At 49.4% G+C, this 142,583-nt stretch overlaps 2 protein-coding genes across 5 annotated transcripts; both read right to left on the reverse strand.

Moving 5' to 3' along the window:
• Window positions 1-6,132: 6,132 nt before the first annotated feature.
• On the reverse strand, window positions 6,133-51,413 carry Ttyh2 (tweety family member 2). 3 transcript variants are annotated; one of them, XM_038325633.1, is made up of 14 exons: window positions 51,224-51,413; window positions 37,958-38,130; window positions 33,450-33,561; window positions 27,268-27,488; window positions 23,169-23,264; window positions 22,675-22,747; window positions 17,963-18,032; window positions 17,644-17,699; window positions 16,947-17,039; window positions 16,665-16,757; window positions 15,349-15,491; window positions 14,549-14,734; window positions 13,711-13,789; window positions 6,133-7,924 (listed from the first exon to the last, which is right to left on the reverse strand). In XM_038325633.1, the coding sequence occupies exons 1-14, from the start codon at window positions 51,350-51,352 to the stop codon at window positions 7,850-7,852; spliced, it is 1,599 nt and encodes a 532-aa protein (XP_038181561.1). In that variant the 5' UTR covers window positions 51,353-51,413; the 3' UTR covers window positions 6,133-7,849. The 3 variants fall into 3 exon arrangements, 2 of the variants coding, with proteins under 2 accessions (XP_038181561.1, XP_038181563.1); XR_005284999.1 differs by lacking the exon at window positions 6,133-7,924 and adding an exon at window positions 10,885-13,404 and having other exon boundaries at window positions 13,611-13,789; XM_038325635.1 differs by lacking the exon at window positions 14,549-14,734.
• Window positions 51,414-55,375: 3,962 nt separating this feature from the next.
• Rpl38 (ribosomal protein L38) lies at window positions 55,376-59,724 on the reverse strand. Of its 2 annotated transcripts, none has more exons than XM_038326760.1 (5): window positions 59,670-59,724; window positions 59,462-59,495; window positions 59,310-59,370; window positions 55,756-55,878; window positions 55,376-55,442 (listed from the first exon to the last, which is right to left on the reverse strand). In XM_038326760.1, exons 2-5 carry the CDS (start codon window positions 59,462-59,464, stop codon window positions 55,417-55,419), a joined length of 213 nt encoding a protein of 70 aa, XP_038182688.1. In that variant the 5' UTR covers window positions 59,465-59,495; window positions 59,670-59,724; the 3' UTR covers window positions 55,376-55,416. The 2 variants fall into 2 exon arrangements, with proteins under 2 accessions (XP_038182688.1, XP_038182689.1); XM_038326761.1 differs by having other exon boundaries at window positions 59,629-59,675.
• Window positions 59,725-142,583: the final 82,859 nt, after the last annotated feature.

A 142,583-nucleotide genomic window follows, 5' to 3' on the forward strand; every position in this document is an offset into this window, starting at 1 on the left:
GGACACACGTGGTGCAGGAGAGAGCTGACTTCCCCAAGCTGTCCTCTGACCTCCATATTTGTGCTATGTATGGTACATGAGTATATTGAGTGTACACACACACACACACACACTCGCATGCATGCACACTTGCACACAGTGATTTGAGACGGACCAGCTCAGCCGGAGCACTGGGACTGACGGGACAGGGTCTCAGGAATAGGTGGGTAAGGAGTCAGCAAATGACAAACAGACACAAGACTTAAAGGAATTGTGTCTGAATGTGTCTTTACTAGGCATAAGGCTCATTTTTATATAGAAAGAATTGTTTAACAGCATGTATCGCTTTTTATGTGGTATAGATTATTTTTAGAATTATTATATTAGATACATGAAAACAGATTTTTATCAGACAGATGTTTTTGGTGTGTCTGTGGTCAGTCATGCTAGACATGGCTTGGCATTAATTTTTATATAAATCATTATCGAGGTTATGAATTTATGGCATTTTGAGCTAAGGGCAAGTGGTTGAGGTTGATAGCCACACAGTCTACGGTCTTTCTATATTTTTGTAATTTATGTAGAAAAACTTTATTATTATATTTTTAACGTTTTTAAACCATCCCCGGAACCAATCTTAAGAAGTTACAGGCATTTATTTTTTATTTTTATCTTATTTTTGCTGAATTTGTCTTAATTTTAATAAGCATCAGATTAAACCTGAAAACATTTCATCTTGAATATCAACCCATCTTTTTTATTTGCATTATCCTGTATATAGCAATGGCTCATTATTAGACTCTGGAAACTTAAACATTCTAATTTTTTGGAGGGGGGACCAGACTCTAATTTTTAGAACATACGCAGGTAATTCCTGAAGTACAAGGGCTCCAATGCAGGAAGCACAGCACACACACACACACCTTCTCTGCGGGCATTCTTATTGAAGCTTGTACCACATCTTACACAAGAGACCACGCAGACTCCGCAGGAGGTGGCGTGGCAGTGATTTATTTTAAAGAGAGAGAAAACTACAGAATCTCATAGATCTTCCCAGAAGACCCTAGGAGCATTTGGAGCTGGGGACTCTAGACTGGTCGTTTATTTATTATGCACCTGGTGATGGTTTGAAAGAGATTGCCCCCCCCCCCCCACATACACACACACACACACAGGCTCACAGATATGCGTGCTTAGTCCTCGGTTGGGCAAGCTGGCTGGAAAAGCTTAGGAGGTGTGGCCTTGTTGGAGGAGGTGTGTCACTAGTCTGGAGTGGGCTTGGAGGTTTCCAGTATCCACACCAGGCTCAGCGTCCGTCCCTCTCTTCCTGCTGCCTATGGATCAGGATGTAGCTCTCCAGCATCATGTCTGCCCACATGCTGCCATGTTTCCTTCCATTATGATTACGGACTAACCTCTGAAAGCATAAGCAAACCCCCAATTAAAAGCTTTCTTGTATAATCAACCTGTGACTTAAGACATTCTTTCAGTATTGGGATTGAACAGGGCCTTGCCACCAAAAGGTCAGAGCTCTACCAGTGAACTGCATCCCCAACCTTAGTTTCCATTTCTGGGGTTTAACTTTCTACATCATCACAGCAGGAGGACAGTGACAGTTTTTCGGGGTATCAGGAAGATGTGCCTTCAGACACAGAGGAGAGCCCAGCCCGCATTGTGGCACGGCCAGCACCGTGCTTGCCGCTACAGGCTCCAGAGGATGAGGTGAACCTGAGGCCAGGCGTGGGCACTGAAGATTTGGATGAAGCCAGGCAAAGAATGAGTCACCAAGATGTGGGATATGGGGTTGGAACTGAGCCCTAGAAAGTGGTTTTGAGTTGCAGGGGGATGGAGCCGGGAGTGAGTCCCGGAGTGGGGGTGGGGCATGATGTGAACCAGAGAGCGAGCTGAGCAGTTCCAGGCTAGAGCAACGTGGTTGGCTTGGGTTGCAAGCTGGGGCCCCTCTGATGACGAGTGGATAGGGAAGCGGGGGTGGAGTGTAGATAAGAAAAGGGGGTGGGGGAAATTGGACTCAGTCCTTTTTATTATGACAATGATGTTATCCCTGGCTTCCCACCCCACACCACCCTCCCCTCCCCTCCCCTCCCTCAGACCTGTGTAAAGCCGACCAACTCTGGCTCACTCACTCACTCTCAGCTCTTGAGCTCTTGGCAGGTCCAGCTCAACCACCATGGGAGGCCAGCGTGAGGTCATATAATTAGGAGTATTCATAAAGTCCTACGTTTTTTTCTTTTTTTTTTTTTTCTCAGCTTCTCGGATTTCTACCCAATCACAGCATAACTGGCCACAGAAATTTTTTGCTTAGATTGGCCCCCGCCCTGGACAAACTCCAGGCAGGTCCCTAGTCCATTACACCACACCACTGGCTTCCTCCCCACTTTCTCGTTTTTAAGACAGGGTCTCACGTAACTCAGGCTAGCTTTGAACTTCTGATCCTCCTGCCTCTACCTCCTAAGTGCTGTTAAGTACAAGCTCCATCACACCAGGCCTTGGAACTCCTCTACAGAAAGATTTCTTAGTGGTTTATATCAGTGTATATTAATAGTACAGGGTTAGGGCTTTCATTATGCGTACATGCATGCATGGATAAATGTACTTTGATCGTATCTACTCCTCATTACCTTCTGCTTTCACCATTTTTTGTTGTTTTCTGTTTCTCTAATTTTAAAGTTGAGTAAAACTATGATACTATGCTTCTGTGGTACAGGCAAGAGAATGAGAAATTCAAGGTTAACCTTACACACTAGATTTGAGGCCAGGCTGGGCTGTATAGACTGTCTCAGAACAAACAACAAACACAACTAGACCAAGTTGGGTGCCTTTTAATCCCAGCACTCCTGAGGTAAAGACAGACAGATTTCCAGGCTAGTCTGGTCTACATGGTGAGTTCCAGTTAGCCAGGGCTATATAGTGAAACCTTGTCTCAAATGAAAACCAAAACCACCAGACACCACACACACACACACACACACACACACACAAACGCATGCATGCACTCACGCACATGTACACACAGAAAGAGAGAGAGAACTAGCTAAAACAGGAAGCACAAGTTCGTGGGAGTCTTGCCCACAAAAGCTAACCTGTATCCATCCAAGCAATCGGAGCTGGTTCTGCTGCATGACTATTTGGAAACTCCATCCCAGGCCCATGACCATGTCTTCCCAGACACCCCTACTACCCTAGAATTCATAGAAAGGAAGGGGCCATCACATAGTTAGGCTTTGTGGGTTAGGAGACACAGATCAAAGTTCTCATGGGGGCTGGCAAGGACGGTTCCTATCTGATTGGGTGGTGGGCACTGCTGGCCTCTTGAGCACGGTGTGGAGCGAGGAGGGAGTGCCGAGCTGGAATGTAGCTCAGTGGCAGAGCGGCCACCTAGCATGAGCGAGGCCCTGGTTCAGTCTGAAGCACTGGGGACAGTGGTTTAGCACATCTGTTTCCAGGGAAGCCTGAGCTCACTGAGGGCCTGAGCTCACGGTTTTTCCCCAGGGAGCAGGCTATGTAGCCGTCCTCTTTCTCCTGCTGGCCCTTCCTGGGTCAGCGGTTACGTCACTGCCAGATGACAGTCAGACGAGGCCAGCAGTGGACAGTGAACGATGACCTCTGGCCACCACGCACTTTCCCTTGGCGTGCAGCTAGTGTGTGGTTCTTTCTCGGGGCAGAGAGGTGACACAGAACTGACATGACCACCCTTGGGCTTGTGCACTCAGAGTCACCTTTCTATTTTTTTTTTTTAAATAAGAGAACTAAAGTTTTGAGTTTATTTTATTTTATGTGTATGGGTGTAGTGATCGCATTTCTGTGTGCCATGTGCAGGCAGTACCCACAGTGGCCAGAAGAGGACGTCAGATCTCCTGGAACTGGAGTTACAGATGGTTGGGATCTACCTTGCAGGTACTGGGAATTGAACCCCGGTCTTCTGGAAGAGCAGCCAGATGGTGAGCGGCAGAGAGACGGAGCCACCTCTCCAGTCCTGGCCTTCCTACTCGCAGTCCTTCTGCAACTCAAGCTTCATCTAGTTAGCAGAGACCATAAAGGCCCCCACCCGGGTGCTGAGAAGCAATTCCCCCCCCCCCCCAAATCAAACTAGTTATGGGAGTTCCCATACAGTTCTTACTCATCTCACTCAAGGCTGTGGGCTCCCTAGGGCCGGCAGAGCCCAGGAAAAGCCACAAGAGCACGTGTCCACTTCTGGGTAGCTGAGCTCATCTGCATGTGACGCTCAGCTCCTCCCCTCAAGCACCCCCAAAGGTTCCAGCAGCTTGCCCAGGAGCTCAGCGTTGTTCCAGGAAGTTCCAGAAGCTCAGCTGCAGGGGTGTGAACCGTCGCTCTGCCAGTAGGGAAGCACCAGATCCAGGGCTGCTGAGCCAGCAGAGACTTGGTGGGGGGGGGGGTGGTGGCTGCCTCAGAGGCATGGGTCCAGTCATCCCTGTCCTGAGAAGCAACCTTTAAAGGCAAGGTGCTCGGGAGTACACAGCACAGATCCATGGATGGCAGCTGGAGGAGCACAACCTGGGCAGCTCCTGCCTGACCACTGCCCCATACCATGCCCACCCAGAGTCACCCAGCACGGGGTCCAGGGCTCTGTGTGACACCTGGGTCTGTCCTCAGTCCAACCAGATCCTGACCCTTGATGCACCTGTTTTATAGGTATACTCTGAGGGCTAATGAAAAATTTATATCAATACCAGGGAGGATTGCTGGCTCCCGGTGAACACTTAATAAAGATGCAGCCTGATGAGCAACAGGTGACCTTCAGAGAGCTTTGGAGAAAGCCCGGAGTAGAAATGGAGTTTAGCCCTGGTTTGTAAGAGGGGCTACAGGCAGAGGTTAGGGAGGTGGCTCAGTTAAGAGCTTTTTTGTTTTGTTTTGTTTTGTTTTTCGAGGCTGGGTTTCTCTGTAGCTTTGGAGTCTGTCCTGGAACTAGCTCTTGTAGACCAGGCTGATCTCAAACTCACAAAGATCTGCCTGCCTCTGCCTCCCGAGTGCTGGGATTAAAGGTGTGCGCCACCAACGCCCAGCCAGACAAGAGCTTTTGCTGTGCAAGCACGAGGTCCTGAGTTCAAGTCCCCAGTACCCACCTAAAAAGGTAGGTGTGACATGCCTGTGACCTTAGTGCTGCAGTGGGGGGACAGGAGCGCTTCTGGCTGACAGACTATTGAGAGACGCCATTTCAAGGGGATAAGATGGGGAGGGGGTAGAGCAGAAGAGCCAATGTCCTTTGTCCTCTGGCGTATGTGCAACACACACACACACACACACACACACACGGCCCCTGTGACCTGAGGTAGTCATTCAAAGCCCCTTCTTTTTTCTTTTTTTTTTTAAGAAATATTTTATAGCTAGATGTGGGGTTGAATATCTTTAGTTGCAGCATTTGGGAGACAGAAGTCGCCAAGGCTAGTGTGGTCTACAGAGTGAGTGCTAAGACAAAGAAGCTCTGTTTCAAAACACAAAACAAAACTGGGCATAGTAACGCACACCTTTTGTTCCAGGTCTTGAACGGTAGAAGCAGGCAGATCTCATTGAGTTCTAGGCTAGCCTGTTCTACACAATGAGTTCCAGGTCGACCAATGGTACATAACGAGACCTGTGTATGAGTGTTTTCCTTCATGTATGTTTGAGTGCCCATGGAGACCAGAAGAGGGCATCGGGACTTCTGGAACTGAAGTGTTCAAGGGCCGTGGGTTGTCCTGTGGGTGCTGGGAACCGAACCCGGGTCCTCGGCAAAAGTAACAAGAGCTCTTAACTACTGAGCCATCTCTACAGCTCCAAGATTTGCTTAATTTCTATGTATGTGTATATATGTCTCTCTGTGTGTATAACATATGTATGTGGTTATCCTGGAAGATCAGAGGGAGGGCAGTGGGTCTCCTGGAGATGGAGCGAGCTAGGAGGGTTATGAACTGCTTGATGTGGGTGTCGTTCAGATCCTCTGGAAGAGCTGCAAGTGCTCTTACCTGCTGAGCCATCTACCCAGCTCCTCACAGCCCCCATCTCGCCTCTCACTGAAATCTGATACTGCTGCTGGAGGAGGAGCCTCTCGTAGCCCCTCCCTCCCCGACCTCTCAGAGGACTTGCTCCCTTGCTAGTCCCCCAAAGCTTAGCAAGTAAGTGAAGCAGTCAACCGCATATCTTAAGAGAAGTGGTTTATTTCTTGGCTCAGGTGAGGGCGAAGACGTTTCAAGCAGAGGTTTGCCCACCCGACTCCTTTAGAACCCGGAGGAGTTTTAGTTTGATGTACATGCATTAAAAAGTCCTTCCATTGCTGCAGAGGGAACATTAGAAGCGAATGCCTTGAGGTCACAGCCCAAGATCTGTACAGGACACAGACACAGAAAGGTGGCTCACAGTATATGCATGTGTTAATAGGAGACACAGTGAGGCCGGTGCCTGGCGGCTTGGCTGGGAGCTGTCACTGTGATGACAGTGTGGCTCTTCTGAAATGGAAACGGTTCTGTCGCACACCCAGGCCCTGCTTAGGTGTGCAAGGCCATGGGGCTTTAGTGTGTCGTGTACTCTGGGTTGGCAGAAAGTTGGAAGCACCAAATAGCCTAACCTGGTCCCCCAGCAGGCAGGACAGGGATCATTATTTTCTCCTAGCCAGGAAATGCCTATTCTTCAGGATAGAGAAAGCTCTCAGCCTTCTTAGTTACCACGCCTGTCCCTTTACAGGGCCCCAGAATACCCTTCTCCAGCCATCTGGGGACTTGTTGTCTCAGTGATCTTTATTTAAAAAAAAACAAACAAAACTGGGCGTGATGGTGCACACCTTTAATCCCAGCACTTGGGGACAGAGGCAGGTGGATCTCTGTGAGTTTGAGGCCAGCCTGGTCTACAGATTGAGTTCCAGGACAGCTAAGAGTACACAGAGAAATCATGTCTCGAAACCTACCCCCTCAAATCTGCTCCTGGCCTGGTGTTGTGGCACACACCTTTAACCCCAGTACTCTGGAGGCAAAGGCAGGCGGATCTCTGTGAGTTCTGGGCCAAGGCCTATACCAAAACAAAAAACCCACAACCCACTTCCCAGCGTCTCCTGCAGACCTGTAGCATGGCTTATGTGAGAACCAGGGCATGGAAACAGGTGAAGGACCTGAGCCGGTCCGAGGTGCCTGTGAGGGAGGTGTGACTCTTTGGATCATCAAAATGTCTTAAAATACTGGGAACAAGAGTTTGGCTGCTTTCAAAATGTCCGTTCATACCTGAGACTGTCCCTGCCTGCAGTTGAGACCTGGCTCCATAATGGAGGTGACTGGTGAAGGTGAGAGAGGCAGAACGTGGCAGGCTTTCTCCCCTGCTCCTGCCCAAGACTGCCAGACTGCAGTGCCCAGCTTGGTGCCACCAGTCCCCTCTGGGAAGTACTCATAATGCTATCCTGTGGTCTAGGCAGAGTCTGTGTGGTCCCAGAATGCGGCTCCTGGACCATGTGTTCTCCTAACACATTTCCAAATGTCACCTGCTAGGAGCCGAGGACAGAGTAACTAACTGGAAGGTGTGGCCCGGGCTTAGGGCCGCTCTAACAAGAGCCAGGGGCCCGGTGGCAGGACCTGGAGAGAATGGAGCTCTTCGGCTGGTGGTCCCCTCCTCACTGCCTCTTCTCTGCTGAGGGTGAGACTTAAAGGGGGACTGAACCAGGCCCTGAGTCCTGGGGAGTTCCAGGATAGGGAGCTTGGCCGGAGGCTGGTCTTGTCCACTTGTGGCTCTGGTCAGGAGTACCAGCTGTGTCCCTGCTGCCACAGGAGCCTGCCTGTCCGGGAACTTTTCGGTTTCTGTCACAAAAACACAGCTGGGATCTGCATTTGCTGAAAACCAAGCTGGCAGGAGGCGGCAGGTACCCCGGAAGTTGCTACGATGGGAACTCATAATGTCTCAGGTGCTCATCTGCCACGGACATGTAGGTGGCCCGCATGCTGGGAGAGTACTGTGGAGGAGAGGAGGGGCAGTCAGAACAGGGTACAGCTCGCTACTGGGCCAACCTGAAATTATACAGCCCGCCTTTCCCTTGCTGGTTCCACACCCAAGGAGTCAACTAACTTTGGATCAAATCAAAGCTACTGGAAAAAAAAATCCTGTATTGCGCATGTATGTACTTTCTGGTTTTCTTCTATTGTTTCTGTTACTTGTTTATTTAGACAGAGTCTTACTTTGTAGTCCAGGATAGCCCGAAACTCCCTATGTATCCAGGTTAGACTCTAATGCAAAAGGATCTTTTGGTCTCAGCCTCCAGAGAGATGGTATGCATCTCTCTCACTCAGAGGCAGTGAAGCTAGTTACATGGAAAATAGCACATCATTTTACACGAGGAGCATCATCGGAGTTTGGTACCCTTGGGATTCCTGGAGCCGGTCCTCTGTGTACATAGAGGTAGCACCTGCACCATCGAAGATGCCGGGAACTTCTCAGGGAATGACAACCTGGCCAGGTACAGCAGTCAGATATGGTGTTTTTATCACAAGGTATTGTGAAGCTTGGGGGAATACCAGGTGGCGTGAGAAGCTTCGGGTCCACTGATGCCTAGAGTCTGACATCCCTCGGGGGCCGCAGGCTTTAGCCTCTAGCCTAGCACATGCACACAGAGCAGGAATCTTCCTTCCCCACCCCCAGCTCCCAGGCTGCACTCTCACCGAGGCATAGCACTGGGCTGTATCAGGCGCACTAGGGACATTCGGAGCAGTTAGCAGCCAGCAGACGGAGGGGCGCAGGTCCACAGATTCTAGGAACCAGGTATGAATGAATCCCAAGCGTGCATCGTAGGTGTGTAGCTGCCATCTACATTTCTTTTCCCCTTAAGACAAGGTCTTTCATTAACCTAAAGCCTGCCCAGTAGGTGAGGTTGGCTGGCCAGTGAGCCCCAGGGATTCACCCAGCTCCACTCTCCAGTGTTGAGATTACAGTACAGACTCCACTCCTAGCTCTCTATTATGTACGTATACATTTTTATATTTTTAATGCTTTTTATAATTCTGGAGGCTCTAATTCGGGTTCTCACAAGGAATGCACCTTCCTGCCTGAACCATCATCCAGTCCCCGTCTATACATTTTACCTTACCCGGGACTTTGGTGGAGGTCTTCTAACCTCTCCTGGCCTCTGTTTCCCCACTTGAAAAAAACAGACCTAAAATAATTCAGCAAGACCCTTGCTACAAGGGTCTTCAAATATCTAGGGGGCTTTAACATCCCCACACTAGGGTCACACCCACCAAGATTTGTTTTTCCCTGTATTAAGGTAGGATACAGAAAAATAGAAAACCAAACTTTTAAAACTGACAGTAACAGTTTTAAAGTGCTGCTCTGGCAATTCCAGAACTGAAGAAGCTAGGGCATGCGCGCAAACCCAGTAGACCCCGTCAGAACACCAGAGAGCTTGACATAGGACCCGAGAAGCGGCATTTCCGCTCCTTCTGAGAAAATGTTTAGTCTGATTTTATCTGTAGGAGTGTTTTGCATTTGTGTGCGCATTCGCTCCACATGTGTACCTGGCCTGCAAAAGTCAGAAGAGGGCATGGAACCCCTGCAACTCGAGGATCAGGTGTTGTGACCCTCCACGTGGGTTCTGGGAACTGAACCTGAGTCCCCTGCAAAAGGAGGCAGTGCTATTTGCTACTGATCCACCTCTCTGGCCCCGGGACTCTGTCTCCATCTATCCTTCTTTCCTTTTTTCCTTCCTTCCTTCTTTTGGTGATTATTATTTTTTTTTTGAGACAGGGTTTTAGGTTTCTCTGTGTAACAGTCCTGGCTGTTCCGGCATCTGCTTTGTAGACCAAGCTGGCCTCCAACTCAGAGATCAGCCTGCCTCTGCCTCCTGAGTACTGGGTGGGATAAAGGTGCGTGCCACCACCGCCCAGCCAGACATGTTACATTTCTTGACAAGCTCATGATTGCTGCTGGTCTGCTGACCCCAGGATCAGAGTCTCCCAGCCCCAGGGACCTTCCTGAGGTCCAGGTCACACACAACAGCCAGCATGCCACTTGGGGTAGGATGAGGAGTATCAGGTGGTCCAGGGCATCTCCATGAGGTGATCTTGTCTCTCAGACACTCACGATATCTAATGATGCTCCAGTTGTCACAGCTGGGGCAGGAGTGAGGGCAGCATACTACGGACATCTAACAAGCAGAAACCAGGTAAGCATCCCACAGCGCGTGGGCCACCTTCAACACACAGGGCCATCCTGTCCATTAGAGCACTGGGACCACTGAGCAAGGCAGCCTGAGAGTGCTGGCTCTCCACTTTGGCTCCCAGGCCTCCAGCATCAGCTTTGCCTGGGTCCCAGCCCAGATTCCACAAGCCCACAGATTCCAGTGCACACACAAGCATGAGACCCACCCCCTGAAAGCAATATTCCCCAAACTCACCTGTTAAGTTTGTTAGACTTCAAATCTCCCAGGCTGCTTCCCTGGGAGGGTCTGTCTCAGTGAGTCTGAGGAGAACCCCCGTGCTGCTATTTGTTGTGAAGTATTAGTTAAAGATGTGTTGCATTCTTTTATGCTGCATTTGTTCGACTTCGTGAAGCTGTACTACTCTGCCTGCCTAAAACACCTCATTGATCTAATAATGGGCTAAACAGCCAATAGCTGGACAGGAGAGAGAAACAGACAGGGTTGGCAGGCAAAGAGACTAAATAGAGAAGAGCGAGGAAAGGAGATCAAGGAATGAGAAGGAGGAGAGAGGACTCCAGGGGCCAGCCACCCAGCTATATAGCCAGCCACAGGGTAAGAAGTAAAGAAACGTATATAGAATAGAGAAAGATAAAAGGTCAAAGGCAAAGCCAGGTGGTGGTGGCGCTTGCCTTTAATCCCAACACTTGGAGGCAGAGGCAGGCAGATCTCTGTGAGTTTGAGGCCAGCCTGGTCTACAGAGTTCCAGGACAGCCTGAGCTACACAGAGAAACCCTGTCTCGAAAAATCAAAAACAAACAAACAAACAAATTTAAAAAAACCCCAAACAAAACAACAAAAACAAACCCTACAACTATTATTATAAGAAAATGACAAGGAGTCACTGCTTTGGACCAAGAATCGAACCCGAGTCCTGTATTGGGCCAGACTGAAATCAAAATGGAATCACTCTCGCTAAAGTGCCACATGAGTAAGAACAGCCGGATTTCTTGAAATGGGTCAGTTTCAAGCGGGGCGATCATGAGGTTCCCTCTGCTTTAATCTTTACCCAGCAGTAAGGACTACAAGAATCTCTTTTACAAGACAGAACTTTGAAAAGACCAATCAGAATTTCGTTCCTTGTTTCTGCTCTCCTTGGTCCTTTGCTGTCTGTAAAGCCCATCTCTTGGGGCTGAGTGGGAGACAGAGGATGTGTGAGGTCCCGAGTTCTAGTTCTCAGCCCCAATACCACCCCTTTCAGGTCTTACAAGAACACCACTGTTTTATGGGATGGGAGAGCTTAGAACTGAAGATAAAGCCAGTGAAGATCTTAAACTCAGGAATCTTCACAATCGCCCTGAGTTATTTTTGTTGGGGTCTAGGAAAGGGTCTGGAAACACAAGAGAGATTCTGTGGAGATAGAACTAAGGGGAAGACACTTTCCAGGCTGAGTCGTTGGTGGTCTTGCTTCCTCTCACTCACCCACTCTGGTGACTCTTTCGGAGGGAGGTGGAGGCGTAGGCAGAACCCTCTCCCCCTCACAGCTTGGGCTGAGAGTTCAGAGATGGTACATGGGGTGGAGGGCAGCCAGTTGTACTGTGTTCCCTGAGATGTGTTCCACATCCTCATCCTGCTGGTTTCCATGGACAACAGCATCAGTACCCATCTCTCCAGATGTCCCCAGCAGGGGCAGAGGGTGGGACTCTTCCACTGGGGCTAGCTGAGATGGGACAGCTGGTAATCACCTTTGCCAAGGCAATGAGGGCTGTTCTGTCCTCCAGCCTTGCAAATAAGGTCAGCTGTTGCTTACCTCGGTTGAGGACATGGCGAGTGGCCTGATTGTCTCAAACAGAAGGCAACCCAGAAATCCCTTTTATTTACAATCGCAGTATAGCGATTAATTCCTTTTTCCCCAGCAGCAGATCTTCCCAAATCATGTTTGCCTTAGATTAATAATAAAGTCAGCCTGTGTCGCTGTGGCCTGACAGCTGGAGGGAGAAAGAAAGGTCTAGAAAGCTGACTAGCAGACGGCAGGATGGGATTTTAAAGGTGCAGCCTCTAGGTCACTACTACATAAACCACGAGAGGTGCAAGGAACCGAGGCACAGAAAGGCCATGCCCGAGGTGACATAGCCCATAGGTAGAAGCCGGGATTTAAACCAGTCACCTGGGTACCAGAGTTCATGTACTGCTCTTACCTTCAGCTCTCTGTCATAACAGTAACCCTGGGCTTTGTGGATGCTATGCTGGGAACAGACAGTGTGGTGTTTTCTCCACTTACCCATTCACCCAGCACATCCTGGGCTCTGCCCTCGTACTGCTTCTTGGTTGGAAGTGGTAGAGGCGGTGAAAATACCGTAATGCTTCTCCTCAGGTCCAAACCTCTGACACGCTAACCAAGTGTTCTACCACTGAGCTAATTCAGCCTTAACCTTTTTAAGAGGTGGAATGGGGGTGGGAGAGATGGCTCAGTGGTGAGGAGCACTGACTGCTCTTCCAGAGGACCCAGGTTCAATTCCCAGCACTCACATGATGGTTTAAAATCACCTGTAACTCCAATCCCTGGGGATCTCATGCCCTCTTCTGGCCTCCACAAGTACCAGGCATGTGCATGTATGTGGTGCAGGCAAAAACCCCAAGCACATCAAATAAATAAATGAATAAAAGCAGAAGAAATTTCCTTTTGGTCTTACATTACAAGAATAATAGAATAATGGTTTTTTTTTTCCTTTCTCGTTTTTTTCCTTTTGAAGTAGGATCTCTTGTGTCTCAGGATGGCCTTGAACTTGTTCTATGTGACCTTGAACTTCTTGAATCACCACATCCAGTTTTTCATGGTGCTGGGGTTTGAATCCAAGGCCTCATGCATGCTAGGCAGGGGCTCTACCAACTGATCCACATCCCTAGCCCTAGGAACACTTTCTTGAGGGCCCTGTAAAGGCCATTATCATAGAAGACACTCCCTCCCCAGTGACAGCTTAGGTGCTGAGCTCCAAGTTGGAGGCCCCTGACTGTCACATGGTATGAGAAATTTGCTTTTCCTTCTGAGTGAAAACAACGATCAGCCAAGCATGTTACTCTAACTAAGGGGTGGATTTATGATGGGCCAGTGGAACAAAAGCTCTTGCTGGTCCTCTTGATTGAGGACAGAGGCTATTTATCTTGAGGATAGCTGTGCAGTGGGCCATGCCCGGGAGACCATCTAACAGGGTGGGATTGCTTTGTGTCTTTATGTCCTGGGTAGCTGATGTCCCGTGACATGTGTGAGGCAGCCTGCTTTAATACCTATTTAACAGCAAAGCTGTTGGGCTGGAGAGATGGCTCAGAGGTTAAGAGCATTGCCTGCTCTTCCAAAGGTCCTGAGTTCAATTCCCAGCAACCACATGGTGGCTCACAACCATCTGTAATGGGGTCTGGTGCCCTCTTCTGGCCTGCAGGCACACACACAGACAGAATATTGTATACATAATAAATAAATAAATAAATTAAAAAAAAAAAACAGCAAAGCTGTCGCCTTCTTTTCTATCTCTGTGGGGATCACACACTTTGTTGACAGGTTTTATCTTTGATTATGTCCCTGATAGGGACTTTGCCACGGAAGGGATACTTACTGTGGGCGGAGGGGAACCTCTCCCGATGAGTGGCACATTCTCGTATCGTGGGTTCCCACCAAAGAGTATGGCCTGGTTCCTGTGGGCCGAGAGGAGAGATCAGGTATGTGTGCAGGAACCTGTGCTCATGGGAGCCGAGCCGAGGGTGGTAGTGGTGGCAGGTGGAGGTGGGGATGATGGAGGGATTGTGGGTAGGACAATAAAGGAAAAAGAGCCAGGGGTGGTGGCTCACACCTGTAATCCCAGCACATCAGGGAGGGTGAAGACAGCTTGGGCTATAGCGTGAGACCTCCTCAAAAATTTAAAATAAATAAAAAATAAAATAGAAAGGAAAGAACGCTGTAAGGCAGTGGTCCTCAACCTTTCTGCTGTGACACTTTAATACAGTTTCTCATGTTATGGGACTCCCAACTATAAAATTAGTTCATTGCTACGCCCTGTCATTTTGCTACTGTTATGAATCGTAATGTAAATATCTGATATGCAGGATATTTATTACTCCACAGGTTGAGAACCACTGCTCCAGGGAGACCAGGGAAGAGACCACCAATGAGGGACAGATGCCAGGAGCACTCCGGCGTGGAGAAGTGCAGCTTCTCAGGCCTGGGACTGACCTGAGGGCTTGTGGCAAAAGTCCACATCTTGACACCTGTAGCGTGCTTTTCTCCAGCATACTTGGCTGTGGAGGGGTCTGCTATCAGGCAACCCGTGACCTCTGTTGTGTGACCTCCCACATGTGTTTTTGGGGACCAAACACTCTGTCTATAAACCCAACCTCACTCCGGGGCTGGGAGGGCTATGCTGGGTGTGGGAGACCCGGGGGCTCTACTGTGCGTACATGTACTCGGAGACAGGGGCATTGGAGATGGTCTGGGTAGGAGGCTGAAGGCTGCACTGGCTGCCAAGGCCGCTGCTGTAGCTGCAGAAACTGTGCAGCTGCCCCCTCATTGGGTTGTGGGCTGCGATGCGCCGAGCTTGGGGGTTGAAAGGGTCGTCGTCATCAATGTCATCATAGTCTCTGTCCCTAGGACAAGACATAGAAGCTGGTCAGCCTTGAGGGATGAGGTTCAAGGTCCTATTACGCTCCCCAATCTCTCTTCCTAGGATGCTCTCGGGCCGTATACATCTTCTCCAGCAACCACAAAGGCATGGTCTTCAGGGGTACGACTTACTCTACCTGGCTCCAGTTCCACGTCCACCTCCTTCCAGGTAGTGCACCATACTGGCTGCAGACATGGCGGTGGGGAGGTGACCCACTCACCCTATCTTATCCATCCATGAGGTCCTGAAATCTTGTCTTTGTCTCTCTCCATGAGGGCCTACAGGTCCCATCTTAACAATAATATTTTTGACCCTCCCTGCTATTTTCTGGGGCCTCGCTCTCATCACGTCACCTTGCAAAGTCTTGCCTAGGAAGCAGAGCAAGGGGTACAGGGCAGCATCAGGAGGGTTGTAACCATCTTTGGTCCAGTTACTTTTGCGGGGATCTATTTTAATCCTCAGAGAAATCCATCCAGCCTGCCACACCCTCTGCTGCCTCCTCTGTCTCAGGTGACTAGCTCATTGGTGTTCCCTACAGAAAGCCTCCATGCTGCGGGGGGGGGGGGGGGGGGGGCGGGAGCCTTTCTGGTACCCTACCTGTTGATGAAGTGTTCCCAGGCTCGAGATCCTGCACAGGTCAGGGTGGAGAAAGCCAGGGCAGCCAGGATGGAGAAGAGACCAAGGAACAGAAGGCCTTCAATGCCATCATAGCAGATACCAGTGAGGGCGTCCAGGTAGTCCTAAGGAAACAGGGATATGCCATTGCAGAGGGATGGGTGGCAAAGCCTAGGCTCTGAGCCCTTCCCTGGAAGCCCCTCTCCTTCCTGCCTTCACCTACCATCTTCTGGTTGCTCTCCACCCAAAGCACAGTTCACCGCCTTTTAGGGACCCCACTCTAGAGCCACTTGAGGGACTCCTTGGGACAGACTGCTCTACAGGAATTTGCTGACCTCCTACTGTGTGCCGGACACTGGAGGCTGACTTCCAACTAGACAGATGAGGAGGTGACTAGTTGTAGAACTGGAAACAGATTACATCCATAACTCTATTACTTTTTAAAAAAAGTCTATTATCTTATTTCTAAGTGTATGTGATGTGTGTGGGGGGGCATACATGGGTCATAGCATATGGGTTTATTCTAAATCTATATGGTTTGTGGAAGATGTTGACATACATTGGCTCATACATTGCTTGGGGGTGAGGTGCTCACATAACCCTAGTGTCCTTTGCATTATTGTATATATGTGAGGTTAGGGTTTTGGTATTTTTTAGATAGGATCTCACTACGTAGCCCTAGCTGACCTGGAATTCACAGAAATCCACCTGCCCCTGCCTCCCAAGTTCTGGGTATTAAAAGTGTGTGCCACCATATCTGACTTTTCCTCCCTCCCTCCCTCCCTCTCTCCCTCCCTCCCTCCCTCCCTCCCATCCTCTCTCTCTAAGACAAGGCTTCCCAGGAGGTCTTAACTTCATGATCCTCCTGCCTCAGCCTCTAAGTACTGGGACTACAAGCATGCACTAGCATGTCCATCGGGAGGGCTTGCATATATACATTGTATCCTGGTATTAGATTGAACCACTGAGTTGCAAAATAGTGAGATGGATAGATTGACCCAGTGGCCAGAAGTCTAGGCAATGGTTAACTATACATTCATCACTTAGGTTAGGGAGTTCTAATATTCGAAAACTAACCTGCCCAACCTTCCTAGTTCCTATCCTAAGTTCCTTTCTTTGTGCTCCCCAGCAGCCGTCAGAGAGAATCAAAAAGCTACTTCCCACTATCTGGCTTCAGCCTCATTCCTGGGCCTGAAAGGAGGCTAGGAAGTCCTTTTCCTAGGTCTTTGCTGGATTCTCTCTAGGAAAATGTGTCCTGCTGGTGTCTCCCACACCCTCCACGGTCAGTCATCTAGTACCTTGTGCAGCCCTCGGCAATCCAACATGGCAGTCAGCTGGTGCAGGCTGGTCTCAGAGGAGTTTAGCAGACTCTGGATGCCAAGAAGGTCTTTCTGCAGAAGGAGGAGGAAAGGGCTGAGCCACAGGGAGTGAGGGACGACGTACAGCTGGCAGAATGCCCTCCCCCAAACCTGGCCAGGGTACAGGTAGGAGTGTGGCAGAGGAAAGGGCAGATGGGAGTGGGGGTCCAGCGAGTGCTCCCCTCCTGCCGACACAGTCGCTATGAGTGGCAGTTCCCTTACCTCTGCTGTAGGGAAGAGGGGCACGGCAAACTGCAGCAGGCCTGTGACCTGGATCTGCATGGTGGTCAGCGAGCGCTGGAAGGCGGTCAGCGACTGGGTGGAGAGACCACAGCCTCCCGTGAGAATCCGTTCCCCCAGAAGTCCCACAGCTTCAAGGAGGCTTGTCCTCCTCTAGCCATGCCACCCTCAGGCAAATATATAGGAGGGACAGGCTTAAGAAATTGGATTCCATTGGCTTTGGAACACTGGACTTTAAGTCATAGAAGGAAACTCTTCCCCAGCGTTCAGATTTCGAGCCGTTCGGCCAACACAACGACTACGGTAGGATTATGCTCCTCCCCACATTCCTCTGGCTTTTTATGAGCCCCACAGTCCTCTTGCTTCAAGCTACTCAGATGTGCTCCTCAGACTACATGGAGCTTGTGAGAAAAACAGAACCTTGGGCTCTATCCCCACGGGCACAGCACCAGCAGAGTGACCAGCTTTCCAGGGAGAGGCACACTGTGAGCATAGGAGAAAGGTATAGAATGCAGTAACCAAGAGCAAAGTCCCCTCCAGAGAACAGCTAAGAGACGGACCACAGAGAAGAAATGCCCCACTGGCCACCATCTTGGTACACGGCAGGGTTCAGGATCCAGAGAGAGGAAGGTGATGAGGGGCTGTGGGAAGGATGAGGGTGCACTTGAGGGGGCTGTACCTGCTGGAAGGGGCTGCTTAGGCTCTGACTGCAATGCAGGTAGTAGCGGGTCACCTCTGCAAAGCAACAGCATCCGTGTCAGGAAGCCCACAGGAAACCAAACCCTCTGCCTGCTCAGTGGTCCAGCCCCACTCCCTTCTTCCCTCAAGCTCCCAAAGAAGGCAGTTTTCCAGGAAGTGGTCTAGAAAAACCAAAGTCTGAGTATGGAGACCCTTGGCGACTGCAGGAAGAGGTAGCATGTAGGTAGCTGGATCATATAGGCTTAGCCTGAGCTTGGGGAATGAACGGCTCTAGGGACAGAGGTCCCAGAATACATTACCTGAACTGATCTGGCTCTGTGTGTTGTTCAAGATGTAGACGTCAGGAGCCACGCAGAAGTCACTGGTGCCCTGGAGACAGGAGTTGGGAGAAGAAGGTCAAACCCTTGGGCACTGGGAGGAGCGAGCCTGACTCCTGCTACCCTGGTCACAAGATCTCTAACCCAGCCTGGGGCAGAAAAGAGGCTGGGAGTCTGATTATCAGGTTCGTCTCACCTCTGTTCTTTCCTACCTGTCACCTTGGGCAAGTTACTTACTTTTTGTGTCTGAGTAGTCTCGCCTATTGTGTAGACCTGAAGACTCTATTCACCCCACATAGGACTATTAACCGAGGGGCAGCTGAAGCTGTGAGTCCAGGGTGGTTTCCTTTCCTCTCAGGCTTATTTGCTCTTCTCAACTGTGCCATCACCCCTGCCAAGCTCTGGTGGTCAACCCCTGGAAGGTCCCCAACTTACAAAACGAAACAGAATCTAACTATGTATCTGTCCTGGAGTTCACTCTGTAGACCAGGCTGGCCTCCAACTCCCAGAGATCTGCTTGCCCTCTGCTTTCTGAAGTGCTGGGATTAAAGGCGTGCATCACTATGCCTGTCTCTAACTTGCTATCTGAGGGGTGAGGCTAGGAAAAAGTTTATCTTGGGACCTTTGGGGACAGGCTTCCGTTGCTGAGACCGGGGCAGGGAGTCAGAGGACTAGGACTGGAGTTGGAGCGTGGGCTGGCTAAGGGATCACTAAGATCAGGGTGACTGCGTGAAAGGAGTGGCGGGAGGATGCCATGTTCTGAGCCTAGAACTGACTTGGGGTGCAATGGGGAACTGGAGAAAAGGCGCTCCACCTCTCAGAGCAGCAGGGGCAAACTCTGGTTCCCGTGCCCCGTACTAAGGGGCTACCCACTTCTCTGGTGCATGATCCCTGAGCTTGGAAATCCTGCAGATGGTCCTGCAACACGAGGGGTGCTCTGTCTATACGCAGCATCACCCCTCACCCACCGAATCAATATTCAGGTTTTGAGCTCTTTCTAGACGCAGGCATGGCTTTAGGATTGAGGTCTGGTACTTGTCAAGGGCACATGTTTGTGTCTTAGTACTGAGAGTAGAAAATGTGTGTTGGGGGGAGCATTGGGGAGCAATAGGCTCCTCTAGATTCAAAACTTCTCCACAGTACCCTGACTTTCGTTCATCTCTTCCCCAACACAGACACAACCACCCTCCCCCCAACATATGCAATCACCCACATGCACTTAGGATTGCAGAGAATGGTTTTACACACAAACCACCAACATACATAATAAATCAGCGAGCCTATTATTATCAGTTAGACCTACAGCACCAGCAGGCCCGGCGGTGCACCCTCACCCCTTGGCTGGAATAGTAGAGATAGGGAGCCGGGTTGGGGTTGCTGGAGGGAATAATGGTAAATGGAGTCACACCTCAAGAAGCCTAGGGTCCAATGATGGGGAACTAGGAACCCCTTTATGAGGCTTCACCTATGCTGAGGCTTCCCTTCCTCCTCTGCTTAAACCAGGCCTGAGCTTTAGCCCACATCTCCTGGGAGAGTGGATTAAGATAGTGTGGGGTACATGGGTCACTGTGAGAATCCAGATCTACCAATGAAGGGGATATACACACGTGTATGCACAGGCACACATGTGTATGCATGTATGTGTTCATATAGTAGTCATTCAGTGGTGACTAGGATGTCAGGAAGAAGGTAACTAGTGCAAGCAGGACGGGTAGGAGGAGTTGCCAGAGGCTAGCCCAGGTGAGCTAGCCTGGGTGAGATAGCCCAAGTGATGGCTGAGCCTGCAGGAAGCTCCTGAGTATCTGAAGGAGTCATGCCTGTGACCCTCAGAACCTGTGGAAACTGTAAGAAACCAAGATGGCTACCACACATCGAGTAGCCCCTGCGTGCCGTCTGAGGCACCAGGTACTGCTCTTCACCCCCATTTCACACAGGCGAACACTGTGCTGTGGAGCTAAGGCTAGAGGCTCTAGAAGCTATGCTCCTGCCTCCGACCCAGGAGGTGGGCCTGCTGCCCCTCAGGCCTGCGTGCTCTGGGAGTGTTCTGTCACCATTTCTGCAGTCAAAGCAATGCTCCTGCCTCCAACCCAGGAGGTGGGCCTGCTACCCCTCAGGCCTGCGTGCTCTGGGAGTGTTCAGTCACCGTTGCTGCAGTCAAAGCAGCCGTGGAGACGCCTCCTGCTCTCTTCCTTCTTGGCATTGCCTCTCCTCTGCCCGAAGAGCCCCCGGCACCTAAAGCTTGTCTCTGGCTCTTACTGACTACATAGGGGTGGCCAGGAAGGCCAGCAGTGAGGGCCTAGGACCACAGGTCTGGAGGCTCTGAGCTTGGGTCCCCAGTTCTCAGCCTTCCCCAACTCAGCGTGCCCTGGAAGAGTCTCAGTGTCCACTCTATCCTATGGATGCCCTGCCTGGTGGGCAGGTTGGGGGAAGGGCAGCAGTGTGAATCTGGCCCCATTGCCCTCAAAAGAGGCCTCAGAGGGCAGGGTGGCAGTAGAGGAACACAAAAAGCTCTGCACAATGACCCCTTGACAGCTGGTGCCCCCCCCCACAGCTCCTCCTTACCCCCTTTCCTATTAAAATGCCACAGCAGCCTCGGCTCTGTCAAAGACCCATTCAGAACCCTCGCACCCGCCTCTCCTGCACAAGGGCCTGACTAAAGGAATTAGGGAAATGGCATGGCTCCCAGCTCCCTGGCATTCCATGGCACCCGGATGCAGATAAAAACGACGCGTGGGTTCCTTGAACGGCAAGATGTCTGATGGGAGAAGCCTCTGCGGGAAAGGTGCCAGCTTCCAAGGGGCAGCTCACGGTGGCAAGCTGGATGCCATCGCTTCTTCAAAAGGCAGAGGCTGCCAGAAGCAGGACCCAGTCCCATAGGCTCAACACGGAAAGCTTCCCTGTGCCCGCACTTGTCTCTGGAGCAGAGGCAGCCAGCCAAGCAGCTGTGCCCATCACTCTGGGCAGCAGGGCCCCTCCCCACAGTGTTTACAACCTTCCAGCTCCCAAGGCCACCAGGATGCCTTGAACACAGCCTGGGCTCCAGTACTGTCTTTTCGGCACCAGGCCTTGGTGTGTGGTCGCAGCACAGAAAGGGGAGATGAGAGATACCCACTTCCTCTCTGTTTTTGTTGGTTTTGAGACAGGACCTCAAGTAACCCGAATTAGTCTTAAACTTACAAACCCCTGGTTTTAACCCTCTAGAGTGCTGGGATAACAAATGGATACCATCATGGCCAGTTATCCAGTGCTGAGGATCGAACACAGCATGATCTGTATCAGTAAGCTTACTAACTGAGCATCCTCAGCCCTCCCTCTCCCCTTTTACAGTAGTAGAGCTCAAACCTACAGCTTCTGACTAGGTAGGTCAGGGTTCTGCCACCGAGCTATGTTTCCAGTCCCATCCCCCCCTTAGATTCTGTGTGTGTGTGTGTGTGTGTGTGTGTGTGTGTGTGTGTGTCTGGTGTCCTGCTCAGAAGTAAGAAGAGGGCGTTTAATAGTGCAGAACTGGAGTTACGGATGGCTGCAAGCCACCACATGGGTGCTAGGACTGGAACTTGGGTCCCCTGCAAAGAGTAGCACGTGCTTTTAGGAGTTGAGCTATCTCTCTAGCCCCACAGCCTCCTGGCCCCTTTACAAGACGAGCCTTACTTAGCAAACTTAGCTCACAGGCCTTTAAATTGCAGTCCCGACTCGGTCTCCGGGGCATCTGGAGCCATAGACTCGTGTCACCAGAACTGGCTCCTTAGCGCTTCTACACAGGCCTCTATCAAAAGTGGCAGAGCCAGGTGGCACCAGGGGCCATTTATCCCATGGGTATTACAGACAATGTGCACAAGACCGGTGCTCCCAGCCACCCCTAGGGACGCCAGGCAAGGTGTGATGTGGGTAAGGAAAAGCAGAGTCAGACCACAGGGCTGGCTGACAGCCCTCAGAACAGAGCGGTTCCTTGAAATTGCCTAGTGAAGTGTGTCTTCTTCAGCATGTGTACAGTTTTATGTGCATGCATGTTCACACAGACATGCAGCAACATACACACATAGAGAGAGCAAGCACCTATAACTAGTGATTCACACCACGTCATGATGATCTGCCTACAAGCGGTCTTCCGAGGGACTATGGAAACGCCATGTCCCACTGAGTTTGCAGGCCAAGGCACACAGCAAGCCCCACCTGCTGAGGGAGGGAGCTCTCAGGCAGCTCAGCTCTAAGATGAATAATTTCTTTCTTTATATATTCTCATACAGGAAGTCCCTCACTTTTCCATAACATTTGACGCATCGCATGCAGAAGCACTCACGTGTATTTCAGAGCACGTGTGAGCATAAGGGCAAAAGACTGCAGGGACAGAAGGTAGGAGATGCCACCTTCTCCGTACCTGGAGTCTGGGGGCAGGTAAAGGAACCCCCCCCCCCAACTTCCACCAGGTTAGCTTTTCACACTCGCAGGGAAGCTACCCGGCCACCCACACATTCTCCGCATGCCCAAACAAGCAGGGTGTCTTGTCTTGGCTCTGTCCCTGAAGCCCTGTAACTTTGGACAAACCCCTTCCTGTCTCTTAGCCAGGACCAAAGCAAGCCAAGTCTCTTCAGTTCAAGACTCTGGGATGGTAGGTAAAGGACTGAGTCCAAAGGTAGCCTGACGGGGTCTTTGAATAGGACAGGACAGACCAGCCAACCACAGTCTCCTCTACTTACCACTGCCGCAGCCGTATCAGCAGCCAGAGAAGCCCAGCTGAGGATCAGGGTCAGCACCCCACAGCACAGCATGCTAGGAGAGAGGCAGACACTCTGGGATCTCGGCAGGGTGGACAGGAGGGAGTCTTCTGGACAGCAGCCATCCTTCCTCCCAGGCAGAGCCCTACCTGGCCAGGCATTGCCCTCCCACCCCCACCCCATCTCCGTCATGCATTGACTCCCCCCGCCCCCGGTCCGTCCCATCTCTGCTAACAGCTAGGAGCGGGCTGTGGATCCCAGTGGATCCCAGGGTTGAAGAGACCCAGCTGTGACAGTACAGAGACAGCTGGAGTGTGGGGCGTGTGACACATGAGCCCCTGCCTGCAAGGGAGCTGGTGCTGAGGAGGGTCATCCTGGCTGCTACCACTCTCAGGGCCTGCCTAGGCCCTCTTCTCCCTCTATAGGCGGCCTCCCGCCCAACTCTTTGCTTCAGGACCATAAACAGGGCTACTCACGAGGCTAGGAGACACTTGGAGCGCCTGGCCAATCCCAGGCAGGTGACGAGGCAGATGACCAGGTCCAAAATGAAAAGAAGGAGATAGGAGAGCCACCTAGGTGAAGGCAGAGAAGGTGGGGATCAATATAACAGAACACCCCCTCACCTACACACACACACACACACACACACACACACCTGCTGCTGTTGGGAGGCCAGAACAGCAGCCCAGGCCAGTGACGAGAGCACAGTCCAGAGGCTGCAGGTCCTCGGGGGCTTGAAGCTGCATCCCAAATTCTCCTACCCCTTGCCTTAACCATCCAGCGGAATACTTAGACTAGTACTGGGCACTAGAACTTTCTATCATGGTGGAGACAGTTTTACATCTATACTGTTCACTTTATCCCCACCACTATTCACAGATGCCTGCTGGGAACCTAAGAACCTGAGATGTGAATTATGGAAGCGAGAAAATGAAGCCAAATGTGGTGGCAGACACCCGGAATCCAGCTCTTGGGAGTTCCAGGCTAGCCTGGGTTATAGAGCAAACTCAGCCTACAAAGATATCACAAGATATGAATGTCTCAGTTTACTTAATATTACTATTTATTTATTTGAGACAGGGTTTCTCTGTATAACAGCCCTGGCTGTCCTGGAACTAGTTCTGTAGACCAGGCTGGCCTCGAGCTCAGAGAGATCCACCTGCCTCTGCCTCCTGGGTGCTGGATTTAAAAGCGTGTGCAGCCACCACCACCTGGCAATATTACTATTTTCTATGAGGCTGGGGAGCAGGACCAGGGCCTCAAAGATGCTAACAAGAGTTCTGCCATTGAGCTACACCCCAGCCACCCAGCCAAATTTTAATGCACTCTTACACACACGGTTGGAAGCATCCGTACTGGACCGCACAGCTCTGTCTCTGTTCCCTCTCGCAATCAATCAGGCAGCTCCCGGCTGCTCTGCTTTGTTTCTAGAACCTTCAGAGAGCAGATCTGGTAAGGCCTGACATTGCAGTCACAGGTCAGGGAGAGCCCCCGAGAGGCCCCTTCTTTGAGGGATGCCTGCCTGTCTTGCCCGAGGCCTTCCATCTTACACATGGAGCCCGTGTGGGATACACAGTGCAGTATAGTGATTCTTCTGCCTTTGCGGGCTAAGTGCTGGGATTACAGGCACATACCACCACACATTTTATGCGGTGCTGGAGATCGGACCTCGGGGTGTAAGTAGGGTATGAAAGAACTGACAGGAAGCGACAGAGGCTCTGAGGAGGATGGAGCAAGCTGGTGGTCCTAGAAGCCAAATAAGATTCTGTCTTTGTGAATGGAGGTTTGATGCCTAAAAGAAGGGGCTTAATTAAAACCCTCAAACCCCAGAGCAGCAGGTAGCCCATGGCAGGTCTCTGGGGTCCCAGAAATGGGGCTATGGCTTGGGGACATGGATTGAGCTGGCCTGCCACTTGATGGAGGCCACCAAGGAGCAAGGTTTTTTTTTTTTTTTAAAGTCAGTGTTGAAAGGAACTTGGAATCCATCTAGTGTTAGCATCCTATGCTACAGATTAGAAGGTCGAGACTCATGGTGGTTAAGATTTCCAGAAGCTGCATGGGAACCCTATACTCTCCTTCCTTCTAGAGGTATAGCCCCACCCCCCAGCCCCAACACCCTCCAAAACATGGGTTCCATGCTCCCAACCTAAAGCTGGGTTGCTCCTTCCGCCTCCTCTCCCATCTGCAGGAAATCCAGATGCAGAGGGGCTCCTGTCCCCTCCACAGCTGTGCTTTCGCAGCTCCTGCAACCGCTGCCTGTGTAAGCGGTTCTTAGAAACAGCTCCTGGGCGGATGCGTCCTCCCACGGGAGCCTCTGGGAACTGGGGGAGGGACTTCTCACCATGAACTTGGCTCTTGCCTGCTGTACTAATGCTGTTGGCTTCACCCCTCACCCCACCACATCCGGCATCTGTAAGCCAGTGTCCACATCTCAGCCCCGGGCAATAACTAACCTTATCCCCTCCACGCTGGAGCTGGATGTGTCTCCCCAGTAAAGTGCTCCTGGGAGTGGAACTGTTGGGAAACCTTTCTGTGAAGTCTCCCGGAGGAGCCTGTGAGCTACAAACCCAAGCAGAGAAGGGGAAGTGACCCTCAGCATTCGGGAGCCCTGCTTGAACTACCCTTGCTCCTTAACCTGACCCAAATAAGAAGCCTCTTTTGATATATGATATCTATACCCATTTATGTCTTTACTAAAACGTCCACAGGATTAGCCAGATGAACTCCAGGGAAAGAGTCAGGTTAGTAAGGACACCCCTATGAATGCTCCACTGGCTCTGATGTGGGGGCAGGTTGTCTTCTCAGAGTTGGCAGCTCCTTTTCGTCCCCAGGAGGAAGACATTTTACCCATGTCTGAAAGGAGTAACCCCAGGGGCCTTGTCCATCTAGAATATCTCTGACATCAAGGAAATTCAAGGTCTGTGGGGTGGGGGATGGAAGCACCTTCTGGATGGATCCCTGAGTGGCACATGGAGCACAGGACTGGGTTAATGCTTCCCGCTGGGAAAGGGACTCTGATGGGGGAGGCCTTGAACACTTCCTCTGGACTCAGCCCCCAGCTGCAGCCTCCCGAGTGGGGTTTTATGATATAATAGGATACAAATCCAGAAGACCAAGGGTGTATTGTGCAATGCTGGGGCAGAGGCTCTGTTCTCCATCAATGGCTTGAAGAGGTGCCAAGTCGTTTGGGTGAGGGTGGGATTCAAAGAGCTGACACTTGTCATGCAAGACCCACATATGGGTTCCACCCTGTGTCTATGATACTGGACTCCTGATCCTTTGAGCACAATGACGTGCGTGTCATACACGATGCACACACATTATATGAGTCCATGCTACCCTTCGGGTGAAGGTCAACCAGGGACAGGGACAGCTGTCTCCTTCCTTGGCTCTCAACGGTGACCCTTCTGAGACTCTGTATTCAGAAGGAGGGCAGCCAGTCTGGGGCCTATGACCTGAGTTTAGTGATGTCACCAGGGATGGGGTTACAGAGGGACATAAACAGATGCTGGATGAGGCAGAGATACGCTTGGAGGCCTAAGTTGCTGTGGCCATTAATCTAGATTGTCAACTTGGTGGAACCTAGACTCATGCAGGAGACAAATCTTCGGGCATGTCTGAGAAAGATTTTTTGTGTGTGTGTGTACATACACATGCATGTCATAATACATGTGTAGGTCACAGGGCAGCTTGCAGAAGCCAATTTTCTTTCTGTCATGTGAGGTCCTGGAATTGAACTCAGGTTATCAAGCTTGGTGCCTGGGGGCCTCTACCAGCTGAACTATTTCAATGACCCAAGATTTTGTAGATTATATTAACTGAGGTGATATGCTGGTTGGCTTTATGATTGCTTGACACAAGCTAGAGTCACCAGAGAGGAGGGATCCTCAGTTGAGAACAAGTCTCCATAAGGTCAGACCGTAGGCAAGCCTGTAGGCCATTTTCCTTATTAGTGATTGGTGGGGGAGGGACCATCTTATTGTGGGTGGTGCCATTTCAGGGTTGGTTGTCCTGGATTCTATAAGAAAGCAGGCTGAGTAAGCCATGGGGAGTAAGTCAACAAGCAGCACCTCTCCATGGTCTCTGCATTAGCTCCTGCCTCCGGATCCTGCCCTGCTTGAGTTCCTGTCCTGATTTCCTTTGATAATGAACAGTGCTGTGAAGTGTAAGCAGAATAAGCCCTTTCCCTGCCACGTTGCTGTTTGGTCACGGTGTTTCATCGCAGCAATAGTAACCCTGACTAAGACAAGCAGGAAGAGCCACTGAATAAAAAGGATAAAGCAAGCACAAGCGGGTATTGCTCCGCTTCCTGACTGTGTGGATGTGATGGGACCAGCTGCCTCATGCTCCTGCTGCCATGGCGATGGACCACGCTCAAGCTGTGAGCCCAAATAAACTCCTCTTCCTTCCTTCAGTTGTTTGAGTCACAACCACGAGGAAGGGACATAATAGATGTGGTCATGGTGGGGTGACTTCCCTTAGCCCTGCATTGCTGAGGGGTTACACAGCGAGGCTGCGGGGAGGGGCTGGGTCTGTAGACTTCCGTGTCCCCCCACTGCCTCCCCAGTTCCTCACCTGTAGTATTCCACATATGCAGTCTGGTGGGACAGCTCAGTCAGCTGCGTGGTGACCTCCCTCCACACGGGCAGTCCCGAGAGCTGGTTGATGATATTGCCTGCCATCTGCTGTATGAACTTCAGGGTCTGGATGTAGTCACCCCGGGCAGCAAAGATCTCGCTGAGCGGAGCCAGGTGCTGTTCTAGGTCCACCTGCATCTTCTGAATGTTTGTAGACACCTACGGGAGGTAAGAACGGGGCTGAGTCTGGCCCTGGGATAGCCACTGAGAAGGTCTCTGCAGGAAGAAGTAGCAATTGGCCAGCTGGGCTTGAAGGGCTGTTCCACACTGACACAGACCCTGGGAGCTCATGAGACTGCTGCCCCAGGGGAATGGCCAAGGATGAGCTCCTCTGCCTATCGCCATCATGCAGGTCTGGAATGTTCCCCAAAGATCCATATTAAAGCCATGGCAACAGACTTGGTGATACTGGGAAGTGGTAGTTAGGTGTGTGACAGGACTTTAGGTCATGGGGGAGCACCCTTCCTCAAAGGGGACACTGGAACTCTTTCTTCCCTTGCTTCTGCATACACTGAAGTGAGCAGCTCTGACCGTCATGTGGGCTCACTAAGACCTCTCAGATCAAAGGCTCCAAAGCAACGAGGCCAACCAGCATGAGACCAACTAGCATGAGTGGAAACCACGTCGAACCCAAACCAGTCTTTGTCTTTCTTCCTTCTCGCTTTCCTTTAAATTTTTTTTTTTTTTTTTTATTTTTGAGACAGGGTCTCAGGAAGCCCAGGCTGAACTCCAACTTGCAATGAAGTTGATAATGAGTTCCTGATCCTCCTGCCTCCACCTACGAAGTGCTGGGATTAGAGGTGTGCAGACCCTTTACTTCATAAATTTGATGATCTCGGTGATTTGTTTAGTGCTGGAAAGCACACACAGCCCGGTTCCGTCTGGCCCTGTTCTAATTTTCCCTGGGCTTTGGCTCTCCACTCCAAGCCTTTCTGCAACCTCAGTTTCTCTAATCTGAAAACTCAAATCTTAGCCCGCAAGCAACAAGCTCTGTACAAATAACTCCAAACAGAAACCCCCAGACTCTAAAATCCCAAATATTTCAGGCTTCCTGAATTTTAGACGGGTGGGGTTCAACCTGGACTCCAAAAAGGGAACCAAACCAATTCATTTTTTTCTTCCCTGATTATTCTCCTAAAGTTTGAATCACTTGCGATAGGAAATCAAAGACTTAGAACCCCGGCTGCCACTTTGTGCTTTAGTCCAATAGGATCCCCAGGCACCCGACAAGAGAAGGGGTTTGTCTCTGAGCTAGAATCAGCTTGTAATGTCCCAACCGCAAGGCAAGGCAGAACAATGGGGCCTTGGAAACAGAGAACAGATGCTGTCTCCTCCCAGCCTGGCCTGGGGCAGCATGAGGAAATCAGTGTCTTCTCTTGGGCTCATAGCCCCCCACTTCCCAGGATGTCTGTCCTGCTAGGTGGGTATAGAGGCACCCCCGTCCTTTGCTTTGGTCTTAAGTGAACCCCAGAAGAACATCTGCCTACACAGACCGAAATGAAAGGATGGTGGCAGTGGCCGTCCTTGCCAGCTCCCAAACAAGGGGCAAGGTGCAGTTTACACTGCAAATGTCATACTCAGGGGCCACTAGGCTTGGGGTCACAGCCCCACAGCCATCTGAGCAGAGCTAAATTGCAGCTAAATGAGGAAGGACTTTGTTTCTGTTTTGTTTTCAGATAGGGTCGGCATAATGGCCCAGACTAGCCTGGAACTAGTTATATAATTCAGGTGGACTTGAATTTGAGATCCTCCTGCTCCAACTTCTGGATAGCTGGCACTATAGGACTCTGCTGCCAGGGTCTGGCTTTGTGGCCTTGACACTGTCATAGACAAGCAGTTCATGGAGGGCAGGATGCCTGGTTAATCCTTACCCAGCAGTCTTGGCTCCCACAGCCTGCAGGATAAAGACACAGCAGAGGGGCAGAGAGGGCACAGCATGAAGCCCAGGAGAGCATTCTGAGCTCTGAAATCATGGGAACTTGACATTAACCTTGTGGCTCTTCATGCTTTCTACACTGTGACTTCCTGATTCTAGAAGAGAGAATGGCTCTCTGTTTCTCTGTGTGTCAGCGCTTGCTTCTTCCGTTTTCTGGTTTCAGCTGGGCTCTTAAGAGATGGCAAGGGATTAAGAGACACCAAGATAGAGACAGCTAACTGGGCAGGCTGATTCTCATGCCAGTAGAATCCTAGCACTTGGGAGGCTGAGGCAGGAGGATTGTCTTGAAGTCAAGGCCAATCTGCACTACAGACAAGCCCTTGTCTCAAAACAAAACAAAAAAAGCCCTCCCAAAACAAACAAAAAGAAAAACCAAAAATTTTAAACTTTGTCTTAGACTTCTTCAAGCTCTCTACCCCCCACTTGTGTGCATGCACATGTGTGTGTGTGTGTGTGTGTGTGTGTTGACAGACAATCTCATGCAGCCTACAATGACCTTGAACTCCTGATCCTTCTGCTTCACTCCCCCCGAATCCTGGGATTATAGACTTGTGCCATCAAGCCTGGCATTTCAGTTTGGTACTGTCAAGGGTGACCTTAAGAACAGACAAACCAAGGTTGGGCATGTAGCTCAGCTGGCAGAATGCTTGCTTGCCTAGGATGCAGAAGGCTCTGACTTGGATTGGAAGCATCCAACAATTGGGGTGTGGCACGGAACACAACCTGAACTATCAGTGATCCTGACTCAAAAACAAACAAACAGAAAAGAAGACAAACAAGATCCTCTCACAAACAACAAGTCCCCAAATAAACAGAAACCCAAGCAAAAATAAAGAATTTAAAAATTTAAAGAATAGCCAGGTGTGGTGGTATGTGCCTGGTCTACACAGCAAGTTCCAGGACAGCCAGGACTCTGTAGAGACCCTGTCTTAAAGAAAAAAACAACCAAACAAAGCCACAGTTAAAGAATAGTTCAAGGCATGTAATCGAATTGCTTAGAAGGCTGAGGCAGGAAGATCAGGAGTTCTAGGATAGCCTGGGCTACATAGCAGAACCTTGTAGAAGAGAAAGAAAGAAAAGAAACAAAGCCACAAGCCAGTAAACATCTGTCAAGTTCATTTTTCCTTCTGGTATGTTTCATGGGAAGAGATGCTAGATTGATTAGATAGGTAGACAGATGACAGATAGGTGTTGGAACACGTCACAACAGTGGCCTCCCTGTAGCTTGTGCTTGCTCACATGGTTCCCAGTCCTTGAGGTTCAAAAAGACAGAGGTGTGATACCCCCAAGATGGACTGTGGCTTTCTCTTGGGAACTGAGGATGAGGGGGACAGCTCAGCTCTTCTACCAGATGGGTCCAAGGACCAGCTAGAACAGCTAGACGGTCACTGTTTCAAAGGACAGGGGTGTGGTTTTCAAATTGTGGTCTCTAGGCCTGCAGCATCACCCAGGGGCTCATTACAAATGCAAATGCTAAGCCTGCCAGAGGTGAATTGGAGCCCCAGCAGGGTGGGGCCTGCTGCCACAAATCCTAACTACATCTAGGTGATTCTGATTAAGTGCCAGGTTGAGAACCCCTGGGGAAAGAAGAGAGAGAGAGAGAGAGAGAGAGAGAGAGAGAGAGAGAGAGAGAGAGAGAGAGAGAGAGAGAACACTAGGCCAGGTGTGGAGTGGTTGAGAGGACCACCATCTCAGGTTCAGGGAACTAGGGAGGGAAAGAATACGGCTAAGACCGAGGCCTGTGCTCTGTGTTCTTGCTCTGAGATGCAGTGTGGGCTGAGGACACCTGTCTGTGCCTCAGTTTCTCTAATGAGTCATTTCCCATAGGCCTACGAGTCCAGGATGGTGTGGTATCCAAACGAAGGGAATGCAGAGGGTCCTTCCCTGGCCTTTGTGTTTGGGGCAGCCCTGGAAGGGCCTCTAGCTGGCCATTTGGCTGCTACGTCTGGGCTGCAGCAGGGCCCAGCTTTAAGCCATCTGGGCTGTTGGGTGAGTCTCCATCCTGACTCTGCCACCCACAGCCTCCCACAACCCCAGCACCTCTATCTCATGGTGATTGCCGTAATTATTGTAATGACACCATTATCTTAATCCCCCAGGGAGAGGGCCCTCTGTAGTTTACCTGCACTTTCCTTGGTGGTAATTCACCTGATGCCATTTAGCCATTTACCTGCAATTTGGACCCCACCCCTTAGATGAGGGGGAAGGCCCTGTAAGGGTCTGTCACCTCCCTGGAGCCCTGGGGCCTGAGACTGTTGGGCACCACAGCCCCTTAGGTAGGAGGGACAGAAGCTTTTCATGGTTGGCAGCACCATCACAGAGCCCTGGGACAGCTGTCCCACACTGCATTATCAGCCAAAGGGTAAGGGGCTATCTCCAGGCACAGGGTGAGGGAAGGTCTAGAGAGTGGGACTCATAGCCAAGTGTTCAAACCTGGCTCAGAAGGATTGGGAGCCTAGGGCTTGTTCCCACACATCTGCAAGTTCCTCCCCAGAGATAAAGACTGAATTTTCCCTTCAGGGAAGATCACAGCTCTGGGGCTTCCCAGCACTCAGGCTTCTCCTCCCCCTTCCAAGGTCACTGATGGCTAGAGAAAGGGACGCGATACGGTGCCAAGGACAGGCAGAAGTTGTCCTTGGGGGCTTGATCCTCATCAGGACCAAGGTGAATAAGAGTGGCCGAGTTCCCAGGGGTCACTTCCCACAAATACTGGGCAGTGCACAAGAACAGCACAGTCTGTCTCTTTAAGGTGAGAGTTCCTATCCCGGCCCCCTCCCCCACCCCCAGGGGCTGAGGGAAGGATTAGAATGGTAGAGGAGCTTAAAGGAGCCTGCCAGGAGGGGGTAGATGAGGTTGTCCTCCCTAGAAAGATGCCCAGGGAGTGACTGATTCCTCTTGTTAGGGCTGGGTTTGGTGGTGGAAGCTGCTGACACAAGTGGGTTTTTTGCTGGAACTTTTGATGTTCCAGAGGGAGCTGGTCTAGAGACGGTCAGGGGCCCAAGGACTAGTTCTGTGTTTGGCCTTTCCCAACAGAGTCCTCAGGAGACAACACATGGAATCACCTAGAAAATCAGCAGTAAAGATTGGCACTCTGCAAAAGTGACAGGTAGGCAGGGACCGGGGTGAAAGAGACCTAGTTCCCGACTCCTCCGGCTCCATCCCTGGGCTCAGCAAGTTAGCTTGTCCTTCTGAGCAACTCAACTTCTCTCCCACTGGGCTGGAAGCTTAGTCTTCCACCATGAGCTTCCAGCGAGACTGTTGCTGAACCCAGAGTCCGGAGACACACACAGTGATGATGGGGACTCTTCCCACCCTTTGCACACCTTCAAAATTTGAGGGTGGGGCAGGGGATTGTTCTTCCACTGTTTCTAAACTGTTTTTCTCCACTTAAATTTTTTGGGGGGTGGGGTGCAGGATGTGTGCCACCATGCTAGGTCCCCAGTTTTCTTTTTGATAGATGGATCAGAACTTTGTACAAAGTACTTAGAACTAACATTTAAAAGTCCACATCTGGGACAGAAGATGTAGCTCAAATAGAGAGCTTGCCTATCATATAGAAGCTTGGGGTTCAAACTCCCACACTGCATCCACCAGGCATGGTAGTGCACACTTGTATTCAAGCCCCAGGTCATCATCGGAGACATTCAGAGTTTGAGGTTAGACTCCTTCTCAAATAAACAAACCACCAACGCTCAGTAGGCTATGCAACAGCAATCCTAGCACTGTGTACACAGAGACAAGAATGTCATGGAAAGTTCTAGGTGAGTATGGTCTACGCAGTGGGTTCCAGGATAATAAGCGATACATAGGGGGCCTCTTGCTTTGAAACCACCACCACCACCACCACTACCACCACCACCAACAACAACAATAACAATAACAACAAAAAACTCTAGAAACCTGTGTTCAAGGTCTCCTTTGGGGACGGGCAAGCATTCAGATGCTCTGCAGACCAACTAGGGGCTGATGGGCAAAGAGCCGCCCTGAAGTCTCCCTTGGCCAGGGTTATAGAAACTGCCTTTGGCAGGGCGACTGCTCAGAGGGCAGCCCAGCCCACAGCATCCACCACACAGCTCTGAAGGGTGCAGCTGGCCTCCTGAGAGCCGACTGGCACCCTTGTTCTGGCCCTGCTGATCTCATGGGCTGTGTCTGTGCCCAGCCAGCCGCCTGCCCACCATCCTTACCAGCTCATCAATTCCAGAGAAGGTGTGATTCGCGTTGTCCAGGGAGTAGATCAGCTGGTACACCCCATCGTTGGTCTCACTGTTTCCATAGAAACCGACACCCACCGCAGCACTACAAGCAAAACCCCAAACAAAGGTGATGTAACCAGAAGAGACTGCACTTATCTCTCTATGTGCACACATGTGTGTGCCTGTGCACCAGGAGAGGATGCTGGTGTCTTCTTCCTCCAGTGCTCTCTGTGTCATTCCCTCGGGACAAAGTCTCTCACTGAGCCTGGAGTTCACTGAAAGGACTATGCTGGCAGCAAGTGAACTGTCTCTGGTCTCCATCCCTAGCACTGGGATTGCAGACGTGTGAGCTTTTATTGGGTGTTGGGAACCCAAACTCAGGTAGGTTCTCTTGTTTGTAGAGCAAGCTCATCACCCACTATCTCCTCCATCCAAAAAGTGCTGTCAATCTTTCTTCCCTGTCCATCCTTGTGCTGAGGGTTGAACCTGGGGCCTCAGGCATGCTAAGCAAACAAACTACTACTGAGGTACAATCCCAGCCCTTGCATTTACTTTTTAAAAATTGATTCTATAGCCGGGCGTGGTGGTGCACGCTTTTAATCCCTGCACTCAGGTGGCAGAGGCAGGAGGAGCTCTGTGAGTTTGAGACCAGCCTGGTCTAGGTAATGAGTTCCAGGACAGCTAGGGCTGTTACACAGAGAAAACCTGTCTCGGAAAAAGAAATGTTTTTAGGACTGCAGAGATAGCTCAGTGGTTAAGAGCACTGGCTGCTCTTCCAGAGGACCCGGGTTCAGTTCTCAGCACCCACACAGCAATTTCAGGGGGATCTGACACCCTCTTCTGGTCTCCAAAGGTACTGTATACACACAGTGCCCAGATACACATGCAGGCAAACCATCCATACACATAAAGTCCCCCAAAAGTGTCTTCAAGGTCATAGCAAAATTGAGCATGTAGAATTCCTCTATTCATGTACAGTCCCTGAGGGTATCCTTTATGAAGAAGCATCCTTGCTACAACTGATAACCCAGTGGGAGCACAGGTACAACCCAAGGCCCACAGTGTGCACGGTGGTCACTCTTGGTTGAAATGCCATGTCTAGACAAGCAGGGTCGGGTATTACCATCAGAGCAGCCCTTGCCCTAAAACTGCCCCGTGCTCTGCTTCTCCCTGTCCCTTTTCCAACCCCAGCCCTGACCATCTCTGTGGCCTTTCCTAGAATGTTGTATGGCAAGAATCACAGAATGCAGCCTCTTCTGATTGGTTCCTTTGCCTCAGTGACAGGCATGCAAGGTTCCCCGGTGTCTTTCACAGTTCAGCAGGACATTTCCTTTAGGCTCTGCATAATATTTCATTCCCTGCATGTTACGCACTCACTCAACTCCTGAAGGATATCTTTGGGAACTGAGAATAAAAGCCACTGCCAACAGCCGTAGTGTGGGCTTTTGATTTCAGCTGGGGAGCTTTATTCTGGGAGTTGGGATGAGGGGGTATTGTCTGAGGGTGAAGGTTAAGGACCACCTCAAGTGAACTGGCAGAAGCCTGATTGTCCTGGCTGGCAACGCACTTCTAAAAGGCACAAGACTGCAGGCAAGCCTGGGGCGTTATGATTTGGTGGCCCTGGCGGAGCCCTGAGATCTGATTTGATATGCTCAATGCCAAATTTCAGGTCCCTCCTGACCTGGCCAAGAACCATGGACTTCCCCAAATACCCCTGATCGAGTTCTCTACTATGAAGTTTTAGCTTCTGCCTGCCTCCATCATTAACCCAGAACCCACTGGGCCCTGATTCACGCTTTGCAGTAGCTGGAACAAGCCTCCAATTCTGCCACAAACTGCATCCGATGTTTCAAAGTGGCTCCTTTGTCACCTCACCTCTTGCCTTCTGCTCTCTGAGATAGACACATGAGACAGGGTCTCATGTTATCCCCAGCTTGGGTCTCACATTCCCAATATAGCTGAGGATGACCTTGAACTCCTGATCCCCCCATCTCCATGCCTGGTTTCCAATATCACTCTGAGCAGAGCGTGGGGAGCTGGTGTGCGTGCGTGTGTGTGGTGTGTGCTCTAGGACCCTCCCTCTACTGGCCTGCCCTCATGTCCTCATTGACCTTATGGTCTGTAACAGCCCCTCCCAGAATTCCTCCTTAGGAATGGTCAGGCTCGGTTTCTCTTCTTTCCTATGGTGTCGTATTGATTTTAACCAAAAGCCAAACTTGAAATCCATCTGTGTGAAATCTCATGGTTGGCTTGAATCCAACATTCCAGCCTGAGTACATCATTTGCGATCTCAACTCCGTCATCCATCATATTCTATGTGGTTCTCCCTTCCAGGGATCACAGGACCAATTGAGCAGCCTCCTGAGTTCTCATCCAAAACACTACCCTGGGAGAAAATAAATGCAAGACACACACACACACACACACACACACACACACACACACACACACACACACAATGATGCTCATCCTTCCTTTCTTGAGACAGTGGTAGCCTGGCTGTCCTGGAACTCGATTTATAGACCAGGCTGGGCTTGAACTCACAGAGATCCACCTGCCTCTATCTCCCGAGTCCTGGGATTAAAGGCGTGGGCCGCCATGCCTGGCTCCCATCAGTGTTCTTTGCATTCAAGCAGTAACACAACCCACTCTGAGTCGGCTTCGCCGCACCGTGGCCCCGTCCATCTTTCTCCACGGCATCGCTGGAGGTGTCAAGTTCGCAGGCGAAACATTCACTCACACACGGAAAGCATGCTTAAGACATAAATTAAAAAACAAACGAACAAAAAAAGGCGGAAGCAATGGCTGGCTTTTACTGCTGATGTCCTCTTGCCTGGAGCCAGCTGTAGAACGCTGCACAGAGGGAATCCTGCCACAACGGCCCCTTCTGTTTTGAGTTTTTCTCTTCTTCCTTCGTCTAGTTTTCAGTTCAGTTTATTCTGAAAACCCATCTCCTGATTTTCCTTTCCATTTTATTTTATAAGCGTGAGTGTTTTGCCTGAGCGTATGTCTAGGCACCACCTGTGTGCCTGGTGCCCGCGGAGGCCCAACGAAGCGTTGGAGCCCCTGGAACTGAAGTCACACACAGCTGCTTGTGAGCCACCGTGTGGCTGCTGAGAAATGAACCTACGTTCTCTAGAAGAGCAGCTGGGGCTCTTAACCGTTGAGCCGTCTTCTCATTCGGCCCCTTGCGCTTTTCTTCACTACAGGTAATAATTGCTGATTGGACTAGACCACTTAGAGCCATTTTTACCTGCTTCAAAATACACACGGCCAAATTATGATGGTGCTATTTGGACGCTGGGTTAGCCAGCATTCAATGCACTTTACTGGCATTTGAACCTGACAAAAGGCTTATCCGGCAGTAACCCTACTGGAAACCTGGAGCACCAGTAGTGTTCTGTGGATCCAGGGATCGCTGCATTAGAGCAGGCACTGATGGTGTGTGTCTTTGGTCCCACCTCTCCCTAACCATCCTGTGATGTCCTACACCGGGTAGAGGGCTTTTAGCACCCCAGTTCTTCACGGGAGCTCTAGCTCGTCTCTGGTCAGACCACCTTCCCATCTGGACCGGAACTCTTTCCTGTAGGCCCTAGCCCCAGCCACAGCTTCACTAGTCCTCGGTCTTAGTTCACTGCTTTGAGGATGGCCTTTCATTTGGCTTCCGAGAGCCCCACACTCCCACACACATGAGATCATGAACACGTCACCACACTCTGTCTTGGCCAAAAGGCAAAAAAAAAAAAAAAACAGTGAATGAATACATTATAATAGAAAAGAAGTGTTCAGGAGTAAGGGGTCCCTCCTGCAGACTAGAGCCTAGGACCGGCCCTTCCAACAAGCAGCAAGGGACTCTTACCCTTCAACGTCTCAAGGGGGCGCTACACATTTGAAAAATTTCTACAGATAGAGAAACAAGAAAAAACACAGCAACTTCCGAACAGAGGCTGCACGCACGCACGCACGGGCTAGGTGTTGGGTGGGTGGGGTGGGCTCTCCCACAGTGCTGGGAGCCTTCATTTCTCAGTCAGAGCACAGGAGAAGGTCTACCGAAGGGTAATAAAAGCTCCTGATCTCACAAGACAATGGAACTGATTGGGGCTACAGACTCAGGGCAGCTGTGGAAGGCGATGGGGATGCAGAGAAAAGAGATGCCCACTGTCATCTGGTCACCTCAGGGAGGAACCCAGGTAGCTGTCAGGCCTGGCCCTAGTCTGGTAGGAGGGTTGGGGGGCACTATGTAGATCCCCATCACCACAGTAGGGACTGATATCCCATGCTAGGTCACAAATAGGACAGTATTCATTTGGGGAGGCAGGTTTGCTCATCTAGGAATTAGCTTGGTCATCAGTGACTGATGAGGGGCCACATGGACATGGGGCGTGTCCTGCTCACAGGCGAGCTTTCCCTTGCATGTGTGTCTGTTGGGTGCCCTCTGCCCACCTGGCCCCTTGCAAGCTGAGTTGAAACCACGGTGTGGCTGCGCACGGGACACTCACCAGCAGAGGAGCCCGGCCACCACAGCTGTCCAGGTGACGCAGCAGGAGTTAGACTGCTTGGTCTGCACTGTGTGGTCCCGCCGGCAGCAGCATGTGCACACCAGGTAAACAGCGAGGAAGATGAGGTTCAGGCCCAGGCCAACGGCCGCTACCACCCCCAGGAAGAGCAGCGACTGTAAGAGAGGGAGGGGCCGTGTCAACTTCTGGTCCAGCAGCGGGGCGGGGAGTCCGGGAGCCTACTGCATCTTTATGCTCAGCTCTCCAAATAAACAGCCTGCCCTCCATGGGTGCCAGCATGGGGATAGTGGAGAAATGGACAGGCTCGGCGATGAGAAGGGTTGGTGAGGAGGGCAGCTGTTCTGACGGCTCATGTTATCAAGGGTCCAGAATCAGCTAGGCAATTCAAATCTCTCGCGGTCTCTCTGTATCTGTCTCTGTGTGTGTGTGTTTCTAGATCAATTTGATAGAGGTGGGGAGATCCACCAGGAACGTGAGTGGACTCATCGGCTGGGGTTTCAGACTGAATATAAAAGAGAAAGCCAGTTGGAACAGCAGCCTTTGGTCTCTCTTAGGTGCTACGTGAAACTAAGCTACAGACACTAAGAGTCACAGATGCTGCCATACCTAAGCCCCACCAGGCCAGACCAATCGTTTTTATATCAAAATGGAATGTGCTTATTCCAAATGCTGGAGCTCTCCAGAGTCCTCAGAAGTCAGCTCGGTGCTATAGGGTGGGTATAAAGGAGCCAGGGTAGATAATCTCTGGGTGTCCTCCTTGCTGTACCGTGCCAGGGACAGTCAACTGACATGCCAGTGTAGCAGTAAAGCCAGAACATGGAGGGGGTGTGGGGATACCTCTTCAGTTCCCCCTTAGCAGCTCAGGGTTTTTGCCTGTTGGGAGGCCTAGGTGTCCCCCTCCACTGCTTCTTCCAATCCCTTGATTTGGCCAGATGGACGCCAGATGGCCCGGGGATCAGTGGCTGTCAGCCAGGGCTGGACCTGGCTCTAAGTCAGGCTCCTGAGCTGACAGCTTCCTGGCTTCCCATTCGGCCTCAGCCATGCCCTCATCCAGAGTTTCCCAGTGGGGGTTGCTCTCTCTAGAGCTTTCATCAGGAAACCTGGGCGGGTGGTAGCAATCATGTGGGCAGGAGACTGAGGCTGGTGGCTTCAGGCTGGGTAGACTGTATAGAGATGAACCCTATGAGCAAGTGCTCAGCTGCCCTGCATCCCTGGGAGGATGCTGGCAGCTCATAGGACTCCCGACTGGGCTGCCATGATGCTAACACTGGGTGGACAGGCTTCTCATCCTTAGGGACAAATCTGGAAGTGATGAGGTCAACTGGGAGGACAAATGAGACGTCTCATTTCACTTAGCAAGTGGCTTCCACTTCCACCTGGGCAACACTCAAGCATAGATGTGAGCTCCTTCCTCCTCCAGGGAGGTGGGAGGTGGGGCAGCATCTCTGAGCACAGCATCCTTCATAGTCCTCAAGCTGAGGCAGGCCTGGACCACTCACCTGCCCCTTAGAATGACCTCAAAACGCTCCTGTCCAATGAGACAGTGGGGAGTCACTGCCCACCTTCCTGGAAGGCATCTTCCCCTGCAGAGGAGGCTGGGGCAAGGGAAGGGTGATTAAGGTTCCTGACACAAAGTCAGCACCCTGCAACTTGCTCTCTGACAGAAGCAGAACACCTCCCTGGAGCTGGGGGACCCTGAAGGCCCACCCTGGACCTAGCTTGTCAGAGTCGGAACTAAGAGGAGTTGAGGATGTGGTCCAGGAGGGGAGTGGTTTGCCTAGCAAGCTGGAAGGCCAGGATTTCACCCCCAGCACTTCATAAAATTGGGCCTGGTGATTCACACCTATAATTCCATGTAGAGGGGACACCTTGACTTCCTGAGAGACAACTCACTTTGAAAATTCTGAGCTCTAGGTGGGCCTGAAGAGGGGAGGATCAGAAGCCCAGTGTCATCTTTGGTTACATACTTGATCTTTGGTTACATACTCCATCTCAAAGGTCAACAACAGCAACAGTGTGGGGGTTTGAATGAAAATGGCCCCACTAGGCCCATAGGGAGTGGCACTACTAGGAGGTGTGGCCTTGTCGAAGTGGGTGTGGCCTTGTCGGAGGAAACGCATCACTGGGATGTGTGGGGGTGGGGCGGGGGTGGGCTTTGAAGTTTCAGAGGTTCAAGCCAGGCCCACTGTCACTCTCTTCCTGCTGCCTGCTAAACCAGATGTAGAATTCTTGGCTCCTTTCCCAGCACCATGTCTGCCTGTGTGCTGCCACGCTTCCTGCCATGATGACAATGGACTAAACCTCTTAACTGTAAGCCAGCCCCAATTAAATTCTTTCCTTTATAAGAGTTGAAATGGTCATGACGCCTCCTCACAGCAATAAAACCCTAACTAGGACAAACAACAAATTCCCAAAGAACAGAACAAAACTAGAGCTGACCCCACGCTAACTATATCTCACTCAAGTGCAGAAGCAACAGATTAATGTCAATGGATGATCCTTCCACACCCAGCAACCCATCCCACCACACACCCCAGCAGTTTAACTTCTTGAAATTGACTCACTCTTCAGGACACACAGAACCTTGGGGGTGCAATTACCACTGTTGGTTTCTTTTGTTGATTGTTTTGTTTTTTGTTTTTTGTTTAATGTGCACTGGTGTTTTGCCATGGGTATTGGGTACCCTGGAACTGGAAATACAGAAAATTGTGAGGTGCCATGTGGGTGCTGGGAATTGAACCTGGGTCCTCTGGAAGAGCAGTCAGTGCTCTTAACCTCTGAGCCATTTCTCCAGCCCCTCCACTGCTGGTTTTTAAACTTAATTATTTTTTATTTTTAAGTAGGGTCTCTGTTGGAGGAAGCAGTTTGTTGGTTCCCAGTTGCGCAGCCCTGAAATAAACACACAGAAACTATATTATTTAAATCACTGACTGGCTCATTAGCTCTAGCTTCTTATTGGTTAACTCTTACATCTTTGACCCATCTCTATTAATCTGTGTATCGCCACGTGGCTGTGGCTTACTGGATAAAGTTCCGTCCATCTGTCTCCTGCAGGACTATATGGCTTCTCTCTGACTCTGCCTCCTTTCTCCCAGCATTCAGTTTAGTTTTCCCCACCTACCTCTATTCCCCACGCAGGCCCAAGACAGTTTCTTTATTAACCAACGGTATTCACAGCAATACAGTGGGGAATCCCACATCAGGTTTCCACACTGTCCTTGAGCTCACTATGTAGCCCAGGTTTACCTTGCCCTGTTGGTGTCCCTCTCTTGTAAGTGCCGGGATGACAAGTGTTCCCGCCACATCCACTCTGTGGCTGGGCATGGTGGCACACATCTGTGCCCATCATCCTAGCAATCAAGGAAGTAAGGCTGGCCTGGACTTCGGATTGAGATCCTGTTTCCAAAAACTAAAAGTAAGCCCCACTCCACTCTTTCCTCACAGGCCCTGAAATTCCACCACCAAGAAACAGGCATTCCCATTGGACAATCTGCAAGCCACTGTGTGTCTATATGCACCGTGACCCGGCAGCTCTACTTCACAGAAAGGAGGGGTATGTCACCCCCACAAGATCTACATACAAAAAAGTCCACAGTCACTTAGCTCAGTGGTAGTCAGCAAACACTGGAAACAGCACTCAACACACGCCTGGTGCTGTAGCCATACGATGGAACACTGCACAGGCATGACAGGGTACCAGCAGCTACGTATGATATGGGTAAACCTAACAGAGGGGGGACGGGGCAACAGACCATCCTCAGTGCCAACGGAGGTGGAGGCGGATGCCACAGTGCCTTGGGTGGTCAAGGGTACACTTGGCAAGGATAATGTATTATGTACAAGGTGAGGGCTGCGGAGAGGATTTGGTGGTAAGAATACTTGCCGACCAATATGGAGACTTGAGTTCGGATCCTGGCTCCCACTGAAAAGTCTGAGTATGGTCACATACATGCACACACACACACACACACACACACACACACACACACACACACAAAACCTGTAACCCCCAGATCTATGGAGTGAAGAGAGGAAGAAGGCTTGTTGGCTTCCCCCACCTTGTTCCAAACATAGTGAGAGACCCTGTCTCATGGAAGTAGGGCCGACTGTGATGGAGACAGACACCCAATGTCTCCTTCTGTCCTCCATGTATGAAAAGGCATGTGCATATGCACACACATGTGTGTATTCACCACCACACACACAGACACAGTTTTTAAAATAAGAAAATTAGCCAGGTGGTGGTGGTGCACACCTTTAATCCCAGCACTCGTGAGACAGAGGCAGGAAGATCTCTGTGAGTTCGAGGCCAGCATGGTCTACAAAGTGAGTTCCAGGATGGAACTACAGGGTTACACAGAGAAACCTGGTGTTGGGAGACAGGGGGATTGATTAAGCTGACGAGTTAAGAATAGACATATTGCATTAAGTTATAATGAATAAATATTACATTTTTATTACATTTATTTAGTTAAGTGTGGGGGCACACACATGCCATGACTCTAGTGTGGGAGTCAGAGGACAACTTTAGGGTGTCAATTCTCACCTTATGCAGTGTGGGCCACGGGTACTGAATTCGTGTCATCGGGCGTGGTGGCAAGTGGCTTTACTCTCTGAGCCATTTCACAGGCCCCAGAAATATTTTCAGTAATAATGACTGGTGTTGCCAAGCTAATGATCCAGCTGCCTTCACTCCCAGGAGGGTCTCCTCTGTGGTCCCCCCAAACAGAAGGAACCATTGACTCTACCAGGTGTCCCCACCCAGGAGGGAGACGAGCTACCGCCTTTCCAGTCTCTATAAACCTGACCCGCCAGCTCTCCACAGCTGGTTGCTGGATTTCTGATTCCTGGAAATTATGAGCCCAGATTTCCTGCGGGGCTCTGAACTCCGGAGCCTGGATTTCCTGGACAGCTCTGGGTCTGGGCCCTCTCCCGGCCAGGCAGTTAGCCTCAATTAGGTCAATAATAACAGGTCAGGGTAACATGGCTGTGAATAGGAAGCCCAAATACAGGTGGGGTGGGGCTGTTAGTTGTTCACTCCAAGAGTCCTGGGCAAATAAAGGACTGGACTGGACACTGGGCTGTCCATGGGCCAAGGGACAGAAAGGAAAGGAAATTAGGAAAGAAAGAGGGGGTGGGGAAGACAGAGGAAAGCATAGTCAACTTGGTGTCACCTGCTGCTCTAACAGGCCATTATGTCTCTGTTCCTAATTAGTGCATGGGCAGGATAGGAGTGGGGATGGAAGTCGGGTGGATAATTCCACACATATACAGGCAAGCGATCGCCAACATCCACATCGCCCTGCGACTCCTGCTGCCCCGTCCCCCATGCTCACACCACCACTGCTGCCTGCCCAGCACCGTGCCCATCATCAAAGCTCCTTCAGTTCTTTCTGGTTTATCATCTGTAGTCAGCACCACCCCAGGACTCAGGTCATGGGGACAGCAGCAGCCACTGTAGACAGACCCTGAGGGAGTACGGACAACCTGAGCGGTGTGCTAGCCTCAGGTTGAAGCAGGTGGCCTCTCCTCATGCTCTATGGGGAGAACTCCACCTCAAAGCTAGGGAAGGGTTAATCCCTTGGGGAACTGGCGTGACTGCCTGATGACCATGACTCCAAGTTCAGATGGAATGAACGGGCTTCCTCATCCCGACCTTGGCTCATCTCCCACAGGGCTGAGTTCTGAAAGTCTCCATTTTCCTCCTCAGATCTGCCTCCAGCTGAGCCAGAGCATCCTGTTGTTCTCCCAGAATTCCACACTCTGTCCCTTCTATACTCAGTTGGGGCTTAAAAAAAAAAAAAAAAAGACAGGATCTATAGCCCAGGCTGGTCTCAAACTGCATATGAAGCCAACAGTTATTTTTTGTTTGTGTTTATATTATTATTATTGTTATTTAGGCAGGATCTCTCTTTCTCTCTTTCTCTCTTTCTTTTTGGTTTTTCGAGACAGGGTTTCCCTGTAGTTTCTAGAGCCTGTCCTGGAACTAGCTCTTGTAGACCAGGCTGGCCTCGAACTCAGAGATCCGCCTGCCTCTGCCTCCCGAGTGCTGGGATTAAAGGCGTGCGCCACCACTGCCCGGCTAGGCAGGATCTTTCTATATCCCTGGCTGTCCTGGAATTTACTGTGTATGCCAGGCTGGTCTGGAACTCACAAAGATCCACTGGCCTCTGCTTTCTAAGTGCTGGGATTGAGGCATGTGTTTAACATATGCAGATTTTTGGGTTGCTGGGGATGTAACTCAGGACTTCGTGCATGTGTGTTAGGCAAGAACTCCCAACTAAGCTACATCTTCAACTTCTCATAGGGGATTCTCAGGGGAGTCTATGAACTGAGACATGGGAAAATCCAAGTCAAATTCTAACAATGAACACCTTCCTAACACACGGTCTGCAGAAGGCCTAGATGGGTGTGCTGTTCACAGACCCAACAAGAAGGACTGTGGACATGAATGACATCATCAGGGTCTGGCCTCTCCTGAGTAGCTGGTGGGTGATGAGGGTGACAATTCCCCAGATGAGGAACTAACTGAAGTTGCTTTAGAGATACAGAGCCCTGGTGTGGGAAGTCCTTCTGTATATGTGTTGCTTTTATTGGGTAATGAATAAAGAAACTGCTTTGAGCCTATTACAGGGCAGAACAGAGGTAGGCAGGGGAAAACTAAACTGAATGCTGGGAAAAAGAAGGCAGAGTCAGGAGACACCATGTAGCTGCCACTGGGAACAGACTAGCCAGACTCTTGCCGGTGGGCCACGAGCCTCATGGTAAAATATAAAATAATAGAAATAGGTTAAATTAAGATGTAAGAGCTAGCCAATAAGAAGCTAGAACTAATAGGCCAAGCAGTGATTTAATTAATACAGTTTCTGTGTGGTTATTTCAGGGCTGAGCAGCCGGGAACAAACAAGCGGCCTCCTACGACACAGTTCAACTTGTGACTTTCTAATTATCCTTAGCACTGCCACTGGGTACCAAGCCAATTGGGGTCTTCTTCCCGTGTGGGGATTATGTCTACCTGCTTCCCACCTGTGAGCTCTTCGGCCCTTTTGCTACTCTTCAGAGCAGGGATCAGATCATCTCCCACTTCCAGGCTTGTTCTCCTGTAGAGGGGATGAGATCTGGGATGGAGAGCTAGGCTACTCCCTGTTATAGACACAGCTCAGTAGAATTTCTGATCCCTGCCCTGTCAGCCTCTGCTGGGGCCAGAGGCACTTTCTCCAAAAGGCTAGGGACGTAGAGGCTTTCTGAGGACTTAGATTCAAGTTCAATGGGGAAAGGTGTGGAGGCCAAAAATGTAGGCCCATTTCCACCTTGTCTGTCAGTAAGAGAGTTTGGAGACTGACAGGCATAATTACAGCTCCTAACTCAGGAGGTGATTGTCTGGCTCTTTTTGAAATTAAGATAGCTCAATACCATCATGATGAGTGGTCAGGATATGCAAATGTACTTCTGTTCCTCCTTTTGTAACTATGAGGTCACCTATAGAGGGCGGTCTTCAGCATAAGTGACCTAGAGCACCCTAGCTACCTAGAGGACAGAATGCTAACGATTTGATGTCTCAGAGTGATAAGGCCATTGGCTGTGTGAGTTACCTTTTGTATCATGTTAATAAAGTCTTTTGTTACCTTCTCCCCCCAGTTTACACTGAGTGCAGAATATGCCATGATGACACCTAGGCGACCTTTGCTAAGGCAGGGTGAAAAAGAAAACCTTTGCACTGGATTATAAAAAAGACCCGACCCTATATTAATTCGGGGGTCGAGGATGTGTTTGTGCTTTTTTTCACAGGAAGAAAATAATCCTGGATGAGATGGCTGCCTGTACAGTAAAGGAGAGCCAGCCCCAATGACATGGGAGCTGCTAATGCCCCCATAGAGGAGTACCAGCCCCGATGACATCACAGCCGCCGAGGATTCCACAGGAGAAGTGAAAAGAGGTTCTTGAGCCCAGGATCCTGACTTCTCATAACCACCATGCTGCAGGCTCAGGAAAGAGGTACCTGAACCAATCATCCTGAAAACAGCTTGCTGCAGTCTGACAAGGGAGAGATCGTGGTGACGGCTGGTGATTTCCAGCCTCCTGATGGACTTGCTACACAGACTTCCAGACCTAGGGAGTCCTGTTTACCATGGAGCTGGACCATAAACACAGACTGAACATCTGACTGTTTACTCTTTTTTTGTTGTTGTTGTTGTTTTGTTTTTTGAGCTCTGTAGCTTTGGAGCCTGTCCTGGAACTAGCTCTTGTAGACCAGGCTGGCCTCGAACTCACAGAGATACGCCTGCCTCTGCCTCCCAAGTGCTGGGATTAAAGGTGTGCGCCACCACTGCCCAGCCGACTGCTTTACTCGTTGGGACACAGAACTCTTTTTGACAGTCTGTTATTCCATCAGCTGTTGAAATATTGGACCTGAGAACTGAGACCTAAACTTTCCCCTCGGGAGAAAGGACTCATTACGAGGGGTGTGAAGCCCTCTTCAGTATGAGGAGGGTGGCCTAAGGGTGTTGCTGCTGCTCAGAGACTGGACAATTACTTAAAAGCAGCAATGTCGCTGGACTCTGACCCATCAGAAAAACTTTTCTTGTCTTTTGATTAGAATGGATTTAAGAGAATTGTGATATGACAAATTGTGGGTTTGTTGTTAATTTCCATTCTAGAATTATGGTATTGACCGGTTAATGTTTGTAACTACTTAGTTCCCTATAAGATGTTAAGAAAAGTTTTGATATTTCCTATGAGCACTTGTATTTGACATATTTATAAGAAATTTAGATTTTTTTGGTGGTTTTTAGAGACACGGTTTCTCTGTAGCTTTGGAGCCTGTCCTGGAACTAGCTCTTGTAGAACAGGCTGGCTTTGAACTCACAGAGATCCGCCTGCCTCTGCCTCCCAAGTGCTGGGATTAAAGGCGTGCACCACCACCTCTCAGCAAGAAATTTATGATGATCCCCCTCTCCTTTAATTACAGGAGACTGTAGTTATTAGTAGCATGATTATTCACAGAACACTACCTAATTGCAGATGAACTCGCTTGACAAAAAATTGTCTCAGAGACACAGAGCCCAAAAGTATTTTTCTCCCTTAATCCTGTTTACAGAGGTCGGCAGTTAGTGACAGGTTTGATCCTTTTGCCCCCCCAGGCACCTAAGACATGGACTTGCATAATTAGAATGCATGTTCCCAAGACATGCAAGGCTGGAAAACGGGGAAGTGTTCACCTAAGGCAGATATGATCGTCTGTCCTGTTGCAGAAGCACAGGCTTTATTAAAATTAATAAAAAAGAAGAATTGCAGAGGCCAAAAAAATGCAGGCCCGTTTCCACCTCGTCTGCCGGTCAGAGAGTTTGGAGACTAACAGGCATAATCGCACCTCCTAACTCAGAAGGTTGCCTGATTCTTTTGAAATTAAGATAGCTCAATGTGTCGGGCGGTAGTTGCAGAGACAGGCTGATCTCTGTGAGTTCAAGGCCAGCCTGGTCTACAGGAGCTAGTTCTAAGCCAGGCTCCAAAACTACTGAGAAACACTGTCTCAAAAAACAAAACAAACAAACAAAAAAAGATAGCTCAATGCTCAATGCCATAATGATGGGTGGTCAGAATATGCAAATGTACTTCTGCTCCTTCTTTAGTAACCACGAGGTCACCTATAGAGGGCGGTCTTCAGCATAAGTGACCTAGAGCACCCTAGTTACCCAGAGGACAGAATGCTAACGATTTGATGTCTCAGAGTGATAAGGCCATTGGCTGTGTGAGTTACCTTTAGTATCATGTTAATAAAGTCTTTTGTTAGCTTCTCCCCCAGTTTACATAGGGTATAAAATCTGTGATAAAATAAATGCGGATGATTTCAGGATTTCAATAATCCCTGTAATAACCCCGGTACTGTCTTATGGTTCCTGTCTTATTGTGTTAAATGCGTCTTCATATTCTTTATTTATATTTCTTCAATTCCCATGCCTCTACCCTGGTAAGAAGTATTTATGTCAAGGCTGGTCCTTGACAGAGACGATGTGGAAGACCAGCAAATCAGAAGAATAGGGACTTCTAAGGTGCCCAAAGTCCCCAGGCAGAAGCCAGGAGTGGTAACACACAACTGTAATTCCAGATCTTAGGGTGGGAGGCAGATGGATTACCAGCTGAAAGCTAGCCTCAACTACACTGGGGCACTTGCCTCAAAAATAAATTAATAAATAAATGAATGAATAGGAGGGGTGAGTGGGGATGTAAGTCATTGGTAGAGTGCTTCCCTAGCACGCGGGAAACCTTGGGTTCAGACCCCAGCACTCCATAAACAGGGCATGGTGACACAGACCTGTAATCCTAGCACTGGGGAGGTAGAGGCAAGAGTATCAGAAGTTCAATATCTTTGCTGTGTGGTGAATTCAAGGCTAGTCTGAACTACACAAAACCCTGTCTCCAATCAATCAGTCAATCAATCAATCAATCAAGAGCTGGCAAGATGGCTCTGCACTTGTTGCTCTTGCAGAGGGCAGGGGTTCAGTTTCCATCGCCTACAGGGTGGCTCCCATCTCATCTGTGACTCTAGTTCCAAGGCATCTAATCCCTCTTCTTGCCTCTGCTAGTCAGAAAAAAAAAAAAAATCCCAGGAAGCAAGCAGGGCCCCTCTTTCTCAGGGAAGGTCTAGATCACAGAACGTGCTTACCAAGTGGCCTGCTCATCAGATGGTCTGCTCCTCTATGCCCTGGTTTTCTTGCTAGGTCCCAGCACACGAGTCATTCCTGGAGCCTAACTGCCTATTTCCAGCCTATCTACACACGTGTGTGAATACACACACACACATGCACGCATGACCGCACGCACACACACACACACACACACACACACACGCACACACGCACACACACACTGACCCTAAAGTCCACATTGTGACTTTCCCATGCATTTTTCAGCCTCCCCTGCTCAGGGCCTTTAGCTCTCTTCTCCTCTGTTTTACAGGGCACAGTCCTTAGACAGCTATCCTGTCAAGACCGTTTGTCTAATGATTGCATCACTGGGTCTGGCCACGTCCTGTGCAAACACCTGCACGCTGCATGCTCTGTAGAATAACTCATGGGATTACATGCAGTTGAGGGGGCAAAAAAAAAAATCACATCTGTCTGTGCTCACACAGCCATAAAACTGGAATCCCACCCAACCAGTGGAATGGCAATGCCCCTGCCTCAAACTATGTTGACTTCAGAGATGCCTCAGTCACTGCTGCCCTGCTTATCATATCTTCCAGGCCCTGGCACAACACTCAGCCTCAAATTAAGTTTGCTGAGCACCAAGATGGCTTATGATAGAAGGCACCCAGTCTTCACTGCGAGTTCATCAGCTGCCTGACTCCACGGCTCAGTACAAAAGAGACCCATGATCAGACAACAAAGGAACCTATCAAAATAGGAGTGGCCTTAACTAACACCCAATGCTAGACTTCTGTGAAGGCCCACTACATTCATCGCACAGGGTTTTACTTCCACTCATAGCTGGACCAGGATGGAAGCAGGGGTGGGATAGGTACAGTGGTCATGGGGAAGAACAAAAACCAAAGGTTTGGGGCTTAGGGACTGGGAGTGGGACTCACCCGACCTGTATAGCTACCATCTAGCCATAGACTGGGGGTGGGTGGAATCAGGCTCGGGCTGTGGGGGTGACGGAGCACCCACCCTCTCCCAGCTAGGGGTCTCCTTGACCCAACTGAGAGGCTAGATTTCTTCAAGGAGAGAGGAGAAAACTATGATTGGGACCCAGAGCACAGTCTCTGGGATCTCTCCACACCCCCAACACAGCTGCTGCTCGGAAACCATATCCGTCTCTTTTCAAGCCCTTGCCTAAGGAAGACTCCCTGGAGCTGTGCCGGTAGTCACTGGTCGGCAGGGAACATGCCTTCCTTCCAGGACCAGACAAGGTGTTTTTTTTTGGGGGGGGGGGGCGCCAGGTGGTGGGCGGATAGTGCGGATCCAGAGAAGTTAGTGCTGCATTGCCTGGGGGTGACAGTACCCACCCCCAACAGCACAAAGGGGTTCCATCCTCCCAGAAGAGCAGGTGCTGACTGCCCAAGCCGGCAAGCAGCAGGGTCATTGAAAGTTATAATTAGACTCCCTGGTACTGGCTCGTGGGCAGTGCATAGCACAGGGATCAGGAGCCCCTGGCCTCAGAATGAGGACTGTCTGGGAGGGCAAATAAGCCACTCCTGGGTACAGGCTAGAGAGGTTCTGCTCGGTCAGACTGCCCCACAACGGCGATCAGGAGATCGTGCCTTGCCGCTGCTGGTAGAGGTCAAAGTCCGACATGGGCACAGAGCTCTGAACTGATAATGGCCCTCTTCCCAGGTTGCCCCAACCCCTGAATCTTTGACCTAGTGAGGGAACTGACTCAGCCGCGGCTGCTGAGGCCGCTGTGGGTTTGACCGCGGCTGAGACGGGCTGAGAGAGACTGTAGCTGGGTCTGGAAGGGGGATCAGAAGCCTGGACCTGCCCACCAAACCCGCAGCGGGAAGGCCCTGTTTATCAGGGACAACTCAGAAATACAGAGGATAGCTGGCACAGGAACTAAGACCTTGGAATTTCAGAACCTAGAGGGTGTAGGGATGCCAGGACAGACAGGACAGTTGCAGGATGTCTGAGACGAGGTGAAGCCACCTTTCTTCCTTGACTCAAATAGGTTTGGGTTCTTGGCGTCCAAGAGGTTAGTGGTGACTAGTCCCGCTGCCTTTGAGAAGGGAAGAGGCCGAGGTATTGGCAGCTGGGGCTGGGGAAAGGAGCACTAAGGACTCTAGACGCTCAAGTCAGTTTCTGTCTAAACTTCTCTCAGGTCGTCAGGATCCGGAGAAAAAGCGTCTGGTGTTGTAGTCTTCGGAAGGGAACTTCGGGGAACCCCTGCTCACCCACCTCGGCAGCCAGTCACCCTGACTCAGATGCCCCACCCCCACCGTCAGTCTCCGGGTGGCTCAGCCCCCGCCTCCTGGGCGCAGCCTCCGCGCCTTTCCTCTCTTCCTCTGGGCACTCTAACTCCCATCTCTCCAGCTCTCCGAACCCCGAGGATCCCAGCCAGGACTAGCGTTCCGGACAAGGGCCTCGGGAAAACGGAGGGCACTAAACTGGGGTCCGAGGGGGTCTGAGACGCGCGGAGACGCGGGCTGCTGAGGCAAGAGAGGTTGGAGCAGGGACCTGGGCGCGATCAGACCAGCTCTGGCTCCCTCTCTAAGGGTCCCTTTCAGTGGCTCAGATCTGCGACGCGTGGACTTACCTCCTGGTAAGTCTCGTCGCCGGGGCTGAAGGTGCTGTCCACCCGCTGCAGGCGCAGGCCGAGGTGCGGGACGCTGTGCAGCCACACAACCCACCAGGGCGCGATGTACTCCACGCGCGCCGCCGGCATGGCTTGGACAAGCTGCAGCCGGTCCGCTGCAAGTGCCACCCGCTACAACCGCCAGGCTCTGGACGCGATCGGGTCCCGCCCCGCCTCGCCTCGGCCCCGCCCCAAGTCCTGCCCAAGGCTAGGACACGCCCCGCCCTGCATAAGGCTCTTTCCCTAGGTCCTGGCCGATCCCTTCAGGACCCCTTCCTGCACACACACACACACACACACACACACACACACACACTCCAGAAATTAGACCCCAAAGCGTCCACTTATCCGATGGGCGAAAAAGGTGTGAAGCGAAGTGAACGTCAGTCCCTAAACTGTGATGCCTTGCTAGCACAGCAAGATTGTGGACATTTGATGGTGTATGCCTTAGGATGGGAAGGCAAAAAGACCATGAGTTCAAAGGTTATACTCAGGTTGGTAGTGAGTTGAAGATCAGCCTAGGCTATGTGAGCCCTATCTAGAAAGAAAGAAAGGAAGGAAGGAAGGAAGGAAGGAAGGAAGAAAGAAAGAAGAAAGAGACCACAAGTTCCCAGTGGACACATAATTAGTAATTTTGGCTGGGTTAGTCCTAAATTCGTCCTTCTATTTTCTTTCCTAGACCACGTCTCACTACTTAGTGCTGGCTGCCCTGGAATGTAGACTAGGTAGGCTGACCTTGCAATCAAGGGAGGGCGTGTGCCACCCACACCCAGATTGTTTATTGCAGTTGGGATTAGAACCCAGGGCCTTGGGCACATCTTGTATCTCTGCCTTTTGGTTAGAATCTGGCACACACCTTTAATCCCAGCACTCGAGAGGCAGAGGCAGGCGGATCTCTGTGAGGCCAGCCTGGTTTACAAGAGCTAGTTCCAGGAGAGGCTCCAAAAGCTACAGTACAGAGAAACCCCGTTTCTAAAAAAAAAAAAAAAAACAACAAAAATAATTAAGTGCAGAGCTCCCAGCCCAAGCACTGGATGATCAGTGCAAGGATTTGGGGCAAGAGGCAGGTAGTGGGCAGGTAAGGGTCAGTGGGACACCTGTGAGGTGGCCAAAGGGTCAAATCTGGGTCAAGCTTGGTTGGGAACAGTGCTGAGTAGTCAGCTGAAGGACACTTGGCACTGTAGGCAGAGGAGACCCCAGAGGGTCTAGCTTGGAGAATCCACTAGGTCCTGGAAATGGCGAGGAACACGTGTACAGTTGTGGGATCGCGATCCCTTTAGCCAATGGCTTTTGGGGATTAGGACCCTACGGCCTGGTCTTGTCTGTGGATGTGACAGTTTAAAGACTGAGGGAAAGGGTTTCACATTCTCTTGGCTCCCACACTGGTTAGAGCGGTGCGGGTGGCTTGTTCTTCACCCCTGGGCAGAACAACCGCCAAAGGCAGCCTGGTCAGAGGTGATGTCTAACTCGGTCTGTATCAGTGTTTGCCCCTATTTTACACCTAAATTCTTGAGGACCATTAACAGACTCTCGTGGCATCTTGAAACAGAGAAGAGACGCCCTTGCTCCGTCCTGCTCTGCCCAGCCACTTGGGGTCCCCCTCACCATCGCTCCATCCTGTAGTTGCTGAATCTGGTTAAAGATTTATTTATTATGCACAGTGTCCTGCTTGCATGTGTGCATGCAGGCCAGAAGAGGGCATCAGATCTCATTAAAGATGACTGTGAGCCACCATGTGGTTGCTGGGAATTGCTTAACCTGAGCCCTCTTGAGTCCCCAGTAGGGGAGGTTTAAAAACCTCTTAATTATAAACATTCCCAGTGTTTCAGAGCCCTACATTGGCATATTTGAGGGGTGGGGATGGAATTTGGGGATGCCTCCTGAACAGATTAAGTGAAAGGGGAGTTGCTGGTGTCTCAGGAGGATTCTGAGTGGCAGATGGGAATCTTGTGGGATCAGGAACCAGTAGGTAGGAGAGAAAAGGAATTCAGACAGGGAAAACCTAGAGCACAGACAATGACAGGATGAGCAGCTGCAGGGCAAGGGTAGGGAGCAGATGGGAATATTCTGTGCAATTGAGCAGAGGTTAAGATTCATAGATTACCGGGTGGTGGTGGCGCATGCCTTTAATCCCAGCACTTGGGATCTCTGTGAGTTCGAGGCCAGCCTGGTGTACAAGAGCTAGTTCCAGGACAGGCACCAAAGCTACAGAGAAACCCTGTCAAAAAAACAAAAACCCCAAAGATGCGTAGATCTACACCCAGAAGGATGAGTCTTTTTCTTTCACCTTTATTCCCCCTTACCCCTACCTCGAGGGTTTCTCAGTAACAGCCATGACTGTGCAGGAACTCGCTCTGTAGATCAGGCTGACCTCAAACTCAGAGATCTGCCTGACTCTTGAAATCTGGGATTAAAGGTGTGCACACCTGGCTCCCTTTTTCTACTAAGACAGGGTCTTGTTAGGTAGCCTAGGCTGGCCTTGAGCACGTGGCAATCCTGCTTGTTTCCCAGGTACCGAGATCACAAGTGTATTCTGATACATGTAAATACAGAGAGAAACAGCTGGCATGGTGACCTATGCCCGTGGGCCTGAGATTGCAGCACTCAGGAAGTGGAGGGTCACAAGCTCAGGCAATGTGAGAGGGCCAAGAGAAAACCCCTTTACCCTGTCCCAAATAAAAAATGCATTAGGAAGTAGAGAAAAGGGAATGGAGGGGGAGTGAGGCTGGTTGAAGCAAGCAAAGGGTAAATATGCCCTCAGCTTCTGAACCTGATACAGCCAGCCTCTTCTGTCAGAAGATCTGGAGGTGCTGCCCAGTGTCCTACATACCTGTACTCAGTGGCCCCAGGATACCGTTCATGTCACCAACTAGTAACTTTTGTGACTTTGGACCTGGTGCAGTCAGAGGATCTGCACTGCAACAGCAAAGTTCTGAGCTGTCCCTCAGGGTTATGGCATGGCCACCGTGTGTAGCTCAGGAGACCAGAATCCGCTGAGCATCTAGCTGCTCCTGGTATACTGAGGCAGAGGTGAGGGGAAGTCAACCACAGCAGAGCTCAGTATGCTCTACAACTGACAAACACTAGCTGGAACCTTAGCAGGGTGCCGTGCCACCTGAGGGCACAAAGGCATTATTGAGTCTCTAGAGCCAGCCTGGACCACAGAAGTACCCTACGTGATTCAGGCTTGCCAGGATAGGAGGCACGGTATGAAAAGGCGCCTTCAGTGGACCACAATGCCACACAAATCCTGTCAGTCTCCTAGGAGCCAGGGAGTCTTTGAGAAATATGCTGGAAACAAACAAAAAAGCCAAAGCTGTAAACTGTCCTAGAATCTGTTAACACCATGGGTTCTATCCAGTCCCACCCATTCCTGGGATAAACAAAACCATCTTCCATGAGCTCACAGCTCGTGCAACGATCTCCAGCAAGCACATCACTTCCAGTTATAACCTGCTTAAGTATTCAACAACCCTCTGCTGTACTACACTCTTTAAGAGCAGAGAAAGAACCAACAACCTTAGCGCATTAAATAGGATAGGCACTCACTGCACCTACAGCACCTGCACTCAGGTGGAGGCAGGATGGGATTCATGCCAACCTGGGATCTTATCTCCAACAGCCCCCACAACCGGTTATGTGGCTCATTCACATTACTGTAGTAGACTGCCACCTGGTGGTGAACCCAGTGTGGCTCAAAGCCACTTTGCTGGACAGGAAGTTAACTTTGCCCTGTTTTTTGAAAATTGTCTACCTACTAAAAAAAAAAAAAAAAAAAGATGTGTCATTTTGCTCGCATGTATGTGCACCGTGTACAATGCAACGCCCAGAGGCATTGGAGCCCACTTCTTCCTGCTCCCAGGCTGTTCATGGTAGACACCTTCCCCCCCCAGATTCTGTCCTGCATTCCCAAGTCTCACAGTGAGAACACTTCTTTCCAGCGCACCCAGGAGATATTCCAAGGGCGGACGTCCAAGGAGGACGGGGACACTGCTCAGCCTACAGTTACTTGCCAGAAGGTAACCTGTCCCACAGACCACTTTCCAGCCCTGGGAGCATACACTGCCTCCCAATACAGCAACATCACTTCCCATTAAAGACTGAGGACACACACAATTTTTTAGAGTTTTAATAGTCAAACACAGAGGTCTGCTTCATTTCAGCTCCTTTACTGCCAAGCCTGGGGAAAGAGAGAAAGATGGTTGACATGAACGGTCCCCACAGACCTAGCCCACTGCATTACACAGGCTCCTCTGCAAACTCAGGATTATCCCCAAGTAGGGTCCTGTGAGGATTAAATCAACTATAAACTGCCTAGAGCCAAGGACGCTATTTTGGGGATCAGACAGAACCTAAGAATCACAACCATGCCCCAGCACCCATCACAGCGAAGAAAAACACTCCTCCCCCACAAAGTGGCTCTCCTACTCCTGGGAATGACTTGAAACAGGGACCTGGCCACCTTCACCAACCACTGTCTCAGGCTTACTTACCAGGGGGCAGGGACTGTTTCAACTTCTCGGCTTTCTCCTTGTCTGTGATGACCAGGGTGTAAAGGTACCTGCTGCAGCGAACCTTGAACTTCACATTATCCTTGTTCTTCTTGATCTTGACAGCTGCCAAAGAGACCAGAATTAAGGATGAAGCCGAGGGCCTGGAGAGATGGCTCAGCAGTTAAGAGCACTGGCTACTCTTTCAGAGGTCCTGAGTTAAATTTCCAACTACAAAGCATGGTGGCTTTTACCTGTAATGAGATGTGGTGCCCTCTTCTGCTGTGTAGGCATATATAATAAATCTTAAAAAAGAACTGGTAGAGAACCACACAGGTCACGTGCCTTACATTCCTGCTAGTGGTACAGAACGAATGGCCACAACTGGTCAGACAAACAAGCTCCCACTTCCTCGTTCTTTCCCCCTGCCTTCAAACGCTGACCATACTGGAAAGCTACATTTTCCTCTGTATACTTAATGGGTCTTACTCAATTCATTTGCACATACACACGAAATCCACACTTGGCACCTTAAACACAGCATCTCGGAACACTCTAAAAATGACCTACGACAACCCTCGAAAGGGATAGCCTGTAAAGGAGGCAAAGGGGCCATCTGCTGGGATCAACACCTTTCTAGAACTCCACTTCTGGAAACCAAGCACTCTGCACACAACAATACTGTGGACACACAGAGCCCCTTTTAGGGCACTCTATTTCAGTGTGCAGGGAAGCTTCTCCTGAATTTTTGTGGAATGTGGCTCTTAAAAAAAAATTCTTTCGGGGTGGTGGCACACTCCTTTAATCCCAGTACTTAGGAGGCAGAGGCAGGTGGATCTCCGAGTTTGAGGCCAGCCTGGTCTACAGAACAAATTCCAAGACAGGAAGAGCCCTGCAGAGAAACCCTGTCTCTAACTACCTGCCCCCCCAACCCTTATTAACTTTTAATTATATATAAATGTGTGTATCTGTGTAAGGCATGGGCATGCAAATGCAGGTCCCTGGAGTCCAAGGATGCTGGGAACCAAACTGCAAGAACATTAAGGGCCATTAACCCCCAACCCCTTTTCTCTGTGTAACAGAGCTCTGACCGTCCTGGAATTCGGACATCTTCAGAGATCTGCCTCTATTGGGATTAAAAGCATGCACCACCACCTGGTCAGGGCTCTTAACTCTTAATCCATCCCCCCAGTCCCAGTTTCCTGGTCCTGTACTGCACAATAATCTTGTGACTTCAGCTCAGAAAAGGTCCAGTTGCACTCAAATCCAAACCATACTGGTTGTGTTTCAAGGTGGGGACATTTCCAAACGCACAGCACGCATCTGCTTCCTAGAGTGGGCCATTCTGGGTACTTGTCAAATCCCTGGCTCCAAGTTCCTTGCAAACCTTTCAGATACTACCTACAACTCCCAGCTATAAAAGTCATGAAGTGTCTCATGCTTCAAAGACTAGCGGCACAGGAATAGCGTGCATTCTCAACTCCATCTGTCAGTAACTGCTTCGGGGACAGGGCACTTCACAGGAAGCACTGGGGCTCAGAGCCTGCTCAAGGCACTAGCTACACTGACTTTTATACCAGGTCCAGACACCAGGACCACAGCATTCTTTGCTGCACTGCCTCTGGCAGCTACTGCAGCCCTGAAATTTAAGTTAAACAGCATTTCTGGATGTGACCGAGTTTTTCAGACAGGGTCTCATGTAGCTGGGCAGGTCCTGAATTCACTGTGTGGCTGAGAACCTTGAATGCTCCTGATCCTTCTGCACCTGTCAAAAGCGCTGAGGTTACAGGGGTGCTCGACCATGTCATTTACCCAGTGCTGGGAAATGAACCCAGGGCCCCAGGAGTGCTAAGTAGATGCTTGTATACCCTCGGGCCCCAGCATTATTTTAAGGCCAGCCACACCATCTATGACACAGCAATTCCACTTCTGGGTCAATACCCAAAAGAAATAAATGCAGAACCAGGCTGAAAATGTACAAGCAGCCTCATGTCCATTAACTCAGTGTGGTACCCCCACAGTGGGAATGCTGATCTGTAATATCAACACTTAGGGGACTGAGGCAGTTCAAGCTCAAAGAAGAGACGCCAGTGAGACAGTTGAGTGGATTAAGGTACCTGCTGCCAAATCCAGGGGCTTGAGTTTAGTTCCTGAGACCCACCCAGTAGGGGAACCAACTCCTGCAAGTTGTCTTCTGACCTCCACCAGTGCATACATATGCAATAGAGAAATGCAAATGAACATATAACAAACCCTCACACTTGGGAGGCTGAGAAAGGACCCCCCCCAAGTTCTAGATCTGAGGTCAGCCTGGGCTACAAAGTGAGCACTGGGGGCCCATACAGCCCTTTTCTAAAAACAAAACCCACCAGAAATCAGGTTCAAAAACACACCTCTAAACAAGTACACTTAATTCAATTTCTTAGCACGTGCAGGAACTTGATGGGCCTGCTGAGATGTCCTCAACAGTCCAGAGACACAACCTCAAACCTGGTCCTGTGCTCACGGAAGGAAAACAACATCACCTAAGGAAAACAACATCACCTACGAAAGAGCTGGAACACAGAAGGTACGTCCAGATGGAAAACACAAGCAAACACCAGCTGATTCCCAGCGGGAGACATCCTTCCCACCAGTGGGAAGGACTGGTGGCCACCAGCCCACACAGCAGCAGATCAAAGGCAACAAACTGTTTGGAATAAGAGGGAACACCTAAGATCCCTGCAGCCCATTCAAAGGCTCTTCCTGTCCAACCTAACAGGACAGCCCAACTGTTCTGCTTCCATTCATGACCTGGATCTAAGATGTATCTGAGGAAAAGGAAGCTACATGGGGTTATCACACACAGTAGAAAAATACTTTCTTCCTGTTATGTGAGACAATGCCACCCAGGATCTTTTATTAGACACATCCTCCCAAACATCCTTTAAACGGGGGCAATCCCCTGCTTGTGTAAAAAAGAATACAAAACCAGCAGGAGCTGACAAACTGCTTACTTCAGTTACCCGTTTTTGAGACAATGTAGCCTTGGAGAACCTTGACTTTTCCCGTCCTTTTATCTCTGCCTCCCAAGCGCCTGCGCACGGGGTCTGGCTTCCTGCACGCTGGACTAGCCGTCCACTATGCTCCCGTCCCCGACTTTGGATCCCTCCACGTAGGCTAAGCATGGTCGTGGATGCTTAATCCTCTGACCTCTGCCTCCTGAGATTGTACTGGCACGGGCCACTTTACACTGGCTCAAGCTTCCGATTCTTTACCTCTCCCCTTTTTCTAAAAACTGGGGGGCTGTTACACGTGGACGACGCTTCTGTTCTGGGACAAGGCCTCACTAGGCAGCCCTGGCTGGCCTCTAACTCACAGGTATCCTCCTGCTTCTACTTCGAGAAGGCCGACAAGGTACTTAGCGCGCTGAGATCACGTGTGTAGTTGTTCCACCGTGCAGAACAGGCGGTGCCAACCATAAATGTTCCTACGCCTTCCTGGCAGAGTCTGCTTTCTACAAGCGCCCGATCCCCCCCCCCCACCCCCCCGCCATCCAGAGCCTTCTGGAAACTCACATTTGGCATCCTTCCGCCGGGCCGTGAGCAGGAAGTCCTTGATTTCCTCAATTTTCCGAGGCTGCAACACAGGAGAAACAGAGAGTGAGCTCGGGGGACACCAGCATCCTGGAGACGCTCAAGCCCGCCCGGGTCCCTCGTCCCGGACTCACCATGGCGACGGGTGCTCGGCGCTGGAGACCGTACCTGTGGGGAGCAGACCTCCGCGTTAACCGGCTGCGAGCCTGCCTCCCCACCCCGCTCCGCCGCACTCCCTCCTCCTCCCTCGCGCGCTCCCCGCAGACCCGAGCTCCCCAAACCCGACCCGGCTGCGGATTACCTCGGATTTAACCCCCTTCCCCGACTACCCCAAAGACTCACAGCGGCCAGAACCGAAGGGAACGGAAAAAGAACGAAACTTCCGCTTCCGGGCGGTTAAGCCCGCCCAACAGAGGAAACTGAGTACAGCGTCTGCCAAGGGCCAAGAACCATTTATGCGTTCATCCTTTCCATTTCAGCAGCCCTGCCCTCTTGTGGTTCAGATTAGTAGTTCAGTTTCTTAAAGTAATGGACAGCCCGGCTGCGTGCTCCACTCCTCACCTCCCTCCTCATCCTCTCTCCACCCGCCGTCTGCGTGCAGGTCACCCACCTTTCAATTTTTTTTTTTTTTTTGGTGGCCGGGCGGTGGCGGCGCACGCCTTTAATCCCGGCACTCGGGAGGCAGAGACAAGCGGATCTCTGTAAATTCGAGGCCAGCCTGGTCTACAGAGCGAGTTTCAGGACAGGCTCCAAAGCTACAGAGAAACCCTGTCTCGAAAATGTGTATGTGTTGCTCTATGTGTAGCTCTACCTGTCCTGGAACTCGTTCTGTAGACCAGGCTGGCCTCGAACCCACAGAGATCCACCTACTTCTGCCTCCCGAGGGCTGGGATTAAAGCTGTGCGCCACCACTGCCCAGTCTTTTTTTTTTTTTAAACATTTTATTTTTATGTCTGTTTCTGGAGGCCAGAAGAGGGCATCATCGGATCCCCTGGAACTGGAGTTAGAAACAATTGTGAACTGCTCCATAGGGGCTGGGAATCGAACGCAGGTGTTCTGGGGCTGCAGCCAGTGCTCTCAGGGCTAGTGATTGACTTCTTGTTTGTTTGTTTGTTTTTGTTTTTGAGACGGGGTCGGGTCACACACATCTTGATGGTAACAGGGCTGGCAGAGATTAAGACATCCTGAAGAGACTTTCGCTTGTGTCTTTCACTTGAACAGGAAGGGCAGAGCTTCTGCAATCACCGGGGTAACCGGAAGTAGCTCCCTTATTGCATCTTGAGAGACCCTTGTCCAAGCCAAGAATTGCGCCTGCACTGGGCAGATTCTTCAGCCCAGCTCCCACCACCCATCACGTCTTGAGATATGTAAGGAAGTGGCAGCTCTGGGAAGGCTGCATTCCCTTTGCCCCCTGGGTTTCTCTCCGCTCCCTTCTCCTCCCAGCACTAACTTCCTTAGCAGACAGCCCTGATTCTTATAATATAACAATAGCTTAGAGGGTAGGCTTTGGGAAACTTTGGCTATTGATTTTATTTTATCCACTTTTATTTTATTTCCAACTCTGTACAAATGTCTCCATTTTATTATGTTTGTATCTCCCCAATTTAATAATCTCACAACAGAATGTCATTGCCTTGTACTTATTACTGTGGAGCGGCCCCCTCAGAGGAGGAAGCAAGCTTGGCCAGGAGATTTATTTGGGACTCAACACCTCTCTCCTCCCTCCCTCCCTCCCTCCCTTCCTTCCTCCCTCCCTTTGGATGAAGGAATCCTGGTGGAGTTTCTGCCTCCCGGTGATACAGGGCAGAAAAACTAATTGCACAAGAGTCTTTTTTCAAGAACAGAACTGTGTTTCGGAACTGAAAATCTGTCTTCTTGGGAAGCTGGTGGGGTTTGGGTGAGATACTGAGGGCCAGATATAATCTGAGAATCATGGCTGCTCGGTCCTGATCCAGGGCATCCCACAATTCTGTGCCCAGCTTTGCCGCCAGCCTTTCTCCTGGGCAGATGCCTTTATGGTCGTTTCTGTCTTGCTGCTCCTCAAGAAACTGTCTTCTCAGTCAAATCCAGGGCCTCTTAACTTGCTGGTTGTTTCTGGTCTGCAGGCATTTCTTTGCCATCCCTTCAGAGCCTGTCCCATCCCGACTTGGGGCAGACCTTTAGCTCTGATGTCACACCTTGCCACTTCTGTATAAGCCTTGTGGCAGTGGTGTGGGTCACCTGTTTTTTAAGACAGGCTCTCTTTATTTTGCACTAGCTCTCTGGAACTCACTCTGTAGGCTGTGCTGACCTTGAGCTCACAGAGATCTCCTGAGTCTGCCTTCTGAGTGCTGGGATTAAAGGCATGGGTTACCCCCCCCAGCCTTTTTTGGGGGGAGGGAGGACAGGATATCTTGTAGCCTAGGCTGGGCTCCCTGTGTGTAGTGATGAGCTGCTTCCTCAGTGCTGGCAGTACAGGTGCAAGCCATTATGGCTGCTGCTAATGATTGAATTCCGGACTTCTGCGTGCTGGGTGAGCGCTCTACCAACTGGCAGGGCTAAGCTCTTCTTGTATTTGTGCAGAGTTTGTTGGCGGGCAAGGACAGGGTAGAACTTTCTGTAGGCAGCTCTTGAATGTGATACTCGTGTATACAGTAAGTGCTTAATGCTGACTTTGGCGGATTCTCAAGTGGGATGTGGCATTTGAAAGCACCTACTATAGGAAGGGACAGAAAGAGGGAAGGATGAGGGAATAAGAAGTAGGCAGGAAGGGACAGGTAAAAGTAGAGATTCAGGCACTCCAAGCAGTGCCTAGCACACAGTAGGGACACAGTAGGGACAATATGTTTTAAGTGACTAACTGGTGCCTCTGTTCCTTCCTGCTGGACCAATCCTATGGCGATGATGTGGGGAGGAGAAGGGGCTGCGCTTCCCACTGGCAGCCTTCCCGGGGAGACAGATGCTGGCCCACTTGAGTTGTGTGATTTAAGAGAGCGTAGATGCATAGTAACAAACAGGAAGACAAATTTGTTCAAGGACCGAGAGATCTTCTCCAGATCCCCAGGGGGAACAAATAACAAAATACACCACAGCTACTGAAGGGCAGAACTGGTGCCCAGAGGGGGGCTTCTCAGGTTCCATGAAAGAGCCTCAGGTGTCAGGATGTGGCATGGGACTCAGAAGGGAAAGGGCTGGAGCCACTCCCTCGTGCAAGACCTGTGCCCGTAGCTCCCGTGCTTTTCAAACATGGGTGTGATGGGAGCCGATAATGGAGGGATCCTGCAGGAGAGGAGGGCTCGGACTTGAGAGCTGCCCAGAATGGGGTCCACTTTGCTTGTCGGCCACTTGGTGAAGCCTGGAGGGTGGACAACAGTCCCAGGCTGGAAGCTAAGAACCTGGAAAACCAGAAACACTGATAGAAGGGCCTGGGAGGGGCTTTCAGGAAGGGCTGTTGGGGGCTGGAGCTGGGCCTGAGTCAGACCTGGGGACTACTTTCTGGTCTTACACCCTTCTTGCCTTCATCTGCCTGCTGGGCTTGGATCTGGCCCTCGAAGGGCCTGCTGCAGGGCAAAGCAGAGACCGAGAGCTTTTGAGAAGTCGGGAGACCCAAGGGACACGGCCTCTTCAGGGCAGCAGGTGGCGCTGTGGCTGTTTGCAAGGTGAGTGAGTCCTAGGCAGGTGCCGGAGGAGGTAGGCTACAGAGTGAGCCCTCTCCTTTGCCCGGCCTTGGTGAGGCAGCAGGGACCCTGGGAAGCCCCAGGAGTCTCCCCCACTGGGGGTGCAAAGTCGGCATTGACAGATGAAGCTTCCTCAATTCCCCTGCCTCTCTGCCCAGGCTTCTTTCCCCCTTAAAACTGCGTCCCCAGCATCCAATCTCCTCCTGTAAAAAGGACAGATTGGACTGGTCTCCCAGCAGCAAGGAAAGTAATATTGGGGCCGAGGAGAATCCATCTTGAGCACAAGGGACAGGCACCCCTCCTATATATCAACATGTGCCAGGGTAGGGGGGACGTTGGAGAGGAAAGAGAAAGGGCACCATCCCTTCAGAGAGCAGGGCAGGGGCCAGCCTATCAGTGTGTATATATCTTGCATTATGCAGCATGGGAGAGAAAATCAATAGAGCTGTCAGCAGTTAATGCATTCAGTCCTGCCACCGTCCCCACCCTGGGATGCTCCAGACGGATGCTTCAAATTAAACAACAGGGAAAGGAGAAGGGCGCAGGAGGCCAGGAGACATACACCCTGACAGGCCAGAGCAAAGCAGAGGCACAACTGAGGGGCCGGGGAAATTAAAGTCCATCAATCACAAGGTGTAGAGAGCATCCCCTGGCATGAGTGACAGGAAGACGTCCAGCGTCAGCCGTAGCGTCCCATCAGTTGCAGGTTGCAGGTCCCTCTGCCTGGCAGGAGTCCCTGGGAGAGGCTGATGGTGGCTGGTCAGTGGCTTGTCATCCTCTGATTGGACCCTCAGGAGGAGGGGCGGGAGGGTAGTGCTTCTTGCTTTGCTGGAGCGTGCTTACATGTGCCAGGATGTAGGGGTGGGCAGGATTTCTGTGTGTCTGTGTGTGGGGCACTCTGCTCCTGATGCTCCTGAAGAGCTCTTGTTCCCCAAGGTTTAGGCTTATCCTGTGCCTCGCAAGCATGGGTCTCAGAGCACACCCCCCCCCGCCCCGCTCTGCTTGGTCATGCCATCCAGTTCCCCTCTGTGCCTTGTCTATCTCAGCCCATGGGTCAGGACTGCTGGTTGTCTGCTCTTCCTTCACCCAAGAGGCCCTCCGCCAGTGAGCAGACCCCGGCTCTGCTTCGGGCCCTCCCTCAAACCTCTCACTAGTGGGCACTATGGGGAGGTCCCAGTGGTCCTGGCTCTTATTGTGTTCTTATAGACCGGAAGGCAAGTGGGACCTTAGTCTAGGTTACTCCTGAGAGAGAGCCTAGGTTACTCCCAGATTTCTTACAGTCCTCAAGGAAGTGGGACCTCAGCCCAGGTTACTCCCTAGGGAGGGAGCTGGGGAGGGACCACTCTCGGTTCACTATCTTACCCCCCCACACCATTTCTTGCCAGAGAGTCATATTAATGGAACCCAAAAGGGTCATGGAGTGTTGACTTGGGCTAGAGCAGTGTGTTGCTGGCCCCACGGCAGAGAAAACAACCCCCTCCCCAGGTTCAAGCTGCCTCTCTGAGGTACTGCCCTTTATTTGAGCTCTTACTAGCCCTTGCTCCCCCATCTCCCTTTCCCCCATCTCCCTGTTCCCCATTTCCTTCCTCCTCCCATCCCTCTCCCTCCCACCCCTCTCTCCTAGGCTGGTTTTTCAGTTCTTGGGAGACATCACAGACAGACGAGAGCTCTGGCTGGCTCTCTGGCTCCTAGGGGGCACAGCGCAGCCTGCTGTCTCCTGCACAGCTACACTGCCCTCTTCATCCAGAGAAAGACAGGCCCAGTGTTGCTTCCTTGCACAACAGTGCTCAAGACAGGTTCTACCAATTACCACTGGTAACCGAGTTTCCAAAAGCAATTTCCAGAGTGCTGCAATGCCTCCAAGGTGTGGAGCTGAGAGAGAGAGAGCTGGGGTACCCAGCTGGAAACGGAGGCTCCAGGGTGTATGAGCAGCATAAATAAAGGCAGTGCAGGCTCTTGCACAGAGACCTGCCTCTGAGCGTGTGTGCAGCAACAGGGATGCTGCAGGGAGAACCCCGCCTGGGAAGAAGGAGACACAGTAGGAATACAGCCCTGTAAGCCAAGACCCCACAGTTTAGGTGGCTTCTCTCTTCCTGTGCTCAGGAAGAGAAAAACAATCCATATGAATCTAGACTTGTCTTGATGGGATGCAGGATGGGGCATCTGTATCTGCTTGCAGGCCAGGGCACACTTCACTGCCAGTGGTCTCCATGGTAAGCAGGTGTCACTGCCACCTATTCTACAAAGAACATCAGCCCTGCCCTGTTTGCAAAGCCTTTGGAGAATCAAGGAGTGACCCTGACCTGTTCTCTAGAGTCCAGTCCAAGTGAGGGCTATGTCTCTGCCCCACCCTCCATTCTACCTGCCTTCAGAAGCACTCAGTGGTTAGGTCTAGGTGGCTCCTATCCATCCCTATGGCCTGTGTCTTCAGGAGACAGTATGAGGGCTGAGAAGAGGCAGGAATAGAAGGTGGAGGAGGAGGAAGTATGCTAGATGCTGGCCAGAAACTCTCTGTCCACTCTTTCCTACATTCTGCGCCGAGCCCCCCTCTCAGAAGTCTCTATCTGACAGGTCACATGCTATTAATGGCTCAAGACTGCTGCAGTTGACTGGTAATAATGACCCTGGGCGAAAAATTCAGCCAGGCTTCCACAGAGAACGGCTGCACTCAGTTGTACAATTGGCTTCAGCTTTGGGGTAGGGTTTGAAGAGGGGTTGAATTTGCAAGTCTGCCTGGAGTCACATCAGACCTGGGAGGAAGCTTGCTGGGACAGAAAGGACAGAAGGGACAGAATGACAGAAGGGAAGCGTTTACATGTGGTACTGAAGTGGGGTGTGTACTGACAAGCCAGAGTGGCTGCTGGCTGACTTCCTAGTCCCAGGGAAATGAGAAGGACTTTCTGCCCTGCTTCATGTGGCACTTTAGTGGCCGCTTCCTACCTCCCTTTCCACATAGGCTCGCTTCTCCTTTAGCTGTTTTGACTTGATAGAAGAAGAGGGATAAGGGGGAGAAGAAGGAATAAGAAGAGGAAGAGGAAGAAGAAGAAGAAAAGAAGAAGAAGAAAAGAAGAAGAAGAAGAGAAGAAGAGAAGAAGAAGGAGGAGGAGGAGGAGGAGGAGGAAATGATGACTAAATGGCCCCTAACATAGGAGAGGGATGTGAACTGAAGTTTCCAGAAAAAGCTACAGCCATAGAAAACATCTTCCAAGGCTGGCTGACTGTGGAGGACTGGAATGTTACAGCTTTAGGGCCACATTCATCTTGGATTTTCTACAGAGCCATTTATTGCCCACCTCTGTGTATGATCTGATTGTGACTACTTGGTCATAATTTCAGAATATATGAACAGACCCACTAGTTCCACCAATCCAAAGGCCAAGAATGTCATCAAATAGTGTCTGAGGCTCAAGTAGACACTGAAACTTACTTTATTTTACTTATGTGTGTGTGTATGCCTGTGTGTATGTGTCTCTCTCTGTATATGACTGTGTCTGTGTGAGTGTGTATGTCTGTGTGTATATGCCTTTGTCCATGTGAATGTATTCTCTGTGTAAGTGTATGCTTGTGTCTATTTGAGTGTGTGCCCATGTCTGTGTGAGTGTGTATGTCTATGTCTATATGAGTATATTCTCTGTGTAAGTGTATATGTCTGTGTCTATTTGAGTGTGTGCCTGTGTCTCTGTGTGAGTATGCTCCCCCCCCGTGTGTATGCCTGTGCCTGTGTGAGTGTATGCATGTGTGTATGCGTGAATGCACGTGGAGACAGAAGAGGACATCAGATCCCCTATAGCTGGAGTTACAGGCACTGTGGTTTGCCCAGTGTGGGTGCTGGGATCTGAACCCAAGTTCTCATGATTGAGCAGCAAGCACCCTTAACCACTGAGCCATCTCTCCATCTCCCCGAGTGTCTTGATTCATGACTCTTTACAGAGCATGATATTTGGGGTAGCTGAAATCTGTGCTCCCAGGCCATGGTTATTCATATTTGGTTCCAGAACAAGCTGGCTCTTATTTCCCTTGAGGAAAGAGATACATGTTTTTGATTGACAGAAGGTTGAGGGGTTCTGCTTGGGCATAGAATCCTATGTAGTGGAGTCCTGGCAGGGCTTAACAGGTAACTGGAGGCCCTTCAGAAAGAAGGAGGAACCATGAGAAAGCACAAAGCCAGCATATGGAAGTGTAGCTCTGAGAGACAGAAGCCTGGAAATGCATCTCTGTGGCCTTCAGCTTCAGTAGGTGTTGGCAACTGCTTGAGGTCTGTTGTGGTGGCCTCCACTTCCACTTCCTTTTCTTCCTCCTCCTCCTCAGACAGGGTCTCATGTATCACAGACTGGCAGGAAACTCCCCATGTAGTCGAGGGTAATCTTGATCCTGCCTCTACCTCTTAAGTACTGTGGTTATAGGTATGTGCCACTAAGCCAAGTTTATGCAATGCTGGAGATCGAACACTGGGCTTCAGGCAAGCTAGGCAATCACTATACCAACTGAGCTACATCTCCAGCCCTGAGTCCAGCTTCCGATAAAAGCCTTTACCTGCAACACTAGAGGATCCCTGTGGTGTGAACACTCAGTGTTGGGAAGCTCTCAGGAACTGGTGGGAGCCACAGTGAGCTTGGGGCTGTATGGGAGAGATGGGAGAAGAGAATGGAGAGGCAAGGAAGGCGCTGAAACACCACATTCAAGAATGAGCTTCAAGAATGTTGTCTGGGCTCTGAGTGGATGACTTTGGGGATCGCATGAGTCAGCAGCTCTGCTGCTGTTTGTTGCCTGGCTGTACCCTCCCTGCCCTGAAAGCTGGTCCTCTGAAGAACTGGGAGACTGTTTGGGTCTGGCAGAGACATGGAGCCCAGTGCTCAGAAAGTAAGATGCATTATTTTTTTTAATAAAGAAAGCAGAAAAATAAAGAAGGCGAAGACACAGTCTCGTTCACCCCCAGCCAATTGCACCTCGGGGCTATCCCTCATCTTAATGAGCCCATCCAAATCTCGTTTGCTAATGAGGAATTTAATGGTCACAGACTGACAAGCGAGACTGGGAGGGGAGACAGAAAGGTTGTTACAAAAATGAAAAGTGTAGCCGAGTACCACACCACCTCCATCCTGCCTGCCCACCCCTGAGGGTCAGCACAGAGTGGGTGACAGCTATAGGGGGGTCAGCACCACGGACAGGGCAAAGCCTCCCTCCCAATTCTGCGCTCCCAGAGTCTTTTCCTCTTCATTTGCTCCTGAAGTTTGCTTTTTCTTGACTCAGGTGGGGGACACCCTTCTCCAGCATAGAGCAGAGCCCCAGGAAGGGCAGGGCTCACATCTGGCATGGTGACCTTTGTGTAGGCTCACAGCATCTGGACAGCGTTTCTTTGGGACCTTCCTGCTGGGTTGGGAGTGACTTGCTTGCAGCATCTGTGTTGTTCTTGACAAAATTTGAATGTTGACCATAAGCCCAGGGCTGTGCAAGGCACAGAAGAGAATTTCCAAGGGATGAATGAATGAATTGAAGTAGTGAATAAGTAAGTGGAAGAATGGGAGAGAGAAGACGTGGGCTCACGTATCTCAGGCTGGTCTTGATGTAGCTAAGGATGACCTTGAACTCCTGATCCTCCTGTCTTCACCTTCCAAGAGCTGGGACTACAGGCATGCACCACTAGTTTATATACTGCTGGGAACCAAACCCAGAGCTTTGAATATACTCCACAAACATTTTGCCAACTAAGCTACCTCTTTAGCCCCAAATACTGGGTTTGGAAAAGCATTCAAAAGCTAAAGAATGATGTCCAAACTACTGAAAGAGAAATCAAGCATTCAGATCCAAAAGAAATACCCTCTGGTGGTTAGCATTATCAACTTGACAGGATCGAGAATCTGGTAGAAGGCAAGCCTCCGGGCGTAGCTGTGAGAGATTTTCTAGATTAATGTTCACCTCTGAGGATGCATGTGAGGAGTTCTCTAGATCACAGTGGATGTGAGAAGACATCTCAGTCGTGGGGGAGACCAGTCGCTGGGCGGGGACTCTGGAGAGAGTCCACACACATGCCAACACAAATGAGGCAAATGTCCCAAGGTCACCTCTAGATGAAGAGTGAAGGCAATCAGTGGTTTCCAGGAAAGGGAGAATCGGTTTTCTCAGGGACAAGTGCCCTGCTAGGCTATTTAATCTCAGGAAGCCAGCTCTAAACACACATACACAGGAACACGAATTGGACTCTGTAGGCTCTGTGTGTCTCTCTGTGTATAACAATAATAATTACTGAAGAAGAGATCCTAAATTCTAGTGGAGGTGGGGGGCATGGGAGAAGTTGAAGGGGTGGACCCATGGTGTAATCAGGATGGATCCAGCCCCAACCTCCTCCATCTCCGCTCGGGATCTTCTTCTGGGTTAGGGCGTGGCATGAGGGCTCTCTCTAGGGGCTGCTGTCATGTTCGTGGGTTTTCCAGCCTCCAGAGCTGTGAGTGAAATAACCTTCCATTGTTAACAATTTTCCCGGTTGGGGAGAGTCTATTATAGCGACAGAAAAAAAAATGTCCTCTGAGCTGGTAAATAAAACATAGCAAAGAGAGAGGGGTTTGTGCAAATGTCATTCAGGACCCTAAACGGTGAACTTCAAATGAGTCAGAGGGATGCAGTTCTGGGTGGGCCAGGCTACATCAGGTGAGGGCTTTCAAAGAGCTTGAAATCAGAGAGTCTGGTAATGGAGCTAGCTGCCTCCAGTCTACAGCCTTAAATGGGTGAGTCAGCCAACCTGAAGGAGCATCCTTGAACCTGAGGCAAGACCCAGCTCCAGCTGACACTCCGAGCTCAGCCTTGGGTGGGGGAACCCTGGGACAGAGACACTGCTCCACTCTCAACAGCCCTCAGATTTGGGGGAAACTCTGAGCTAATAAATGTGGGTCATTTTAAGCTGCTAAGTGAATGGCAATCAGTTACATAGCAAGAAATAGTCCCTACAGAAGGTCAGCCCTGCCCGTGGACTTCCTTGCTGTAGCCCAGCCCCACTGCCCGCCCCTCTCAGGCTGGGATCCTGTGGTGATGAGCCAAGGAGAAAGAAAATTAAAAACCAAGATGAAGCGATTCCAGACTGTAATCTCAGCAAACAGTGGCACTTAGATTTCCCATTATTGATCCCCTCGGTGAATATGCTCCAATCTCGTAATTACAGGGGGACTTTTTCAATTTGGGCTGAATCGTTCCCCCTCCCCCACCTTTTATTCTTTAAACTTCAGCTAGCATAGAGCCTATACATCTGCTGGGGCTGAGTAAACAGTGCTAATCATTTTCATTGAAAACCGATCTCAGTGGCGGGGAGACGTTCCCTCTTATCTCACTGGAGCAGGGGGACAGCTCTCTGAGGCTGGCTGAAGAGATTGTCTCCACCTGCAGCGTCACAGGCTCCCTGGACGCCCGGCCGCTGACACCTGACTTGTGCTGAGCTGGGTCAGCACGGCCTTTGGAGCTGCCGGCTCCATCTAGGCCAGCTTGCCCCTGAGAGCCATGTCCTTCAGTTACCCTTTTGATGAGCCAGGATAGTTCTCATGTTTGAACCAGTTGCTGGAGAGGTGGCTAATTTTGTGACGGTCTCCCCAGACCCCTGGATGACATTCTGATTGATGCAGCTGGGGAGGAGGTTTCCTGTGGGTAGAGACCCAGGGGCGGTGCTCAGTATGTCTTAAGACACGGAACAGGGTTGGTGAGATGGTAAAGCCTCCTGTCGCCAAGCTGAAAACCGAGTTTCGTCCCAAGGCTCACGGGTGATTCCTGAAAGTTGTCTTCTATTCTTCACGTGTGCCATAGTGTACGCATGGACACACACACACACACACACACACACACACACACAATATTTAAGAAAAATAAATAAAAATATGCAGGCGGGCCTCCAAATGGAGAACGTTATGACTCCAAATGTCAAGAGAGATGGGCTTGGTGGCACATGTAATTCCAGCATGGAAGAGGTTAAGGCAGGAGGCTGCTCCAAGTTTGAGGTTAGCCTCGTCTACTGCGTAGCGAGTTCTAAACCAGTCAGGGTCGCAAAGAGAGACTTTCCTGAAACCAAACAACTGGGCTGGTGAGTAAAGGTGTTTGCTGTCAACTCTGATGGCCTGAATTTGATCCATAGGCTCCACTGGTTAGAAGAGAACTGACTAGTTTCCATGGTATATGTGGACACACACACACACACACACACACACACACACACACACACACCCACACACACACACACACACACACCTTTAAAAATAAAATAAAACTCAACCAATTATAAACAAAACCAGAAACAGTCAATAAATAATGCAGAGGTCTCAGAAACTCCAAGCTGACCTAAGTCCTTCATTTATTACTATTGTTGCTATTGAAACGAGTCTCACTAGGAACCGGCCTTGAACATTGTTATCTTCCTGTCTCATGTGCTCTCACACTGTGAGGTCTCTGCCATCCTAACTGACCCAGGGCTCTCCCATCTTCCTCAGATTCCTGCAAGAACTGCCCTCGGCCTCCTCTAGCTGCCTCGGCTTCCCAGGCTGGCTTCCCTGTCCAGATCTGCTCCCTACCTGCCAGCCTGGGGCACGTTCTTGAGAGATGGTTCCACAGAAGTAATGACTGCTGTGGGCGTAGGGGAGACATTTACCTCTCACCAAAGAGGATTTCCCCAGCATGCCCATTAAACTCCAACATTTAACCAGGAATTACAAATCTCAGCCCTGGGGAGACCCCGGCACTTTGTAACCTGGGAAGGAAGGCAGCCGCGGGCTCATGCCGGTTCACCTTGCGTCACTCTCTCTCTGGGTTTTAGCAGGGAAAGGTGGGGTCACAGGTGGCTATTTCTGGCCTGTGACAAGTCCAAGGAAGTTTTTAGGAAATCTGATGTCTGTGTCTTGCATCCAGTCCTCACCCACCCGTCTGTCCATCACCTACTGTGGGAGTTTGAATGAAAATAACTCCCATAGGCTTATACGTTTGAATGCTTGGTCTTCAGTTGGTAAGACTGCTTGAGAAGGATTAGGAAGTGTGGCTTTTTGGAGGAGGCATGTCACTGGGGGAAGGCTTTGAGGTTTCAAAAGCCCTCGCCACTTCCACTCAGCTCTCTCTGCTTTCTTCTTGTGGATTAAGCTGTGTGCTCTCAGCTGTTCCTGTTACTCCACCTCCATGGGCTCTAACCCTCTGAAACCATAAGGCCAATTAAACACTTTCTTTTATAAGTTGTCTTTTTTATATTTATTATGCATACAATATTCTGTCTGTGTGTATGCCTGCAGGCCAGAAGAGGGCACCAGACCTCATTACAGATGGTTGTGAGCCACCATGTGGTTGCTGGGAATTGAACTCAGGACCTCTGGAAGAGCAGGTAATGCTCTTAACTGCTGAGCCATCTCTCTAGCCCTATAAGTTGTCTTGATTTTGGTGTTTTGCTTTGATATTAGAAAAGTAATATACCTGCCCACTATCCATGCTTACACCATCCATCCCTTACCCATCCGTCCATTTATTGCCTGCCCATCCATCCATCCATCCACCCACCCACCCATCCACCCATCCATCCATCCATCCATCCATCCTTCCATTCATCCACCCACCCATCCACCCATCTATTCTTCTGTTCATCTACCCACCCTCTGCCAACCATTCTTCCCTTTACCCATCCACTGCTTGCCCACCATCCATTCATGCATCCATCTATTATCTGTGTGATCACTCATCTAACTTTCATATGCCCATCTATCAATATGTCCTTCCATTTATCCACCTATCACACCCACTGACCCATCACCCATCTGCCTGCCCATCACCCATCCGTCCACTCTGTATCCATCCATATTTCCATCTGTCTACTCACCTACCCTCCCATTTACTCACCTACACACCCATCAGGGCATCCACTTACTCGTTGGCTCATTCATCCATCCACCCTACCCATCATCCCATCATGTAGGTAGTACTGACTAGGCTGGCTGACTAGGAGACAGTCTGCTGGATGCTAAAGAGCCCGACCCGCTCGTATTCCTATCTGATGGGGGGGGGCACAGGAATTCCCTCTTCTTGTGCAGTGATTTGCCTGGCTCTGAAAACTTGACTATGGCTGTTGGAATCCAGGGGCAATATCAAACCGAAGCCACAGTGTAGACGAGAAGAAAGGAATCTTCTGCTCAGGGTGTGTGGATTAGTGAGGTCGCTCAGAAAGGGCAGTCCAGCTCACACCAGAGAAAGTGACGGTGGTGTTAAGGAGTATAGAAGGGTATAGAAGACATGTAGACCCATCGGCTTGTCCTCCTCTTTGTTGGTAAGTTTCTCTCTGTCTCTGTCTCTGTCTCTGTCTCTGTGTTTCTGTTTCTCTCTCTCTCTCTCTCTCTCTCTCTCTCTCTCTCTCTCTCTCTCTCTCTCTCTCTCTCTCTCTCTCTCTCTCTCTCTAAGACAGGATCTCATGAAGCCCAGGATGGTCCATACTTCTGGATCCTCCCGTCTCTATTTCTTGAGTCCTGAGATTATACTCAGCTTAATGTGCTGGAGGTTGAACCCAGGGGTTCATGCATGCCAGGTAAATTCTCAAACTGAGCTGCAGTCCCAGCCCCCTGCTTACTTTATTGTCCCTTTCCTTCTGCTTCCAATAGACCTGTCATTGAGGTTGAGGGCTCTTGGCAGTGATCACACATCCTGTTGGTCTAACACAGCTGTGGTTTATGCCTGGTGCCCGACCTGAGAGATCATGAGTTCCTCACTACTTGGAAAGCTGCCCTGGTCTGAATCCTAAGATGTACAGTGACCTAATGATCTCTCCCTTCCCTTCCCTCCCTCCCTCCCTCCCTCCCTTCTTTCCTTCTCCCTCCCTTCCTCCCTCCTTCCCTCCTTCCCTCCCTCTGTCCCTCCATTCCTTTCCCTTTGGTTTTTTTGAGACAGTGTTTCTCTGGATAGCTCTGGGTGTCCTGGAACTCACTCTGTAGACCAGGCTGGCCTCTAACTCAAGAGAACTGCCTGCCTTTGCCTCCCAAGTGCTGGGATTAAAGGAGTGCATCACTACTGGCCAGCAGCTCTGGACATTTCCATTGCCTGGAAGAGCCCCTGCCTGAAGGAGACTGCAGTGACGGAGAAAGGGGGAGAAGTGAGACACTGATCCTGTAATTGGAAGACCCCAGTGGGCCCCAAATTCAGACACAAAATGTCAGAGGGCTTCCTGGAGGAGGTGATCAGGGCAGAGACTCAGAATAAGGAAGATTCGTCAGTCAACAGAGTCAAGGAGAGACCCTGAGAACACCAGGGGACAGCATGAACCCTCAGTGTGGCTGGGGAGGGTGAGGTTGCAGAGACCGGGGCTGAGACAGGCTTGTGGACCCACACTCAGGCTGTGCTCTATTTTGGACACGGATGGTTCAGGCTGCTTGGTGTGGTCCGGAGCTGGAGCCAATCTGGGTTCTGCTCACCATCTGCTGACTAAGAAGAGAGGGGACACGTTCAATGACTCCCATAACTTCACAAAGTAATTCCATGTCTGTTCATTCAATAAGGATGAAAAGCTGCGCTGTGTATGTTCTTGAGACACTGGCTCAGGATGGGGCCCAGGCTGGCTTTTGAACTAGCAATTTCCCTGTCTCAGCCTCCTACGTGCTGGGATTGCAGGTGTAAAGTCACCATGTGTGACTTATATTTCACTTTCCTTTAGCAATTTATTCTTATGAAATTTTTCATAGTATAGTTCTGGAAGGTGTGTTTATGAAAAAATTGAATGTAGAATTCCCTCTCACAACCTGCCGCCGCACAGCTGGGTTACATAGCACCCTGTCTTAGACTAAAGGGTAGGGAGATCAGAGGTGGCTCCGTAGTTAAGAGTAGTGGCTGCTCTTCCAGAGGAACGGGGTTCAGCTCTGAGCTCCCACATGGCAGCTCACACCAGAGGATCTGATGATGCCCCCTCTTGGATTCTATGGTCATTGTATGCATATGATAAACAGACATACACGTGAGGGGAAACCCCCTCCCTCCACAAAATAAGAATAAAGTTCAAAATATTTAAAATAAGTGGAAATAAGGCCAGGCATAATGGTTCATGTCTTGTAATCTTAGCACCCAGGAAACTGAGGCAGGAGACTTGTTGGCCAACCTGGGTGAGAGAGCGAGATCCTGTTTCAAGCTGGGCGGTGGTGGCGCACACCTTTCATCCCAGCTCTTGGGAGGCAGAGGCAGGCAGATCTCTGTGAGTTTGAGGTCACCCTGGTTTACAGAGCGAGCTCCAGGACAGGCTCCATAGCTACTGAGAAACCTTGTCTTGGAAAAAAGAAAAAAAAAGATCCTGTCTTAAACAAAACAAAACAAAAACAAAACAAAAAAACACGGCAATATAACCAAACCCAAACCCAACCAAACGTAACCAAAAGCCAGACACCAATCTAAAAGGTACACTAAATGAGAAATGGCTAACTGTGATATAGTCACAGATAGAATATTATTGAACTGCAAAAAGGGATGGAGTTCTGGCTCTTGCTGCAACATACAGGAAGCTTGGAAGTAAGTAGAAGAAACTATCACTTCCTGGACATATCCAGATGGGCAAACCTGTGGAAATGGAGAGTGGGTCACGGTTGCCATTGGCTGGGGCATATGTGGAGTTCATCTCTGAGCTGATGAGATGTTTTGAAATAAACGGTGATGGTCTCTCTAACCTTATGAGCATACAGTAACTCACAGGGCTACACATCTTAAGATGGTTGGTGCGTTTGCCAAGAGCAGTACCCGAATGGAGTCTCAGCCCTGGGGAGGTGGAGGTAGGAGGGTTGTGAGTTCAAAGTCAGCCTGGGCTCCGTAGCAAGACCTCATCTCAGGAAAAGAGAAGAGAGAAAAGGGAGAATACTTCATGGCGTATGAAATTTATGTGTCTATAAATTTGTGGAGTTGAGGGACATATACAAGTAGGCATGGTGTCACTGAGCAACAACCCTAGCCTGAATCTTGCCTTCCTTTTTTCTTTTTAAATAACGTCATATAGCCCTGGTTGGACTCAAACTTACTCTGTAGCCAAGGATGACTTTGATCTTCCTGCTTTCATCTCTGGTGTGTTGGGATTACTGACAGCTGATTTATAAAGCTCTGGAAAGTTCTTGTGCATGCCAGGGAAGCACATTACCAACTCTGTACATTCCCAGGCCCTGAATTACATGTTAACCACATCATCATCACCATCACCATCGTCATCATCAACAACAACAACAACAACAACAACAACAACAACAACTTCAGTTGAGGATACAGCTCAGTGGAAAAGCACTCACCTAGCACGCACGAAGCCCTGGGTTCGATCCACAGCACTGTAAAAGAAAAAAAATATTGATCTTCCTTGAATCAGAAGTGAAGACTCCACTGTCTGCTACCAGAGAAAGCCAAAGAAACACAGATGCAGGTCATTTTTCAGGCAAGGATGCTGCCCCAGGCAAGAGGAGGGGTAGCTTACCCTGGTGCTGTGTTGAGAGGCAGGAATTCTGGGGTCCGGCCCTACTCCTAGCCAGTCCATTGCACAGAGACATGCACAACCCTCTGTTTTGCTTTGTAGGGGGTGGGTAGAGATGGGGGGCGGAGTCTGGTTCAGGATGATCTTATGGGAAATGATGACTCTAGAAATCTGTACTCGGAGACACGGGGCAGTCAGGGCTATTACACAGAGAAACCCTGTCCTGAAGAAACAGAAACAACCAAACAGACAAGCAATTCCTTCAGGTAAAACCTCCAGCGCCTCTTTTCTATCTGTGGCTGAGGCCCCACTTCCTAAACTGGAGCTGCTAGAGCCAGCAGGGAGGAGAAGCAGGGGGTGGAGGTGGGGGTGGTCAGCTGACCTGGGTCTTCAGGTCTCACTGGTTGGCTACTGTGTAGATAAAAGGGTCCATGTGAGAGAACTTGAGGCCTTCACACATTGTCTCCTGATATTTCTAGGCTTGATGCTTGGCTCCAGGGCCTGGGGTAATGGGTGGGACTCCAGATTCTGATCTCAGGGAAAGAGAAAGCCAGCCAGCTCCTTCCAGGATGCCAGGGAAATGTGAGGCGTGCTGAGGTCCTGAGAAGCATGGCGGCCTCTGAGCAGGAAGGGCAAGTACTTGCTGCAGATTTCTAGAAGAGAGTGCGTTTTGGACAGAGCCCGGGTGGGAAGAGAAGAAAGCCGTCCATTGGGGTACAGTGGAGGCTGGGGCGCGGGGCAGACCGGGATATCCCCACCATCATTTAACTTTCATTTTGCGACTGGTGGCATCACTCACTCGAATGCAGATCATAAAAATTACAATTGATGTTCCAATTAGTCATAATTTACGGAGTGATTACATTTAATTTCTCTTTTATTGTATTTTAATGGCTTCAAATTTCTTGTTGATGAGATTCAGCCCCATGATCTGAAGTCACAGGCCACAGGGTGGGGAGAGGGCTCAGGTTCTCACCCTGGCAGGTGTGCACGGCACAGTTCTGGGTCTCCTCGCTACTGCTGGGGTCTCCCCATCGAGTCCCGAAGCCTCGTGACCTTTGATGTCTGGGATGGGGCATTCGGCATGAAGTAGAAACTGTGGGATATGAGGGCAGCGGGAGGGGCTTGGGGCTCCGCTGCCCCCATCTGTCTCGATGGTCTTGCTAATGGAGAAGGAGATTTGCGTCTTAGAATATGGGGGAATGAGGCAGAGAGAAGGGAGGGGGTTGAAGGGCAGGAAACAGGCTCAGAATCAAGATGAACTTAGGCAGAACTCTGCATGTGAATCCACATGCAGAAAAAGAGGCTGCCCAGGAGGGCGAAAACTGTGCCTAAGGGCGGGGAGATGGCTCAGTGGTTAAGAGAATCGGCTGCTCTTCGGAGGCCCCAGGTTCAATTCCCAGCACGCACAACTGTGTAGCTCCAGAGTATCGGAAGCCCCCTTCTGGCCTTCAAGGATACCCACCAGGCATGCATGCACGTGGGGCACGTATGTACATGAAGCAAAACACCCATACACATTAAGTAAAAAAACAACAACAAACCAAACTCCAAACCAACCAAACCAAAAACTCTGCCTTCCTTCTCCAGCGCAGCTGGGTGTCTCAGTTACCTGCTTCTTAATAAATATCAGCGGGATGCAGAGAGCACGGGCACTCTTGGCCTCAAGCCCACGGAATGTTCTGGATGGCAGCTCTTCCGCAGCCTTTCTTTTTGAAGCTCCGGTTATTTAGAGAAAGTTCCTAGGAGACCCACCTCTCTTCTGCCTGAAGCTGGGAAACGGCTGGAGGTGGTAGGAGGGGCTCTCAGCTGCTGGCTGTTGAGGAAGCCCCCACACTGTGCAGCGTACAATAGTGGCCTGGCAGCCAGGCTCCGTGCTTGGACCCCAGCCCTGCTGTGTATCCAGCGGGGCCATAGAGGAAGAGTGACTGGGTAATGGGAGGCAGCCCTCAGGGCGGCTGGCCCTGCTGCCACTAGGGAGCGCTCACCATGCTGCGGACTTTGAAGGGGGCTTCAAAGAGTCTCCGGGAAGGCTCCTACAGTCCCTGAAAAGCAAGCTGGACTCCATTAGCTCTATGAACAGGGGATGGGAGTGGGGCTTCCCCAGGTGGCAGGCAAGAGTCAGTACATCAAAGTCCCGAGATCCGGACCCGCCGCCGGCAGAAGGGACTGCTGGACTCTTGCCGTTAAAGGTTCCGGGGTGGAATGCTTCTGGGCCCGTGGAGCAGGCACCTGGACGCCCATGTTCTTTGTCCCCTGCAGGCTCTCCGGGCTGAGGCACGGACAGAGGAAGGGCCTGATCTCGCGCTCTGCCCCTCCTCTACGCAGTCGTCAGCCGACAGGTGGCAGATGACTTGCCAGTGTGGCCTCGTCCTGAAAACCGCAGTAGAGAAGGGGAGATGTCTCAGAGGCGAGGTTCAGGAGGCCGAAGAAAAGCCTGGAAGGTGACTGAACTTCCTAACATCAGACAATTAAATTAGATAAGGAAAGTGAAGACCCAGCCCGAGGGGTCCTATCTTCCTGACCCTGTCATAGTCTTAGGCAACAACAAAACAAAACAAAAAAAATAGCAGCTTGCTCTTGTGTGAGTCCCCCATGGTCCAGGACCGTTGGCTTCTTGGCAGGTCCCCAGAGTGACCATGGAACACTCCAGGTTTTACTAATTAATCAGTTATGAAAAGGTCATGTCCACGGAGGGACTTCTCTCTTTTTGAGACAGAGGGTCTTTGTAGTCAAGGCTTTCCTGGAACCCATTCTAGCCTAGGCTGGCCTTGAACTACCAACAACCATTCTGCTTCAGCCTCGAAAAACGCAAAAATTATAGGCTCGAGATACCACGCTTGTAGGATTCCTTTACTTATTTGGAAATTATCTGAATGGGATAGGCCCGAGTCTGCTCTAAGCGGCGTTTTAAATATCTCAGCATTAGCTGGGCATGGTGGTGCATGCCTTTAGTCCTAGCACTCGGGAGGCAGAGGCAGGTGGATCTCTGTGAGTTCCAGGTTAACCTGGATTGCAGTGTGAGTTCCAGGACCTTTAGGGCTGTTACACAGAGAAACCATGTTTCAAAATCTGCCACCACGAAAAGAAAAAAAAAAAAGATCTCAGCACTAGGTAACAGCAGGGAGGCAGTAGCTGAGTTGGGGTCACAAGCTTGACGCAAGTGCCGCTGTGGGAAGTGACCTGGGGTCCCCACCGGCTGTCTTTCAGCCCTACCCACCTTTTGAACAGCTGACAAGCTGGGCATGTGCTGGCCTCGCGCCCTTCCTAGTGCTTCCAGGAAATGACCACCGACAGGCTAGCCAGGAGAATCAGAAAAGGACTGTCTGTCCTAGAGGTCTGAGGTCCAAAATTCAGCTGCCGGCAGGACTGAGCTTCTCGCCGCCCTCCTCCCGCGGCTGTTGGTGGTGGGGGTGGACCCTTCTTTGCTTTCCTAGTTTTTGGTGGCCTTGACTAGTGGTTGTGTTGCTCAGGTCTCTGCCTCCATGGAAACATGGCCACCTTCCTTCCTGTTGCCCTGGCACCTGACTCACAAGGACTGCAATTGGATCTAGTGCCACGCTAACTTGTGATGAGCTTGCCTTGACCCATATCCAAAATACACCCGCAAACACTGCTTTCAAATGCAAGTCCATTCTGAGGATTCGAGTAAACATGACTTTGGGGGGACACTGTTTACCTGCTCCTTTCTGCATCTTTTCTTTTTTTCTGGCAACACATCCTTTTTCTTCTGGGAAACTACCCCTCCCCCAATCCACTATAGTGCTTTTTCCTGTCCAACTGGCTGCAAGGTCAGACTCAGAAACTCTCTGAGCAGATGCATCTCTGTCCCAGGCTGTAGGTTTGGGCCTGAGATGGCCCAATCAGATTCATCTCCGGGGGATTGGATAGTTCCTAGGACAGATGAAGCAGAGAGAGAGAGAGAGAGAGAGAGAGAGAGAGAGAGAGAGAGAGAACTTGTATAGGGTCTCACTGTAGGGTCTGTGGCCATTTCCCCCCCTTGCCTGGAGAAAGAAACTGGGACTGGGTGTGGTGGTGCACAGCTTTAAAATCCCAGCACAGAAGCAGGTAGATCTCTATGAGTTCGAGGCCAGCCTAGTCTACATAGTGAGTTCCAGGACAGCCAGAGCTACATAGTAAGAGACCCTGTCTTGAACAAAAACATCAAAAAAGCAAGCACACAGTTGGGTTGCAGGAGGAGGCAGTCTGTAGAGGTAGTGGGTAGACAGGAGCAGAAAAATGGCAGGGATGGGAAACCCAGGCCCCCTAGGGGGCCAGCATCATGTTTTGCTATGCAGCTGAAGAGCCATGAAGGGAAATCCAAGGTGTGGTTCTGTTTCTTGCCACAGAGACTAGGTCTATCTAACCCCCTAGGGACTGGATGAGTGGCCATCAGTGTATGAGGAGGGGCGGGGTGACTGGCCATCAGGCACATGATTAGAAGGGATTTCCACTCTAGGTAGATCCCGTACGAGATTAACGACTTCAATAAGCACATATTAGGCACCTCCCATGTGCTGGGTCCCAGGGATGTAGGACTGCGGAGAAAAAAAAAGGCAATATTGAGGCAAAGTAGGTCAGCTGGAGACGAGGAGGCTCAAGAGGTGGACTCTGCTCTGGAGGCGTCAGCTGGGAGGGTGGCATGGAACCCAGTGCAGCGTGGGATGCAGCTCCCCACGTTTACACAGCAGGTGCTTGGAAGCATTTGTTGAATAAATGAATTTAGATTATTTTATGGTTCACTTGCTTATGTCTGCCAGTGACTCACGCTGTGCACATCCTTCCCTTCGCAAAACCCTGCATACAAGCGCATAGACCTGCACTCACGCAAACACACACACACACACACACACACACACACACACCCCACTGCTAAACGCCCAGTACAACGCCTGGCACCTGGAGCGCTGAGGAAGCAGCTGGGGCCCACACTCCAGCATGGCTGTCAGATGGGATGACTGGCAGCTGGAGGAAAACAGCCTTGCTCACTTTACCGTCTGCCCCTCCCTGCCGTGGTGGTTGGTGGGAGCGCTGTGTGGCCTCTGGCACACGGGCTTAGATTCAGCTCCTAATGACTCACTTTGTGGATTATCCACGGCCTGTTTCATTCATGCCGTCTCTCTTTTCGCTGGCAAGCGTCTGGGACACATTTAGCAAAGACCAGGCACAGGTGGCCATTTTAACAGGGGTTTGTGACTCTCACAGTCCCTAGGGTGCCTGGGGAGGGCTTTTCAGAAGGAGTGGGATGTAAACTTTAAAGGGAAGCATGAAATGGGGGTGGGGGGGTACTTCGGTGTCTAGAAATTCCTGGGGCATGAAAGGGGTCAGCTCTTGCCCCGTGGTCCCTTTTCTTGGAAGGGGAAGTCGTTGCTGCAGGTCCCACATGCAGCCACTAGGTGTCAGTGTTTCTTAACAGATGGAGCTAGGAACGGACTCGGACAAGGCACGTTTTTAGCTGATGTTACCTGGGGTGAGTGTGACTGGGACTTGGTACCTATTTTAAAGGTGGAAACTGAAGCTTAGGTAAGGGTTCCCCCACATATTATGCAGTGAGTCGTCTGAAAGCCCCTGGAATTTAGAATCAGTTTTCCTTGATTCAGTCCAACTGCAAACGTGTGTGTGTGTGTGTGTGTGTGTGTGTGTGTGTGTGTGTGGCGGGGGCAGGGGTGATGGGAACACTGTCCTTCGCTTCCTGGTTTCCTCTTCTCTCGGTTTTGAGATGGATAGATAGATGGGGAGAGAGAGGGAGGGAGAAAGGGAATTGAAGGGAAAGGAAAGAAAATGTCAGATGTGGAGGGAAGGAGAGAGGAGAAAGCACCTAAGCTGGGGAGAACCCACCTCCGGCTAAATGGAAGTATGGATCCTATAAGAGTCCCTGGCACTCACTTCTATGCTCCCCTGTGCCCTGAGCTTCATTCCTCATAGGATCTTAGGTGCCCCAGAGGCAACTAGAAAATGTGCCAAGTGGAGATGGTAGAGGTGGAGGCAGAAGAGGGACATCAGGGTGTGAAGGACAGATGGGGCTCCCCAGTATGCTCCCCAGAGGATGAAGAACAGGAGACCCCCATATTTCCTACCGGTTCTGGGGATGAGGCTGAGCTAGGGATCTTCAAATGTGAGTCAGCATTTGGTTCCCGAGCCCCCGCAAGGGCGGTTTTAGAGATGTCTCCACTCAGGGTGGTGACAGCTCCTCACCTCCACGGGAGTGCAGTGGTGGTGGCAGATCACAAGCCTAGGCGTTGACACAGAGATAAGAGAGGTCATTGGCTGCCTCCCTCGCTTCCCTACAGAGTCTCGAGTTCCATCATTAGAGACTGTGATTTATCTAGGTCAGGCCCCAGCTCCCCCTAGGAATTTTACATGGTTTCTTGCATGTAATAGACTGTTCAGTAAATATTTGTCAACCGAAGTCTCCATTAAAATGAAAATACCCCGAGGAGGGATAAACCATTTCTATTTGCTAACACTTCTCCGTGAATTAGCCGAGCACACTAACTAGTGTCCCGATAAGGTTTCCAAGGGCCAGCAGTTCCAACAGGAAGTGCCTGGGCAAAGGAGAGATGCCGGGCTAGGGCAAGTATCTGGGGGAAGGGACTTGAGTAGGAGCAAGGACAGCTAGCCGTGTTAAAGGTCAACACAAGGACACCGGAGTGCTTGCTGCAGTGAAGGTGACGGCCGCTCCCTGTGGAAATTCTCAAGGGATTTCTGTAGTCTCTGGGGAAAGACTCTGGGTCCTCGCCAAGGCTGAGTACAAAACCGCTTTCCAATCTGCACGCCTCTCGGACTCCCAGCCCCGGGGTCTGGACCCTCAGATGCCTCTGCCCTACCGGTTCTCCGAACCTAATAACAAAGCTACATACCTTTCCCTTTGCCCCTTTGATTGCTCCCCTGCGCCTGGTCCCAGCCCACACTCTTTGCCTGGTTAACGCTGACGAGTTATTCAACCTGAATGGACCTGCCAGCGAGCCCGTGGCGAAGGGGAGACGTGATTGGCAGCGTGTTCTAACGTCACCGGAAGGAAACAGAAGAGAAAGGGAGATTAAGTTGAGAACTGTCACCTGACAGTCCTTCTTCGACTACCCGGCATCCATCCACACTCGTTTGGACCTTGCCTAGTGAAAGCAAGAACACACGCCTGTGCTAACCTACGTTCTCATTTCATCCTGTTGTAACGGACCATGACTAGAAGCAACTTGTAGGAGTAAAGGGTGCGTTTGGGTTACATCTCCAGGTCACCGTTCATCACTGAGGGATGTCGAGGTAGGAACTCAGGGAAGGAACCTGAAGGCAGGACTCAGAGGAAAGCGGCGCACTGGCTTGCTCACTCCAAGCTCATGCTTAACTGGATTTTAAAATTATTATTATTTATTTTATTTTACTTTTGGGGACGGGGTTTCATTATGTAGCCCTCGGCTGACCTGGAACTCAGCAATGTAGACCAGCTTGCCTTGAACTCATAGAGATTTATCTGCATTTGCCTCCCCAGTGCTGGGATAAAAGGCACATTCAATCATGCCCGATGCTATCTGTTTTTCTTATGTCATCTAGAACCACCTGCATAGAGAATGGTGCTGCCCACAGTGGGCTGACCCTCCAGAAGTAAGCTAACAATCAAGACGATCCCCTACAGACATAATTCTGGAAATTCTTCAGTTGAGACTCCCTTCTAGAAGACTCTAAACTGTGTTGACAGTTAGAGGGACCTAGGTGCGTTGGATGCTCTTTTGTCAACTTGACACAAGTTAAAGTAATCTGAGAGAAAGCTTCCATAAGATCAGGTTGTAGGCCAGCCTGTAGGGGGAGGGCCCAGCCCACTGTGAGTGGTGCCATCCCTGGGCTGGTGGTCTTGGGTTGAGCAAGCCATGTGGACCAAGCGTGAGGCAAATAACCCCTTTCTTCCCCAAGCTTGCTCTGCGTGGTGCTTATCACAGCAATAGCAACTCTAAGACACTAGGACACTTTGTAAGGGACACTTAATGTCCCCTCAGAAAGGAGAGATACAAAATCCTAACAGTCTTTTTTATTTATCCTTTTTGTTTCAAGATTTATTATGTGTAGTGGGGTGCTGCGGGCCACGTTCCCGCTGCCCTGCTCTGGGCCACTGGCTAGCTTATGCCCCGAAATAATAACACACAAATTGTATTCTTTTAAACACTTCCTGGCCCATTAATTCCAGCCTCTTTCTCACATCTTGACTAACCCATATCTAATAATCTGTGTAACACCACGAGTGGTGTCTTACCGGGAAAGATTCAGCATGTCTGTCCTGGTGGCTGGCTCCATCGCATCTCTCTCTCTGAGGAGAGGAACGGCAGGCTCACTTAGGAGAGGCGTGCCATCTGACTGAGCCATCTACCTCACTTCCTTCTTCCTGTTCTGTCTACTCCACCCACCTAAGGGCTGGTCAAGGCAGTTTCTTTATTAAGGAATGAAATCAAATACAAACAGAAGATTCTCCCACATCATTTATGTGTTATTTGTACAGTGTTCTGCCTGCATAAATGCCTGCAGGTCAGAAGAGGGCACCAGATCTCATTACAGATGGTTGTGAGCCATCATGTGGTTGCTGAGAATTGAACTAAGGACCTCCGGAAGAGCAGTCAGTGCTCTTAATCGCTGAGCCATCTCTCCAGCCCCCTCTACTTATCTTTGAGTGACAGCCATGGCACCCATGTCTGTGTGTTGTTGAGTACCTCTCAAGTTTATCTGTAGTCCTGTAGGAATATTCTGTAGCTTGAAGACCAAATTGTAAAAGAAACCAGCACCAATAATATTGGTATAAAATAAAAATAAAAAGAGCCAGAAATTAGTTAATATACTTAGCAAACCAGGAAGAATGGAGTCATGGTTGCTTTTATGTATGTGTATGATGTGTGTGTGTGTGTGTGTGTGTGTGTGTGTGTGTATGTGTGCACATTCACATGTATGAATGTGGGCATGCCTGTGCCCGGACGTGCTGTGGAGATCTTGGGTGCTGGCCCTTGTCATGTTTAAGACAGGATTTCTGTGCTGTTTGCTGTGTATGTCAAGCTAGCTGGCCCATGAGATTCTGGGCTTTCTTTTGCTTCCACCTCCCACCTCACTGAAGGAGTTCTGGAATTACAGATGCTCATGCCGTGTGTCTGGCTTTCAAGTGGTTATGAGCATTTGAACTCAAGTCTTAACTTCTGCATGGCAAACACTTTACTCACAGAGCCATCTGTCTCTTCAGCCCAAGTTTTTTTTAAATTAATTTTTTTTAAAAGTGTGAGCATTTTATCTGCATGTATATCTGTGTATCACTTGCAGGCCTGGTGTCTGCAAAGGCCAGAAGAGGGTTTCAGATCTCTTAGAACTGTAGTTACAAATGGTTGTGATCTGCCGTCTGTGTGCTGGGGATTGAACCCAGATCCTCTGGAAGAGCAGCCAGAGGTCTTGACTGCTGAGTCATCTCCTCTCTCCGGTCCCCACGCTCTTGTTTCTGAGAGGCTGTAGCTGTAGTTTCTATATCTCTCACCGCACATCTCCAGTGAACCACGTGGATGTGGATGTGTTCATGGTTCATCAGAAAAATTTCCTTGAACTCTTTGACCTCACATGAAGCTGTGACCCTACTTCCTTTGTAATAGAGGAGAAATTCTTTTCTTTGTTTACTGAGTCTAAATGTCCAGGGCCAGTCTCAGCTTCCAATTTGGAGCAACCATTATTTGGTCTCTGATAGAACCATTGATCCCTAAAACAACGATTCCTTGCTTGGATTTTTTTTTTATTTTTCTTTAAAAACTATTTATTTTGTATGCATGAATGTTTTTGCCTACATGAATGTATGCGCACCGTGTGTGTGCTTGGTGTTCACAGAGGCCAGTAGGGGGCTTTAGACACCTTGGAACTGGAGTTACAAACAGTTATGAGCTGCTGTGTGGGTGCTGGGTTTTTTTTTTCCAGTCTTCTTTTGGAATACGCCCCCGGCGGTAACCTCCTTAGGGTGCACAACAGATTATGTTTATTCTTGAGTGTTTGGACGCCTGAGAGTTTAGTTTTTCTTCAGCGTTCGTTTGCCTGGAACATTTCCAACAGAATCTATTCCTGGCTTATCTGTCATCTTCTGGGACCCAGGTCTCTCGTTGGGAAACTGTGCCTTTTTCCCCTTCTTTGTAGGACATTTCTCTCTTTCTCTGGAGGATCTGAGAAATCCCCGGCAGATTCATGCCTTCCAAGAATAAATTCTGCTTGTGCTTGTTTTTAAGCAGAGTTCCTTACAAGTTCCCCTGCGTGAGCTGAGTGTTTTGTTTCACTTTAAATCGGGGAGCCCCAACTTTGAAAAGAGGATTTATTTATTCTTTTATTTATTTTTATGTTTCCGTGTCCGTGCCTGTATGAGTTTGTGCACCACACGTGTGTAGGAGCCATAGAGAAGAGAAGAGGGCACCAGATGCCCTGAAAGTGGAGTTACAGATGGTATTGAGTCACTATGTGGGTGCTGGAGCTGGACCTGGGTCCTCTGCAAGAGCAGCCAGTGCTGTTAACTCCTGAGCTGTCTCCGCAGCACCTCCCAGTCTGTCTTTTTGCCTTTCTTTCTTTCTTTCTTTCTTTCTTTCTTTCTTTCTTTCTTTCTTTCTTTCTTCTTTCTTCTTTCTTTCTTTCTTTCTTTCTTTCTTCATTCTTCTTCTTTCTTTCTTCTTTCCCTTCTTCTTCCTTCCTTCCTTCCTTCCTTCCTTCCTTCCTTCCTTCCTTCCTTCCTTCCTTCCTGCCTGCCTGCCTGCCTGCCTGCCTGCCTGCCTGCCTGCCTTCCTTCCTTCCTACCTTCCTTCCTTCCTTCCTTCCTTCCTTCCTTCCTTCCTTCCTTCCTTCCTTCCTACCTTCCTTCCTTCCTTCCTTCCTGACAAGGTCTTATCCCTGGCTAGTCTGGAACCCACCCGCCTCTGCCTTTCAAGTGCTGGGATTAAAGGCATGTGCTGCCATGTCAAGCTTCCCTTTTTTTATTCAGTAGTTTATTTTTCTTTTTTTTTTTTGGCTGGGGGAGAGGTAGTTTGGAGATAGGGTTCTCTGTGTTAATAGCCTTAGCTATCCTGGACCTACCTCTTATAGACCAGGCTGGCCTTGAACTCACAGAGATCTGCCTGCCTCTGCCTCCCGAGTGCTGGGATTAAAGGCCTGTGCCACCACCACCCAGCTATTCTTCTGTTTTGTGTGTCTTTCTAAAATGCTCCTTAGCCCGATGACAGATCTCCTGGGTTAGTCTGTGAAGTCTTTTCTTCTCTTATATTGGGCCATGATTTTTATCTTTCCTTTTTGGCTCTACATTTCAGAGATTTCCTTAACTTTCTCTTATAATCCTAACTATATCTTATACGTCTTATCTGTGGCCTGTGTATTTCAGCATCTACATATTAAAATTTAAATTCTAATCGCTTTTCTTTTTGTTGTTGTTCTCTGGCCATTCCTTTTTCATTGAGGTCTGTTCTTTTTCATGGGTGTAAGAGTTTTCCACATTTCTTTGGTGATTAGATTGGGTTTCCATTCCCCATCCTTCCTCCCTCCCTCCCTCCCTAGGTTGGAATCCAGGGCCTCATAGATGCTAATCACTGAACTAGAGAGATCCCCAGCCCCCATTTTCTGCCACGTTTTCCTCTTCTGTTTTTATGTGTGTGTTGCTGCATTGATTGGTATGGTGGCGGATGTAGTGGCCTTCCATTTTAATGTGTGTGTTGTATGAATGTGTGTGTGTATGTGTGCATGTTTGCATATATGTATTTGTGCATGTGCACATGGAGGCTCAAAGTAATCCTCAATCAGTCTTACTGAACCAGGGGTCTGTCAATCAAACCCAGAGCTTGCTAGCTCACAGTTTTAACCCCAGCAATGGGGAGGCAGATGCAGATGGATCTCTGTGAGTTTAAGGCCAGCCAGGGCCACACAGTGAGATGTTTCAAAACACAAAAATAAAATGAAAAACGGAATGAAGTCTCTCTCTTTCTTTTTTTTTAATTTTTAGATTTATTTATATATTTATGTACATAGTATATGTATGCACGCATGTCTACACACCAGACGAGGACATTGGCTTACAAGGGACTACAGTTATAGACAGTTATGAGCTGCCATGTGGGTGCTGGGAATTAAACTCAGAACCACTGGAAGAGAAGCCAGTGCTCTTAACCACTGAGCCATCTCTCCAGCCCCTCTCTTTTGTTTCTATAACAAAATCCTTGAGACTTTTTTTTTTTTGGTGGGAGACAGAGTCTTGCTACGTACTTCAGTCTGTGCTTGAGTCTTCCATCCTGCTGCCTCAGCCTTCCAAGTGCTGGGATGGCGGGCATGTGTCACCATTCCGTTCTTGTTGGGTTTGTACCAACTCGTTCTCACGGGGATTGGTGAGCAGCCCACGAACTTCTGAACCTCTTCTGAGGGTGGTGCCCCCATGATGACCTCCTAGCTTGTGGAGGTCTCAGCGCCCCTCCACATCCCCACACTGAAGACTGAGCTTCCAGCCTATGACCCTCTGGGGACACGTTTGAACCACGACGAAGCAGCAGCGTTCTCAGCTGCCATTCTTAGAAGCTGCTTTGGGTTTCTTGTACCACTCTGTGTTGTTTGCTTTTTCCACTGAATGGAAATGCAGCTGAGAGCTCCGGAGTCCCATGCAGGACTTGCTCCCTTTCTGGCTCTGCTCTAGCAAGACTGGCTGGGTGGTGGCTACGCAGCTGAGACACAGGAGGCACACGTGGCTGAGGGCAAGGAACCGGTGCTCAGGTTGGCAGCTCTGGTCCACATGCAGTCCTACCACGCTGCCCTACCCTGGAGGCTCTCTGAATGGCAGGCTGCTCATGTAGGCAGGAGCAGTACTGGAGGGTGATGAACAGCAAATTTGTTCCACAGACTTGCAATTAACCCCTGGCTTGTGCAAACCTCCCACTACAGGCTGTAACTTATAGTCCTGGGCCCTGGACTTCCTCTTTTGTCCTCTCTGGAGGTTCAGCAGCTGCCTCAAACACGTCCCTCTCCTCTGTCACTTTTAACTAAAGATTTACTTATTTTTATTTTGTGTGTATGTATGTAGTACCAGCAGAGGCCAGAAGAGGGTGTTGGATACTCAAGAGCTGGAGTTACAGGCAGTGGTGAGCTGCCCCAACAAGGGAGCTGGAAACTGAATCCAGTCCTCTGCAAGACCAGCAAGTGCTCCTAACTGCTGAGCCATCTCTCCAGCTCCCCTATCTCCACCTAGTTGATGTGGGAGTCCCCTCTGTGTGTTGCTTTTCTTGGTTAATGAATAAAGAAACTGCCTTGGCCTGTTGATAGGCAGAACTTAGGTAGGTGGGGAAGACAGAACTGAATGCTGGGGGAAGGAAAGAGCCAGAGAGACGCCAGACATTAAGAATTTTACCCGGTAAGGCACTGCCACGTGGCGATATATCGATTAATAGAAATGGGTTAAATTGATATAAGAGTTAGCCAATAAGAAGCTAGAGCTAGCCGGGCGGTGGTGGCTCACGCCTTTAATCCCAGCACTCGGGAGGCAGAGGCAGGCGGATCTCTGTGAGTTCGAGACCAGAGCCTGGTCTACAAGAGCTAGTTCCAGGACAGGCTCCAAAGCCACAGAGAAACCCTGTCTCGAAAAAACAAAACAAAACAAAAAAAAAAAAAAAAAAGAAGCTAGAGCTAATGGGCCAACCGGTGCTTTAATTAATACAGTTTCTGTGTGGCTATTTCGGGGCTAAGCTAGCTGGGTGCCGGGATGGACAAGCGGCCTGGCTCTCCTTGCAACACCTAGTTTTTTGAGATTAAGTTTCACTGTGCTGCTCAGGCTGTCCTTGAACTCAGTTTAACCTTGTGAGATCCCTGCAAGTCTCCTCCCACCCCATCCCCTTCATTAGCTCTCTCCGTCTCTGTCACCTGCCAGGCATTTGTCTGTTTGCTCATCCACCAGCCACTGTCCTCTGTAACAAGTCAGTAGCTCGTTATCCCATTTTCCCCTTTACTAAGAAGTGTGATGGGCACTGTTTTAGATACAGAGAATAAATGAAGAAATACCCAGGCGGGGCTGGGGATAGAGCCCGGCCACAAGTTCAGTTTCTACCAATGTATAAAGCAAACATGGTGGTGCCTGCCTGCAAGAGGAAGGCAGAGGCAGAAGACTCAGGATTTCAAAGTCATCTTTGGTTATAGGGTGAGTTGGAAGCCAGCCTGATTTATGCCAGCCACTCCCCTCCCTCTCTGTGCCAGAAATGAGATTCTTATGCTGATGAAAGTGATTTTGGTGTGTGTGTGTGTGTGTGTGTGTGTGTGTGCAGTACACCATGAATAAAACTGAGAGGCATCAATGGTGGCATGTTCTCTGCTGAGATATCAATTAGTCGGTCTGAGGTCCCATTTTTACATGCAGCACTCAGGGAAGGTTTCCTGGAGGAGGTGGCTTTCGTAAGACAAGCAGAGCTGGGCATATGAAGATGGGGACTGGGGGTGTCATGGAAGTGTGATGGGGGATGATTCAGGTATAGGAAACAGCTGGTCCAAAGGCAGGAATAACTGGGTCTATTTCAGAATAGGTGGAAGGCTGGCATTGTGGACCAGGATGCAGCAGCATCAGGAGGAAATGGCATGCAGGCAGTAACACGGACATTTGGGACGTGCGAGGTCGGGGCGAGGAGTTGGCATGTTAGCCTTAGTGTTAAAGAAGACCATTTAATCAGGGAGTAACTTCCTCTGATTTATAGGTTTCACGTCCTCAGTCGGCTGCTGAAGAGAGAGCAGGTGGACGGGCAATCGAGAAGCCAGGAGAGCAGTTAGGGACGGCTGGGGAAGAGCAGGCAGCTCAGGTGTGGTGGAGACGGATGGAGGGAAGTGGATGAATTCGCCTTTGATTGATGACGGACTGCTTGCCGGCTGATGGATTGGGTGCCAGGGACGGGGAAAGAGGAATCTCCTCTAACTCCTCACCGTTTTGGCTGCTGTGCAAGGTTACGCGACCCGATGTGGTTCTAACAGCACCTGAAAGTTGCTGCTGCAGGTGTCTGGTTGCAAGAGAGGGAGCCATTTATTGAGTTCTGGAAAAGTTAGGCTGGGGAGACTGAACTCTCTCTACCATGTTTGCCACACTGCAAGGAGGAGCCGTGCTGGACACGGGAGTATTGAGGTCTGGGGGAGCTGGGTGTCATGCAAGACTTGAGAGCCACCGTCGTGTGTGATGTGTGAAGTCACAGAAATGGGTGTGGCTCTTGGGATGACACTGTTGGAGAAGAGCTCGGGGTGAGGACTGAGCTGCTGGCAGGCCAAGGTTGACGGGTCCAAGAGAACCAGTGAAGGAGACAGGGTGATACAAACCAGTAAAGTTAGAGAAAACTCCGAAGGTAGGAGAAGGATTCAGAGTTAAGAAGGAATTTCAAGAGGACAAAGGGTGGGTGGGGCCAGAGAGATGGTTCAGTGGCTAAAAGCACTGACGGCTCTCACAGAGGCCATCACCCACTTGTGGCTCACAATGGGCTGCAATTCCAGTTCCAGATGATCTGCTGTCCCCTTCTGTCCTCTTCAGGTACTGCATGCACATGGTGTATGTACACACACACACAGGCAGCACTCATACACATAAACTAAAACAATAATAATAAAAAGAAAACAAAAGGGGACAGCTACTTTGGATGCTGTTGAGAGATAACAAAGGCAAGAATGGAAAGTTACTCTTGACCCTGGACAGCAGTGGTTCCCAACCTTCCTAATGCTGTGACCCTTCAATACAGGTCCTCATGGGGTGACTCCCAACTATGAAATCATTTTTTGTTGCTACTTCATAATTGTAATTTTGCTACTGTTAAGAATCATAATGTAAATATCTGCATTTCCCATTGGTCTTAGGTGACCTAGGAGAAAGGGTCATTTGATCCCCAAAGGAGTTCCGACCCATGGGTTGAGCTCTAGAGTCAGGGGAATGGTGTGGGGGGCACTGTGAGCTATGGCTGACTCACCTGGATCAGGTAGCAGAGAGCCCAGGGCAGGAGGCAGTCATACTGATCACAACAGCCACAGAGAACAGTTTCCCTGGAGGAGTAAGTGGTAGCGTAACATCCATGGGTACCATTATTATTGGCTGGACTTCAGTCTCTTCACACGAGGACTCAGTTGTAGTGTTTCCTGTTTGTTAACTTCCTGTTCTCACCACCCCCCCATCTGGGACAGAACCTTACCCACAGACGATGGGTATTACCGGTCCAGGACTTGTCTGAATAGTCATGCATGCATGATGGTCTTAGTTGATTGGTCTCTTTGTGTCACCTGACTCTCTGACCCAGATGCCTCCTGGAAATTTGGAGCTGGCACAGGGGAGGTTAAATATCTGTCCTTTTCCAAGAAGCCATGTTTCCCTTATTCTTTCCTTTCCCCCTTTCCTCTGCACCCTCTTTGCTTCCCTTGATTCTCTACCCTTCCTTCCATCTCCCTTCTCCCTCCTTTCCTCTCTTTTTGGGGTTCTGGGAAGCAGGCTTCCTCATATATGCTAGAGAAGCACCCAACCCCTGAGCTCTCTCCTTGGCCCCAAGGAGCTCACCCTTCCCACAAAGACCCTTAATCCCTGCACCTGGCTTTCTTCAGCATGGTTGGGAAGTAACCATGCTGGTATGGAACCACACAGCTGAAGGGGAATGAGCCAAGTCCCATATTCTCTAGTCCCGCACACACCTATCTGTCTCCTGATAGTCTCAGACAATAAATTTCTCTCTTCATTTCAACCCAGCTTCTGTATGTCTCATCACTTATGTTCGGGAGTCCTAATTAATCCTGTATTATTAACCCATCTTCCTGTGAAAACGGTGCCGTTTTAGAGAGATGATGTCACCTGTCCATGGTCATTCAGCTGATGCTGGTGGGTTTTGGACAGAAGCCAGGCATGCCAGCAACAAATCTCAAGGTCTCCCACACTGCCCACCTCCAAGTCCTCCTTCGAACATGCCGGGGACAGTGATTTCTTCCTCGTCTGACCCCTGCTGCTTGGATTCACATACATCTCCGAGCTCGCGACAGCCCCAATTTCAAACGTTGGCCTGTCACCTCTGTAAGTGTGCTTGAATTTCTCAGACCTTTGTCCTGAATGGGCTTAGGAAATATGGTCTCCATTACTGCTCTGGTGGCATTATGGCTCAAGTGTTCACTGTCTCGTTAGGGGAGAGTGAAGGTTTCACAGCGCAGGCACAGGAGTGGGTAGAGGGGCACGGGACCCAGTAAGAGGGAAATGGAGCTACAGGGAGTGGAGAAGCAATGGGAAATGGCGGGAATGTAGGTTAAGAGAGAACTAGAAGTCAAGAAGGAAGGATTCTAGACACTGATCCTCAATGCAAGGCAATCAGCAGCTCTCTTTCATCCGGCCTTGTGGATTCTCTTGAATGGCCCCTTCCTGGCTTCTCACCATCCTCAGGTTCCAAGTTCCTCCCTTGGTCAAGAAAGGTCCTGATGATTGGTCCCTGCTTCATGGGCTTCTCTCCTGCCCTTGAGACTCGGGTTTCATTGGACTTTGCCCTCCTCTGTACCTCCGACAGGCCTGAGGGCGGTTCCTGCCTTCTGCCCATCAATGTCCACAGTGCAGTGTGGCTCCACCCTCGCTGCTCAGGCAGCTCAACTTTAGCCTGGGTTCTCCCCATAGTAGGTGCAGAGAGGAATGGATGTTTTCTTCAGCAATGTGATGCTCAGACGAGGGAGTGAAGAAGGAGGAAGCAGGAAAGGATGGGGAAAGCAGTCTATGACACTGGCTATCAGGAGCCACACGTGAGTTGAGTTGCTACACCCCATTGGCTATCAGTGAACCACAGGAGAGCTACCACACCCAGTTCCTACTGCCGGGCTTTTAAAGAAAATTCCGACTGGGGCTGGTGGTGTATAAATGCAGTCCTAGCCCTTGGGAGCTGAGATAGGAGGTTTATTACCAGCCAGAGGCCAGTTAGGGCAACATAGTGAGACTGTAGCTCAAAGAAAAATTAAAGAAAATAAAAGAAAAAAGATTGCCTGACTGCTGTTTGAGGGACAGACTTCATGGGGAAGGGAAATTATCTGTCTGTCTGTCTCTCTCTCATTTATCTATCGAGTCAGTGTTTCCCTGTATAGCCCTGGCTGTCTCAGAGATCTGCCTGCCTCAGCCTCCCAAGTGCTGGGATTAAAGGCACATGCCACCACCACCCAGCTCTGCTCTGTGTGGGGGTTTGAATGAGATAGGCCCCCATATACTTATTGTGGTAGTTTGAATGTTGTTGACCCCCATAAACTCATAGGGAGTGGCACTATTAGGGTGTGGCTTTGTTGGAGTAGGTATGGCCTTGTTGGAGGAAGTGTGTCACTGTGGGGAGGACTTTGAGGTTTCTTATATGCCCACACCCAGTGCCTGCAAGATGTAGGACTCGGCTTCTCCGGCACCACGTCTCCCTGCATGCCACCATGTTCCCCGCCATGATGATAATGAACTGAACCCCTGAACTGTAAGTGAACCACCCCAATTAAATTCTTACCTTTAGAGGAGTTGCCTTTGTCATGGTTTCTCTTCACAGCAATAGAAACCTTAACTAAGACATTTGCATATTTGAGTATTTGTTCCCCAGTTGGTGGAATGATTTGGGAACAGTGGAAGTGGCCTTGCTGGATGAGGGGTGTCACTGCGAGGTGGGGTGGGGGTGGACTTTGAGGTTTCAAAAGCCCATGCCGTTCCTGGTTAGCTCTCTCTGCCTCATGCTTGTGGATCAAGATGTGAGCTCTCAGCTACTGCTCCAGCACCATGCCTGCCTGCTTGCTGCCATGCTCCCTGCCATAATGGCCATAGACTTATCTTTCCAATACTGTAAGCCGCAAATCTACTCTTTGGTTGTGGTCTCTTATCACAGCAATAGAAAAGTAGCTGGGACCACCAGCTAGGGGTCAGGGGACAGCGGGCAGGTTCATTAGCGGCTAAAGGAGGATGGAAATTCAGAATGATTTCGGACTAGAGTTAGAATCTCTCATGGATTAGAAGCAGTGACTGAGGAAGATGTGGGTTTGGGTTGTAAACAGCGTGGATATAGGGTTTGCATAGGGCTGACCTCCATGGGCTGGGCTGAGAGACCTCTCAAGTTGACTGTATAGCCACAAATCCTGTTGTGTAGCAGGATTCCAATCCTTGTGTATTAAAGGAATGAGTGGAAACAGCAGGGAGAGAGAGACAGAGAGGGAGAGAGAGAGAGAGAGAGAGAGAGAGAGAGAGAGGGAGACAGAGACAGAGACAGAGAGAGACAGAGACAAAGACAGACATCTATTGCCTGGGACTGTCAGAGAGCACCTGGACACAGGGTGGCTCTGCTTCCAGCTTCAGTGCTCTTTGCCTTCTGAGCACATGTTCATCTATTCTACAGTGGAGAGTGAATGTGTAATGCTTGCTAATCAATAAATCCCTGCGAGTGGAGCAGCATGGCCATGAAAGATGTCTGTTTGTGTTCATGTCTAGGAGCCTATAGGTGATCTGCTATGTGCCCATCCCATTGGAGGGGCAAACCTTTCGACCTGGGTCTCTTAGGGGCAAGGACAAGTGAGCACCTGCCAGTCCGAGTGGCTGGTGTATTGTGACCTGAGAGAAACTTGTTTGAGACTGGACACAGGATGCTTGTAGCCTGCCTAGTGTATCTGGGCTCATACACAGGGAACACTGCCTGCTTTGGGGTTTCCCAGACACAAGGAGAGAACCCCTTTAATCCTACTGGCTGCTGTCCCATCCTCTGATTGGGCCTTCATTCTTTGGCCCCCAGCTACAGCTGTCTCTTTCTTCCCTTTCTGGAAATGAGGTTTCCTGGGCCTGGATGTAGAGACTTATACATCCACCCTAGGGTTTGTGTAGACTCTACAAGTCCTGAAGATACCATGGCTTTCTCTCTGTGTGTCTCCATGTGACTCCCTCCAGCCCTAAGCAACATAGCCAGCCGCTGCAGCTTCTTCTACATTCTGTATCCTCTGGTGGGGTTTCATCCAGCTCTGTGCTTGGCTAGAGACTATGTTCCTAGCCTTGAAGTGGCCCTAGGCCATGTGACGTGCAACAGAACTTTGGCAAACACAGGATCACATGGTTTGGATCTCTTTCCTGGGCTCCTGGGCTCTCCTTTTAGAAGAACATTCAGGTAGAGTCTAGATTAAAGAGGACATATAGATGCATAGAGCAGCCTTGAACCCAGATAGAGCCAAAACTTGGCAACAGAAGTAGTGCCACCCAAGCCCATGAACATTAAAAAAAAATGGCTACTATTTTAAGCCACCAAGTTTTGGGGTGGTTTGTTACACAGCAGTATTGTTACTGTAGCTAACAAATACACCAGCACTGAAGATATTCACTGAAGCTTACAACCATCTTGTCAGACATTGCATGGGATTTCAGCATCGGGCAGTTGTTAGCACAAAGATTCAATCATTAAGGTCTTTCTGAGCCTATTGGTCCTGTGACTTTGTTTGCTGGAGGGTGTTGTGTTTAACTCTGCTTTGTTGTAGCCGAGACTCAGCCTCCCAGGAGACAGGATCGATAGAAGACGAACATTTTAAACTTCATGCCGTCCAATTTTGTACATCCCACTTAAACATTTTATGTACCAGTCAGAGTCCAATCAGGAACACATAAACTATCCTAAGTGCTGAAAATGGAGATTTTTATTTTATTTATAGGAATTGGGTGATGGAAGAAAGAGGCCCAAAAACATGAGCCGTCCCCACCTTGTCTGAAGGTTGGAGAGTTTTTTTTGTTTTTATTTTTTTCTTTTTTTTGGTTTTTCGAGACAGGGTTTCCCTGTAGTTTCTAGAGCCTGTCCTGGAACTAGCTCTTGTAGACCAGGCTGGCCTCGAACTCACAGAGATCCGCCTGCCTCTGACTCCCGAGTGCTGGGATTAAAGGTGTGCGCCACCATTACCTGGCTAGGTCAGAGAGTTTTAACTTGTCCAAAGTTGTTAACAAGTGTGGCTACACACCCTGACTTAGGGTGTGGTTACTTGATGTTTTGGATATTAAGATGGCCCATACAGGTAGACCCATTCCACCCTGACCAAAGCTCAGAGAATTCTAGGGTACTTCTGCTCCTTCTTTTGAATTAGAGGTTTGATGGAGGGAGTGGCTGCCTTCAGGATACTTGGTCTAGGGTGGGCTCACCGCCTAAACAACAGAATGCTTTTCTCAAGAAATAATGACTTGATGTCTCAGGTACTGAAGCCCGTGACTGTTCTAGTTGTCCTCTGTGTCGTGTTAAAGCAGTCTTTCGCCTTCTCCCCCCTGTTGAATTGGGGTCTAAAAGTGTATGGAAAATTAATTGCAGGCAAATTTCAGTATTCACTGGAACTCCCTCCCAGCACCCATCCTATGTTTCTGTTTTACTATTTTTACTCTCGTCTTTGTTCTCTTTACTTATTTTTCTAATCCCCATACCCCTACCCTGGTCCCCGACAAAAGATGACATTGGCAAAATCAGGAGGCTGTGTCTGTTTGTGGCATGAAGGACAAGGTGAAGGGGGTGATCTTTAACCCCAGGGACTGGGGGACCCAGTGGAAACAATAATCATGAGAGCCCTGCCTATGGGGTGCTAAAGTCTCCGCGGAGGTGACCTCGCCAGACTTGCTTGGTGCAGAGGCCTTTTGCTGTCCCCCAAATCTCTGGTAGGGAGCTCTCAGTGGGCAGGCATGGCAGACAGAGGACATCCGGGTGATGTCTAAGACCAGCCTCGGTATGATGGAGAGAAGGGCAGGTGTATCAGTCTGTTTTCATTGCAGTAATGCAATACCAGGGGTTGGTTAACTTTTATAAAAACAAAAAAAAAAAGGTTTATTTGGTCCCAGTTTCAGGAATTCAAGGGCATTGACTGGGTTCTGATGAGGGTCCTCTTGGCTGTGTCCCATGGTGGCACACATGTGTGACTATGAGACTGCATCTTGACACAGTGAACTAATGCCACATGATGCCTGTGAGTACATATCCTCATTGACCTAAGGACGCTTCCTCCAGGCTTCACCTCTTAAAGGTCCCACACCATTGTTGGTACTTGGTCTTTCCCCACTGAGCCATTCTGACGGCCCCATCCACTCCACCCGGCATCAGTATACTTTCTAAATATAAATCATATCGTTCCACTCCTGGGAGAGAAGCCTCAGATCCAAACTCCTGGTCCCACCCAGGAGGAGCCTTTCTGCTGTTTGTTCTCAGTTTGAAGTCGGGGTGGGGGGGTCTCACTTGGTTGCCCAGGATGGTCTTGAACTCCTACGCTCAGGAAATCTTCCTACCTCAGTCTCGTGAGTGGAACCATGGGTATGACGGGCTGGGTCCAGATGCTGTGTTTCAAGCTCCCCCTGCCCATTCATTCTCTTCCTTTCTCGCTGGGTTCTAGGCAGTCACTGGTCTAGAACCTGGTGCATCTTTCTTGCCCCAGGGCCTTGGGAATGCTGGGCAGGTGCTCTGCCTTGAGCTTCTCACCAGGTCTTACAGCCCTTGAGACAAGCTGTTGTCCATTTAGCCCTCCCTTGTTCCATTTGCCATCTGTCTCAGTTCCAGGGGATTTAACGCCCTCTTCTGGTCTCCCCAGGAGTTGCATACGTATGGTGCCTATACAAACCTGCAGGCAAACCACCCACGCTGTTAAAATAAAAACAAACAAATCGTTTAAAAGAAGTGAATGCTGAATAAAACCTTAAATAGGGGGCTGGAGAGAGGGCTCAGCGGTTCAGACTGTTTTAACCACAATTTTGAGCACCCACAGAGCAAGCTGAGTGGACCGGCAAATATTTGTAACTCCAACTCCAGTGGGGTGGGCAGACACAGGAGGATTGCTGGAGCTTGCTGGATTCTGGTCCAGCAGAGTCAAATGCGAGCCCCAGGTCTAAGAGAGGGACCCTACCTCAGAGGACTAGGCAGAGCGAGAGGAGGACAACCGACTGCTGACCTCTGCACATGTAAATAAGACCACACCTGCGCCGCAAGGCCCCTCCCCCACCACCACCACGGTGGATACACATGTACACAAATCAATTAAAAAAAAAAAACTAAATGGACAAAAGAGAGGCAGGAGGGGAGCTTTGCCAGGTGGTCCAGAGACACTCAGCCCGACTTTTAGGGCAAAGAAAAGTGGGAATTTCTGCGGATGGCTGTAGCCCTGTCTTCACACGGGAAGATCTGGAGGAGGTTTTTCTGGGTGTTGGCGACACAGGCCCCTTGTTGCAGCACGCGGGCTGGCTCGAGATGGGGGAGTGGCCAGGCACTAAATAAAGCCCCAGTCGCTTTGTCTCCAGCTCTCTGATTACCAGGTACTTAGCCTGCAGTCGCACAGCCGGCGGTGACGAGCTGTAATTGCAGGCGGTTCCCAGGGTTATTTTTTCCCCTAGCAGATGAAGTGATACCTGTAATTTCGCCGAAGATGCGCGCCCGGCCAGCACCCCGCGGCCCGAGCCGAGCAGCCTTTGTTCCCAAGGAAAGGAGTTTTTCCTCCCTCTTTCTTGGAGAGTGGTAGGCTGGCTGAGGGAGATCAGATCCATATCCTGGCTTAGATCCTACCAACAGCTTGTTGGAAGTTCTGGACCTCAGTTTACCCCCCCCCCCCCCAAAGAGGTTGCTGGGGGGAAATGTGTTGGGAGGAACTGACTCGCTATGGAACTTTCTGTGGCCTGAGTCAGGATTGGGAGATCAGGAGGCCTGGGAATCAGCCTCAGCCGAGCAGAGTCTGGGTTCAGGTAGAGGGCTCTCTCTGTTCTATGAGCAGGAGAGGACAGTATCACTTTCTCCACTGGCCCCCTCAGCGCCTGGACATGAGTCTTAAATCTCAGAATCCTTTCTACCTCCAGGAGCCTCCTGCTGTCCCCATTTGCTAGTTTAGGGCAAAATGACACGTGTGTGAACACGTGGGGATGCCCACAGAGAACCTGGGAAGGATGGAAGGAGGGACACTGAGTTAATCATTGGTCAGGAGCCCACCTCAGGGTAACTAGCCTGCTCCCATGATCCCAGCCTTAGCCCACTCCTGAAGTAGAGCTCTCGTGAAGCCCTCTCCCCTTACAGTTCCCATTCTCAACACGGTTAGACTGGTGATAAAGTTTCTGATACAACCCTTACCGGGCCCACCAAGGACTCGGGGCCTCTGCCTCCCCAGGTGGCAATCCTAAATGTGCCTTCCATGTGGACCCCTCTGTGGGCTTTGCCCATGCGCAGCCCTGGTTTTGGAAGCCCCTGCTCAGTGTTTATTATTATTATTATTATTATTATTATTATTATATTTGTGGCCTGTGCTGTGTACTATCTCAGTGGGAAGATACGGTCCAAGCTGTCCAGCTCCGAACAGCAGATTTCCCAAGCAGGTTTGCGGCCTAGACTGTGCCCACGGTGGGGATAGCCTATGTCAGCTCTAGCCTCATAAGGGTCTGTAGGCTGAGGTGAGTGGGGTAACCTGGCTACTTCAATCCTTGAAGCCATCCTTGCTGTGGGCTCTCTGCCCCAGGTTATCTCTGAAGAAGACCACATCCCAAATGTTCTCTTGCCCAGGACCTAAGCTACCCGCTGGCCACTGATGGGTTTCCTGGGTTTGTCATATGGGCAACCAGAACATAAAAAGGCTCTCGCCTTAAATGCTGCCCTGCCTCAAACCCACATCTGAAAAGAGAAGGCATACATCCCATCTGGGAATAAACCCTTTCTTGGAGATCTGCAGGATGGACCTACCTATCAGGCTGGCTGGTACTGGAGCCACAGCCAGACCAGCTGGGACAAGATTCTCTCTAGGTGCTTCTCTACCCCGTGTTCACACTGGTACTCAGGGCAAGGCACGCACCTCTGACTCTGCCCCAGGGATCTGGAGAAAGCCAGCAAGAGCCTGGAAGGCACTTGTTCAGTTCTGAGTCTCTGCATCCCTGGGGTGGTGAGTGAGTTCCCCTGCTCCTCATCTTGCCAGGGCACAATCCCGGGTGGCTTTGTTCTGTTTTGAGCCCTTGTTGCTCACAGTGGTGGCCTTGACAGCACGCTGTGTGTGGACTTCTTGCCATACTCATTTCTCTCCTGGTCTTTGATGCCCACTCTCTGGGGTCACCTGCCCAGCTCCAGGTCTAGATCCAGATGACAAACGGTTTCAACAGATGTTTTTTATCTCAGTCTTTCCTCTGGGGAGTACACAGTCTGAGAGACATACATTTCAGAGGGCCCCTAAAGACACCACACACATAAAGAGGAACCAAGATTTTGATGACTGAGGCCATGTCCCAATCCTAATTAGGGTACTCCCAGGAGGCAATGCAGGCACAGGGGTTTTGCATAGAAGGAGGCAGAGAAGGGGCATTAGTGATATGAGACTAAGTGACATCAGAGAGTGGCCTCTAACCTGACCGCCAAGAACTTGGATGAGATAATGCTGTAGACCAGGGGTTCTCAACCTTCCTGATGCTGTGACCCTTTAATACAGTTCCTCATGTTGTGACCCCAACCATAAATCTATTCTCATCGCTACTTCATAACTGTAATTTTGCTACTGTTTCAAATCATATTGTAAATATCTGATCTTAGGTGACCCCTGCGAAAGGGTTGTTGGACCCCTAGGTTGAGAACCACTGCTATAGAGCAAGGCCGCACTCTGGCCTGGTAAAAGCCCAGGCCATGCTTGCTCCGGGGAGCACTGTGTGTCACTTTCCTGGTTCCAGACCCCGTGCTTGCTCTCACTCTCTTTCCTCTTCTGGATACCACTTCCTGGTGTGGCTTTTGTCCCAGCCCACTTCCTTGCCTGGTGAATTACTTCACAGATAACAAAGAACCAAATCTAGGTGACTTAAAATGGCAGATATGGATGATTGTTGAGGGCACCAGCGGCTGGGTTAGTAGGGAGGGCAGGACTGTGCTTACCATTCTGCCATTTCTGCCAACTGGTCTTTCCAACAACCACTGGCATTAACTTAGAGATGGCCATGCCCAGCTCTACTTTCATTATTGTACACTGTCTTCCTCCTACTTGGTCTGTCCAGACTTCACTCCTTATATAAGGACACCCCAGTCACATCACATTAGAGACCTGGTGACCTTGTAACTCCACTACATCTGCAAAGACCCGGAAAGACCCAAATAAGGCCACGCCCATAGGACCAGAGGTTGGAACTTCAACATGGTATCTTTTTTGGAGGGGCGTGTGTGTCATAATTCACCCCATGACATCCAGTCTGTTCCTTCTGCCTTGGCATCTGGGCCCAGTTCTCCTAACCCGTTGACCCTTATTCACTTGGACTAGGTACTGGTGGTGGTGGCAGGGTGGACAGGAGGAGTCAGTGGGAGGAGGGCCTGTCATGTAGAATGTGCAGGGCGGAGTAAAGGGGGCGAGGGGATGCCTTCCTTTCGGGGTTTCCATCTGAGCAGCTGGGGATGTGTATATATGTTTGTGGGGGTCAGAGGTCGACCTTGGATGTCATTCCCAGGAGCTGTCTATCTTGTTTTGAGACAGGGTTTCTCGCTGACTTGAAGCTCACCAAGTAGGTAAGGCTGCCTGGCTAGTGAGTCCCAGGATCTGCCTGTTTCTGCCTCCCAAGTACTAGGATTACAAACATGTGACTCACACTGGCTTTTTATGTAGGTACTGGGTATCAAACTTGGTTCCTCACACAGCAAGGCCTTTATGGACTGAGCTCTGTGTCTCCCCAGCTTCACAAGACCCCTTAAAGTTTCTTAGAGATAGGGTGACTAGTTTCATTCCGTTGCTGTGATAAAACACTCTGAACAAGAGCAACTTAGAGGAGGAAAAGGTTTATCTTACCTTACACTTTCAAGTCACAGTCCATGGCTTGCTCAGCTAGCCTTTTTATACAGCTCAGGACCAACCAACTGGGAATGGTACCTCCCATGGTGGACTGGATCCTCCCCCATCAATCACTAAATAAGAAAATGTCCTATAGGGTTGCGTACAGCCGTATCTTATGGAGACATAGTCTCACTCGAGGCTTCCTCCTCTCTGGTGACTCTAGCTTGTGTCAAGTTGACATAAAATTAGCCAGTACAGCCGGCTTAATTAATTATTCTTTGTTTTAAGCAGGGCAGTGGTGGCACACACCTTTAATCCCAGCACTCGGGAGGCAGAGGCAGGCAGATCTCTGTGAGTTCGAGGCCAGCCTGGTTTACAAGAGATAGTTCCAGGACAGGCTCCGAAGCTACAGAGAAGCCCGGTCTTGAAAAAAAACATAAATAAAAAAATTAAAAAAAAATTTGTTTTATTTTTATTGTATGAGTGTTTTGCTGGCATGTATATAAGTGTACCACATATGTGCCTGGTGCCCATGCATGTCAGAAGACGGTGCTGGATGCCTAGGAACTGGAGTTCTAGTTGTGAGTCACCCTGTGGGTGGTGCTGGGAATAAAAACTGGGTCCTCCGGAAGAGCAGCCAGTGTTCTTTACCTGCTGAGTCATCTTTCCAGCCCCACACCTGGCTTTTAAGTGGGTCATGGGGCATCAAATTCAGATCCCTATGCTTGTGGGGCATACATTTTACTTACTGAGTCCTCTCTCCAGCCTGATAAGCTTCCCCAGCAATTTGAGTTCAGATTCATAGTCTCCAATGTACCCCAGGAATGGGGGATCAGGATGGATCTGAGAACTTTTGGGATGAGAAGAAGCCAGACCGGTCTCAGAGAGAGCCTGGCTCAGTTCCTGGGTATCTCTGGACCCTTCCCTGCCCCAGCATCCAAATAGAAACCAGTTTCCATGGCAAGGTGAGGTGTGTGTGGGCGCGGGGCTGGGGGTGGGTTGGGAACAATGCTTCATCAGGAGGCTCTAATGAAATGGAGATCTTCCAAGGCAAATGTTAATTGCAACCTGCAAGCTCGGATGTTTCTGGGATGGAAAGAAAGGCTGCAGGTGGGGAAGGTCAACCTGCCACTGTGGGAGGGAGCAGATGGGACTGTCCTGTCCCGTCTGCACACTGTGCTCCGCAGCATCAGGGATCCTAAAGGCCTCTGAGCGTGGATGAGTCACAGAGCGTCTTGTCAACCCAGCACTGGGCTTGTTTGCAGCTTTCCTGTCAGCTCCAGACTGGGCTTTGCTCTGTGTAGGTTGGGGGACACAGAACGGGGTTGGGGTATTCCACATCTGAGATTCTCAGAGACCTGGGAATAGCTCATGGACTAGAAATCAATGAGGTGAGGCAACCTCCTTTTTTTCCCCTACAGACCCAAGTGATACATACATTCGGTCAAGAAGAATTTATTATCTACCGTGTTCTAGAAATGCTCATCTACTTCCTGTCATTGGTAGGTGGCAGTGAGACATGAGGTCAGTTTTCACTGCCCCTGTGGGGTTGACAATCTAATGGGGAGGTGGTCAGAACAAGAACCATGGTAACTTGCTGTGGTGGTTTGAAAGAAAATAACTCCCAAAGGGAGTCATTGGAGGTGTGGTCTTGTTGGAGGGAGTGGAGGCAGGCTTTGAGGTCTCATTATATGCTCAAGTCACACCCAATGAGGCAGACCACTTCCTATGGCCTTCAAGTCAAAAGGTAGGACTGTCAGCTACTTCTCCAGCACCACGTCTGCCTGCATGCCACCGTGTGGTACCATGGTGATAACGGACTGAACCTCTGAAAATGTAAGGCTCCCCAATGAAACGGCTTCCTTTGTAAGAGTTGCCATGGTCATGGTGTCTCTTCACAGCAATAGAAACCCTGAGTAAAATCCTTGGTAAGTTGTGGTATGGTGCTGGCTAGTTTCAAACATCAGCTTGTCACAACTTAGGGTCACCTCAGAAGAGAGCCTCATCTGAGGGACTACCTGGGTCAGGTTGGTCTTGTGGGCATGTCTATGGGGTAATTGTCTTTACTGTTGACTGATGTGGGAGGTCCCAATCCAGGGTGTGTGGTGCCATTCCTTGATTTGGGTCCTAAGTAGTATAAGAGGAAAAAGCTGGCTGGGCATGAGAAGACAAGCAGGTGGCATGCATGTGTTTGTTTCTCTCTGCACTTGACTGTGGATGTGATGTGATTAGCTTTCCCCCAAATGATGGACCATAACTTTGTGTGTTTGTAAGCTGAATAAAGGGTTTCCTGGCTTCTGTTGCTTTAGGTCAAGGTATTTGTCACAGTAACAGAGATGAAGATAGGGCAGGCATCTTGGATGGAATTAGAACCTATTAGGTGGGAGGGTACAAACAGTTGTAATTTACTGGATGGAAGGGAAAGCTAAGGATAGGACCCCCGTGCAGGGCTGAAGCAGACACTGGTCAGAGCACTTCTCAGGGAAGGTAGAGATAGAGGTAGAGGCAGCATGGTGTCTGTGGTGGAGAAAGAGGCCTTGAGGAGGCAGGGTGGGATGGAGAGGTACCTTCTATCCATCATGCTGTCCCCGAGGAGACCTCCAGGTTCTGAATCTGCCTGACATCCTGGTGGCTCCTATCCTCTAGCCCATGGTAACTGTTGTTCCTGGATCACTTTCCCAAGGACAGGAGACATGGAATGACTTGGAGAGCCACGCAGGGCTGATAATGGATTTTGCCATTCAGGGAGCAGTGTCTTACCAGGGTCTTTTCAAGCATAGAGCCTACCTGGGTAGCCAAAGACTGTATCTGGGCATGGCATTTTCTGCACACCCTGCCCGCTATATGTTCTGTTGATGGAGACTTCTTGTTATCTGGGCCCACAAAGGGACATGTCACTGATGTCTGAGCTGGGGTTATGGTTTTCCTATCTTTTCTTCCTCTTCAGCATGGGTCAGGAACCCCTTCCCATTCAGGACTCAGTGTGATGTCAGGGACACAGACAGAGTTCGTGCTGGTCTCTGTGTAGATGAGCCCTGGGCCTGGTAGGCACTGCTTTTAGGCCTTTCTTGGGCACTAACCCCCACCCTCCACCTCAGCTGCAGGCCTCTTAGTGGCCATTCTTATGAACCAGAAAAGAAGTGGCTCTCTCCGGCCAGAATGCACTCGGAGATCTATGGGGTTTAATAAGGACATCTAAGACGGCGTTACTGCGGTTTTCTGGTGACATTCGCTCTTTGGGGAGGTAAATTTCCTTCTTTTTAATCCACTGTTTCTTAAGCAGGTGACCCGCTCCATGTTATTACAAGCAGGTTATTATGACCATAAATCCTTCTGCTTCTGCTTCTTCCATTTACATTAAATATAGTCTCGGTTATGGTGCCTAAATTAGCTTTCATAGGAGGAAATCTCGGTATAATTTAAAGGGGATGAGGAATATGAGCAGGGAGGGGGAGGGGAGAGAAAAAATGAGAACAGAAAGATGGTTGTGGACCCCAAATAAGGATTGAACCTAGATCAGACCTTCCAAGCTGCTCAAAGCCCTCAAAATGAAGGTGTTCTAAGCCTTGCATTCAAAATCTCTGTGTAACGTCTTTATTGTAAAGGCCCCTGGGTCAAAAAATGGAGATAGTCTGTGCAGGATTTCAGCATTTTAGAGAGAAACTCAACTATGGATAGAAGACTGGCCAGTGATTGCCAGGGACTCAACTGCAGAACAGGGGGAGGAGTAGGCAGATGGAAACAGGGATGTTTTTAGGACAGTGGAGGTACCGTGTGTGACACCCGGATGCCAATGGTGGCGGGACTTCAGTGTCAGCCTCTCCATTGTAGGATTTTATGTAGTGTACAGCTGAAGTTTAACTAATAAGGAAGACTGTGACGTGGGTAGGGAGGGGGTTTGAGAACTCTGTGCTTATTCCATTTTGCTGTAAAGCCATTAAAATTACAGTCTCATAATAAGAGAGAAGTGGGCTAGAGAGATGGTTCAGTGGCTAAAAGCCTTCTGGCAGAAGACCTGAGTCTGGTTTCCAGCATCTGCACCGGGTGACTCACCACTGCCTCTAACTCCAGCTCCGGGGTGTGGGGGGGGGGACGTCTAATGCCCTCTTCTGGCCACCAAGGGTACTGAGCTACTCATGTGCACACACCTCTACATACATTTACATATATATAATTAAAAATGAAGGTGGGGAGAGGACACATGAACTCGCGAGAGTCTCCTGAAGCTGTGGCTCACCGGTGGATCAGTTACCCACAGCACTGAGAGGACTAAGCCAGGAGACGGGCTTATATTAGATATGCAGTTTGCAACCTCAGCTTTCTTCTCTTCTGGACTCCACTCTGTTGCCAAAAGGCTGAGCTGCAGGAAAGAGTCAAAGCAAGCAGGACACGGTGGTGCATGCCTCCAATCCCAGTACTTACTCTGCGAGTTCAAGGCCAGTCTGGTCGTCTACATAGTGAGTTCTAGAACAGCCAGAGTTACATGGTGAGACTCTCATCTCAAAAAAGGAAAAGGGGGGAGGGTAGATCCAAAGCCAATTCTTGAATGTATGATGTGCGTGTGTCTCATTGGAAGTTTCTATTTGTGTTTCTCTGATGACTCAGAATGAGAAAATCTAGGCCCATTTGCTATTTTAGTGTCTTTTAAAACAACGTGTGTGTGTGTGTGTGTGTGTGTGTGTGAGAGAGAGAGAGAGAGAGAGAGAGAGAGAGAGAGAGACAGAGAGACAGAGACAGAGAGACAGAGAGAGAGAGACACAGAGAGAGACAGAGACAGAGAGAGGATAATCCCCTTGCTTTCCACCTTGTTTGAGACAGGCTTTCCCATTGCTGCAGATTCTCCTGCCTCCCCCTCCCATTTCTAGTTTGTTCACTGCAATCACAGTTGTGTTACTGTGTCCGGCTTCTATGAGAGCTTTGGGGATCTGACCTCAGGTTATCAGGCTTCTGTGACAGGTGTTTCTATGCCCCGAGCCGCCTTCCTGCTCTGTCTTTTTTCTTCCCCAATATTTTGTGTGCATGAGTGCGGGCCCATGTGTGGCATGGTTTTGTGTGTAGAGGTCAGAGGAAACCTCCATTGTTGGTCTTCTCTGCTCCTTTGAGACAGGGTCTCTCGTTGATTGACACATAGGCCACAGGAGCTGGCATGCAGCTTCCAGGGGTTCTTCTGTCTCTGCCTCCCATGTCGTAGGAACCCTGGGATTATGGATGTGTATCACTACTGCCAGCCGCGAGGTGCGTTCTGGGGCTCCCACAAGACCGGGGCTTTACCCACGGAGCCATCTCCCCAGCCCTGTGCCTTTTCCCATCGCTGCATTATCCTGGGTTCCATAAGGGTTTCCCGTGTTTCCTTTCGGGGTGCTATGCTCCACTCCTTTTATCTACTATTTATTTTGTTTTTCTTTTATCAATTGTATTGTCCCCCCCCTTTTTTTTTTTGTGAACTGTCTTTGGTAGAAACATGTAGTACAAATATTTTCTCTCAGCCTATTTTCCCCTTTCCATTTTCTTAATGGAGTCTTTCAGGGAGACTTTTCAATTTTACTGAAATTAATTTTATTATTAAAAAACAAAACTGATAGCAGGCTGAAGAGGTGACTCAGCAGCTCAGAGTATTTGCTACTCTTCTGGAGGATCTGATTTTAGTTCCCAGCACCCAAGCCAGGGGCTCAGGACTTTATACACATGACATACACTCACAAATATATGCACATAAATAAAAATAAAATCTTCAAAAATTAAAAAAACTCTCTGGACAGCAATCAATAATGAATATATGTGTTTATCCATGTGTATTCAAATATATCTATCTAGGTGTCCAGGTATGATGAAGCATGCCTGGAACACACTGGAGAGGCTGAGGCAGGAGGATTGCTAAGAGTTAAAGGTCAGCTTGAGCTACATAGCAGGACAACCAGGGGTATTGTAGCAAGACCCTGTCTCAAAAAAAAAAAAACCCTAAAAATGTTGAACTGACTCAATTTGGAAAATAATCAGGCTAGTTAAAAGATAAAACAATTAAATTTTTATTTATTTTAAGGAGAAAACTCATGAAACAGGAACGGGAAGTCCAAGCTCAGCTGTGCTAAGAGGGAACCACACAGAGAGGGGGCACCTGGGAAGCCCACCTTTTTTCTTCAGTCCCAGAAACCTACACCCTAACTTGGTCCCACTTCTTAAAGATAACTGGTTGACAAAGATTCCCCATCATAAAAAAAAGGTGATGTAATCTTCCCTGTAAGATCTTTACCAAGTTCACACAAATATTGTTTCCCATGTTTTGAGAAACCTACAGTTTAACCTTTTATACTCAGGTCTGTGATTTTTTTTTCTTAGAGTAACCTGTGTATGATGTGGGGTAGGATCAAAGTATATCTTTCCTAAGTGGATATTTGATTTTTCTCACAACGTTTGTTGGAAATATTTTTCCATTGGTGTCCAGAAAAAAAGCGGTTGGCTTTTCTTGGGATGCCCGTTCTCCCCAGCCAGGGATCTAATGACAGACCAGTAAGGATACCATCAGTGTCAAATTTGGCGAACCAAGGTTCTTTACAGGGGTTACTTACAGGGATATGGATGAGGGGTTACTTACAGTAATAGAAATGAATCAAAGACAGCCATATCACTAAAGCCCATCCCAGCATGGGTGACAGTCGTGAGAGCTGGAAACTTGGAGCCCACTGCATAACTTCTAGGTAGTTCAGCAGGTTGGGGCTGTCCTTTCCAGGCAGTTTACCTGGTCAAAGCCTGCCTCTTAGCAGGCCTTACTGCTTACGTAAGCCTGGAGAGGGAGGGATCTAGTGCATCTGGTCAGTTTCAGGAAATTCCTGAAGTTTCTGAGTTGTTTGCTTCCAGAGACTTAGGAATCTCCCTTAGAACATCCTTAACCTCAAGGGGATTCCCTCCAAGATGAACTGTTTGATCTCAGAAAGCATTGCTACCCCATTAGGGCCAGGGAGATGGCTCAGCAGGTAGGATGCTTTCCACGCAGGTGAGAGGTCAGGCGTTCAGATCTCCAGCATCCACATAAAATGCTGGCTGGGTTTGATGGCTCCTCCTATGGTCCCAGCACAGGGGAGGCAGAGATGGGCTCCCTGGAGCAAGCTGGCTAGCTAGACTAGCTGAACTGGTGAGCTCTGGGCTCAGCTGAGAGACTCTGCCTTGATCTAGAAGGCGAAGAGTGATTGAGGAAGACACCTGGCATCAATGTCTGGCCTCCACACACAGGTGAACACACATGTATGTACACCACATCCATGTAAATACACATACATCTCACACACACAAATACAAACACATACAAAATCAGCAACTAGACATGTAGGAGTCTATTTCAGGACTCACTATTGTGCCTCATGGATTTATTTGTCTATCCATGTAACAGTAACATATTATTTTTTTAGCTAGTTTAAAAGTCAGGTCATTTGAGTCCTCTGATGGCCTTCCTTTTTCAGAAATGTTTTGGTCTTCTGTGTCCTTTGCATTTTCACCTAGAGTTTATGCAGTGGGTGGTGGCTACTGACCCAGAACTGCTCAAAATGTTGAGAAGAACCAACAGTGAGTACTCCACGGTCGATGAGATTCAGTGCCCAGCTGTAGTGAAGAGCTGTGGGCTGCATTCCTGCCGCCCCAGCTCCCGGCCGCCTGCTGGCTTATGCCCCGAAATAACAACACACAAATTATATTCTTTTAAACACTGCCTGACCCATTAGTTTTAGCCTCTTACTCTCATCTTGACTAACCCATATTTAATAATCTATGTAACACCACGAGTGGTGTCTTACCGGGAAACATTCAGCATGTCTGACCTGGTGGCTGGCTCCATCGCGTCTGTCTCCCTGAGGAGAGGCATGGCGATCTACTAACTTAGGAGAGGCGTGGCATCTGACTGAGCCATCTACGTCACTTCCTTCTTCCTGTTCTGTCTACTCCACCCACCTAAGGGCTGGCCAAGGCAGTTTCTATATTAGCGAATGAAATCAACATAAACAGAAGACTCTCCCACATCACCCAGCCCTTAATGGGACATCTCCACCATCAAGGCTTGGGGAACACTGTGAAGAAGAGACAGAAATGATGGAAAAGCAAGAGGATGGGAGGACTGTGGGAGACTGACTTCTGGACGCAATAGGGCTGCTGTATGCAGGAGCTCACGGCAGCTGTGGTTACCCGCATAAGACCTTCACAAGCACGGAAGTGGGAGGGGCTCCCCAGGCCCCACTCCTGCCTGAGGAACTGTTGACAGTTGATGGATGCTGGGGAGGGAGAGTCTCTTTTCTCTGGGGGTGTGATCACTGGCAGGTTTCCCCACATTCTGTGGTTGACTCTACATACATGGGTGTATGATCAACACCAGGACTCAGTGGATTATATAGAAAAAGAGGACGTGAAGTCGGGAGGGAGATGCGTTGGAGGTGCTGGGAGGAGTTGGATGTGACCACAATGCATTGGAGACATGCATAAAAGTTTCAAAAAACAAATCAAAGACCCCACCATGTGTTGTTCTATCTCGTTTGTGTTTCTCTCTGACCAGAGGAGGGGGTCTTTGCCCAAAGCTTGCTGGATGGCTGCTCTGAAGGTCCTTTAGGCTGTGTGTTATTCTTTCTTGGTGGTGTAGCCAATAAGATTCTGTCCTTATAACGAAGGGCTTCATTTTAATTCAGTTTGTGCAGAGAGAACGAATCTGATGTGTTGATTGCTCCTCATTTAAACCCTGACTTGATTAAAATAGGAAACATGGGAGGCACTAGAGATTACGCTGAAGGGATCATTGCTTTAAATTCTATTCAAGTCAAGACCTTTATTAAATACTTAATTTTAAAAAGAAAATATGTATACGTGCCTGTGTGAGTTGATGTGTACCGTGTGTGTAGTGTCCTCAGAGGCCAGAAGAGGGAGCTGGATTCCCTGGAGCTGGAGTCACAGGTGTTGTGAGCCGCCATGTGTGTGCTGGGAACTGAACCTGGGTCTTCGGAAGGAGCAGTAAGGGATCTTAGTTTTTGAGATAAGGTCTAGCTTCATAGCCTAGGCTGGACAGAAACTGGCTTGTTAGCAAAGGTTGACCATGAATTCACAAGTCTCTTGCTTTAGTCTCCATTTATTTAGCTTTTCTTTGATTTTTTTCCAGCTGTGTTAAATGTTGCTAGAGTAGTGAACAGTTTGGCAAATCTTTTGCTCGATGCATTACCAAGTATTTAGCATTTCTGAATGCTATTGTTAATAGGATTTGTTCTTATTTGATTTCCCAATTTCTTTTTGCTTTTAAGATATAGAAATTCAGGTGTGGTGGTGCACGCCTTTAAGCCTGGCACTTGGGAGGCAGAGGCAGGTAGATCTTTGTGTTTAAGGCCAGCCTGGTCTACCATAGTGAGTCTAGGTCAGTCAGGACTATGTAGAGAGAGACCCTGTCTCAAAAACTACACACACAAGCAAAAATATATAGAAAGCATTTAATTACTGGTATATATTGGTCTGTTTTCTTCCATTTTTAAAAACTAACCCCTCCTCCCTCATGTGTGTGTTTGCACTTGGAGGTCAGAGGGTAACCTAGGCTGTCACCCCTTAGGGATTGTTTGCCTGATTTTTTTGAGGCAGGGTCTCACACTGGCCCTGTCTGAACAGTCCAGCAAGCTTCAGTGGTCCATCCCCCCCCACAACACTAGGGTTATGGCCACACACCATTGCCTCAGACTTTTCTGTGGGTGCTGGGGATCTGAACTCAGTTCCTCACGCTTGCCTGGCATCTCCCCCATCAGGTAATCTCTTATTTTCTCATGAATTGGGTGAGGTTTATCACTTCTTTATTCATCTTCAAAAATATTTGAAATTTGAGATGTGTTAAATTTCCCTGTGTTTTACCCTTTCCTGGTATGTGCATCCCTGCTCTTAGCTCTTTAATTTCATTTTGCATGCTTTGACATCAAGGTGTTTGATCTCAAACCCTTCTTTTCCAACTAAGACATTTTAAGGTATAAATCTTCTTATAGCCACTGCCTTGGTGGCATCCTGCCGATGTGTAAAAAAAAGAGTTTATTGAAGTACAAATTGGGTGCAATAAAACTCGCCAATTTAAAGCATGAAATCCACCGAGTTTTGTCTAACCATCTTACCTGTGTGACCAGCAGCACAGTCAAAACCTAAAATAGTCTCACTACCCCGGAGGTTTCCTTTGACTTACCACAGCCAATCCTCCTGTCTCCAACCACTGCCCTCCCTCCCTCCCTCCCTTCTTTCCCTCGCTCTCCTCTTTCCTTCCTTCCTTTCTTCCATCCTCCTCCTTCCCTACTTTCCTCCCTCCCTTCCCTTGTTTCTTAATATCCACCCACCCACCCACCCATCCACCCACCCACCCACCTATTCAGCCATCCATGTGTGCATGTGTGCGTGCATGAGCACATGTGCTTACATGCACCGTGGCATATATGTGAAGGTCAGAGGACAACCTGTGGGAATCCGTTCTCTCCTTCTCCTGATGGTTTTGAACTCACACTGCTGTCTTTACCCACTGAGCCATCCCACTGGCCCCTGCTGATTTACTTCCCATCACTGTAATTTTGCCCTTCGTAGAATTTCCTAATAGTCTCATTGTATCACATGAAGTTGGCATCTGGCTCCTTCCACTTTGCAGAAGGCTTTTGATGTACACCCATATGCTGTGCCGACCACAGTTTGTTCAGAATTCCCTCATGCTCCCCTTGCTTTCCATTCTCCTCCTGATGGACGTTGGGGTTGTGTCTGGTTTAGCACTGTTATAAGTGAAGCTGCTACGGACATTCCGACACAAGTGTTTGAGTGGACATGTGTGTTTACATCTCTTAAGTAAATACACAGGAGTTTCTGGTAAATGTATATTTACTTTTCCAGGAAATGTTACAAGGTGACTGTATAATTTTGTATTCTCATTGTAAATCTATTCTCCGTTATTCCATCTTGGCCAGAAGTAGAACCATTATTTAGATTTGAGTAGTCAGTTTTATTTTAAAGAACTAGAAAGTGGAGATTTTTTTTTTGAAGGCAGTCTCTCACTGTGTAGCCCAAGTGAGCCTGGATTTTCTGTATAGCCCAGGCTGGCCACAAACATAAAGCAATCCTCCTGCCGTAGCCTCCCGAGTTTTACAGAAGTAAGCCAGCATGCCATGCCTATGAAAATGTGTGGTATATGTAAATTCACCCATTAGCTATTCCTGACAATCTTCCTTCCACGGGGTGGATTCAGATTCTCATCTATCGGTACTTCCTTCTGCTGGGTGAATTTCCATTACAGTCCTTGTGAAGGTGACTCGCTGGTGGGGATGTCTCTTAGGCATCTTATGTATGGAAAGGTCTGTACTTAACTTCAGTATTTGAGAGGTGTTTTCTTGGTGTGTTTTAATTAAAATTATTATTAGTGTGTATGCACATGTGTGTGATATGTGTGTAGATGCATATCACAGTGTATGTGCATGAAGGTGCATGCCACAGCATGTATATATATGTGTGTGTGAGGGTGCATGCCATGGTGTGTATATATGTGTTTGTGTGAGAGTGTATGCTACAGTGTGTGTGTGTATCCATGCCACGGTGTATATGTGTGTGTGTGTGTGTGTATGCATGCCACAGTGTGTATATATATATGTGTGTGTGAGGGTGTATGCCATAGTGTGTGTGTGTGTATACATGCCATGATGTGTATATATGTGTGTGTAAGTGTATGCCACAGTGTATGTGGATGCATGCCACGGTGTGTATATGTGTGTGTGTGTGTGTGTGTGTCTATGTGTGTAATTTTAGCACTGGGAGGTGTAAGCAGGCAGATTCCTTGAGCTTGCTGGCTACCCAGTCTAAACAACCGGTGAGTTCCATGTTCAGTAGGTGAGTCAGTCTCAAAACAATATGGTGGAAAGGGGGCTGATGAGAGACCACAGCAGTTAGCAGCCTACATTGTTCTTGTAGAGGATCGCAGTTGGGTTCCCAGAACCCACACTGAACAATGTACAGCCGCCTGAATCTCCTCCAGGAAATTAGATGCCTTTTTCTGGTCTCCTCAGGGGCAACATGCATGTGGTCCACAGACATGCATGAAAGCAAAACACTCATGCCCACAAAGTAAAATATAAAACCTTTAAAAATAGAAAAATTAAAGCCGTTGCTCTAAAAATTCTTTATTTTGTGTGTGTGTGCGTGCACGTGCGTACAGATTTCTCAGTGAATAAAAGTGCTTACCACAAAAGCCTGACTACCCGAGTTTAATCCCCACAACCCAGACCCCACAAAGTTGTCCTTTTACTCACACACACACACACACACACACACACACACACTGTCGCGTCTGCACTATGGGATGGTTCGCGAGCCTCAGGCAAGGGCCTGGAGATTTAAACACATACACACGCAGAGAGACACAGGGATACAGCGCACAACGCCTGTCTGCGCTGTATGCACTACCATACAGTTCATGAGCTTCGGGCAAGGGGCTGGAGACTGAAACACACAAACACACAGAGAGAGACAGGACTCCAGTCACTGGTAAGAAGCTCTTTTATTCAATAGCACCACGGAGGCTTATATACCCAACACAGTCAAGTGGGCCAACAGGTGAAAACCTTATCTTCTGATCCTCAAGGCCAAGGCAACACGTGCTCATGAAGCAGAGCTGGTAAACAATTTTGACACAGATTTCAGTAACTCAAATCAGAAGGAAAGTAAAGGTCACTAGTAGGGAAGAGCAGCTGGAGGCCAGGACTCCAAATGGTCTCAACACAGGGACACAAGTCATCCTTGGAACAAGAATTCCCCTTTTATTGTATTCCAGGGTAGCTTATATAGGGATCCTTAACTGACAGCCACACCCTGGCCAAACCCACCAGAAAACACTCCCCTGCCATCAGGAACTCCTGAGGGTCTCGTGCTCAGAGCAGCTGCAAGCACAGAAAAACAAGTTGTTTTGCTCAGAGCAGCTGCAAGCATAACAAGTTGTTTACAGGAAATTCAGGGTCTGGGGTCCACAGCCCCCGACAACACACACTATGACATGCACCCTCACCCCCACCACACACACACTGTGGCATGCATACACACATATACACACTGTGGCATGCATACACACATACACACACTGTGGCATGTACTCTCTCACACATCCATACACACTGTAGCATGCACCCTCACACACACACACTGTGGCATGCACCCTCACACACACATACATACAGTGGCATGCAACCCCCAACACACACTGTGGAATGCATACACACACAATCACACATACTGTGGCATGCATACACACACACTGTGGCATTCTCTCTCTCTCTCTCTCTCTCTCTCTCTCTCTCTCTCTCTCTCTCTCTCTCTCTCTCTCTCTCTCTCTCTCTCTCTCTCACACACACACAGTGGCATGCACTCTAACCCAGCCGTCTCCCCAGCTCCTCCTCTTTCCTTTTGGGACTTTTTTGGCAGGATTATGTGCTGAATATTGTGAATTTGTGCTGTGCAGTTTCTTCAAAGACCCCTAGGTTTCATTGTGATGCATAATGAACTTGATTGGATATATCTGATCCTTGAGAGATTTGCATTTAGTCTTCATGAAGCCATCCTGGGCATCTTTCCATCCATTTGTTCAGTCTTAATGCGCAATCTCTATTTTTCTGAGGCTTCTGTTTGTAACTCTGTATTATCAAGCTTTGTTGTTCTGGTAGCTACAAAGGATACCTTGGTGAAGGTTCTTTGTCTTGTGAGTTTCTACTGCTTTAGTAGATTTTTTGCTCTATTTTTGGTGTGCCCATGAGTATATGTATGTAATCTCTGTGTGTGATGCAGGTGTGTATGTGTGTACAGTGCATGTGTGTATATGCTTGTATGTGTGGTGCAGATATGTGTGTGTGTATGTGTGTGTGTAGTGTGGTGCAGGTATGGGAGGCTAGAGGTTGATGTCCAGTGTCTTCCTCAGTGACTCTTCATCATATTTTTGAGGCAAGTTCTCTTGCTGAAACTGTAGCTTACTGATTGGTTAGAGTGGCTGGCCAATGAGCCCGAGGGATCTGCTTGTCTCTATCTCTCACCCCCATTCCCCAGCTCCTGAATTATAGGTGCCTTCTCCTGGACGTGACTTTTAATGTGGATGCTGGGGATTGAACTCATGTCCTCATGCTTGCTTGGCAAGTGCTTGACTGATTGAGCCGCCCCCTTCTTATTTCTTAGCAATAGATTTTAGAAGTTATGTATCTATTTATTATGTATCATTCATTATAAAAATATAACTTGTGTGTCTGTGTGCATCCATGCCATGGCATGAGTACGGTGGTCGGAGGACCACTTGCTGGAGCGGGTTCTGTTATTTCACCATGTGGGACCTGGAGACAGAACTGCAGCCTTCAGGCTTTGACCGCTTCCACATTTACCTGCTGAGACAGCAAACTGGCCCTGTTTGCAGCTCTTTCCCCCGCCCTCCACAGATATCAATATTTGACCAAAGCTCAGGGTAAACGTCTCTCAACCCCCCTCTTGATTGTCCCGTTTCTTTCTACTTCTTTTCTGCCTGGTGTTTGTGTCCCCAGTTTCGGCTTCGTAGCCTCTGCATAGTCCGTACCCTTTCTGGTCTCAGACATACCCTTTGCTCTGTTTGACTCCCCGCTTCCTCTGCCGAGGTTGAGAAATGATCTTGGCAGTAAGTGGGGACTTTGCCTTGTTTCCTCGTAGCAGGAATCGCTGTTCTTCCCTCTCTGTTGCTCGATGTCTAAGAACAGTTTTCTTGTAGGCTTTGTCCTGTTTCCTAGGTGATTACAGTAGGAAGGCAAAGCAAAACCAAACACACTTTACTGTAGTCTTACGGAACCCATTATCACTGGTTGCAGAGACGTGAAGGAATTTCTCTTTACTAATGCCAGGCTTTTCTCTCGTGGACATTAGCTGAGTATCCTACAGTTGAGTTCGGTCTGCTGTTATCTGTAGGTGACAGCTGATCCCACAGGTTGAGGGTTCTGTCTCACTCGAGGACCTGGGCTTCTCAGCGGAGGACTTGATATCAGAGCCCTCCTGGTTGCTGACTACAGACCAGAGTGTCTCACAGAACCTAGGAAAGCCCATCGCTTTGTTTACATGCGTGTGACAAGGGAGGCAAAGGAGCAGCCATAAGGAAGCGATGCAGAGGGGTTAGTGTGTGGGAGGAGCCTGAGCAGCCACACCGTCTCTCGGCATCCCACCCTCCCAGAATCTGCATTTGGCAGTCTGGAATCTCGCTGGGCCGCTTCCTCCTGGGTTTTCACTACATAGGCAAGTCTGGTTCCAACATCAGCCACTGCTGGTTTGATAGGCGTTCAGCTTATCTCTCCTTCCTAGAAGTAGGACTTGAAGCCCCAGTCTTCTGATCGATGGTTGCTTCCCCTGGCAACCCCGTCCTGAGGCTGCCCAGGAGCCTAACAAAAGTCATCTCGTTAGAACAAAGTGTCTGCCTGTCACTGAGAATTCCCAAGGGATTTGGGAGCTGTTTCAGACTTTCCTACCACTTACAAAATGGCAAGTGTCTTAGGGGCTTTGTGTTAGGAGCCACAGCCAAACAGTTATTAGAACATAATTCTAATCCCCAGGGTTCTGTATCTACAAGAGTTCTAGGGGCTCTATGCCAGGGATTTGGGAGCACAGACAATATCTATCTATCTATCTATCTATCTATCTATCTATCTATCTATCTATCATCTATCTACCTACCTACCTACCTACCTATTATTTTGAGACAGGGTCTTACTACATAACCCTGAATGGTCTGGAACTTTCTATATAGACCTGACTTGGAATTCACAGAAATCCACCTGTTTCTGCTTCTTGAGTGCTAGGATTAAAGGTGTGCAACATTACAAAGAGCTGTATTTATTGTGTAACACTGATAATATTTCTCTGTCTCTCTTGGTCTCTGACTCTTTGCGCACGTGTGTCTCTCCATCTCTGTCTCTTTCTGTCTCTGTGTGTATGTCTCTCTGCCTCCGTCTCTGTATCTATGTGTCTCCCTGTCTGTCTGTCTGTCTATGTATATGTGCATCTCTTGGCCTTTGTCTGTCTCTCTGTGTGTATGTGTGTGTCTCTGTCTCTGTGTATGTGTATATCTGTCTGTCTCTCTGTCTCTCTGTATGTATGTGTGTGTCTCTCTGTGTGTATCTTTCTGTCTCTGTCTCTGTCTCTCTGTGTCTTTCTGTCTCTCTCTCTCTCTCTCTCTCTCTCTCTCTCTCTCTCTCTCTCTCTCTCTCTCTCTCTCTCTCTCTCTCTGTGTGTGTGTGTGTGTGTGTACGTGGAGGCCAGAGGAGTATGCTGGGTGTCTTCCTCTATTGCTCTCTGCCATATTCCGCAGAGTCTCTCACTGAACTGGAAGCTCACCACACTCTGAATCCCAATTGTGCTGGAAGCTCACCACACTCTGAATCCCGATTGTGTTATTTACTGGAAAAACCTGTTTCTTGTTGTGATGTGGTTCAGCCCTAGCACACACCTTTAATCTAAGAGCTTTCTGCTTATTGTCAACAGAATGATATAAACCATAGGTCAAGAGGCGGATCAAGCAACCAGTTGGCAGGAAGTCAGCAAGAAAAAACCATAGGGAGTAAGAGGGAGTGAGGAGGAAATACAAGGGAGGGACATTGAATTAGAGTCTTGTTTGAGACAGCTGGTGTAGGAGAAGCTTCCGGGACTTCCGCTGAGGAGGGGGGTCAGCTGGGAGCTCTCTCTGCCTCTCTGAGCTAGCAGGCTTTCACCCCAACATCTGGCTCCTAAATCTTTATTGGTAAAATCAAATGATTGAGATTTTGTTTAAAAACATCTTCTAGCCTATGTGGCGAGTGAGTTCTTAGAATCTACCTGTCTCTATTCCTAAACACCCGAGTTAGAAGCACGTATGACTTTTACAAAGGTGCTGGGGATTTGAACTCAGGTTCTCACGTTTGCACAGCAAATGTTCTTACCCACCAAGTCATCGCCACAGCCCCCGGGCAACTCTTCCAACAGTTAATTTTCTGTGAACAGAAAGAGAGTCCATCCCACAGATTTTGATATATTTTTATCATCACTTAACTCATGTTTTCTGTTTGCCTCCTGTTGAGAAGTGTGCTGCTAATTTATAAATATTTGGGAGGTATTTAGATGCTGATGTAGATATTTCTAATTCATCAGAAAACATACTGTGATAGTTCAGTGACTGAAATCTATCAAAACTCATGCTGTAGAAGATAATCTATTTTGGTGGCGAATTCACGAGAACTTGGGGAGGATGCGCATTCTATAGTTGCTGGATAGAACACTCTATAAACATCAATTAGGTCAAATTGATTGACAGGGCTATTCAGGACTTCTTTATGTGTGTTCATTTTAAGAAGATCTTTTATCAATTATTCAGAGAGAGGCTTTGCAGCCTCTCGCTATGATTATGGGTCTATTTCTTTATGCGTGTCAGTATGTTTTTTTCTTAATATCTTCTGACAGCCTGTTATGGGGTGCATACATTTTGAGGTTACTGCATTTCCTTGATATATAGCTCTGTCTATCCTCGTGGAATGTTCCTTCCTATGTCTGGTAACACTTTCTATCTTTTAACTTGTTCACCTCATGTATCTAGAGGCACCCGATCTCTCTAATGGCTGTACTTTGTACAATAGAGTTTTTTCAGTACTTCACTTTCAACCTAGCTTTGCTTTATATTTAAGACATCACTCTTTCTTTTAATTAAAATTATTTTTTGTTCTTTGAGATTTTATAAAATGGATTTTGATCCTATCTGCTTTCCTGGCCTCCCAGTTCCTCCCAGATCCACCCTACTTTCCTTATCCCCCAAGCTCTGTGCATTCTCTTTAAAAATACTGATTTAATTTTATGTGTAGGGGGCGTTTGCCTGCACATATGTGCAGCACATGTGTGCAGTGCCTCTGGAGGATAGAAGGGGGTTTCAGATCCTCTGGAGTTACAAGTGGTTGTCAGCTGCCATGTGGGTGCTGGGAACCAAACCTGGGTCCTCTGCAAGAGCAGTAAAAACCCGTAGCTGCTAAGTCCTTTCTCCAGCCCCATGGTCTCTTAGTTTCAATTTTTAGTTCATTTATGCTTAATGCAACTGTTGAGATGGTTTGCTTTTGACCTACTGTGCTGTTGTTATTGCTGTACAACAGAGAACCACACATGTAGTTGCAGGAACAATAGACACCTATTATCTTGTAGTCTTTGTGGGTGAAGAAGCAGTACTTGGCCTAACTGCTTTGGGATCCCTCACAGAGTTGCAATTAAAGTACTGTTTGGGTCTTGATTGGGGGAATGATTCATTTCCGAAGTCCCTGTGTGGCTGGCGGAATCCAGTGCTCAGTTTCCTGCGGGTGGTTGATCCCCTGCTGTCTTCAGTTTCTTACCATGCAGGCATCTCTGGAGGACAGCTCATAACAGTTCATTCAGCACAACTAGGCATGTGCGTACTTGTAATCCTGGCACTGGGGAGGCGGAGACAGGCAGATGCCTAGAGTTCACTGGCCAGCCAGCCTTGACAAAGTGGTGAACCCTGGGTCTTGGTGACAGTGACTGTCTCAAAAATCTCAAAAACTAAGGTGGATGGCACCCAATGGATGACACCTGAGGTTGACCTCTAGCCTCCATGCACATGTGCATACACACCTGTACTCCATATACATGTGGGCACACATGTGGACACACATACATTCTAAAGAGGGAAAGAGATTGTTCCAATGAGACGGAAGTTACAGTTTTCTGCAGTGTTAACTGTGCAAATAGTGCCCATCACCCTTGCTATGTCCTTTTGGCTTAAAGCAGGTCATAGCTCCTGTCTGTTCTCTCATAGGACTTTCTGATTCAAGGCTGAGTATAGAACATGGGGGCTTCGGGGGCTCCTCTTAAAGTCTATCTGCAAAACATGCTATTTCTTTTCGTCTCACTTGTTCTGTGTTCTTTTCTTCCTCTTTTCTTGCCTTTTTGGCTAAAAAAAGCAGGAAGACTTTGAGTGTAGCTCAGCGGTAGCACACTTGCCTAGCATGCCGAAGGCCTTGGGTTCTATCCCTGTACCAACAAAAAAAATGAAAAGTCAACTTTAAAACCCGATTGTTTTTTGAGATAGGATCTCATACCCCTAGCTAGCCTAGAACTCTCTATGTAGACCAAGATAGCCTCAAACTCACAGAGTTCTGTCTGCCTGTGCCTCCCAAGTGTAGGATTAAAGGGGTATGCCACCACACTTGGCCTGAATTGTTTTTAATTATTTGGCCAATTAAATAAGTGTGTGTGTGTGTGTGTGTGTGTGCATGTATGCTATGGTGAGTTTGTGTGTGTGTATGTGTGCTATGGTGAGTTTGTGTGTGTGTATGTGTGCTATGGTGAGTTTGTGTGTGTATGTGTGTGTGTGCATGTATGCTATGGTAAGTTTGTGTGTGTGCATGTACACTATGGTGAGGTTGTGTGTGTGTGTGTGTGTGTGTGTGTGCATGTGCATGCATGTGTGCTATGGTGAATGTGTGGAGGTCAGAGGATAACTTCCAGAGGTTGGTCCTCTCTTCCACCTCAGTTAGGCAAGGCCTCTCTTGTTTCTGCTCTGGCCTGTGAGCTTCCGGATGATTCTCCTGTCTCTGCCTCCCGTTGCATTGTCGGAGTTCCGGGACTACACATGTGTGCCACTCCATCCCACTTTGTCTTTTTACGGGGCAGAGTGTGGACTGTCAGACTTGAGTGACAAGGGCTTTTACTCACTGAGCCGCCTCCCCAGCCCCCACATTGCTTTTCATCTTCTTTTTGTTATTTCACATCTCTTTGTATTTTGTATTTCTTTGTATTTTCATAAACACTTGCTCTCTGCATCCTTAATTTATCACAGCATGCTTAGACAATGTTGTAACGTTTAACCTGAAATGTAGGAATCTTACAGCAGGAAATGTCGATTTATTCCTTTGTTCTTCAGTTGCTGTGCTCTTTACAACCACAGATATAATGCATCTCAACATCGTGCTAGTTACCTTTCAACAAATGGGTCTTTCAGGATGTGTTTTGAGGGGGCAGGTGGGGAAATGGCTTCCTGTTGCTGGTAGAGGCTTGTCTGAGCTAACATCTGTATGTGGATTTGGGTCCTTTATAACTCAGGGCCTAGGAGATGCTTCAGTTGGTAAAATGTCTGCTGCATAAACACAAGAGTGTTCCTGGGATTCTCAGTGCCCATGAGGAAAGTCAAGCCCAGAGAGCGTCTGCAATCCCAGTACTAGGGAAGTGGAGATAGAAGCATCCAGGGATTTTCTGGTCAGCCAATCTAGCCAAATCAGGGAGTGCCAGGCTCTGTGGGAGACCCTGTCTCCAAAAACAAGGTGTGTGTGTGTTGTGGGGGGGAGTAGCGATTGAGAAGACAGCGTCAACTTCTGGTTTCCATGTACACAAACACATACGTGTGCACTCCCTGAGTGCACACACACACACACACACACACACACACACTGAAGATTCAGGACATGCTGGTTGGTTTTGTAAACTTGGCACAAACTAGAGTCACCTGGGAAGAGGGAACCTCGGCTGATGAATTCCCTCCATCAGACTGACCTGTGGTCATGTCTGGAACATTTTCTTGATTGGAGAGCCCAGTCCATTGTGGGTAGGACCACCCCTGGTCAGGAGGTCCTGTGTTCTATAAGAAAGCAGGCTGAGCAAGCCATGGGGAGCAAGCCAGCAAGCAGCACCCCTCCACGGCCTCTGCTTCAGCCCCTACCTTGAGTTTGTAGCTTGGTCTTTCTCGATAATGGCCTGCAATGGAGAAGCATAAATGGAAAGCAACCCTCCCACGCAGGTTTTGGTCAGTGTTTTTATCACAGTAACAGAAAACAAACTAGGACATTAGGTCATCTTCCTCCAGGAGGAGGGTGAGGTTATACAATACCAGTAAAGCGGGAGAGGGACAGTAGAACCAGGAGAATCCCCCAGGAGAAGGCACAAATAGTTCAGACATCTCTGCTTTACAGGTGACTTGGGGACAGGAGGCGATGGTTTCAAAGTCGGCAGGAGGGTACCTGGTCTCAGAGGGTCCCAGTTCCATCTCAGCTTTCTGCTGTGATTTTGGCATATTTCTCATCTGGCCAGAGCCTCAGTTTTCCAAGCCATCGAGTAGGCATACGGAAGGAAACTACTTCTTAAGTTTGTGAGGATTAAATGATCTGGTGCTCAAGCAACCCTTGGCCGGATGCCTGGTAGATCCTCAGCATGGAAGCGGGAGTGACTTGAAGCTGCTTTTACACAGGCCCCAGGAGATCCACAGTATCTGCTGGAGCTCCCTGCATCTAAAATAAGAATCACTGAGGTGGGTGGCTTGTCTGAGGTATAGATACTGTTGTCTTCTGGCCTCTGTCTTGGTGATCAAGCGGCCTCTGGCTTATGAGAGACACCAGGTCCAGATATGTACCTGGAACAGTCAGGGGGACGAAGGTATTTCCTTATGGAAAGATAGAGCCAGTCAAAATCGAAGCCCGGAGAGGCATGCTGGGGTCCTCTCCCCAGGAAGGAGCAAGGTCATCTGTAGTACCTGATCATGGTCCCATCAGACTGGGGACTCAAGGCATTCACTTTTCTTGGAATATTTTTTTAATCTCCATAGAGACACTTTAGGTAAACTCAGTATTTCCCTAGAAGTGTAGAGTTAACAGGTGCCACAGTAACCAGGTTCCAAGATGGCAGCCGATGGTTCCCACCTCCTGGCATTAACACCCTTGTGGATGAGTAGGCTCTCCCAAAGTGTTGGGAGGCCACACTCAACAACTTGATGGGAAAGCTGACATGGAGTGGAACTGAGGTCTCCAGCTGAGGGTGCCATCTTGGACGAAGGTCCCGGAGTTAAATTCCCGACCCTCACAATGTTGCATTTAACTGTAGCTGTGGGGTAATACTTTTAAATCAATTAGTTTTACATGTATGAGTGCTTGCATGTATGAATGTGAACCGCATGCTTGCAGGTACCCATGCCGTCCAGAAGCGGGCATTAGATCCTCTGGGCTGGAGTTACAGGTTGCTATAAGCTTCCTGATGTGGGGGCTGGGAACCCAACTTAGGGCCCCTGGAAGAGCACTTAGCTCTCTTAATAGCTGAGCCATCTCTCTATCCTCCTTCCCTGGGGGTGATTTTGTTCCAATATAGTAACTAACTCATTATAAGTGGTCTAGAGAAAAAACTAGAAGAGATAATGTTTATACAAGTTTTATTTATTGTTTTTAGTATGTGTGTTATATGTATGGTGTGTGTGATGTGTGTTTAGTATGTGTGTGTATATGTGTATGGTATGTGTTATGTGCATGGTGCATATGTGTTATGTGTATGGGGTATGTGATGTATGTTTAGTATATATGTGTTATGTATATGGTGTGTGTGTTATGTGTATGGTGTGTGTTTGATGTAAGGTGTGTGTGTGTGTGTGTGTGTGTGTGTGTGTGTACACAGGAGGGCCACAGCTACATGCAGGTGTCAGATGGATCAGTTGGTCAAGTGCTTGCTGTCCAAGTATGAGGAACTGAGTTTTACCACCAGCACCCATGTGAAAAAGCTGAGTGTAGGTGCTAGAGAGACGGCTCGCCATTATGAGCACTGGTTGCTATTCCAGAGGACCAGGGTTAAATTCCCAGAACCCACTGGTAACAGTTGTCTGTAATTCTAGTTCCAGGGGATCCAATATCCTCTTCTGGCCTCTGTGGGCACTGCACACATGTGATGAACAGTCATATGCACAGACAAAAATAGGGCTAACATATAACATAAAAGTAAAAATTTAAAAAGCAAAAGCAGCTGAACATGGCAGTCTACACTTGTTATCTCACTGCTGAGGAGGCAGAGAGATGGGTGGAGCCCTGGGGCTGATTGGTGGCTAGGCAAAAGAGAGACCACGTCTCAGAAAACAAACAAGCAAGAACCCTCCCCTACAAGCCCCAAGGTGGACGGTGACTGTGGAACAAACCCTGAGACACTCTCAACTTCTGAACCATCTCTCCAGGCCCCAAGCTCAGTTTTCTTACATGGGTTCTAAGGATAAACTCAGTTCCTCAATACCTGGCTTCTACATGTACACACATGTGTGCACACCTGTACATATTATCTAAGGGTTCCTATTGTTGGGAAGAGACACTATGATCACGGCAACTCCTATAAAGAAAACATTTAATTGGGGTAAGCTTACCTTTTTAGAGGTTCAGCCCATTATTGTCATGACAAGAAGCATGGCAGCATGCAGACAGCTGTGGTGCTGGAGCCGAGGGTGCTATGTCTTGCAGGCAACAGGAAGTTGACTGACTGTCACACTGAGGGAAGCTTGAGCCAAAGAGACCTCAAAGCCAGCCTCTGCCGTGACACACTACCTCCAACAAGGCCACACCTCCTAATAATGCCACTTTTCTTGGCGGTCATTTTCTTTCAAACCACTACAGCATACATGACTACGTATGAATACTCACAAACACACATGTGCACACTAGAATAATTGCATCTGGCATGTTAGTCTTCAAAAATAGCTAACAAGCCCCTGTGTTTTGAATATCTAAAAGAGTGACACAACATTGAGCCGTTCCAAAATTCATACGGTCACAGGCACGCTGGTCTCTATGTCCGCCCTCTCTCTGGGAAGGGGTTTGCAGGATGCATGCCTTTGCGGGAGGGGATGTGGTACTGTGGGAGGAGGAGGAATGGAGGCATGGAAAGGTATGGTCTTCGAAGCCTCAGTTTCTCTATCTGCAAGAAGAGAGCGTTTGCGTTGATAATGTTAGTTCTCAGTTCTGACGTCGGATTTTTAAAGATTACACCTCTCTCTCTCTCTCTCTCTCTCTCTCTCTGTTACACACACATACACACACCACTACCACCACCACCACCACCACCATATGCATGAGGGGTCAGAGGACAATGGTCTGTTCTTACCTTCCACTAGGTGGGGTCTAGGGATCAAGCCTGGGTCTTTAGGCTTAGCTGCAAGTGCCTTTACCCCCCAGAGCCATCTTTCAGGCTCCCTGTGCTATGATTTTAACTGGGACCCAGCTCGTGCACACATGCTCTCTCCCAGTCTGGTCACTCTTCAGCCAATTAGATGCAATTGAGAGCAAAATGCAAGGCAGATTAATCAAGGTATACAGAAGTTATAGATATGCTAATGCGTTACGCTAATGACGGATGAGAGCGGGTAATTGGAGGTGGCAGGAGGTTGCACAGTTGTGAAGAAATCTGGGTTCTTAGAGAAAATATTGCATTCAAAGAGCTTAAGAATGATTAATGGGGCCTCCGGAATTACAAAGAGCAGCCGGGAGAAACCACCAGCAACAGAAATTGCTCAGGGGAAGTGACCTTGAGGAGGCCAGGGGACAGGTCAGGGAGGCTTTCTGTGTGCCAGGAGCTGACCCCAGGGATTTCTGACCTGGGCTGTGGACATGATCACAGAAGCTGGACCTGGGTGTGTTCCTCTGTCACTTGTTTTTGTATAGGGGCTGTGTTCTTTGACAACTCCCATTATGGACAGTAGCTGAAGGGAGTAGCTTTGCAGAACAGGCCCTGGTGGAGAGAGATGCAGCAGAAAGCTGTGTCTTGAAGGGGCTCCGTTCGCAGATCTTGGTGCCTGGTCCCACAGGTGATGTAGGGAGGAACGTGTCGGAGAGGTCCTCTGTTTCCTTAGGGCTGGGGAAGCCAGTACGTACTGGGCCCTTTCACCCGACATGGAAAACCTGAGGGAGGACTGGGGTCAGGCACCTTCCTGGGACGTGCTTGGTTCCTTGTACAAAACTTGAACTTGGTCCCAGATCCTTGTGCTGGGATGGCAGGCATTGCCTCTTCCTGCGAGGACCAGTGTGACTGAGGTTCTAGGCCTAGCTGCTCAACATTTACAATTAGCATGGGATGATGGGTGGGGCTTATGGCTCCTAGGGAGGTTGGTCTACAAACCATGTGTGGTGGATTGGTGGAGGTTTCCTCTTGGCCCCCCCTCCCCCCCTGTCTCCTTTAGTTCCTGTTCCATGCACCTGCCGCCTCTCCTCCACGAACACCTTTCTTTAGACAGTCTGCCCAGTGAGTAGATACTAAAATCCTTGATATTTGGGGGGCTCATTTGATGGATGAGTGGGCTGTGCTCTTCCTGACTCTGCTTCACCTGGTTCTTACCCTCTGGATTAGTAACTTTCTTATTGTCACGACCAAACGCCTGGTAAGAAGCAACTTAAGGGAGAGTGGGCTTATTTTGACTGACAGTTTAAGAAAGGATCCAGCGGCTGAAGAGATAGCTCAGAGGATAAGAGCACTGACTGCTTTTCGAGGTCCTGAGTTCAATTCCTGGCAACCACATGGCAGCTCACAACCACCTGTAATGAGATCTGGCGTCCTCTTCTGGCCTGTAGTGCAGGTGTCTATGCAGATAAGGCACCATGAATATAATAAATAAAGAAAAAGAAAGGATCCAGTCCATTATGGAGAGGAAAGCATAGTATCAGGACCATGAGGTGGTGGGTCACATGACAACTATAGTCAGGAAACTGAGAGTGGACAGGAAGTGAGGCTGGGCTATCAAACCTCAAGCCCTGCCCATAGCAACTCACTTCCTCCAGCAAGGCTCTGCCTTCCAAAGGCTCCACAGTTTTCCACAAACAGCACCACTAGCCTGGAACTGGGGACACCTCACATTTAAACCACTAGGACAGTGGTTCTCACGACTTGTGGGTCACAACCCCTCGAGGGTGGCGTGGATCTGGCACATTAGATATTTACATTACAGATCCATAACAGCAGCAAAATTGCAGTTATGAAGTAATAACATATTAATTTTTATCATTGAGGGTCATTGTTATTCTTTTGGCCCTTTAAGGGGCAAGCCACACCCATTCCAGTCAACCCCTGACCTCTCACTGCCATCTTGAATCTCTCTCTTCCTGTCCCTTGGCGTGGTAACGCTTGTCTCTCTGTCCCTCTCTCTCTCCTTTCTCTTCTCCCTCCCTCTCCCTCCCCCCTCTCCCTTCCCCCCCCTCTCCTCTAAGTAGTTCTATGCCTGCCTACTGTGTCTATGTGCCTTTTCCCCGCCACATGTCCACACCCGCCTGTCCCCGCCGTGAGCTGCTCTGTGGTTCGGCACTGGGACGCGCTAGTACTTCCCGCTAGCAGCTCCGGAACCGCCGGGTTCACACCTGCCCGCTACCACCATTTGGGACCTACAGCATTTCTGTCTGCCTACAGCTGCCGCCTGGGACTTTATAGCATTTTTAAAAGAACAACAGTCATCACAGCTCGAGGGAAGCAGCATCAGGAAGGCTGAGAACCACTGCACTAGAGTCACGATGACTCTCAGATAGGCATGTGGAAGGGAGTAGCTAGAACCTGGGAGTAGGAGATACATTGCATGGCATCCTGCGGGGAGTTCCTTCTGCCCTGCTGTGGCCTGAGAAGAGCAGGACTTTGTTCTCAGTTCCTTTCAACCCAGAGGCTCTTCATTCCTGCAGGCCAGGGGCAATGACCAATGCTGACCTCTAGTGCCCAACGCCCAACTGTGCTCTATGTGCTGCCATACAGTTCCTGAGCCTCGGGCAAGGGGCTGGAGATCGAAACACATAAAGACACACACCTCTAGTCACTGGTAAAGAAGCCCTTTTATTGAATAGCTCCATGGAGGCTTATATACCCACAGTTAGGTGGGCCAACAGGTGAAAACCTCATCCCCTGATCCTCAAGGCCAAGGCAACGCGTGCTCGTGAAGCAGAGCTGGTAAACAACTTTGACACAGCTTTCAGTAACTCAAATCAGAAGGAAAGTAAAGGTCACTAGCAGGGAAGAGCAGCTGGAGGCCAGGGCCCAAATGGTCTCAACACAGACCTGTAATTTCAGCACTCAGGAGATGGAGGCAGGAGGATCTTGAATTTCAGGTCAGGCTGGGCTACAAAGTGAGACCCTAAATCAAACAACTGTACCCACTGTCTGGCTTCAAACGAAAATGAGAGGCATAGTCTTTTGTGCTCAGCTGAAATTTATCAGAGTTAGGCCCAGATGGCCTGGTCCCCCGAAAACCGCCACAGAATCCACACCCTTATGCAAAAGCAAATAGCCTTTATTCAAGCTTGAGTTTGGGCTCTTGGTCTGTCTGATGCAGTGAGATTGGCAAGCCCAGAGACCATTTGGGGTAGGGTTTTTATCATAGCAGAGGTTGGGGTGAGGGGATTTCTAAGGTTCAGGAGCCCTGATTGGCTGACATTTGTCTAGGAGTGTCTTGGTGAAAGGGGATGGGTGTGTGCTGTACTAAGGGACATCTGCTGGTTCTGTCTACAATGGTTGCAAAGTTAAGTATTTCCTGGTGAATGTAAGGTATTTTCCTCTTGGATGCTGATTGGTCCATCTCTGGATAATCTCAGTTTGTGCTCTTCCCTGGAGATCAGGTGTTGCCTTAAGGTAAATGGAAACTTAAGGTAAATGCCTGTTTTCTGGCTGGTCTCTATTGAGCCTGTCATGGCAACAGTGTAGCCAAGCTTCCCTGGGCTCCACAGCAGAAGCTCAAGAGATCAAGGCAGAAACCCATCCTTGGCTCCCATCTGCTCCTGCCTTGGTGGCCTGCTGGGCCTGAGACCAGCTCCTGTTGCTGTTCCGTGGAAGCCGATAAGAGCCAGTGGTGCAGGAAGGGCGATGGGAAGCTGCTGTCTCGCGGGTGGAGTGGCTTTAGTTACGCAAGAAGGAAGGAATTTTGGAGAGGACGGCGGGATGGTTGCTGCACCAGCACACAGCCGCCCTGAGTGTGGACGACACAACACAGCACACTTAAAGCTGTGCAACTTAGGGGTGGGGTTCGGTGGGCTTCCCTCAGAATGGCACCTTGGTATTTGAGGAAGCAGCAGAAGGCAGGATTGTCGGTACTTCTCTCTTTTCTTCTGAAGCAGCTCATAATACCTAGGAGGAGCTTTCTGCCTCCCCCTGAGGCAGGTCTGAGGACCCTGGAGTGACAGGTGACCTCATGCCTGGGACATCTCTGACCGCACAAGACTGCTGATGCGGATACAGGGGCCTTGCTGGTCCTCCAGTTTGAGGAGTAGAATGTGATTTTCTTTTTTTTTTTTTAATTAAAAATTTCCATCTCCTCCCCTCCTCCTCCCCCTCCCTCCCCTCCCCTCCACCCATACCCCCATTCCCTCCCTCTCCAGGCCAAGAGCCATTGGGGTTCGCCGACTGAGAATGTGATTTTCAATTTAAATCAACTGCATGTGCATGTGTGAGGTATGCATGTATGAATGCATGTTCTCATGTGTGTGCACGTGCATGTGTGCATGTGTGTGAGAGCCTGAAGCTGACAACAGGCGCCGTCTTTGTTTGCTTTCCATTGTTGTGATGAACACAGTGTCCGAAGGCAACTCTGGGAGAGTGGGGCGAGGGGGCTGTTAGTTCATCTTACCCTGCCAAGTCACAGTTCCTCATTGAAGGAAGTCAGGACAGGAACCTGGAGACAGGAGCTGATGCAGAGACCATGGAGGAACACTGCTGACTGGCTTGCTCTCCATGGCTTGTTCAGCTTGCTTTCTTATACAACCTAGGGTCACCTGCTGGTGGGTGGCACTGCCACAAGGCACTGGGTCCTCCCATAGCAATCATTAATCAAGAAAATGCCCCACAGATTTGCCTACAGGCTAATTTGGATGGAGGTATTTTCTGAATTGAGGTTCCCGCTTCCCAAAGGACCTTGGCTTGTGTCCGGCTGGCAAAATCCTTATTAGCACAGGTGTCTTTCTCTATTGCTCTCCACTTTATTCATTGAGGCGAGGTCTCTCAATTGAATGCAGAGCTCACTGATTCTCATTACTCTAGCTAGCCAGCTTGCCCAGAGATCTCCCGCTTCTGCAACGTGAGTGCTTAGATTACATGTGGTTGCCTCTTTTGCCCTGTTTTTTTTTTTTCACATGGGTTCTGGGGATTTGAACTCTGATCCTCACATGTATGCAGCAAGTGCTTTTAGCCATTCTCCATCTTGTCTATCTCGCCATCCCCTAATCATATACATTTAATGTATATATATATATATATGATGCTATCTATCTATCTATCTATCATCTATCTATCTATCTATCTATCTTATCTATCATGGTATTCCTGTCCACTTCTCCATCAAATATAGTATAAGGAATACTCCTCAGCCTTGACTGGTTTTTCGGTTTTCGTTTCCTCATGATGTCTTCTGAGTCATGTAAAACTCACATTTAAACAAATGTGCGTGCATGGGTTCACCTTGTTAATCTGTCTTGTTATAGAGGCTTCAAGTGTGAACTTAGGGTCGGTGAGGAAAGATAATTTTCTTTTCCTCTTGGTAAACTAGGTTATATGTATTTTAACACACGCACACATGCACCTATGTGCACCCCCTCCCCTGACACACACACCAAAGCCACTGTTGCAATCCCATTCACAGAAGAGAAACAGAGGGAGGGGGGCAGTACAGTCAAAGCTTGCCTCGTTTTGAGACAGAGTCTCCCTATGTCTCCCAGGCCCGTCTTGATTGAACTCATGATTTTTCTGCTGATCGCCCGAGTGCTGGGCAGTGCCACCCACAGACAGGTGATCCTGGGTTGTATAGGAAGGCAAGCTGAGCAAGCCATGGGGAACAAGCCAGCATGACAGGTGTACACCACCATACCAGACTGGTTAAAGTCAACGTTATGAGCTTTCACCGGCCAGATAAAAGCCCCAACCTGAGCAGCTCTGGTCCCAGGTTCTCTCCACTCCCCAAAGCTCTTCTGAACCCAAGAGCTTGGGGCCAAGGTCAGCCAAGCAGCAAATTCAAGGTTGAAGAGGGAGGCCAGGAAGCCATGAAGCAGGGAGACAGGTGAGGTGGAGGAGGCAGCTCGTCCCTAAGTCCTCTTCCGCTGGGCCCACCGGCCTGGCTCATTTTGGGTGGGTAGCTACATTTTTTATCAAATGAGCTTTTTAATTGCTTGATTTACTTATCTCGTCTTGGATCTGCTGATATACTCCACTGCCTTTTAATTGCTTGAAAAGTTGAGCAGTTTTTCATGTTTTAAGGAGTGCTGAATTGTATAATTAAAACACTAACAGTGTAAATCAACAGTGCAGAAGAAAGCGGAGAATTAAGCAAACGTGTTGGCATAATACTAAAAATCCAGTCGGCATGAAGAAGGCCTGTTGTTGAGGAGATACCGAGTACGGGTAGGCCTGGGGGACGGAAGGGATGACTCACAGTGTGCTAACCTGAGTCCTTTGGGGAATTAGACAGCGAGGCTGCAGTTGTTTGAAGTCTACATGGATCTGGGGCAAAGATCTACCCTGGGATGGCCTTTATAGAGTGTGACTCCAGGCGGCAGGGAGTACACCTGTGAGGATAGTTACCCAGGCTGTTAGAACCCCATTTCAGGAGCTTTGATGGCTGATTCTGCCTGCAGAGGAGGAGGAAACGGGCAGGGCTTCTGTCTGGGGTTCTCTGCAGGACCAGCTCCCTTCCCCTCGAGTCACTTCCCCCGTTGCATCTCTCTCCATACTGAGTAGGGTAACCAACAATTGTTGGTCCCAAGCGTCGCTGCCTTGAAGCTGGTCTCAGCCTCAGCCCACCCACACTGACAAGTCTCGGGCTGCAGACTTATTATTTAATATTTACAACACCCTGTTCCTGCCCCTCGTGATGGATGGTTCCCAAGTCAGGATCAATATGGCCCTTGCAGCATTTACATATTTATATTATTAATAAGCAATAAGTCACCCAGGCAACCCTGTTCTGCTGGGTTTCCAGTGCAGTCCCTGAAGACAGTTAACCTTGTCCTCTGTCCCTGGCACCGGCCCTGGTGGCTGGGCTGGGAGGGCACAGACAGAGGGCAGAGCCACATGAGGACAGAGTCTAGACATTGCGCTGGCAACTTCTGCCCTGAGTCTCACACTCCGGCTCCATCATGAGCGCCACTGTGGAGGAGGCCCCTTCCTGTGTCCTCTGTGTGCAGCTGTCACTAGGCTAGTGTCCTCGATGCAGCCTTGCCCTCTGTATTCCCACACCCTGCATGCCAGGTGCCTTTCTGTCCGTGGCTTGGCATGGAGAAAACGCCACCTGTCCTCATCTCCTCTGTCAGGAGACTCATTGTTCGGCCTTCCTGTTGAGTACCTTCTAGAAGTATTGTCCCCTCTGCAATCTACCACTGGTGACATCCCGTTTCCTCCACTGGGTTCTTGTGAGCCACCTACTGGCCATCTGGTGTCACATCTTCTCCCACACTATGTTGGTGTAACTTGGTTCATCCTCCCTTCCCATCATCCCAATAGTTAAACCCAGATATGTACATAATGCGTGCACACAATGCACACACACACACACACACACACACACACACGTCATAATTACCTTTTGGTTTACTCTGTAGCACACACCTAGGGTACTTTTCCATGTGTCTTCTTCAATGCAAAATCTATTTATCCTTCCGGGTCAGCTCAAGTCTCATCTGCTGCATGAAACAATTATTAAGGATCTTGCCTCTCAACATCTCCCACAAATATTTTTTTAAATTTAAAATTACATTTACTTATTGTGTGTGTGTATATGTACATGCACTTGTACACACACGTGCTATGCCATGCTATGCATGTGGTAATTATTAGACAATTTTCATGGAATCAGTTCTCTCCATCCATCATCTAGGTCCAAGGTATCAATCTTAGGTCATCAACCTTTACCCGCTCAACCAGCTCACTGCCTCCTGCTCCATACATCTTCTCATTCACTTAATAAATATTTCTTGACTGCTTCCTGGGTGCCAGGACCCTGGACTATGTTCTTTTTTTTTTTTTAAGGAGAACAGTTTTCATATATATATATATATGTATATATATATATTTGTTTATTATGCATACAATATTTTGTCTATGTGTATGTTTTACAGACCAGAAGAGGGCACCGGACCTCATTACAGATGGTTGTGAGCCACCATGTGGTTGCCGGGAATTGAACTCAGGACCTTTGGAAGAGCAGGCAATGCTCTTAACCACTGAGCCATTTTTCCAGCCCCTGGACTATGTTCTTGGGTTATAATGCAGCAAAACCCACTCATAACCTTCAGGCGTCTCAGAGTCTAGATGAATCAGTTACTGAGGACTCCTAGGAAGGGAGTCAGCAGTGACTGAAGACTGGTGTCTGGGAAGGAGGAGGATGCTACTTGGTACTTGGCTGGGGTGAGGGGGTTGCTTTGGCCAGGGATGGCAAGGAAGGCCTCTTGGAAGGGGGTTGGTGGGAAAGTAGCTCAGGCTGTGGAAACTGTGTGTGCAAAAGCCTTGTGGCTCAAGGGACCATGGTGAGATGCTAGCGAGGTTGGAGTGAAGGAAGCAGGGCAAGTGATGTGAGGTGGTGGTGGTGATGGAGGAGTGAGGTGAAGTCGGATTCTGGGCAGCAGCTGCCCTGTCGTCAGCATTGTTACATATGTGTGTACATGAGTGCAGGTACCGTGTGTTCATGTGTGTGTGTGTGTGTAGGCCAGAATTCAACCTTGAGATCTGTTCTTTCTTTTTGGACAGGATCTCCCGCTGGCCAGGAACTCACTGAGTAGGCTAGGTTGGCTAGCCAGAGAGTCCCAGGTATCCTCCTGCCGCTGCCTCCCCAGTGCTGGCATCACAGATGCAAATCCCAGGTTCAAACTCAGTTCTTCGTGCTCACAGGCAATCACTTCCCCCAATGCGCTGTCTCCCCAGCCCAGGAGAAAGTTTTGAACTGAGACTCGATTTGATTTGACTTATGTTTTGAAAAGCTTGCTCTTGCTATGTGGAGGATGGACAGGCAGGTGGCAGGAGAGCCATTAAGGATGCCACAGCCATGGTCCATGGAGGAGGCAGTGAAGGGAGGACGGCTGTAGGATGGGAAGCGGTGGACCGGTCTGAATGGTATTTAGGAGCAAGACCATCAGGATTTAGCGACATTTAGTATGTGGAGGACAGAGGCGGGGGCAGGGTAGCTGCCAAAGATTCATGGCTCGAGAAAAAAGCCATTTATGGAGCTGGGAGAGCAGAAGGCCACACCGAGGGTAGTGTGTGTGTGTGCGTGTGTGTGTGTGTGCGTGTGCGCATGTTTGTAGGGTGAGGGTCTCTGAAGTATCCAGGAGGAGAGACTGGGCATGTAGACAGCAGATGCATGGTGGATGCTGATATGTACTGTAATTAAGACCTGGGTGGCAGGAATGAGAGAAAGAGGAGACAGAAGAGTGACCAGAATACAGCATCTTTGGTCTCTACTTCCTCCTGGCTCTTCCTTAGGCATTAATAGGCACTCCATTAGTGATGTCTGAATGAACTGATGCCCATTCCATCATCTTCTACAGATTGTTCTCAGTTTTATTCTCCAACTGGATTAGAGTCATGGCTATGTTTTGACTCATTACCCATATTCCTTTGCAGCAATACTAGCACTAACTGCCAGGAACAGGGGTCCTTTTTGATCCCAGGCACTGTCAGTCTTTCAGGGATTGAGAACAATTTCCCAGAGAGGTTGTGGTTATCTCTTGGCCATGACAAGTCAGTCTAGAGATGAGAAACTGCTGTATAAAACCAACAAGATTTCTGTCTGTGGATCTGCAGTCTGCGTAGGGTCTGGGAGTGCCTGCCCCATGTCAGCTTCAGGGTCCTACGCTGAGGCTGGGGACTCCGCATTTACGGTGACTCATTTACATGTCTGTAAGTTGGGTCTGGCCATGGGCACACACCAACTAGACACCTAGAACACCATCATGGAAACAGGGATTAGTCATCGTGGCCTTTCCTAGGGAGAGGCTTGAAACTCAACATTTGGCCATCTTCTTCTCTAAGCTCCCCTACCCCCCTGTGTGTGTGTTCATGTGGAGGCCAAAGGTCAATATTTTCCTCAGTGGCTCTCTCTCTACCTTCCATTTTGATTCAGGGTCCTGCTGAACCTGGAGCTCCCCCATGGTTTTTCTAGGCCAGCTAACCAATGCATCCAGGGACCCATCTGTTTCTGACCCACCCCAGCACTTGGCTTCTATGTGGATGCTGGGGATCCTAGTTCAAGTCCTCATGCTTGCCTGGCAGGTGCTTTACTGACCATGCTATCTCCGTAGCTCCTTCTCTAGTTTTCGTGGGGGATGCTAGGACTTGAACCTAGGGCCTTGTGCATATTAGGCAGGCGACCTACCGCTGAGCTCTGTTTCCAGCCCCCGTTCCTCTTCTTTGCCCCTCTAGCAGCCTTCTGAGTGGTCTCTGCTCCCAGCCGCCCCCACCACTGCATCTGGCAGCTTGGCTGTGCCTGGCTCCATATCCCCGCCAGCCCCTTGTTATTGGTTTATCCTCTTTCCCCGCAGGCACGTGTCTGCTTTCTCTATGATGTCTTCCCTATGGATGTTTACCCAGACAGCAGTTATTTATTTAGCTTCCCATACCCTCCCTTCCTCCAGCAAAGATATAAAGCAGACATAAAGAATGCATAAGATATAAGAAGGCCGACATAAATGAAATGTTTGGTCAAAGAAGAAAGGAGATGAACCAGAGCCAAAGTAATGCTGCAAATACACGCCGCGGTGGGGCAGACACTGAATCAGGCTTGGTTCTGTTTCTTAATAATGAAGGTGAATGGGCCACACAGTCAAGTGCGTGGTTCACAGTGTCCAGAAGATGAAAAGGACCAGAGTGATAACTCAGCTGGAGAAGTGAACATCAAACAGCTGCAGAGCAGAGGGAATGGAGAAAATAGCCCTTCCTTCATCTCTAATCCACTGGCTCTCTACCTGGGCTCACTGTGCCTCCAGTGGGGAAGGCTAGAAATATGGGTGACATTTTTAAAGTCACATCTGGGACAGTGACAGCGGCACCCAGAGAGCAGAGGCTGGGGATACTGCGGAGCACCTTACAGAGTGCAGATGATCCCCGTAATCTAGCTGACTCCAAATGTCATGACTGCCCCGATGGACAAGGGCCTCCAACCCTCCCCTTGGGTCGAAGACAGGATGCTGCCTTCATGCTAGTCTGTCAGGGCCGTGTGTGATGTAAGCCTCCTCTGAAAAGTTGTTCATGCTCCATGTGGTGTCAAGTCTCAGTCTCTGGAATTCTTGGCTGGGAAGGACAAAAGGGCCAGGCCTGAGTCTCCACCATTACCACGTGGCCCTGCCCAGCTTGAGTCTGCAGAGCATGCTGGAGCAGTGGCGGTCTTAGCAGTCTTCCGGGATGGTTCATCTGTAGACTACAGAAAGCCGGAAGGCATGGAGGAGGCTGAAGAGGAAACCCCATCTGATCCCCGCGTATAGTGGGAGAACCTGAAATCCACAGACAGCCTCATGTTCTTGAGCTGGAGTGGCAGAAACCAGGGGTATCCCCTGATCTGTGGTGCATCCTTTTTCTTGAACTAGTAGGTGCGAAGCCCACACCCCTGCGGGGGCTGCCACAGGGTCAGACCCTGGAAACATCTTCCTCTTTTTCTCTGGGGTACCTTGAAATTTTCGTAGTTTCTCATGTCAAAAGGTGTTTATATGTGGGTCTGTATTTGTCCCCTCCCCACCTTTTAGAGGGTATCTCATGGTGTAGCTTTGGCTGCCCTTGACCTTATTATGTAGACCAGGATGGCCCTGGGACTTACTATGTAGACCAGGCTGACCTGGAAGAGATCCACCTGCCTCTTGTCTTTCTGAGTGTAGTGATTAAAGGCATGGGCAGCCACACTTGGCTTTGCCTGTCCTTCAAATCTGGGTTCTGTGACCACTAAACCAGTAGAATATTGTCTTTCTGAGTGACTCTTAGAACTCAGTTGTCATATTGTGAGGAAACAGAGTCACATGAAGAGGCTTGTGTGAGTGCTCTGTGTGCTGGCCCTAGCTGAGGTTACAGACAGATAGCAGGTGACTGCTAGAAAGAAGAAGGAGAAGGAGGAGAAGAAGAAGAAAAAGAAGAAGAAGAAGAAGAAGAAGAAGAAGAAGAAGAAGAAGAGAGAGAGAGAGAGAGAGAGAGAGAGAGAGAGAGAGAGAGAGAGAGAGAGAGGAGAGCGCTTTCAGATGACTCCAGACCTCTCCCCACTATGAGGTCACCCCCATTTTGAGCCCTCCCAGCCAATACCATACAGATTGGACATAAGCTTTCTTCCAAGGCCTGGCCTACACTGGAGCTCCGGAGGCATACGAATGAGTGTTACTGTTTAAGTTTCCAGTTTAAGGTGCTTTGTAATGAAGCCATAGGTAACTGCAACACGTTTCTCCATGGTCCCTCCTCCTAGTCAGTCAATAAATACTTTTTAGCACCCGTCACGAGCCAGCCACAATTCTACATGCTAGGAATAGATTGTTGAAAAGGCGGACAGGAATCCTCACGGAGCTTGTGCGCTGGCGATGGAGACAGACTAGTGGGAAGCATAAATAACACACTGGTGAAAGTGCTCAGGAGAAAAACAACAGCAGAGGGAACAGGAAGTATATAAATAGGGCAGGGGAGGTAGGCTTCTCCCAGCAGCTGGTGTTCCATAAAGAGCTGAAGGAAGGGGGCCTCCAATATGGCTCAGTGGGTAAAGGTGCTTGCTGCTAAGTCTGGCGACCTGAGTTCGATACCTAGGTTCTGCAGTGCAAAAGGAGAGAACCGACTCCCTAGCACTGTTCTCTGATCTATACACATATGCCTCAGCAATGCACCCATACATATACACGTATAATAAAATAAAAATAAATATAATAAAGTGTTAGATTGAGGGGCTGGGATTGTAGCTCAGTTGGAAAGGCTGCTAGTCTAACATGCACAAGATCCTGGGTTAGGTCCTGAGCCTCTCATAAACTGGGCGTTGTGACATGTGCTTGTAAGCCCAGCATTCAGGAGGCAGAGGCAGGAGGATCTGTAGTCCAAGGTCACCTAAAGTAGATAGGCAGTTTGAAGCTGACCTAGTTTATAGACTCTATTGTTGGAGGAGGGCCTGCTTGTTTGTTCCGGCCGCTTGGCTAGCTTAGACCTGAAATAGTCACACAGAAACTGTATTAATTAAATCATTTCTTTGTCCATTAGCTCTAGTTTCTTATTGGCTAACTCTTACATCTTAATTTAACCCATCTCCATTAATCTGTGCATCTCCACGAGGTCGTGGCCTACCAGCATAGTTTCAGCATGTCTACCTCCAGTGGTGGCTCCATGGCATCTCCCTCTCCGCCTTCCTTCTCCCAGCATTCAGTCCAGTTTTCCCCACCTACCTAAGTTCTGCCCTATCAACAGGCCAAGGCAGTTTCTTTATTCATTAACCAATAAAAGCAACACATAGACAGAAGGACCTCCCACACCACCCTATCTAATAAACAAACAACAAATAAATAAAATAGTGTTTGAAGGAAACAAGGAGCCAGCCACACCATGGCAATGGCAGTGGTGACCTTTGGCAATGCAGTCCCGTGAGAACATTTTTACTCTCAAGGAAGGGTGCTGAACTGCATTTGACCATGGCTTTTATGACTGTAGGGACTCAAAGCTTCAAGCAGGGAGACCACAGAGGAGGCCACTGCAATGATCCAGGTGAGATTAGAGCAGGAACGAGCAAGGGAGGTCGTAGAAAATGGTAGAGAAGTGTGTTGAGTATGGACATGGGGGATGACGGAAAGAGAAATGGAGGGCATCTGTTGTCTTAGCTACTTTCTTATTATTGTGAAGACACCACGACCCAGGCAACATATAGAAGAAAGAGTCTATAGAGGGCTGACAGTTTCAGAGGGTGAGTCCATGAGCTTCACAGCAGGAAACATGGCAACAGGCAGGCATGCAGGCATGGCACCAGAGCAATAGTTGAGAGCGTACGTCTTTTACTTATTTATTTTTAGTTTTTTTTTTTCTCCCAAGATAGGGTTTCTTTTTAACTTTGAAGCCTGTCCTGGAATTCACTGTGTAGACCAGGGTGGCCTTGAACTCACAGAGATCCACCTGCCTCTGCCTCCCAAGTGCTATGACTAAAGGCGTGCACCACTATATCCAGCTGAGAGCTTACATCTGGACACAGCAGTGAAGAGGCAGAGAGAGCTAACTGGGAAAGCCTAAAGCCTACCCCCAGCGACATACCTCCTCCATGTTGAAGGAGGCCAACGTGGCCTAATGCGCTAATCTTTCCCAAATAGTTCCATTAAGTAGAGGACCAAACATTCAAATATATGAGCCAAGGGGGCCACTCTCATTCAAACCATGACAGGTGTATAGAGGGGCCTGTTCTGAGCAATTGGGAAGGATTTATATTCTCCTAAGAAAAGGACAAAGGAAGAAGACAGCTAGCTGGTTTGATATACGAAGAGAGAAACTTCAGAAGTTTTATTGTCCTGTGGTCACCAGATCAAGACTTGCCTAGTTACCCACGCAGTAGTCTCACACTTGTGTAGCCCCTCCCACACTGAACCCACATTGGTCAGTATGGCCAATAATTGTCAGACGTGATATCCTGCCATTGTTGCTCTTGAGTTGTAAAAGACAAGACCTCCTATGGGGTGCATATGCCTGCAATTCCAGCCTTCAGAGGGCTGAGGCAGGAGGATTATGAGTTCAAGGCCATTCTGGGCTACAAGGGCAGCCAAGTTAGTGAGATGCTGTCTCAAAACAGTAGCAGCCACAGGCTGGAACTCTCATCTCATTTGCTATTCCCTCTCGGGGTCCTTGCTTCAAGGATGTCCAACACTGTCTCCGGAGAGGCCTCTATGAGTAGAAACTAAAGCTTCTAGCCAATAACTTCATTAGTTGGTCTTCTTGGGCTCTGATACTTGGTCCAAGTCCAACCTTCAGATGACCACAGTTCCATGGAAGACAGAAATGGGCTAGGGTCATCCATCTGGGCCCCTTTTGAGTTCCTGGCCCTCAGAAACAGTGTGAAATCATCAATGTCAGCTGGCTTAACCATCTGACCTGGGGATGGTTACTCATTACACAGTATCAGATCGCTGATACAAATCCAAAGAAAAGGGCAATGTTGGATGGGCAGCTAGGTTTGCAAGTCTGGAAGACAGGGAACCGGTTAAGGCTGTAATATAAAGGAGTGAGTCATTCCTATATAAATGATGTCAAAATGCCACTCACCACGATTGTCACTCTTTAAAGTATTTTTATTTATTCTTTGAGAATTTCATGCATGAATGCAATCTATTTTGATTTTATTCACTCCCAATTCCTCCCTCCAGCTCCCCCTGGATGCCCCCTCCCATAATATCCTCCTCCCAATTTTGTGTCTCTGTTTTATTATTATCTCTGTGTGGCTCACTGACTCCAGTCAGTGCTGCCTATATATGCATGGGTGTCAGCCCATGTACTGGAGTGTGGTCAGCTTACCAGGGACCACATCCCTAAAGAGAACTGGCTCACCCTCTCCTAGAAAACCTCAACTAGGAATGCTCCTTTACCTGGGGTGAGGGCCTATGAACTCCTCCCCACTCCATGCTATTGGCTGGCTTGCTCTTGCAGAGACCTAGGGCTGGCGACCACAGATGCTGTTGAGTGCTTGAGCTCAATGGTCTTGCCCAGAAGACTTTGTCTCACTCTGGCCTGGCCTCTATGGTTGACTAGCGGCTAGCTCCACCCTCTGATCTTCAGACAAGCTTTATTTGTTAG

Source organism: Arvicola amphibius, chromosome 4, assembly GCF_903992535.2.
Source record: "Arvicola amphibius chromosome 4, mArvAmp1.2, whole genome shotgun sequence".
NCBI lineage: Eukaryota > Metazoa > Chordata > Mammalia > Rodentia > Cricetidae > Arvicola > Arvicola amphibius.

What these genes read in the sequence shown, in the direction of transcription:
- Ttyh2 (XM_038325633.1), bottom strand. Translation starts at nt 51,352, where the DNA reads ATGCCGGCGGCGCGCGTGGAGTACATCGCGCCCTGGTGGGTTGTGTGG. An exon ending in ACAGAGCCAGATCAGTTCAG is followed by an intron (nt 17,700 to 17,962) that starts GTAATGTATTCT and finishes GTTGCTTTGCAG; the next exon opens with AGGTGACCCGCTACTACCTG. An exon ending in TGGGAACACTTCATCAACAG is followed by an intron (nt 14,735 to 15,348) that starts GTAGGGTACCAG and finishes GTCTTGTCCTAG; the next exon opens with GGACAGAGACTATGATGACA.
- Rpl38 (XM_038326760.1), bottom strand. An exon ending in CCGGCGGAAGGATGCCAAAT is followed by an intron (nt 55,879 to 59,309) that starts GTGAGTTTCCAG and finishes TCTCTTTGGCAG; the next exon opens with CTGTCAAGATCAAGAAGAAC. An exon ending in GAAACAGTCCCTGCCCCCTG is followed by an intron (nt 55,443 to 55,755) that starts GTAAGTAAGCCT and finishes CTCTTTCCCCAG; the next exon opens with GCTTGGCAGTAAAGGAGCTG.